The sequence below is a fragment of the Oncorhynchus kisutch genome, linkage group LG19, assembly GCF_002021735.2.
Source record: "Oncorhynchus kisutch isolate 150728-3 linkage group LG19, Okis_V2, whole genome shotgun sequence".
In the NCBI taxonomy this organism is placed as follows: domain Eukaryota; kingdom Metazoa; phylum Chordata; class Actinopteri; order Salmoniformes; family Salmonidae; genus Oncorhynchus; species Oncorhynchus kisutch.
This window is the reverse complement of record NC_034192.2, coordinates 2854948-2988347: the sequence shown is the minus strand read 5'-3', so window position 1 is coordinate 2988347 and position 133400 is coordinate 2854948. Positions and strand designations below refer to the sequence as shown.

The 133400-nt window shown below is 42.0% G+C and overlaps 4 protein-coding genes across 9 annotated transcripts; all 4 read right to left on the bottom strand.

Annotated features, from left to right (window-relative positions):
* Nucleotides 1–27488: 27488 nt before the first annotated feature.
* On the bottom strand, nucleotides 27489–28910 carry LOC109896268 (amphoterin-induced protein 2-like). The gene has a single exon (XM_020490536.2). It carries the CDS (start codon nucleotides 28908–28910, stop codon nucleotides 27489–27491), a length of 1422 nt encoding a protein of 473 aa, XP_020346125.2.
* Nucleotides 28911–41572: 12662 nt separating this feature from the next.
* LOC109896266 (anoctamin-4) lies at nucleotides 41573–91788 on the bottom strand. Of its 5 annotated transcripts, XM_031797690.1 has the most exons (30): nucleotides 91472–91786; nucleotides 91295–91370; nucleotides 90021–90101; nucleotides 78488–78724; nucleotides 67336–67530; nucleotides 66930–67066; nucleotides 66452–66604; nucleotides 65500–65600; nucleotides 64868–64912; nucleotides 64627–64758; nucleotides 64250–64356; nucleotides 63849–63904; nucleotides 63374–63495; nucleotides 62982–63116; nucleotides 62597–62693; nucleotides 61914–61974; nucleotides 53527–53609; nucleotides 52327–52467; nucleotides 51876–52040; nucleotides 49041–49077; nucleotides 48724–48835; nucleotides 48560–48617; nucleotides 47947–48044; nucleotides 47704–47846; nucleotides 43827–43979; nucleotides 43362–43509; nucleotides 43098–43217; nucleotides 42891–42999; nucleotides 42586–42789; nucleotides 41573–42222 (listed from the first exon to the last, which is right to left on the bottom strand). In XM_031797690.1, exons 1-29 carry the CDS (start codon nucleotides 91517–91519, stop codon nucleotides 42598–42600), a joined length of 3342 nt encoding a protein of 1113 aa, XP_031653550.1. In that variant the 5' UTR covers nucleotides 91520–91786; the 3' UTR covers nucleotides 41573–42222; nucleotides 42586–42597. The 5 variants fall into 5 exon arrangements, with proteins under 5 accessions (XP_031653550.1, XP_031653548.1, XP_031653551.1 ...); XM_031797688.1 differs by having other exon boundaries at nucleotides 91295–91788; XM_031797691.1 differs by lacking the exon at nucleotides 90021–90101.
* Nucleotides 91789–101653: 9865 nt separating this feature from the next.
* Nucleotides 101654–104026, bottom strand: LOC109896594 (normal mucosa of esophagus-specific gene 1 protein). Of its 2 annotated transcripts, XR_004204352.1 has the most exons (6): nucleotides 103896–104026; nucleotides 103686–103744; nucleotides 103331–103419; nucleotides 102885–102945; nucleotides 102236–102344; nucleotides 101654–102155 (listed from the first exon to the last, which is right to left on the bottom strand). XR_004204352.1 is itself a non-coding variant. In XM_020490873.2 (5 exons), exons 1-5 carry the CDS (start codon nucleotides 104002–104004, stop codon nucleotides 102087–102089), a joined length of 387 nt encoding a protein of 128 aa, XP_020346462.1. In that variant the 5' UTR covers nucleotides 104005–104021; the 3' UTR covers nucleotides 101654–102086. The 2 variants fall into 2 exon arrangements, 1 of the variants encoding a protein (XP_020346462.1); XM_020490873.2 differs by lacking the exon at nucleotides 102236–102344 and having other exon boundaries at nucleotides 103896–104021.
* A 13876-nt stretch (nucleotides 104027–117902) lies between these two features.
* LOC109896597 (normal mucosa of esophagus-specific gene 1 protein-like) lies at nucleotides 117903–119894 on the bottom strand. The gene is made up of 4 exons (XM_020490876.1): nucleotides 119808–119894; nucleotides 119423–119511; nucleotides 119002–119062; nucleotides 117903–117971 (listed from the first exon to the last, which is right to left on the bottom strand). Exons 1-4 carry the CDS (start codon nucleotides 119841–119843, stop codon nucleotides 117903–117905), a joined length of 255 nt encoding a protein of 84 aa, XP_020346465.1. The 5' UTR covers nucleotides 119844–119894.
* Between the last annotated feature and the right edge of the window lie 13506 nt (nucleotides 119895–133400).

The window sequence follows — 133400 nt, the reverse complement described above, 5'->3', positions numbered from 1 at the left end:
ATAAAGCAAAAGCAGTTCGTCACATACAACAACACAGAGTTACACATGGAATAAACAAACATACAGTCAATAATACAGTAGAAAAAGTCTATATACAGTATGTGCAAATGAGGTAGGATAAGGGAGGTAAGGCAATAAATAGGCCATGGTGGCGAAGTAATTACAATATAGCAATTAAACACTGGAATGGTAGATGTGCAGAATATATATATATATATATATGCATATATGAATATATATATATATATATGAATGTGCAAGTAGAGATACTGGGGTGCAAAGGAGCAAGATAAATACCAAAATACAGTATGGGGATGAGGTAGTTGGATGGGCTATTTACAGATGGGCTATGTACAGGTGCAGTGATTTGTGAGCTGCTCTGACAACTGGTGCTAAAACCTACGTAGTGAGGGAGATATGTGACTCCAGCTTCAGTGATTTATGCAGTTTGTTCCAGTCATTGGCAGCAGAGAACTGGAAGGAAAGGCAGCCAAAGGACGAATTGGCTTTGGGGGTGACCAGTGAGATATACCTGCTGGAGTGCCTGCTACGGGTGGGTGCTGCTATGGTGACCAGTGAGCTGAGATAAGGCGGGGCTTTACCTAGCAGAGACTTGTAGATGACCTGGAGCCAGTGGGTTTGGCGACGAGTATGAAGCGAGGGCCAGCCAATGAGCGAGTACAGGTCGCAGTGCTGGGTAGTATATGGGGCTTTGGTGACAAAATGGATGGCACTGTGATAGACTGCATCCAATTTGTTGAGTAGATTGTTGGAGGCTATTTTGTAAATGACATCGCCGAAGTCGAGGATCGGTAGGATGGTCAGTTTTACGAGGGTATGTTTGGTAGCATGAGTGAAGGACGCTTTGTTTGCGAAATAGGAAGCCGATTCTAGATTTAATTTTGGATTGGAGATGTTTAATGTGAGTCTGGTAGGAGAGTTTACATTCTAACCAGACACTTAGAATATGTGGACAACTACAAATACCTAAGTCAGAACCGTCCAGAGTAGTGATGCTGAACGGGCGGGCAGGTGCGGAGAGCATGCATTTAATTTTACTTGCATTTAAGAGCAGTTGAAGGAGAGTTGTATGGCATTGAAGCTCGTCTGGAGGTTAGTTAACACAGTGTCCAAAGAAGGGCCAGAGGTATACAGAATGGGGTTGTCTGCGTAGAGGTGGATCAGAGAATCACCAGCAGCAAGAGCGACATCATTGATGTATACAGAGAAGAGAGTCGGCTAGAGAATTGAACCCTGTGGCACTGTTACGGATACATGTATCCTGTGTGTATCCTGTGTGTGTTTCTTTTCTCTCCTTCTCCCCTCACAGGTGAAAATCATCACTCCCCAATCAGTCACCAATCATCAATCAGAAGACACACCTCCTCCTGTTTCCTACCCAATCACCGTTCCTTTCCCTTTGTTTAAAAACCCTGTCAGTTGTTTGCTGTGGAGCTCAATCTCTCTGTAAATGCCATGTCTGTAGGTCTCTGTTTCACTCTCTCTTTATGTATTGACCTCTCTTTTGTTTGAGCACCTCCATATCACTTTGTCCTCACCTGTGAGTATGGTTTTTGGTTATGGTGTTTGTTTGCTGGTGGGAAAAGGGGGAACCAAGACAAGTCGCCCATGGGCATACACTACCCGTAGGTAAACTTTGTTAAATACACTAGTTAGAACTGGGCGGACCACCCACTGTATTTTTGGTTTGTTAGTTAGCTGTTATAGTAGGCTAGTCTATTTTAGGGGTGTTTTTGAATACGTATTGTTTCTTTCCTTGGGTCCAGCTCAGCCCCTTTTCCTGCTCCCCCCATTACCGTGTGTTTATTAATAAACCCTGAGTTTGACGGTAGATTTCAGATGTCGTAGTTATTTCGTTCTCACTTTTACTTTGTCACTATTTGTATGAGTTATGTTGCGGGTCTCATTACCATCCCCCCTAGACTGTCGGGCCAAAAGGGATTCGTAACAGGCACCTCCATAGAGACTGCAGAGGTCTGGACAACAGGCCCTCCGATTTGACACACTGAACTCTGTCTGAGAAGTAGTTGGTGAACCAGGCGAGGCAATCATTTGAGAAACCAAGGCTGTTGAGTCTGCCGATAAGAATGTGGTGAGTGACAGAGTCGAAAGCCTTGGCCAGGTCGATGAATACGGCTGCACAGTAATGTCTCTTATCGATGGCGGATATGATATCGTTTAAGACCTTGAGCGTGGCTGAGGTGCACCCATGGCCAGCTCTGAAACCAGATTGCATAGCGGGAGAAGGTACGGTGTGTTTTGAAATGGTCAGTAATCTGTTTGTTAACTTGGCTTTCAAAGACCTTAGAAAGACAGGGCAGGATAGATACAGGTCTGTAGCAGTTTAGGTCTAGAGTGTCTCCCCCTTTGAAGAGGGGGATGACTGCGGCAGCTTTCCAATCTTTGGGAATCTCAGATGATACGAAAGAGGTTGAACAGGCTAGTGATAGGGGTTGCAACAACTTCGGCAGATAATTTTAGAAAGAGAGGGTCCAGATTGTCTAGCCCGGCTGATTTGTAGTGGTCCAGATTTTGCAGCTCTTTCAGAACATCAGCTATCTGGATTTGGGTGAAGGAGAAATGGGGAGGCTTGGGCGAGTTGCTGTGGGGAGTGGAGGGCTGTTGACCGGGTTAGGGGTAGCCAGGTGGAAAGCATGGCCAGCTGTTGAAAAATGCTTATTGAAATTCTCAATTATAGTGAATTTATCGGTGGTGACAGTTTCCTAGCCTCAGTGCAGTGGGCAGCTGGGAGGAGGTGCTCTTATTCTCCATGGACTTTACAGTGTCCCAGAACTTTTTTGAGTTTGTGCTACAGGATGCACATTTCTGGTTGAAAAAGCTAGCCTTAGCTATCCTAACTGCCTGTGTATATTGGTTCCTAACTTCCCTGAAAAGTTGCATATCACAGGGGCTATTTGATGCTAATGCAGAACGCCACATTGTTTTTATGCTGGTCAAGGGCAGTCAGGTCTGGAGAGAACCAAGGGCTATATCTGTTCTTGGTTCTACATTTCTTGAATGGGACATACTGTACTTATTTAAGATGGCGAGGAAGGCACTTTTAAAGAATACCCAGGCATCCTCTATTGACGGGATGAGGTCAATATCCTTCCAGGATACATGGGCCAGCTCGATTAGAAAGGCCTGCTCGCTGAAGTGTTTTAGGGAGCGTTTGACAGTGATATGGGGTGGTCGTTTGACCGCAGACCCATTACGGATGCAGGCAATGAGGCAGTGATCGCTGAGATCTTGGTTGAAAACAACAGAGGTGTATCTGGAGGGCAAGTTGGTTAAGATGATATCTAGGAGGGTGCCCGTGTTTACAGATGTGGGGTTGTACCTGGTGGGTTCATTGATAATTTGTGTGAGATTGAGGGCATCAAGTTTAGATTGTAGGATTTTCTGGGTGTTAAGCATGTCCCAGTTTAGGTCACCTAGCAGCACGAGCTCTGAAGATAGATGGGGGCAATCAATTCAAATATGGTGTCCAAGGCACAGCTGGGGGCAGAGGGTGGTCTAGAGCACGTGGCAACGGTGAGAGACTTGTTTCTGGAAAGGTGGATTTTTAAAAGTAGAAGCTCAAATTGTTTGGGTACAGACCTGGATAGCCTGCAGAGTTCTGTCTTACTATCTCTGCAGTAGATTGCAACACCGCCCCCTTTGGCAGTTCTATCTTGTCAGAAGATGTTATAGTTAGGGATGGAAATTTCAGGGTTTTTGTTGGTCTTCCTAAGCCAGGATTCAGACATGGCTAGGACATCCGGGTTGGCAGAGTGTGCTAAAGCAGTGAATAAAACAAACTTAGGGAGGAGGCTTATAATGTTAACATGAATGAAACCAAGGCTTTTATGTCAACAAAAGAGAGCACCTAGGGAGTAGGAGTGGAGCTAGGCACTGCAGGGCCTAGATTAACCTCTACATCACCAGAGGAACATAGGAGGAGTAGGATAAAGGTACGGCTAAAGGCTATCAGAACTGGTCGTCTATTACGTTCCGAACAAAGAGTAAAAGGAGCAGGTTTCTAAGCGCGATAAATAGATTCAAGGCATAATGTACAGACAAAGGTATGGTAGGATGTGAGTACATTGGAGGTAACCCTAGGCATTGAGTAATGATGAGAGAGATATTGTCTCTAGAGACGTTTAAACCAGGTGATGTCACCGCGTATGTGGGAGGTGAAACTAAATGGTTGGTTAAGGCATATCGAGCAGGGCTAGAGGCTCTACAGTGAAATAAGACAATCACTAACCAGGAAAGTAATGGACAAGGCATATTGATATTAGGGAGAGGCATGTATTGCCAGGTGATTACAGGGGTCCAGTGAGTGGTTGGGCTGGCTGGAGACATGGCGATTCAGACAGCTAGCAGGCCGGGGCTAGCAGAAGGGTCTAAGAGGGACGTCAAGACAGAGGAAAGTCTGTTTTAGCCTCCGCGTGCGGTGACGTCGATAGACCAGTCGTGATGGATTAGTAGGGTTCTGAGTAGCAGAGGAGTCCAAGTCCAATTGGCAAAATGGGTATAGTGGCCCAAGAAATTGACCGATGGATCTATTCAGCTAACAGTCCAATATGCTCTAGACAGCAGCGGGCCGCGGCTAGCAGCTAGCGGTTAGCAGGCTAGCAGATGGGCATTCAGGGGACGTCGCGATGTAGGGGCCAGTTGAGTACCTCCTCGAGCAGATTACGTCGTAATCCAGTCGTGAAGGATCGTACCGTCAGTAAAAGAGGTCCGGGTATTGTAGCCCAGGAGTGGCTGATGGTCCTCTTCAGCTAGCTGGGAGAATGGGACTAACATGGGCTAGCTCCAGACTAATTGGCGCTTGCTTCGGGACAGACATTAGCCAAGAGTAGGCACTCGGATAGCAGCAACATTATTACCTTGCACACCATTTTTTTAAGGTTCAGGGTTCAAGTTTTAGTCTACTATGTGCACTATTTTGACTGTGACGGCCATACATTATAAAGTGGTTCATGAGCGGCATGTCATCTTGATCAATGGCAGTCCTCACGTTTATGTGATTACTGGCAAAAACATATTCCCCATGATTTGGGAGCAAAGTCTCATGATTACTCTGTCTGACCATACAGTCTCTCTAAAAACAACAAATGCTGCTCAGATTAAAAACATACTTGAATGTCACTAGTCAGGTCAGTCAGTTTCTGCTTTTTACTTGTGAGGATGAGATGCTATTCTGGCATTATCCTTTGTGTTCTGGGTTGAAAAGCATGGCTTCTAGAGACCTTGTTTTATATGACATTGAATTAAATATTTTATCCATTCTGTTTGTATGACTATTTAATTTAACCTTTATTTTAGCTATAGATATAGTTGTAATTTGTCACTCAAACACCGCATGAATAAACATTAGATATGGCAAAATGTATAGAATTGCAAGAAAACTAGCTTTAAAACAGCAACATTTTATTTTTACCCCATGACAAAATGTGTAGAATTGCAGGAAAGAAGCTTAACAGCTGCAAAATTCAGTGCTTTATTCCCATAGAAATAGGCGAGGGGGGGTATATCACATAGACATTAATTGTCAACATACAGTACAGATGTAGGGGGGGACGCGGAATGTTCTCCAATGCTGGAAGGGAGCCCTGAATGAAAAAGCTTGGGAACACCTGATCTAAGTGACAACTACATAACCCATATGTACCGTATGATGTTTTGGTCGCAAACTTCATGTTGGTATATCACATAGACATCAATTGTCAACATCAATTGCTGCAGGAAAATTATCATGCTGCACGAAAATAATCCTGCAACAACAGGAAATGTTGATTTATTATGCGGATTATAAATAATGGACATTTTTGTAGGGGTTGATACATTCTTCTTGCTCAGGGGCAGAACAACAGACATTTACCTTGTCAGCTCTGGGATTTGATCCAGCAACCTTTCAGTTACTGGCCCAACACTAACCTCTAGGCTACCTGTCACACTACAGTACATCAGTAGATGGTGAGTATGTTACTCTAATGTTTCCCTATCAGGACTCTGATTCTGGATCTGCTATTATTAATGGCTAAATTATTTCTAAACAATTTCACTGAAGTCCATGGAGAGGCTGGCTTCTGTCGTGCATTATCTGAGATCAGTTGTCACGCTCTGGTTTAGAGAGTGATACCTACTAAAGCACTCACAGGAGGAGGGTCAGTGCCTACCAGCTGACAGTGATTAAAGTATTGCCAGTAACAGTGTGCTATATCAATAATTCACCATGTTTTTACAAGTTCTGCTTTATGATAAAGGAGGTATAAACAGTATTTGGGGTGGGTATGATATTACAAGAAACAGCCTGTTTTAAAAGGGGAGGATGATATAGCAGAATGATGAATTCTATGTGGGATTGAATAAAGGTACCTGATGGTAAAATCACGGGCACACATTGTGCACACACTCCTCAGGTTCCTGCGTCAGAGTGGCTGAGGCGTTGGGTATTTCACAGAGGTGGGAAACATGGCTTGCAGAGGTGGCTGACCCAGTTAGCTGAAATAGACTGGCTTTAGATTTGGGGAGGGGACACAGATAGGGGTTTGGGGGGGGGGGGGGGGGGGGTGCGGGGGTACAGGGGCCAGGAGTGACAGGTGTGACTGGGGTCAGTCCCCAGAGTAACCTCATACATGGCATTGCATAGTATAATGCTCACGCCACCTTCCCATACTCAATTCTCCTACTCAAAACAAAGCTTTCAAAACGAGACCCTCCCCACTCCCTATGCCACCCCCCAAAAACCTCTCAATAATTGTTTCTCATGATGTATTGGAAATTGCCATTGAATTTCCCTTGTAGTAATAATGGTGAATTAGATTAGATACTATTTTAGCAGGTGTTCAAAAACCTTTAGGTGGGCGGGGGACTTAGTAAAGACTTGGAATAAAAACTGGTATGGTCTATAAAGTTACAACAGTCTGTGCAGTGTGACCATTTTTTACATTTTAGTAGACACACTTATTCAGAGAGACTTACAGGAGCAATTAGGGTTAAGTGCCTTGCTCAAGGGCACATTGACAGATTTCACCTTGTCAGCTTGGGGATTTGAAACCAGCAACATTTTGGTACTGGCCCAACCTCTTAATCACTAGGCTACCACCCAGCCCAGAATTAGTGCAACCTGTAATAGTAGAATGGTAATTTGGACTATTGTAAAGATGTCTGATTTAGTGAGTTCTAACAACACCTTAAAGTGATAGTCCTCTCTTTTTACATTTGAGCTTCTTTTTGACTTCCCTGGGACGTTATCATTTCCTCCATGTTTTTAAATTCGTTAGCTTGTTATTTAGCAACGTACAAAATCTCCTGGCTAGCATTTTTGGAGAATGCCATTTTTGGAGAATGCCATTTTGTTGCTACATTGTTTAGTCTACTTATAGCCAGACATTTTGCCAGATAAACAATAGGAAACCATCTGTATTATGGAAAGATTATATCACCCTTTTATACCAACAAATCCCTAATTTGCTCTTGGGGATAAAGCAACCAATTTATAATAAAATAAAAGCTTATCCTGGTCTTTCTCTGTGAAAGCTGAATGGTTTTCAACATAGCATGTATTGATCAGATATGGGTGCGTCTTTAGCTTGCAGGTATAGATCTATAAATACCAAGATAGTTTATGCAACAAATACTGCATTTTCTGTTAGCCAAATGGGAGTCACTCCATTGAAACAGATCTAGTGTTTATACAAGTTCTGATGTTATTTTAGCCATGACTGTGCCCATCTGTCTTTAAAAGAAATAAAATATTAGTCACATACACTAACAATTCACAACAATACACAAATCTAAAACTAAAATAATTGAGTTAAGAAATGTATAAATATTAGGACGAGCAATGTCGGAGTGGCATTGACTAAATACAGTAGAATAGAATTAAGCAATAAGGCCCAAGGGGGTGTGGTATATGGCCAATATATCACGGCTAAGGGCTGTTCTTACGCACAACGCATTGCGGAGTGCCTGGACACCGCCCTTAGCCGTGGTATATTGGTCATATACCACAAACCCCCACGATGCCTTATTGCTATTATAAACTGGTTACCAATGTAATTAGAGCAGGAAAACTAATGTTTTGTCATACTTGTGGTATACGGTCTGCTGTCAGACAATAAGCATTCAGGGTTCAAACCACTCAGTTTATAATACAGTCTATACATATGAGATGATAAAGCAGTACAGTGCCTTGCGAAAGTATTCGGCCCCTTTGAACTTTGCGACCTTTTGCCACATTTCAGGCTTCAAACATAAAGATATAAAACTGTATTTTTTTGTGAAGAATCAACAAGTGGGACACAATCATGAAGTGGAACGACATTTATTGGATATTTCAAATTTTTTTAACAAATCAAAAACAGAAAAATTGGGCGTGCAAAATGATTTAGCCCCTTTACTTTCAGTGCAGCAAACTCTCTCCAGAAGTTCAGTGAGGATCTCTGAATGATCCAATGTTGACCTAAATGACTAATGATGATAAATACAATCCACCTGTGTGTAATCAAGTCTCCGTATAAATGCACCTGCACTGTGATAGTCTCAGAGGTCCGTTAAAAGCGCAGAGAGCATCATGAAGAACAAGGAACACACCAGGCAGGTCCGAGATACTGTTGTGAAGAAGTTTAAAGCCGTATTTGGATACAAAAAGATTTCCCAAGCTTTAAACATCCCAAGGAGCACTGTGCAAGCGATAATATTGAAATGGAATGAGTATCAGACCACTACAAATCTACCAAGACCTGGCCGTCCCTCTAAACTTTCATCTCATACAAGGAGAAGACTGATCAGAGATGCAGCCAAGAGGCCCATGATCACTCTGGATGAACTGCAGAGATCTACAGCTGAGGTGGGACACTCTGTCCATAGGACAACAATCAGTTGTATATTGCACAAATCTGGCCTTTATGGAAGAGTGGCAAGAAGAAAGCCTTTTCTTAAAGATATCCATAAAAAGTGTCATTTAAAGTTTGCCACAAGCCACCTGGGAGACACACCAAACATGTGGAAGAAGGTGCTCTGGTCAGATGAAACCAAAATTGAACTTTTTGGCAACAATGCAAAACGTTATGTTTGGCGTAAAAGCAACACAGCTCATCACCTAGAACACACCATCCCCACTGTCAAACATGGTGGTGGCAGCATCATGGTTTGGGCCTGCTTTTCTTCAGCAGGGACAGGGAAGATGCTTAAAATTGATGGGAAGATGGATGGAGCCAAATACAGGACCATTCTGGAAAACCTGATGGAGTCTGCAAAAGACCTGAGACTGGGATGGAGATTTGTCTTCCAACAAGACAATGATCCAAAACATAAAGCAAAATCTACAATGGAATGGTTCAAAAATAAACATTTCCAGGTGTTAGAATGGCCAAGTCAAAGTCCAGACCTGAATCCAATCGAGAATCTGTGGAAAGAACTGAAAACTGCTGTTCACAAATGCTCTCCATCCAACCGCACTGAGCTCGAGCTGTTTTGCAAGGAGGAATGGGAAAACATTTCAGTCTCTCGATGTGCAAAACTGATAGAGACATACCCCAAGCGACTTACAGCTGTAATCGCAGCAAAAGGTGGCGCAACAAAGTATTAACTTAAGGGGGCTGAATAATTTTGCACGCCCAATTTTTCAGTTTTTGATTTGTTAAAAAGGTTTGAGATATCCAATAAATGTCGTTCCACTTCATGATTGTGTCCCACTTGTTGATTCTTCACAAAAAAATACAGTTTTATATCTTTATGTTTGAAGCCTGAAATGTGGCAAAAGGTCGCAAAGTTCAAGGGGGCCGAATACTTTCGCAAGGCACTGTATGTAAACATTATTAAAATGACTAGTGTTGCATTATTAAAGTGGCCAGTGATTCCAAGTCTATGTATATAGGGCAGCAGCCTTTAAGGTGGTAGCCGGCTAGTGATGGCTATTTAACAGTCTCTGTCCCAGCATTGATGCACATGTACTGACCTCACCTTCTGGTTGACAGTGAGGTGAACATGCCATGGCTCAGGTGGTTGATGTCCTTGATGATCCTTAGGGCCTTCCTGTGACATCGGGTGCTGTAGGTGTCCTCGAGGGCAGGCAGTGTGTCCCCGGTGATGCGTTGGGCAGACCGTATCACCCTCTGGAGAGCCCTGCGGTTGCGGGCGGTGCAGTTGCCATACCAAGCGATGATACATCCCGACAGGATGCTCTCAATTGTGCATCTGCCAAGCCAAATTTATTCAGCCCCCTGAGTTTTAAAGGTGCAATATGCAGAAATTTCTTTTCCATTTCCTGGTTGCTAATTTCAGTTTATGTGACAAAACAAACAAGAAAGTATAGAGCCTTCAAACTCAACTCTGGACCTCGAAGCCAGTTCCACTTCATTTTTTAATTGTTCCCCTTTAATAAGGGACTGATTTAGACCTGAGACACCAGGTGGCTGCAATGAATTATCAAGTAGAACAGAAAACCAGCAGGCTCCGGACCTCGTAGGGTAAGAGTTGAATACCCCTGGTGTAGAGAATCGTTGTAACATCTAAACCGCTGTGAAATATCTTTTCAATAACCAAAAATATTGTATTTTCAGCTGTTTTAGATGGTGTACAAAACCAAAAGTAAAAGACACAACTAAACTTTAGAATGAGAAGCATAGAAATACTGCACACAGAACAGATCTACCACTTGCTTACAATGAGAATGACAGATCTATAACTTTCTATGTGAATTTGTTTGGGTCACCCAAAAAGTTGCATATTGCAGCTTTAAATAGTGGGTAGGTATGGTGTCCATTTCAGTAGAGTGATTTTTGCTCAACCCCAATACCTGTCAGTCCAATAGAAAGCAGATGGGAAATGGGGTCACTGAGCCAAATAAGGTTTAGCCAGTAGCAACTGACAAAAATTCCAAGTGTATATATCCATGTATTTTCATGATCTGACACGGTCAAGTTACAGTAGACATGGGACCAAGTCCCAATTATTTCAGGTTCGGAGTAACATCAAATCAGCCATGTTTTTTGGACGGCTGTGAGACGCAACTGGTACAACTCCACAGATGTCAGTGTTGCCTGCTGCATCAGTTCTGTTAGCTGCATGTTAGTGCAGCAGCAACGCATGCAAGCAGACGTACATCCCTGTTGTGTGTACCTCCGTATCAAGTCTATTTTCTATGGAGCATAAATACAGTGTCTTACACTTCAAACTCAGACAAGTTATGTCTCTGAGATTGCCTGAGGTTGTAGAAGTTTGTGTAAAACTGAACTTGGTAGAATACTCACCGTATGCTAACCCAATACCTCTGCTGTAGTTAATCACAGTTAGTATTGACCTTCAAGTCTCAAGAAGGTTCCAAGTTAAGAGCGTCAAGTCTCAAGAAGTCGTCCTGTAAACATGGTGAAAGTGGGAAGGGTATTTGTATCAAAAAAAGTATTGAAATGGTATAACTCATCTGTTTAGTCTTACTCAAGTCCCTTTCGGTCTTAGTGTAAGGTTTGCCGTAATTTGCTCAGTCATAAAAATTGGAGTCTTAAGTCATGAAACACTTGGTAAGTCTGGGTGGAGTGTCATGTCATATTTTTCCTACTTTGAATCAAGCCTACAACAGTTGTGTAGAATACATTAGGCTGCATTCAATATGGTCAATAATCAGGATGGAAAATGAACATGCATTATGTAAAGTCAGGCTTCAGATGGATGTGTTGAGTCAAATATAGGAAGACCAAGCGTTTTTGAACAGCAGACACCAACTGTTCTTGTAGAATAATAAACAACTATTTTATTAGCTCTCAACATGACCTGGACTTTAATTATTCGAGGGACAAAGAGTACTCGAGTGAATGTGAAAATGTGTCTATTTTTGCATGAGAGAACATCTGTGTACTCAGTTCATCTCACAGACAGACACAGAGGAAGTTCCCCAACCAACTGAAAAATAGAAGGCCCCCTGTTCCTAGCTGTTTACTCAGGTGGGTAGGGGCCACTCAGTCACAGCTCTGGGATCAGTGTTTAAGATAGGGCTCAGCAGAGCAATTTGTTCACAGGCATTGTCACTTACGATGGCCCCTTTAAATCTAAACATGCATAACAGGGGCACTGGCAAACAAGCCATCGTTATGAATGGTTAGAAGATCCCTAATAACACAGACGTCGACACATCTGAGTGGTATCATTTCCATTACATCATGTCACACTTCAGCAAACGTCTTTTGCAAAGTACTTGCCTAAATTACGATTAGACTCTTGATCAGAACAATGGTTACTGTCTCAACTCAGATTTGGGTGTACTTCTTGTCATTATGTCTGGGTAATATTTGTATTCTTCATCCATGCATGCAAGCTCATTCATGCACACCAGGTTTTGATCAATGGTATAGCAATGGCTCCACAGTCTTGGTCATAAATTAAATTATACAGTAATAGGTGCCTCAGTTCAGTCCCTCTCTGTGACCATATTTTTATTTTGGGGACTCTGGCTTGACATCAGACCAATTATCAAATTCCAGTCTCCTGTTTTCAATTTGTAAATTAATTCACATTTTTAACTATGGAAACTACTAAAGAGCTATTCCATAAACCATAGGAAGTTGTATTTATTTATACATTTCATCTGAATAATTATAGAATTGTCGATTTCCATCGGAAATTGATTACCGGTAAGACAAATTAGTTCAAATAAGTAAAACATAATAATAACACATAGCACTGATTCCTGTCAGTCTTATGACATCTACCCAATCCATCTCTAATTGCACAGTTGGTTGCTCTGACTGGAATTCAAAAGTTGCCTAAGGGGTTTCTGCATTACACTTTCAGAAGTGTGTTTGATTCATACAGCATTTTATCCAACATGGAGGAAATTGACACCATTAGGGCATTTAGCCACCATTAGGGTTACCATTTAGCCACCATTAGGGTTACCATTTAGCCACCATTAGGGTTACCATTTAGCCACCATTAGGGTTACCATTTAGCCACCATTAGGGTTACCATTTAGCCACCATTTGGGTTTCCATTTATCTACCATTTGGGTTTCCATTTAGTCTCCATTTGGTCACCATTAGGGTTACCGTTTAGTCACCATTAGGGTTACCATTTAGCTACATTAGGGCATTTAGCCACCATTAGGGTTACCATTTAGTCACCATTAGGGCATTTAGCCACCATTAGGGTTGCCATTTAGGCCCTATTAGGGCATTTAGTCACCATTAGGGTTACCATTTAGTCACCATTAGGGTTACCATTTAGCTACATTAGGGCATTTAGCCACCATTAGGGTTACCATTTAGCTACATTAGGGCATTTAGCCACCATTAGGGTTACCATTTAGCTACATTAGGGCATTTAGCCACCATTAGGGTTACCATTTAGCTACATTCGGGCATTTAGCCACCATTAGGGTTACCATTTAGCTACATTAGGGCATTTAGCCACCATTAGGGTTACCATTTAGCTACATTCGGGCATTTAGCCACCATTAGGGTTACCATTTAGCTACATTCGGGCATTTAGCCACCATTAGGGTTACCATTTAGCTACATTCGGGCATTTAGCCACCATTAGGGTTACCATTTAGCTACATTCGGGCATTTAGCCACCATTAGGGTTACCATTTAGCCACCATTAGGGTTACCATTTAGCCACCATTAGGGTTACCATTTAGCCACCATTAGGGTTACCTTTTAGCCATGTCCTCTCAGTCTTTTAAGTGTTGTGTATTATCCTTCCAAGTTGTGTCACATCTGTCTTCAACACAGTTGTGACTGACTAACAGATGACTTTCTGCTTATTCTGGTGTACTGTTGTGTACATCATCTGACCCCAGAATGACCTCTGACTTCTTGAACTGGATTGTCTCGTGATTGTTTGTCGTAAAATGTATGTATCACAGCCCATTGTTTTTGTACCCTAATCATAAAAAATGTTAATGGTCCTGGAAGTTTCGAAACGTGTTCATTTGTAAGATCAAGCACACAACCTACCAGAAGTATAAAGCAGTCATTTTTGTGTCTTACTCTTCTGGCAACAGGATTGAATAAAGGCTTGTTGTATGTTGATATGCCCTCTATGGTTAGAGCAGGTTGTGGTTTAGGTCAGCATCTGGACAAAAGTAAACAAATAGTCTCTTCAGCTAACCCTATAAGTTCAGCTGTGAGGCTACAGGTCAGTATTTGTACATTTATTTTCTCATCAAAACGATGAGCTAAGAGTATCTGCTGGGTGGGGAAACTTCTCCAATAGTCATCCTCAGCTAATTCGGCAGAATATTTTGCCCTAACGGAAGATAGGATGAACGGAACCACCAACAATATCCTCCCTCTTATTTCTGGGTAATAATTATCTTTCATGGAGGGAAAAATGCTATCTGTTCTACGTACATTGAACCAGGATGACACTTTAAAACATCCCACGTCTGTAATGTGTATAGAATATTACATTCAACACCTAGCTGTCTCTGGGTCAGAATTAGGTCACATACATATCTGTCCTCTAGCTGTTTCTAAGTCCATTGGGGATGTCTTGTATGTTTATGTCTAACCATGACGGGGGGGCAACAGTAAGTGTCAGTAGTCTGGAGGTCATGACTAGTTTGGGGTCATGTACTCCGAAAATACCACAGGTGTGTTTACTGTTTTTCAGAAGTGGCAAATCTTGTCACAACATAAGGGCACCATAGAAACGTATAAATATAGTTGTTTGTCAAACGACCCTTGGACTAGTTTTCACCATGTCACTATTCACAACACTTTGTACCTTTTTTTTAGGTACAAAATGGCCATTCAGGTAGAATAGGCCTAACTGTCAATAAAGAGTTGTGTTGAGAGTGAAAATCATAATCCCCATTATCCAATTAGATAAGGCATATATAGCTGTTGTTATGACTGCATTTAGGCACACTGTACCATTCTCATTAGAGACGAACCCTTCGGAGGCCCCTGCTGTGCCTCAAAGACCAGTCTGGGCACTCAATGCCAAGGTCAACTGCATAATTTCCAAATTCTTCCGCTCCTCTACCCTCGCTTTAATTGTTGAGGTTGTTATGTAAAACCCATTATGTAATCTATTTTTCAGACGGTTATTTTCCTGGCCCCTGTTCTCTAATGGGGAAGGGGTTAGGGGGTCGCATCCCTCTGTTGACGTTCACATAGCCATGATAAGAGCCCAACTCATCTCCTGCTGTTGTGCTTCATTCACAAGGCACCCAAACACGCAAACGAATGGTCAGGTCAGATTGGAGGAGCGCTGCAAAAATACACACGTGTCCAACGGAACTGTCCACAACATGCAGCAACACGTGCCAGTCCACCCTCCACATCATGACCGCCAGTAACATGCCGATCCACAGTGAAACCAACCGACGCATGAAACTGTAGACGTGTCTGCTGAAACCAGACCCGGCTCACTTTCTTATTATTTGTTGTTATGAAGGACATTACTGCTGCAGCTGTACATAGTCTATCGGTAAATAGCCTACCCAATTTTACCTACCTCATCCCCATACTGTTTTTATTTATTTACTTTTCTGCTCTTTTGCACACCAATATCTCTACCTGTACATGACCATCTGATCATTTACCACTCCAGTGTTAATCTGCAACATTGTAATTATTTGCCTACCTCATGCCTTTTGCACACAATGTATATAGACTCTCTTTTTTTCTACTGTGTTATTGACTTGTTTATTGTTTACTCCATGTTTATCTCTGTGTTGTCTGTTCACACTGCTATGCTTTATCTTGGCCAGGTCGCAGTTGCAAATGGAACTTGTTCTCAACTAGCCTACCTGGTTAAATAAAGGTGAAAAAATAAATATAAAATAACAGGTGTCTCATCATACCATAAGAGGCTACATTTGTTTTGAGGCTTTATAAACGTATATTAAAGAGTCTAATATTATGTAGAGCATTATGACCCTCTATGTCATGCTCATAAAGGCTTTATGAATGCTACATTATCACCACTCAGAGGTGAATTTCACTACACCGCTGGATCACAGTCAATACACACCTCATGGACTAGAACGTGACGGACAAAACTACTAGCATGTGATGGGATCTGAGGACAGCCGATTGGCCTTCCCACATGGTCATACAGTGAGTATAGAAAACATTAAGGACACCTGCTCTTTCCATGACATAGACTGACCAGATGAATCCAGGTGAAAGCTATGATCCCTTATTGATGCCACTTGTTAAATCCACTTCAATCAGTGTAGATGAAGGCGAAGAGACCGGTTAAAGAAGGATTTTTAAGTCTTGTGACAATTGAGACATGGATTGTGTCTGCCATTCAAAGGGTGAATGGGCAAAATGTAAGTGCCAAGCGCACTGGTTTGTGTCAATAACTGCAACGCTGCTGGGTTTTCACCCTCAACAGTTTCCCGTGTGTGTCAAGAATGGTCCACCACCCAAAGAACATCCAGCCCACTTGACACAACTCTGGGAAGCATTGGGGTCAACATGGACCAGCATCCCTGTGGAACGCTTTCGACACCTTGTAGAGTCCATGCCCTGACTAATTGTTCTGAGGGCAAAAGGGAGGGAAGGGTGGAGGGGCAACTCAATATTAGTAAGGTGCTCTTAATGTTTGGTATACTATATACCACCCTGCATACCACTGCTGGCTTGCTTCTGAAGCTAAGCAGGGTTGGTCCTGGTCAGTTCCTGGATGGGAGACCAGATGCTGCTGGAAGTGGTGTTGGAGGAGGCACTCTTTCCTCTGGTCTAAAAAATATCCCAATGCCCCAGGGCAGTGATTGGGGACACTGCCCTGTGTAGGGTGCCGTCTTTTGGATGGGACGTTAAACAGGTGTCCTGACTCTCTGAGGTCATTAAAGATCCCATGGCACCTATCGTAAGAGTAGGGGTGTTAACCCCGGTGTCCTGGCTAAATTCCCAATCGGGCCCTCAAACCATCACGGGCACCTAATAATCCCCAGTTTACAATTGGCTCAATAATCCCCCTCCTCTCCCCTGTAACTATTCCCCAGGTCGTTGCTGAAAATGAGAATGTGTTCTCAGTCAACTTACCTGGTAAAATAACGGATGAATAAAAATAAATAAATATACTGAACTTCTGTCTGGCCAGACAGGAGAGGATGAATCCCCCTCCAGTGTTAATTTTTCATTGTCACCGTCATGTTGTTAAGCACTTCATCTCACGGGATCTCACACTATCAAATGGTCACCATTCAAAATGTGACAAACCACTACAAAAACAAGTGCGAAGGTGACAATCCCCAAAATGAGATTAATGTGTAGGTCTACCAGCTTCACACAACCTACTGGCCTACCGGCTTCACACAACCTACTGGCCTACCGGCTTCACACTATTTACTGGCCTACCGGCTTCACACTACTTACTGGCATGTGAGTGTCTCACAGAAATGCTACTGACACAATCATGCGACTGTTACAAGTGTGTTATTATGTACCACCAGTGTAGAGGGGAGGATTTAATGCATGTGCACCCTTCTTGATCTGCAGCAAAATAGTCACTACATCATGAACTAGCACACCTGATTGAACTGACCATTGGCGTGTTACTATAGGGTCTAGTTTCCTGAATTTCCGCCCGACAGACGTGCCCAAAGTGGATATTGTGGGCAGATTTGGAGAGAGTTCCTCAGTGAGATAAGAGGTATTCTGTTCTGGGAGTTTTTATGCTGTGTCACTGAGCAATTCAAGGCTGCCCCTCGTGAGGTGCTCGCACAAACAAGGACTTTGTGTAATGAGCATCATGCGCCTGTTGTTTTCATAAATTCAATTGCGCTAATTTAACAGCACTGGAGATTGGGAGGCTTCAGTGGTGGTTGTAGTGGGTTGGCACTGGGTGAACGTAGCCCTATACTTCCATGAAGCAGTTGAAAAAGCGGACGCCTGTCTAGCGTCACAGCACCATCATGCTCTTTCTGAGAGCTGTATTCTGCTCTTTCATCCCACTCCTCCAAGTGAGGGGAGGGGGCAAAGGAAGCGACTCAGTGTGAGGTTGTTATTGTTTTCTGTGTGTTGGACTGAGTGGAGCCATGGACTGTAGATTACATGCTTTTAGCTGCATCTGTGTTCAGCTCATTGTAAGGATGGGCGACCACCTGTACCCTCCATGTCCATTAGCTTCCCGTCAACATTATATTTTTGGACTTGACCCCGTGACCCCCAAGCAGATCACAACAGGAGCCATTCCCCAAGCCCCTGCGCCTTTGGTTCAAAAAGCAAGCCACCAACATGTCTGGGTTTAATAATAATAAAATAAAAAAACGAAGCCAGAATCTTAGCAATTACATTCAATTCTAGTTTACAAACGGTCTCTGGTAGCGAACGTTCATACAAACTTTCAAGCTATTTAACGTCAGAGTCTAATTCAAGGACCTCAGCAATATGTTCTACCTGGAATGCAAACCCAGTGACCTTCCCTCTGATGAACAGGTCGTATTATTTACCTCTGTGTAAATACAGGATACAGGACGGGTATTTTCTGTCCCAATGGGTTCAAAGTCATGATGTCGGGTGCAGACAAAAATGTAGGCAGTTGCCTGTTTGTCGACTTTTAAACTATAGGAGTCACACACCTCTACATACAGTAATAACACTAAACTGACATGGCCCACAGGAACGCACAAGTGCGCACGCACACACATGCACACGCACACACATGCACACACACACACACACTCAGAAATACATACAAGTACTAGAAACCAGTTCCATTAACAGTGAGATAGTTCTTCATTTTAATAACAATCAAATTCTTTGAATTTGCCTATAGTTCTTTGCTAGAATGGTGGATCTTCTCCCTTGCAAAGATCCATACCGCAAATGGTACTTAAGTAAGTAGCCTTGCACAAACCTTGGCTTGTGTGAGCCAGAACGTCTAATAGAGGCAGGAGCCTATCTCCTGTTTCTGTAGTGTGAGGCATCTTGATGTAGAAGTACACCCCTGGAAGGGACACTAGGCTATTGCAGGGCCTTACCCTCAATCTATCTCCTTATTGCTTAGTGCCAAGCAGGTCCCACTTTTACAGTCTTTAGTATAACTCGCCCGGGGATCAAACTCCCAATCGTCCTTAATTACCTTCCAGGGCAGCAGGTAGCCTAGCGGTTAAAAGTGTTAGGCCAGTAACTGAAAGGCTGCTGGTTCAAGTCCTGACTAAGTGAAAAATCTCTGCGATGTGCCCTTGAGCAAGGCACGTAACCCTAATTGCTCCTGCAAGTTGCTCTGGATAAGAGTGTCTGATAAAATGTCAATCTCAGGGCTGACACTAACCACAATGCCACAGAGTTGGTAGACAGAATGGACTCATTGTGTATCTGTCTCAATACTCAGACTGTGAAAACATTGTATGAGTATATTAGTGTTATGAACATCTTTTATATTTCCTTTAACAACTTTGTCCAGCTGTGTTTGTCATGTAGATAGCAACAGACAACATGGGTAAAAAGTTACATCGCATGGAATTACATGGAGAAACCAGAAACTAAAGAAATTGGAGAACATGTTCCAAGTAGCAGGACTTTGGATGTGTGCTGATTTGGTGTTTGGCGGTAAAGTTTGCGATCAAAAATTTGAGAAATGAACGACTATTTTCCTTCGGTCATGGTGAACGATTTGGGTCCTTTGATGGCAATCATTAGCAACCATGAACAAAGATTATCACAGTTACAGACTATGTCTTGTGATGCTACAACTGGCTTGCATCTCAGTAGGTACAACCTCTTCTTGGTCACAAAATTGCAATCTGTAATAGTGTTACTAATGTAGCACTGAATTGGTAAGGCATCTGACTTCTTGTAAATGCTTGTTTATGTCTCTGGCTTACAGTCGGCTACATTAATATTTGGAATGGTGACTCAAATAACCTTTTTTAACCTGATTAACGGTGCTAGGCTGGACCATTTACTGGAAGCATGCATGTCACAGGTGAGTGAAGTTGCCGGACAGACAGCTTGTCATTCATTCTTGATTGTACAGTACAGAGTATAAAAGCTTGCTCCCATTCCAAGTAGTGTACACACATCCAACCAGGTACACAGGCGCAGAGTACAAAACAAGACCGTGGAAAATATGGTTGACATTTAGGTTGTGAGAATTAGAAAGCTACTTCTGGAGAAGAAGAACATGGCTTCTTAGGCCTTGATAAGCAAACAACCTTCTGAGAGAGACAGGGAACCTGTTAAGAAAGGTCAAAATGCCATGAAAATCACGTTGGGGAAAAAAAATCATGCGTTGACACAATGTGAGCCATTTTCTAAGAACGCTCATGTTCTCCAACTCAACACATTTGTCATCCTAATGATTTATATGCCTAATGAATAAACAAAATCAATGAATATTAAATGATCACTGATGTATGGGAACTATGTCACGGTCACAGCCTGCGCTTGAACTGCACATACAACACTGAGATCTACTGTAGCAAACCCCTGATTTCTACAATGTGCAGAGTGTGATAGTAGATCTATGAAGTTTACTAGCTCCATCCAGTGGCTACTCACAACCGTTACACAGAGGGCCCTATTCTAATGAAGCTACTGCACTGCCTATCTTGTGTTATGATAATGGTCATTTAGTATCAAATCAATTGATGTTGAAATAAAACTGATATTTTATTAAACACATTCTCTTTCTGCACAGAATGTGGTTTAAGTGCACACAGTAAACGTCAAAATACCAATTGTGATCAAATAGGGCATTTACCCTGGTCCTGAAGAAAGGTGGTAGGATGTCAAACCATTACCATCTCATCCATTTAAATTAGGAATTATAACTTGTCCTGAAATCTATTTGATTTTACCTTCTGCCCTGGACTGAATGGACTTGAAATAGAATACTCTTCAATTTTGTATGAGCACTTTCATAAAGTTTGTATACAAATATATTTACAGTACATATGGTATAATATTGCCATTACCCAATTGCTATTCATTATTACCCAATAATAGCAGTAACTCAAACCCTAATGTTGTTGTGGTTTGTAGTCTACTGTTTAGCGTGCTTGTAGCGTTTATATGTTCTAAGGAATAAGCCTAATGGTACATCTCTGTCAGAACATGTGGCACCCTCAGTCAAACCACGAGGGCGCCACTTCTCTACGGATGCCACCAATAGGTTTAAAGTACCAGAAAATACCCAATGTTACCACATTATTTCCTATCAAATACCAGGTAAATACCAGTCAAAACAGCAGTGGTGGATAAAGTACCCAATTGTCATATCTGAGTAAAAGTCAAGATACCTTAATAGAAATGACTCACGTAAAAGTGAAAGTCACCCAGTACAATACTACTTGAGTAAAAGTCTAAAAGTATTTGGTTTTAAAATATACTTAAGTATCAAAAGCAAATATAATTGCTAAAATATACTTAAGTATCATAAGTAAAAGTATTAATAATGTCAAAATCATTATATTAAGCAAACCAGACTGCACCATTTATTTTTATTTTTATGTACTTACTGATAGCCAGGGGCACACTTCAACACATAATTTACAAACAAAGCATGTGTGTTTAGTGAGGGATGACCAGGGATGATCTCTTGATAAGTGTGTGAATTGGACCATTTTCCTGTTCTGCTAAACATTCAAAATGTAACAAGTACGTTTGGGTTTCAGGGAAAATGTATTAAGTAAAAAGTGAAAGTAGTCAAAAATATAAATAGTAAAGTACAGATACCCCCCAAAACTACTAAAGTAGAACTTTACACCACTGCAAAACAGTACTGCTCATTTTTTTGTGCTACAGATAAAATATGCCTACTCTACACATACAGAAGGTAGAATCATTGAGATATGATGCACTCATTACTCAAGCGCTAATAATTCATTGATATCAACAGGAAATGTGTCATTTCATATTTGCATATCTCAAGTTGGGATTGAATAGTACACTAAATAGTGTGACATGACAGAGTTACACAGGAGTGTAAAACCTTCCCAGTATGAACAAAACAGAGAGGGAGAGAGCAAACCACCCACAGGGCATACACTGGTTGAATCAACGTTGTTTCTATGAAATTTGGTTGAACCAACGTGGAATAGACGTTGAATTGATGTAAAGGACAAACTTTCATGTAGTAAACATCAAGAAAACCCAGATCTGTCAAGGGGAGCTCAGGTAGGTCACATCACAGACATGCATTAGCTGAAAAGAGAGAAAGGGGGAGTGTTCTATGATATGGAATGCACTGGATATATGGAAGTGTTTTCGATTCACTCTATTGTAGTGCTTTAATAGAATGGAAATTTAATGGTAGCTATTTTCAGGGGCGCAACTTTGGTTTTAGAAGTGGGGGGACATACCTTTTTTATCCAGTCGGACAAACACTCCAAACAGCCTACCCGACCGCTCGCAGGCGTCCGCATCTTCCTAAAGCACACCGTTGCCTCGTTTTGTATCACATTTCAATTATAAAATTGGGGGGGGGGGACAAAAATGACATTTCAGAATGTGGGGGAAACATGTCCCCCCCTCCTGTCCCCAGTGAAAGTTGCACCCCTGGATATTTTGAATGATAAAACATTTAATTGCCTTGAAATGAAATGTAGGTATTCTGGAATAACTACCTTCTCTGTTATAGGAGGGCATGCTGTCCGGTCCTCTGGCAGTCTCTATGGGGGTGCCACAGGGTTCAATTCTCGGGCCGACTCTTTTCTCTGTATATATCAATGATGTTGCTCTTGCTGCGGGCGATTCCCTGATCCACCTCTACGCAGACGACACCATTCTATATACTTCCGGCCCGTCCTTGGACACTGTGCTATCTAACCTCCAAACGAGCTTCAATGCCATACAACACTCATTCCGTGGCCTCCAACTGCTCTTAAACGCTAGTAAAACCAAATGCATGCTTTTCAACCGATCGCTGCCTGCACCCGCATGCCCGACTAGCATCACCACCCTGGATGGTTCCGACCTTGAATATGTGGACATCTATAAGTACCTAGGTGTCTGGCTAGACTGTAAACTCTCCTTCCAGACTCATATCAAACATCTCCAATCGAAAATCAAATCAAGAGTCGGCTTTCTATTCCGCAACAAAGCCTCCTTCACTCACGCCGCCAAACTTACCCTAGTAAAACTGACTATCCTACCGATCCTCGACTTCGGCGACGTCATCTACAAAATTGCTTCCAACACTCTACTCAGCAAACTGGATGCAGTTTATCACAGTGCCATCCGTTTTGTCACTAAAGCACCTTATACCACCCACCACTGCGACTTGTATGCTCTAGTCGGCTGGCCCTCGCTACATATTCGTCGCCAGACCCACTGGCTCCAGGTCATCTACAAGTCCATGCTAGGTAAAGCTCCGCCTTATCTCAGTTCACTGGTCACGATGGCAACACCCATCCGTAGCACGCGCTCCAGCAGGTGTATCTCACTGATCATCCCTAAAGCCAACACCTCATTTGGCCGCCTTTCGTTCCAGTACTCTGCTGCCTGTGACTGGAACGAATTGCAAAAATCGCTGAAGTTGGAGACTTTTATCTCCCTCACCAACTTCAAACATCTGCTATCTGAGCAGCTAACCGATCGCTGCAGCTGTACATAGTCTATTGGTAAATAGCCCACCCATTTTCACCTACCTCATCCCCATACTGTTTTTATTTATTTACTTTTCTGCTCTTTTGCACACCAATATCTCTACCTGTACATGACCATCTGATCATTTATCACTCCAGTGTTAATCTGCAAAATTGTAATCATTCGCCTACCTCCTCATGCCTTTTGCACATTGTATATAGACTCCCCCTTTTTTTTCTACTGTGTTATTGACTTGTTAATTGTTTACTCCATGTGTAACTCTGTGTTGTCTGCTATGCTGCTATGCTTTATCTTGGCCAGGTCGCAGTTGCAAATGAGAACTTGTTCTCAACTAGCCTACCTGGTTAAATAAAGGTGAAATAAAAAATAAAAAATATAAGGATCCTGATGCATTTGGGCTCCAGATCCACTAAGACTCAAGTAAGCTTTATGCAGAAACAGCACTATGAAGTTATTTTCAGTTTATGTGAATGGAAATTGCATCACTTGTAATTCTCAGAAATGCACCCCTAATATATTTAGATGACATCAGTCTTTTCCCAGGAAGATTGCATCAAAAGGGCTTCCAACAACTATTTAAATGATTCAATTATTTTTTATTTAACCTTTACTTAACTAGGCAAGTCAGTTAATTAAGAGCAAATTCGTACATTTACAATGATGGCTCCCGAATGGCGCAGCGGTTTAAGGCACTGCAACTCAGTGCTGGAGGCGTCACTACAGACCATGGTTTGATTCCAGGCTGTATCACAACTGGCCGTGATTGGGAGTCCTATAGGACGGTGCACAATTGGCCCAGCCTCGTCCGGGTTAGGGTTTGCCCGGGGTAGGCTGTCATTGTAAATAAGCATTAGTTTCTTAACTGGCTTGCCTACTTAAATAAAGGTTCAATAAAATCTAAATTAAAAAATAAAACCCTGGTCTAACCTGGATGACGCTGGGCCAATTGCGTGCCACCCTATGGGACTCCTGATTACATCCTGTAGTGACGCCTCTAGCACTGCGATGCAGTGCCTTAGGCTGCTGAGCCACACGGGAGGCCATTCATACTGAATATTTCTGTTTTCTATCAAGGACATTTACCCCAAGCACATGAAGTGTCAGTGACTCAATGCGTCAGTTTTACATTTTCTGTTCACTTACTTATGGTGACAAAGCTAGTAACCGGAAGGTTGCAAGTTCAAACCCCCGAGCTGACAATGTACAAATATGTCGTTCTGCCCCTGAACAGGCAGTTAACCCACTGTTCCTAGGCCGTCATTGAAAATAAGAATTTGTTCTTAACTGACTTGCCTAGTTAAAAAATTATGCTTAAAAAATTAAATAAATGTGCTGCTACACTGCTAATGTTGAGAACCTTAACATTGGACTGACTGAGGGAAAAGTTGGTTTCAACAGTTACATGTATTACTTAGTTATTACATATTAACACTTACAATCACCTGTCAACATGCCAATTTAACACACATGTACGTGTTGTAACCTGTGTATGTATTTAACACAACTAGGGATCAGTTACTGTAGCTACTAGCTGGAGGTGACAAAATACCCAGGACATGACTAAAGGGGAGGACTGACTCTTGGGAAATTGTAGTTTTACGTTCCATTTTACAAACATTCTATACCAAATGAAATACAATGAGTAGACTGAAAGCAGCTCCAAGTCCCTCGTTGTTTACAGATCCCATGAAACCGGATAGGTGTAAACAATATGGCAGAAGCTCCCCAAAGTCCATTGAAAAGGCTAGATGGTGACATCACCATTATTGCTTACATTTATACGGCTCCTTCAGATCTGTTACCACAGAAGGGATGGGGGCTAGGGGTTCAGGTCAAACATGTATGTCCCATACATACAACTTTTATGAGGGCCTGATTACACAATTGAGTTAGAGTTCTCTGCACTAGACAACACAGCCTTAAACGGTCACAGATTTTAGTCCATCAGATTCCTTCTTCAGATACTTCAAATCACTAGGTTCCATCATGATACTACATGTCTGTACAAGTCACATTTAGCTGTGGTATTACATTATACTGTGATCACGTAATACTCACAACACAGTTTGTAAAAAAAACAACAACCATAAAAACATTCAACTCTGGCCTTTGTCTATAAACATGTAGGTTTGGTACAGTGACCATTCAATTTGACATGCTAAGTCACATCTGGAAGCCAGTTACCTTGTCGTCGGTGGGAATGGGAACCTACTGTAGTTAAATATGTCCCCTAGAGAACTGTCAGTGAGGGTGGGAGTGGGAACCTACTGTAGTTAAATATGTCCCCTAGAGAACTGTCAGTGAGGGTGGGAGTGGGAACCTACTGTAGTTAAATATGTCCCCTAGAGAACTGTCAGTGGGGGTGGGAGTGGGAGTGGGAACCTACTGTAGTTAAATATGTCCCCTAGAGAACTGTCAGTGGGGGTGGGAGTGGGAGTGGGAACCTACTGTAGTTAAATATGTCCCCTAAAGAACTGTTAGTGGGGGTGGGAGTGGGAACCTACTGTAGTTAAATATGTCCCCTAGAGAACTGTCAGTGGGGGTGGGAGTGGGAACCTACTGTAGTTAAATATGTCCCCTAGAGAACTGTCAGTGAGGGTGGGAGTGGGAACCTACTGTAGTTAAATATGTCCCCTAGAGAACTGTCAGTGAGGGTGGGAGTGGGAACCTACTGTAGTTAAATATGTCCCCTAAAGAACTGTCAGTGGGGGTGGGAGTGGGAATCTACTGTAGTTAAATATGTCCCCTAGAGAACTGTCAGTGAGGGTGGGAGTGGGAACCTACTGTAGTTAAATATGTCCACTAGGGAACTGTCAGTGAGGGTGGGAGTGGGAACCTACTGTAGTTAAATATGTCCCCTAGAGAACTGTCAGTGAGGGTGGGAGTGGGAACCTACTGTAGTTAAATATGTCCCCTAAAGAACTGTCAGTGAGGGTGGGAGTGGGAACCTACTGTAGTTAAATATGTCCCCTAGAGAACTGTCAGTGAGGGGGGGGGGGGATCTCGGCAATCAATTCCTGTCCACTCCATCACCCCAAAGGACGTGAACACGCTTTTTAAAGCCTTATTCCATTACAGCCTAACACTAAAATAAAATTACGTGTTTTCTTTCTAAAAATGGTGTCTGCAATATATAGCAGGTTTCTTGCACTGTTTCGAGATCATTGATGGATAAAAAAGCCTACTCATCTGAAATGCATATATACTTAAATGAACATACAACATCAAGACAATGAAATGTAGGTCTTCTAAAAGAATGTCAATATCCAAGTTAGTTCAATATATTAATACCAGCAGTAACATATCAGTCCCTTCCTTACCTTGAAAAACTCTATTCACAGTCACACCTGCAAAAATAACCGAGAACAACAATAGTATATAGGTCATGGGAGGCTTGGGGCTAGAGCTGGCTAGTTCCCAGACACTGATCAGGGTCGACTTTGGCATCTTTGTCTGAATGCATCCATTCAACCTGCATATAATACATTAAGAATACATGTACAGTCAGTGTTCGCCCTGTTATGATCATTCATAGTAGCGCATGACACCTTATGACAGACTAGGAACCAGCAAGTAAGCATTTGGACAGTGTATACCATGTGTATCCTGTAATAACATTATAGATCCATGAATGCCTACATAAAGCATTTCACACAGGTGTTTCACAGAATGTATTTTGTTTTGAACTATTTCTTTATCTGCAAGTTCATATGTATAAAACTTTGACATAAAGAAACCAACTACTGTTTCCATATCTGTCCACACAGTATGTCTAACATTAAAAAGCAGTCTGATCACTGTTGTGAAATAACAGGTGTTAAAACTACTTTCATGTATGGATTCTCAATGCGAGGTTTCAATATTTGGCATTTTGAGAACCATGTTACAAACAGTCCATTTTGCATGGTGTAGTCGAGTCCAGTGAAAGCCTGGTGGGGCTTGAAGGACACACCCTGAATGCTACGCAACGTGTTCTTCATGGACCTGCTCCAAGGCCCTGCTTCCATTCTTCAAAATGCCCTCTATGGCTGCAGCGTCCATTACTGGGTGCTTGGCGCTGCATTTGTGGGGGTGCTCGCCCCCCGTTTCGAGGAAGGCCACCCTCTTTCCACCGGTGACCCTTCTGTCTGCGAGCTCCGCCTCTCTGGGGTCTGCACAGAGGAGCATGGCTCGCCCGCCGCACCCACCAACGCCCCCGGCCTTTCCACCATGGCAACGGCAGGGAGTGAGGTACAGGTAGAGGAGCACCAGGACGATGCTGACCACACAGGACGCCAGCGTGGTAAATGCCGTGTTAAAATGCTCCCCGCCGCTGCTACGTTCCTCCCCGCTCTTGCCCAGTCCGCTGGGGTTACCTACGGAGACGGTGACCTCCAAAGTCTCGTTGGAGCTCCGGTGTCGCCCGCGGACTGCCACGCATGAGTAAGTCCCTGAATCCTCCCGGAGAGCCCCTCTGATCTCCAGGGTACCGTTGGTGAGGACCGTGAGGCGGCTGCTCTGACCGTCTGTTACGCCCAGTGCCGGGGATCCATCGCCCGGGGTCACCCAGAACACCATCAACCCTTCCCGGAGGGGGAGAGAAATGCCAGGGCACGGCACCATGAGCCAATCACCAGGCTCTGCCTGGTAAGACACTTCTACAGTTCCATGGAACCCACCCTGAGGGCTAGCAGAACAATTCAGCCACTCCTCCTGACCCAGGCTGCATGGATACTCCTCCCTGAAGTCTAGTAGGGGACGGTACTGCCTCCTCTCCCAGTACTCCAGCATGGCACGCAGGGCACAGTCGCACACCAACGGGTTCCCCTGCAAATAGATGCCACCCTGCTGCCAGGTGGCCAGAGAGAGTAGGCTCTGCACGGGCACCTGCCTCACCATGTTCATCGACAAATCCAGGAAACGCAGACATGGCAAAGCCCCATTTCGCTGGTAGAGCTCCAGGGGGAAGGCAGCCAGTCTGTTCCTGCCCAGATACAGCCTTTCCAGGCTGCTCAGCCCCTGGAAGGCTCCCGCCATGGTCTGACTGATGCGGTTTCCAAACAGAAGCAGCACTTCCAGTTCCCCGAGCCCATGGAAGGCAGATGCGTTGAGCCGAGACAGTCCATTGGACGAGAGGTCCAGGTGGCGAAGGTGAGGGGTGGGGGCGAAGGTGTCCGGTGCCAGATGGGTAATGGCGTTTTGACTGAGGACCAGCGTGGTCAGCCTGTCCAGACACCGGTCTGGCCAATCCAAAAGCAGAGTAGATAGGACATTGTGACTGAGGTCCAATCGGGTGACATAGCCAGGGAGGTCAGGGGGAACGGTTGACAGATTGCGACCACTGCAGGAGACGATGTCGCTGGCACACAGGCAGGGTGGTGGGCAGGCGGCCGTGAACGTCATACGGGACAGACACATGGACAGGAGGAATGCCAAGGTAACCCTAAAGCCATGTAAGTGCCCGTCAATGGACACACACAGCGGTTGTGGCACAACGGGACACATTCTACTGTTTGAGGGCTGAGTCTCAGCTTGTTGGTGAAGAAGTTGCAAACATCTTATGAGCCCCATTCAAAAAGAGCTGTGAGAGCGAGAGAGAGCGAGAGACACACAGAGAGGGAGAGATGGGTATTTTTTATTTTTATTTTTTTATTTATTTTTTATTTTACCTTTATTTAACCAGGCAAGCCAGTTAAGAACAAATTCTTATTTTAGCATCCGATAATGTCATATGACAGTGATTAACTTGTTTTCTCTGCAAAATAACCTTAATGCAAGAGTCCTTAATTAAAACAATACAACGCAGCCATCCCACCTCTGTTTTGGTAAAAAACTGAGGGATGGAGATGGAGAAATGTAACCACTCTCAAATTCATAGACAGAGCTGTGGATGTAAGGACTGATGATCCATTATATCAGAATTAGTTTTAACCACGTTTTGAGGCTTTACAGTGCTTGTTTACATTGTTTACAAACATTGGAGTAAAATATGCTTACATTTTGGGTTCTGATGGGGTTATACAGTTGAACTAAACTCATGAGTGATTCGCTATTAAATTTGATAACCATCTGGTTTATGCTCGTTTAGAAGGCAATTTACAGTGGAATTAGCTCGAACCATCATGTAGTTTGTACTAGTGAAACTGTTATTTTACCAGCTGAAAATTAGGCTATAAGGGAATAGATTGAGTCTCATAGAAAATACTCCCAGAGAGCTGCAGAACAAAAGGAAAGGTCCAAGCAATAGAAAGTTTAACATAACCACTTACATGAAGAGCCTCACAATAATGCGACATCGTTTCTTCGTATTGTGACCAAAACCAATGAACGTATTTCGCTCTCTGGAACGGTTTTCACCTCATACAAGATGCCTAGGCTATATTCCGTTATAAAAAAAAATGGAACCAATACTTCATACAATAAAATACACTTTCTAGTGTATTGTCATCTCCAAACAGACTCCAAAAGCGTCCAAATGAAAGCAGGGCTTGCGGTTGCTCACAAAATAAATATGGCACATCAATAGTAGGCTAAGGCTATTAAACCAATTAGGCGACTTGTTTCCTCGCGTCCCCGACAAATTAAACCGTTGCTTGGATGCCACGGTGTGTCTGGGTAGGTTACGTTATTGCGCAGCATCAGTTGGTCTACAACCCTGAATTGATTTTATATATACAACGTGTGTAAACACAGAATTAGCAAATAAACATGTTTCATTTACAAATAAAAACAATGGATACTGTCGGCTGATAGATGGACCTATTATTGATAATCAGGCTGCAACAATTGCATTATAATATTGGCATTAGCGTTATTGGCTGAAATGTATAAACATATAAACGCCACATGTAAAGTGTTGGTTACATTTTTCACGAGCTGAAATAAAAGATCCCAAACATGTTCCATAATGTACAAAACGTTTATTTCTTTCAAATTTTGCACACCAATTTGTTTACATCCCTGAAAGTGAGCCTTTCTCATTTGCCAAGATAATCCATCCACCTGACAGGTGTGGCATATCCAGAAGCTAATTACACAGCATGATCATTAAACAGGTGCACCTTGTGCTGGGGACAGTAAAAGGCCACTAAAATGTTTTGTCACACAACACAATGTCACAGATGTCTCAAGTTGAGGGAGCATGCAATTGGCATGCTGACTGTAGGAATGTCCAACAGAGCTGTTGCCAGAGAATTGGATGTTCATTTCTCTACCATAAGACGCCGCCATCATTTTAGAGAATTTGGCAGTACATCCAACCGGCCTCACAACTGCAGACCACGTGTAACCACGCCACTTACACATCCAGCTTCTTCACCTGTAGGATTGTCTGAGGGGAGGGGATGGGTGCTGAGGAGTATTTCTGTCTGTAATTATAGGGGGCTACTACTACCATATTTACAATTTTTGTTGCCAAAGGCTCATCAAATGTCATTTGTAATATACAAGTCTAATCAAGAAATGTAGGCTATGAAAGCAAAGAGATCATTACAGATATTGATCAAATCCATAATCAGTAAGTGCAATCAAAGGTTTTTTCTTGAATTATGTAGGCTACATCCCACTGGGCACAGACGTCAGTTCAACATCTAGTTTTGATTTATATTTGGTTGAGTTGTCAACTAAAGTGAATTCAACAACGACAACAAATTCACCATGTCATTGGATTTAGGTTAAAAGTTGGGTGAAAACCCCCCGATATACCCTTATGTTGATGACTTTTGGAAAATCCAATCAGTATTCCACTCAACCAGTTTTTGCCCAGTGGGATGTTTCTTTGGCCAAACATGTTATTGCATGTTGTTCATTGAAAGGATCCTGTGTTGACACAATTAGGTGGCCTATCCCATATCTCTCAAGTCTCCACTTTTTAAACCTTTGTTTAACTAGGCAAGTCAGTTAAGAACAAATTCTTATTTACAATGACAGCCTGGGAACAGTGGGTTAACTACCTTGTTCAGGGGCAGAACGACAGATTTTTAACTTGATTCGATTTAGCAACCTTTTGATTACTTGCCAAACTCTCTTAACCACTAGGCTACCTGCCGCCCCACTTAAAGGGCCAATCCTCTGTTGAAACAATAACAAAGCGTCAACCCTGCCTCTGTTTTGGTAAAAAGCCAAGGGTTGAGCCTGGATAAATGTAAACATTCAAATTCATAGACAGACGACTGACCATACGTTACATCAAAGGTGTTGTTTTAACCATTAATACCATGTTTTAACTATGTTTTGAGGCTATACAGTGTTGAGGCAATACATTTACAATGTTTACGATCATTGTAGTAAAACGAGCTTATATTTTGGGTTCAGATGGGGTGTGACAGTTGAACTGAGCTCATGAGGCATTAAGTTATATTCTTCAAGAATGTGTATATATAATTCATTTATGAGTCCAAAAATGGATGCAGCAACTGCAGTTTGCCCCTCGTTCTACCCCTGAGCAAGGCAGTTAACCCAGTGTTCCTGGGCGTTGATGACGTGGATGTCGAATTAAGGCAGCTCCCCACACCTCTCTGATTCAGAGGTTGGGCTAAATGCGGAAGACACATTTCAGTTGAATGCATTGTTGTACAACTGACTAGGCATCCCCCTTTCCCTTCAAGTCATAGGAAGACAGTGGCCTATTTCAATCGGAATAGAGAGTAGCATGCTTATGGAAATCACCATATGTCTTCTACCACAGTCTTTAGTGGAGAAGAATTTCAACAGACATCCACTGTAACAAACTGGTGCATTGAACTGTATTTGGCACCTGAAAATGGAATAATAGATTGATTGTATAAGAAGATAATTACAGGCCTACAGTATATATTAATACCAAATAATCAACACTTGTCTACTTTGGATAAAACATAATATATTTCATAACTGAATATGAAGTACTCTTACTGTCACAACAAAGGACATACTGTATGCCATGTCTATTGAACAGCAGTTATTAGGCCTATCTGGCAACGTTTCAAGTCTTCTGGGACAATCTAAAGACCATGGAGCTTTAAATTCAGCCCATACCCCTGACTCATGTGCCTCATTTCCTGTGACTGTGTTCTTCGAAAAGGTCCCGCTGACATGACCAATGCCTGGTGGTGTTATATTGATGTTATATGCCTCCCATGGGGTAGTATTACCCACATATCCTATGAGGAATAACATTATATTAACATGGGGTAGTATTACCCACATATCCTATGAGGAATAACATTATATTAACAAATTCAGTGCATGGTATAAATGTAACTTTGAAGTGTTTGATCAGCATAACCAACATGAAACACCTCACCCACCTAACAGCTTTTAGCATTGAATAGAAAATATCTGATTAGGTAGAATGATACAACCCATCCTACACAGATTCCCTCCCTAAATATGACATGCTGTGCAGTGGGTTTTCGCTACACACTTGTACTTGATTGATTAAGGTCACTAATTATAATAGTAAGGAACTTCCCTCACCTGGTTGTCTAGGTCTTAATTGAAAGGAAAAAACTAAAACCTGCAGACACTTGGCCCTCCTTGGAATGAGTTTGAACCTCCTCTTCTAAGTCCACAACAACAATGCTTAAACCACATCAGGAGACCACCTTTGAGGTCTGAGAAAAATCAAAGAAATTGTTTTTTGATTGTAGTTACCCTTTTATTCAAGTGTGCAAGCACATAGCACTGTTGTTTGGTTAGCGGTGCTTCTATAGCACATGAGATGGAGTTTTCAAAACAAATGGTCACTGGATTGATGCAAATACTCATGATATCATTCAGTCAGGTAGGCTACTTTGTAGACGGTTAACATTTAATTGAGAAAGTTTTGGGAAAGCCTTTCCATATACCAGAAGGCAGTTAGTCCCATCAATTGGTAGCATTTACTTTATAAAGACTTCCTCATATGCATACTCCTGTTCTATTGGTTTTCTTTAAACTTTCTTTCATTGTCTTGCCACCAAAGGCATAATCCTAGTCATATTAGCAACCCATGATGTTGCAACTTTAGATCTCCTCTCTTTTAAAATTTCTTACGGATATTTAGATCTCTGTCCATGAAACTGCTCGCATGTGCGATGGGCATTTCAGAACAATGTTTTCCCGCAAATTGCATTTTGGAACATTTGCGAGTAGGCCTTCCCCCATGTAGCCTCCGCGGACTCCCCAACAACCAGATGTTCTGTTTTGAGGGAAATAGAGCCTGGGATGCGACTTTTGGATGTTAACAAGGTGACGCTCCAGTTTAACTCCTCCTCCGCATGAACTGGATTGGTTGAACAGTGCAGAAGAGAACCTCTCCCAACAGATTTTTTCCTTCTCGTCAAGACCAGTATCTAGGGGATCTAGTTTCAGGCATTTCTTTTACGCCTGCGACATTAGGTTAAACTCCGTGTGCACATTGGTGCGGTTAAAATGTGAAGAAATAATAGTTTATCAACATTTTAAGATAAAATGGTCTGTTCCATCAGCCTTATTAATTTATACAGCGTACACTGTACCTCCACTACACTAGTCCTACTTTGATATGCATCGTGGGGATTCAAAAGTGAGTATACGTAATGCCCCCTGAAAAATAAGTGGGTATACGGGGTATACCCTCCACTACACCACTGACTGTAGGTTGATTTTTACCGTAACGGCCAAGACAAAATCTCTCTATGTGAAGTTATATCATATAGCTTTGTTTAATCCATCACATAGCCTTTAAATGCCAATTAACTTTGTAGCTTTCATTGCTTTCCATAATGATTGTCTTAACTTTTCAGAGGTTTTGGACAATGTTACAAAGAGTTAAGGGTGAACTCCTTGCCCGCTGTAAACTTGAATGCAGCCTACATCCAAATTGCTGCTAGCTTGCCGGGCAATCAGATCAGATATTCATTTAGATCAATAGCAAAACAGGTCCTACTATATAGGTAAACTGGGAGACACATTTTTTGAAAGCAGGCCTCCATTTTGGATAAAGACAAGTTTAGTCACGACACCCATTGCATGTGCACCGGCGCACCTGACACTGTTGTAGTGTCACAAGTGATGCTTTAGGAAGCAGTGACAATAGTACCTGATAAAACTACAGAGCAGCTTGAGTCCATTTAATTCCCGCACCCAAAGTGAAGTCAATTCCATTAGCCATATGGGAATTGAATGGGAGGCCTACAGGGTAATCCAGACTTGCTCTATAATCACTATGCACTTGTAATTATGAGCTTCCCATCCCGGACACCATGACAGACACACTCTGCCTTAGGGACGGTTGTCATGGAAATCATCATCAAAGGGGATGGTCTCGAGAGCTCTGCAAAATGTCCAACCACCACGACACATAGAGGATTGAATGACAGAAATGGGATGATTTACCCCAGACACCTGCTGCATTTACAGTCTGGTCACACCGAGGGGCGTCTCGATGATCTGAACCTGTAATAACTTATCTGTTGTCAGATATAACAGCTTTTTGGAAGCCTTGTTATTTCAGATGAAGTTTTATCTTCTGTTTTTCAAAACTTTGGTGATGCTGACTGTACAAATATGATTGAATTTCAGGGAAATCCTCATTTTTGACTGGACAGGACCTGATTCAAGAAATCTGTTTCTGAGTTGCCCAAAGAAAAATAATTATTGCTGCCAAGCGGCATTCAGCGTTGGTTTCCACCTCACTCACTATCTTAGCAACAATGAGTACTTGGGTTCATATACCTGTTATTACAAATGTCAACAAACTAAACAAAAGTCTTGGCACATGGACTCACCGACTCTGATGACTAAACTCTTATGGATGAATCCTCAGGTTGGGTGAGCTCTGTGCGCTGGCTGCAGTAGTGGGCCTTTAAAAACAAGCAACAATGGCATATGCAATGTTCTTCCTTCAGCAAATCCACAGAGTATGTACATGTACATGGAAAAGTCAATTAAGTGGAATTAGTTGTGAGGAGTACCTCCAAAGGAACCGTACTAGCTACAGTAAAACATGGGTTTTCCATCATGGCTCACATCACCACCATCATCCCAGACACTCTGGACCAACTCCAATTCGCATACAGCCCCAACACATCTACAGATGACACAATCTTTACTGCACTCCACACTGCCCTTTCCCACCTGGACAAGAGGAACACCTATGTGAGAATGCTGTTCATTGACTACAGCTCATTGTTCAACACCATAGTGCCCTACAAGCTTGCCACTTAGCTAAGGACCCTGGGACTGAACACCTCCCTCTGAAACTGGATCCTGGACTCCCTGAAGGGCAGCCGCCATGTGGTGAGGATAGGCAACAACACATCCGCTATGCTGAACCTAAGCATGGAGGCCGCTCAGGGTTGTTCTTAGTTCCCTCCTGTACTCTCTGTTCACCAAAAACTTTGTGGCCGCACACGACTCCAACACCATCATTAAGTTTGCAGACGACACAACGGTGTTAGGCCTGATCACCGACTTGATGAGACAGCCTATAGGGAGGAGGTCAGAGACCTGGCAGTGTGGTGCCAGGACAACAACCTCCCCCTCAACTTCAGCAAGACAAAGGAGATGATCGTGGACTACAGGAAACGGAGGGCCCAGCACACCGGATTCACATTGACAGGGCTATAGTGGGGCGGGTCGAGAACTTCAAATTCCTTGGTGTCACGTCACTAAGGATCGATCATGGTCCACATTCATGAAGAGGGCACGACAACGCCTCTTCCCTCTCAAGAGGCTGAAAATATTTGTCATGGGTCCGCAGATCCTCAGTATGTTCTACAGCTGCATCCCCAAGCCATAAGAATGCTAAATAGTTAGTTAGCCAAATAGCTATCTTTAAATATATTGACCCTTTTTGCAATAACTTTGACTCATTACATAAGCTGCTGCTAAAGTTTATTATCTGTCACTTATTTCTAGTTATACTATATGTACATATCTACCTCAAATTACCTCGTACCCCTGTACATCCACTTGGTACTGGTGCCCTGTGTATATAGCCCAAGTTAGTTACTCACTGTGCATTTATTATTATTAAGTGTTTTACTTTACAATTATTTCTCAAATTTTCTTTCTCTCTGCATTGTTGGGAAGGGCCTGTAAGTAAGCATTTCACTGTTAGTTTACAAAGGATGTGGTGAATAAAAATGTATTTAGTTTATGCTGCTAACCCTTCCGATGCTTATGGTCTCCCAAGTTGTCCCTCTTTAAACACTTGACCAAATACTCCGTCCCTACATCAAAGTGGCCAAATACTCCTTCCCTAAATCAAACTGCCCACCATCTTTCCCACCTGGCTCTTCTTCTTCCTGTGTAACACTTTTTATCGCCCATGCCAAAGAAACCAAAAATGTCAATCAAGCCCGATTGATTGCACCTGCTGCTCATTCCTGGTATAGTGTGATTAAAGTTAGTAAGGAGCTAGGTTTCCATTCAATACATTTCCCACCAAACTGAATTGTTGTGGATAAAAATCAGTGTGTGATGATGAAGTGCACAGAAAATGTACTTTTTCCTCTTAGGTTTTCATGTACCAAATAAAAATCTAATGTCCAATGTATTCTATCACCTTTGGGTTCCCGAGTGGCGCAGCGGTCTAAGGCACTGCATCTCAGTGCTAGAGGCGTCACTACAGACCCTGGTTTGTTTCCAGGCTGTTTCACAACCGGCTGTGATTGGGAGTCCCATAGGTTAGCGCACTATTGGCCCAGCGTCGTTAGTTTGGCCGGGCTGTCATTGTAAATAACAATTTGTTCTTAACTGACTTGCCTAGTTAAATAAAATACAAATAAAATACAAAAAACAACTTTACATGGGTGAATTATCATAGTGAAACATATGGAAGATTTTGAAAACACAGAAATACTGGCAGATTATGATAAACACCTGACTGCACGTGTACAAACCCCTAAGGTAGATGCTGGGCTAAGTGCCTGTGCGTGTGTATTTGTATGTGTTAGTGTTCGTAATACATTGGGTCTGGTAAGTAGTGTCTTCTGCAGGTCACGGCTGTAAGGGGATGTGCTACTGGGTTATTGGTATTTCATACATCCCCTCATCCCCTGCAGGTCAGGGGTCACCAAGGCAATGACATTAGAGGTGTAACTTTAGCCCACCCTTCAAAGTTCCCACCTAACTTTGTTTACGACCTATGGGGAGACAGTGAGAAGAGATACTGTGACATATGTACATTGCACTTGACATGGGACAGGACTTATTTGTGGAGGAACGTAGCTGTTTTTCTGGTTGATTTGTGATGTTTTATTGGTGCTTCCCATGACAGTTTTTTTTGTATTTTAATGTGTGTGTATAGTGTGTATATTTATGTTGTATTATACAGGGCACATCTTCCCTGTTAAAATAAAGGTACAAATAATAGTTAGAGAAGGAGATGTACGTTCGGAAAGTAAACAAGTAAATGAACAGGTTAGTTTAGCAAGAGATTGTGAAACCGTTGTAGACAAATATATTAAAGAGTTGTTATGATTTGTCTGCATTAGCAAATTTAGCCAGATCTATCATTTTATATTTATTCACTTAGATTTCTTACATGCCTCCTCTGAAAGCTTCCACGTTTGACATTTGACCATAATCTCTAAATGACATTCAGTTATATGTGCGAGAAAGGTCAGACATGATTGGCTATGAAACTATTAAGCAGCATTTCAAAATGTTTGACTGAGAGAGACGCAGCACACACTATATTATTGTTGATTTATTAAATATGGAACTAATTTCATAATTTGTTTTTTGCATCAATTTTTAACAGTACCATGTGTTCTTTCAGAATGAATGAATTTGTACGGTCGGTGGACCTGTAAAAGTGAGGGGAATAAGACTCTTGTTGTGACACTATTTCCTAGAACAGGACTGGTGCCATAACATTTAATATAAACAGAAATGGATTCCATGGACAAGTCAATAAATAGAATGTGGTACCTTTGACCCAGTTTCTTGTGTGGGGAAGGTGAAAAGTGGTGCACTATTGACCTAATTGCCAATTTCACAGGGACAAGCGCCGACAGATTTACCCTTAAAAATGGTCCCTTTCAACGTATTGGATGCACGCAGCAGGTCACGGTTTGGACAGGATGAGAGGAGCTTTCCACATCATCAACCATGTTATTAGACTACATTATTATCTATCCGCTGTTACAAGGGTTGTAGACACACTTAAGTGTGTGTGTGTGTGTGTGTGTGTGTGTGAGATGGAACAGGCTGCTGTGTCGCTCCAGGCAACCAGTGAGTGGTTCTTTCTCTCCCTGTAGCAGGGACAGAGGAAGACAGTCATACATCTAATCTGTTTGTGCAAACAGCCTGCGAGGAGGGCTCTTTATCAGCAACGTTAGGGCCGACAGCTGGGGCCCTGACATTCAAGGACGTGCACCATTTCACTGTCGCCACGGGAGTGCTGAAATCATTTGATCAACACACATCAGTTGTGTGTTTGTGCTTTCTGTTGCTCAAAGGGCCTATGCATTATTCTGGCAAAGTTCTCACTGGGGTTGGGAAATGCCTGTGGGACCATCACTGTGTGATTCAGGTGTGCTAGAGCTTTTTCACCCTCACATTGAAGTTCTGGATCCTGACAAAATAGTTTTTACCTGAGAGCCTTGATCTTGGGGTATACAAATTTGACCAGTATCAAACCTAAGTTGTCTGTGGTAGCCCACCAAGCTAAAGCCTTCGAATTAGCTCTAGGAGCTGACATGGGTTTTCAGGTATCAGGCATGGTTGATTGTTAGGCAAGCAAAATTCAAGGAACCACACAAAGCAGGGGGTCTCTTCAATTAAAATCTGAAAGTCTATATTTGAGAACTCCTATTAAATGTTATTGAACACCAATAAGTCTGGGTATAACATTATGAGACATTGTGTTTGATGTCTGAATCGTGGCTGAGACAGACTGGAGAGGCAGACAGAGTAGTCCTGCGTGAAAAAGTATTAGAAAATGAGTTTGAATGGATTGATTAAAAAGACTAGAGGGATACACATTTGAAGAAAAAAAAACCCAGAAGGGTCAAGGAACACTGGTCACCGGTCTGAACAAAATGGATGAAAATTAAAATGAAGTTTTACATCCCAATCAGACAGTAGCCTGGACATAGAAATATAATCTATTCATTCATTCCATTTGACATAGCTGCCAAAATACAGGATATGAGGCCATGGCTGATATGATCGCAGATTCCCAGGATAGCCTTACGCAACTCAAATCCGGTGTCAGGGATAATCCTCTTAGTGGAGAAAATTTGCCTTAATAGGAAACAAACACGCCATGTTTCCCCTCTCCTGTTTTTAATCATCAAAATGGAAAGTTTACGTGTGGATGTGCACCCTGCGCTAACTCCTCCACCACACCACAGTAACCAACCTGAAGGACATGGCACTGGACTACATAGAACTTGCAGCCTCCAATTTGTAGTGATGTGCATCATGTACAAGCATTTTGTTTTTACATCTGCACTGCAGATTACAAGCATTTTGCAAGGGCCTCGAGGATTAAGCATTTTGAATATAGAAAATGGAATAATATGGAAAAGTTGTAAAGCTAAAAACAATGTAGAAAGACACCCTTCTGGAAACGGTGGTTATTAGATGATTAGTACATCCATGTATTATTAAGGAAGCTACATCTCAATGACTCAGATGCTGATGTGATTTCCAACAGCTTCCAGCTCCACATGTATCAGTTCCAGTCAAGGTCAGACCATTAGACTAAGAAGGGATACTCTATGTAACCTCAGAATGGCTTTATAATGCTCACACAATATGACCATAGACAACATACTGTAAAAGTGGTTTTCATATAACATACAGAATGGTTTGGAACTTCCCAGTGGCATTACAAAGCCCTTTTCTCAGGCTTCCAGGGTCAAGAGAGTTGCAAGATGGTTGTGATTCCGTTGTCAAGACAATCAACTTCCAACCAAAATGCTGTCTCTCTTCAATGACATTCAGCCAAGACATTTCCCCCCAACATTTATTGTGTATTTTGTGCTCAAACAGGAACATGCCATTTCTGCTTGAATCCAGCCCTGTGGTTGCTGCTGAAAAAGACCTTTCAGTGTGCTCTGGTTGCCAACACGACCTTGACTGGCCACTTCAGCCATCTTCTTGTTTTGCCTTATTAGACCCCTGAACCTCAATCATGAATAAATTACATCTTATCCTCAATTATCCTCAGTTAAATTACATCTTATCCTCAATGTAAGTGTTACCTATCACAGAAAGGGATAACAAGCTAGTTCACCTTGATAGGCTGTTGTATGTGTTTATTCCATGTGTAACTCTGTGTTGTTGTATGTGTCGAATTGCTACGCTTTATCTTGGCCAGGTCGCAGTTGCAAATTAGAACTTGTTCTCAACTAGCCTACCTGGTTAAATAAAGGTGAAAAAAATTATAATAATAATAATAATTGTAGCGCCAGAAGTCTGACAATTCCTATGGATATGAAAGAAAGTGGTCGATATTGAGGCGGTGCTTGGGGAACCAACTGTTGCCCTTGGCAAAATGTGTATTAATATTATATAAATGTACAGGAGAAAGCTGCCAAGCTTGAAGTATTTGACAGATATTTTATACCAATAATGGTGTAAACCAAACAAGAATTCCACCAGGAGCACAAAAACACTCTACAATGTCACCGTCATCATTGTATTTCCCCTAAAATAAACATAAATGAAGATACTTCTCAGCTGAGAAGTATCAGAACATGACTGTGTTTATCTTTGGACACCTGACAAAAAAACGTGAGAACTAACTGTACACCTATTCCCTTCTCTCTCTCTCATTGTTTTGAGGCCTGTGGCTGCATCAGAAGATAGGTGTATTGGCGCCCCTTGGTGGCCAAGTAGGGAACTGTAGAGGGGAATCAGGTGTTACCACACTAGACACTAGAGGCAGACAGTGGCTGCAGTTACAGTTACTTGGTGGGCAGCCTCTAAACGAGCTGGAGGAGACATCAGTGTTAGTGATGCATACTGTGTTCTGACAACCTGACCTACCCGCTAAGGATGTGCTAACCTCCATGGAGATTCTCATAGTGGCACATTCTGTCAGATGGAAACATGCTGAGATGGTTTTAAAATGACATTAAAGTGCACATGGGACAATTACAAAACCGGTTTGTAATAAATATGAATTTTTATTAGTCTTGTTGTTAGTATCCATTGTAAAGGAAGGCATTGGATGTTTGAGCAGTCTGTGTCCACTAACACAGATCTGATGGAACATCGTTTCAAAATAACATCTTATTTCAGCACACAATGTAAGCAGAGAACATGGCCGAAGGTTCACAACCTTGTGAAAGCCATTGATCATGATTTCTCATGAATTTGTCCTCAAAATGAAAAGGCTAGGATTGTAAACAGGGTTTGTCATTCAACCGCACAGATGACAGAATATTTTTTAAAGTTGTGACAATAGAACTGCAAAAGATTGTTTTTGTGTTTCTTTGAAATCTACATTCAGGTTTTGAAGAAATGTATAGTTGTGAGTCCAAAGTAGAAGGAGCAATCTGGAAAAAAGTAGTAAATCCATTGTCAAATGTATGTCCTCTTTTTCCCCCTCACCCACTGGCCTCTCGGATTCAGAATGACGTACAGTACGTTTGAACACCATGGCGAGGAGCATGCTGACGGTCCTCTTGGGGGCGCTCACCTGGTCCAGTGGGAGACGCAGACAGGCAGGACAGTCCCTGGCGTGCATGCAGCCAGTTCTCTGTCATTCCCACTCACAACACCACCGAGCAACAATGGACACCAGTATGACCTGTGGAGTCATAGAGAGAGTGTCAGTAGATAATCACAACAGTAGTGGAACTTCTAGACAACAGGAACAAAAGGGACATGACTTATTTCACTTCCTTGCCCAACCTGGTCCCTTGTCGTCCCGTGCTTCAATTGGCAAATCTTACTTCGATAGCTGATGTGTGTTGAGCGTTCAAGCATAAAATGACAGCTGTGCTTCACCCAGATGAGTGGTGCAACACATTGGTCATACAGGTGAGTTATCCTTCCTATATACAGTATAAATGTAATTCCTATGCGCCACACTCTGCAGCCAGCAAACTGTTATAGATTGTCTGTCTGTATTCCGTGCTGGTCCCTTCAGTGCAGTGTAGTTATTTATCACCTGTTTGTGCATTCAGGGCAATGCGTTATGATGGGCCCTGTAATTCTTCTTCTTCTCGTTCTTCTCCTTCTGCAGTCTCTCTAGCTCGGCCTCGTACATCATCTCCTGGATCAGGTACTTCTCCCGCCGCATGCGGTCCCGCAGGTCCTTGGGCAGGTCTGGGATCAGGTAGGCGATCAGGTTCTTGATGGTGAAAACCATGTGCTACAAAAGAACACAACACCAATAGTACAGTAATTACAGAAACATCTCAGCTGAATATTGTGTTACGGTTTTGTTGAATGGAATGAATTGTACAAACTAACCTCGAAGACTATGATGAAGGCCAGCCGTGCGGCCAGGACATGCCAGAACTGCAGCGTGTAGGAGTATGGTTCACCGGGCGAGTCCGGGGGCTCTCTGTAGTCACGGTACCTGGGGGGTCAAACACAGGGTCGAAAGGTCAAAGGCTATAACTTTTGTGTTCAAACAAGCACAAGCATACCAAGACTCTCTTTGGTCACCAAACCTACCTGCAGTACTTCACTGCTTCTCCAAACATATCCGATCCATCTGTCCTGGGCACCGACGTGTTCTCAAAATCAGACACTCTGAACATCGATAGACTGGCGTTTACATATCCCATCATGCACCTGGAAACAATAAACAGGAAATAATCAAATGTCAGTGCTTTGACATTGTGATGCAGGACAATGCCGCTGCCCTCTGTTACTAGCCATAATAATGTCAAAAGTAGACACTTTGCCTGTGTGGTCACTGCGGTCAGGCTCGCTCACCTCTCCCCGGCCCGGCCCTGCCCGGCACACGGGCCGTACTTGTATGCGTAGACAAGGCGTGGGATGAAGTCGGAGGTGACGGCGATGACAAAGGCGTTGGTGATGACGGACAAGATACCGATGCCCTCCAGGATGCCGTACCAGATCCCTGGAGAGAAAATAAAACGACGTTCTTGCTCCGATGGAAATGATTTATTACAGTTCACCAGCAAGCAGCATGTCAGGACTTCTTCAAAGAATACTTATAAAGGGGTTTGAAAATGATTCCAAAAGTATAAAGCATAACAGACTGGTTCGGCTAAAATGGTCTGTCTGTGCTGAAACTAATGAAATAGGGTTCCATTGAGTGAAAATAGTTGAGGCACGATTGTTGGCGTAGAACAATTTTGTCTATATGGCATGTTTTGCGTTCCTTTGAAAATGTCCCTACAGTAGGTGATTGTCAGACCGGAAGTTGAGCCTAACCTATGTCTTTGGCTTGAGAGGGGAGGGGTCTCCGCCACTGGGTGACAAACTTGTAGGCATCCAGGCGGATCTCGATGATGTTGTTGAGGAGGGCCAGGAGCGGGGCCAGGGGGAAAGCTGCCACAAATATGGTGGTGAAGCCAAACTGTAAGACTGAAACATACAGACACAGAGAGTAAAGCGTCGCCAGTAGTCCTATTCAAAACCTCATTACATTTTGTACAGATGGCCACCCCAAAGCCATATTCACTCAGAAAGGGCAATATGATTTGAGGTTATACCATTCAATGTCACAATTGTTACTGTATGTCAGTGCGTGTGGGCATTGCACAGGACAAAGTTAGCCATTAGATTTTGTGCTTCGTGAAGAGCCTCGCCAAGGAAGTCACAGATGGTAGTACATTGAGCATAATTACAAATGAGCATTCAAAAAGCCTACAGAGACACCACATAATGGAGCTATGCAGCATGATGGGCTAAAATAAACAGTGACACATGCATGTGGACATAGCAGCATGCTGTGTGAAACCACGGAATCCTAGCCTAAGCGTTTGCACTGATCTGTCATTGTCATAAATGTCACGGTCATCTGCCATTGTCATACATAAATCTGTCTACACCAAACACATGTAGGATAAATGCTTCAAGTAACCATTGTGTGATTAATACATGGCATGTGCCTGCTTTATGTACCTCACATAATCATACTTAAAGGACAACTCCACCCCAAAAACTATCTTTTGGTATTTGTTAAATTAGTCCATTGTTGACATAGTTCCAAACGGTTTTGCTTGTCAGCACTCAAGTTTTCAAGATATATAACTTTCAAAACACAGAAATCATCCCCGTATGATGCAAAACGCAGCATAATTTTATGCAAAATGCATCATACAGGTATGATTTCTGTATTTTGAAAGTTACGTATCTTGAAAACTTGAGTGCTGACAAGCAAAACCGTTTGGAACTATGTCACCAATGGACTAATTAAACAAATACCAAAAGATAGTTTTGGGGCAGACTTTTCCTTCAATATACATGTGGAAAAACTATGTAGACATTAATGATTCACATTACTGGTAAATAAATGTAAACATGATATATACAGTACATGGTATGTATATAATGGTTTAAGCAAACACAGTACGAATGCTAGTTTATGGTTGACCTTCGACCTCCAGCGCCCCAGGGGGGCAAAGAGGATAAATCAGTCATGTAGATCAACTTATTCTGGAATGTAACAACAGCAGTTTAGAGTCCTTACTGTCTAAACAAGTTCAGTTGTTTATTTAACAGTTCTTAAATATTAGACTGTATTAGAGGATTATAAAATAGTGAAATATTGAAATTGACGTTTCAATAATGATCTCTCCTAGTTCGTGAAGTTGGCAGAGGCTGCATGCCGTTTTGAAGGATGTCATTCCTGTAAGGTGAAGAGCTTACAGATTGATATGGATATTTCACATGGAGAATTGCATAGCATTATACTTCAGTTAACTATGAGATAACTTTTCAATAATGACATCATACAAGGGTAATAACCACTCATTCTTACACCAGTCTTTACTTGGTAAATTACATTCTCGAGTCATTTGTAATACTGGTATATATTGTTAGAAATTCTGTATTCTTATGACAGGTGTTTTCAGCCTTATGTGGGCCCGGTGACGTTTAATCTATGAACTGGCCACTTATCCACGTAGGCTGTATTTCAGTCTGGAATCTCTCAGACAGAAAGGTCATTTCTACCACCCAGAAACTATCTAGGTTAATCAACACCCTCTGAGGTGATCTATAGTCATCAATAGACTGTTGTCAGGTGTGTTATTGTTTTGGCAGCCTGGAGAAAAAGTTGCCACTAACACCAGCACTTTGCCTGCCCACTGCAGAACCACCCACAGCCCCTCATAGGACACTGTTTTGCCCAGTGGAAATCTTTTTTCTATAGAAGTAATTAGGTCCTAAGCTAATATTCATGGCCTTTCTCCTCTCCATGTGCAGTTTGCCTGGCAAAGCAGAATATGATGGCAAGGAGCGCAATAAACATATTTGGCACATGCATTCATGACCTAACTAGTAAACAACATTTTTTTCTACAGTACCTTTCATGTTCACTGCAAGCAATCAGGCAATCAGGGAAAAATGACAACGGAGTTGGTGTCCCACATCTGACCAATAGGTTCTCTCAACTTATTAACAAATTACATTACACTACTCTTATTACTGTTTAATTACTTTTGTAAGCAGTGCAAAAATAATTGTAATTAGTCATTGCTATACTGTACTTACTGTTAGCGTAACTAATGGTTACGTCTAGGTGCTGCTAGGGTTAGTTGTGCTGCTGTAAGTTGGAGTGTAACAATGAGTAATTTAAATACTTGTAACACTGTAACACTGTACTCACAGGAATAATTACACTGTACTCACAGGAATAATTACACTGTACTCACAGGAATAATTACACTGTACTCACAGGAATATTAAACTGTACTCACAGGAATAATTACACTGTACTCACAGGAATAATTACACTGTACTCACAGGAATAATCACACTGTACTCACAGGAATAATTACACTGTACTCACAGGAATATTAAACTGTACTCACAGGAATAATTACACTGTACTCACAGGAATAATTACACTGTACTCACAGGAATAATCACACTGTACTCACAGGAATAATTACACTGTACTCACAGGAATAATTACACTGTACTCACAGGAATAATTACACTGTACTCACAGGAATAATTACACTGTACTCACAGGAATAATTACACTGTACTCGCAGGAATAATTACACAGTAATAAGAACCCCATGTAAAGTGTTACCCAAATTGTTTAAGGAAATGGTTTAGCCAATTTACACATTGTATTCCTTAAGCTGTAAGAAGTCTAGAGAAAAGGTTAGACATCAATCCATCCTTTGGTTTTATATACCTGGCCAGTGGCCACAATTTCCAAACGCTAACATTGTAGTATTTTTGTCCAAAAACCAATGTAACTCAATATCCCCAATATTGGCATGTTTAGTATTTCATGTCCAAATCATTCCAAAGTGATAACAATTGAGCCATTTCTAGTCAAAGCGTGTGAACATAACAAACAGAACAGTATAAGCACCACTGATGGGAATGGGACAAACAGAAAGAAGAGGATCTATCGATGACAACACCAACACATTTTTACACCCATCTTACACAGAGGAGTTAGCTATGTTTTCTGCATTTATGTATTAACTGTATACAAGATGATGACTTGTGTATTAACTGTGTACAACATGATGACGGCAATGATTCTCAGTGCTCTCAATGCAGAGCAGTGGCTTACTTGGTTGCTCACTCAGGTCTCACACAGGTCTATATGGCTCGAGCCACACTGATTTCTTCTGATTGGTCAATTGATTTATAGTGAGATAGAAATTATTTGCGGTTTAAAGTAACTGTCCAGTGTTCCAGATTTCTATGGAATATAACTTAGAATTAATTACAATACGAGATAAATATTTTTCCTTACAATTTTTTTAAAATTAAGTATGTTAAAAGGCAGCTTTTCTATATTGGAACGGTGTAGCCCAACAACAGAAAGGTGTGGGTGTACACTGGTAAAAAAATGTTTTATATGGGTAAACCACGGACCTCCTTCTCAGGAGGATGACATCATCCTCTATGTGGAAATAGCAAGCATTTTTTAAACAGTCTATTTGAGGTGTTTTTTTTCCTCTTTTTCTCCAATTTATGCTTTGGCCACAAATACAAGTATAGGATGAGTCAACAACATTATTAGGGTATGAGTTAACAGAATATTACGTTTGAAAAGTGAGATTTCCATTGGACAGTTGCTTTAAACGTGGCCTCAGGGTCAAAGGGCACATACTCATCTCCAGGTATTCGTCAAACAGTCCGTAGGCATTCATGGGCTGCAGGTTGTAGTCCCTCTCCCACTGTGGGAAGCTGGCCTTGGCATTGGGGCCGTGCTCCTGCCTCAGCCTTCGCCGCGTCCACCAGTTCTGGATCAGCCTGACAAACAACCAATTATAAAGAGTCACAGGGGGTGACTGGTGGAGATGACACACTAGGCACTAGTTGCGTCTAATTGGCTAAGCCAGGCCATACTCACGGGTAGCCCAGCTCCATGAAGTTGTTCCAGGTCTGCTTGAGCACCATGATGATACCCATCTGCATGCAGAGATCTATCAAACAACCACTGGGATGGCACTACACAGAAAGGGGAAACAGCGCCAACACTTTATTCAATCATAACTCTTCAACTAACTATCCAGTAACCCTAGTTTTCTGGTTCATAACACAGATGTTAGAGTGAGAATACAGTGTTCCAAGCTACTTGGAACACTGGGACACCCAGAACTAAAAATGTTGGGTATTTGCTGCATAAACTCAATTCAGTTCTGGGCAGAGACGTGTTAGGAAATATACTAAAGAGACTACTGAAGTCTCCACCCCTCTAAACTGAAACTCTGAGACAGTTTCTGGCAAGTCTACGGGACAAAATGTCCCCTCCACTTCCTAGATTCGCACCTGCGAAATTGTGATGTGATCAGCGATGAAAAATCTACGTACTGGAACAAAGTTCCTAATTCGTTGTGGCATTCCACAGTCGGTCGACAGATGCTACATCCATTTATGTTACGTGCATCTGTCCACGAGAGTACTTTTCACTAGAAATGTTCCACGTTGAACACATTTGAAAAGCCTCATGAAAGTTCACTCACCTCTTCCAGTTTCCAGCGGTTAATGAGGCGGATATAGGCTCCTGGCCGGCCAGTGAACCTGACAAAGGTGGTCACATCATTTTACTAACTAATCTCTATGAAATATAGTGTGAAATATAGCCGGGTATTATGATTTAAACCATGAAGTAGAGATGTTTCCTCACCTGCCCAGGAAAAAAGCTATGTAGAAGGTAGAGCTGTTGAGATTGACAAACTGAAACAGGAACATCTTCAGGGTGAAGCTGTTCTCCCACTCGGACTCAGTCCTCGGCTGCTCTGTGGACACAGAGCCAGAGGGAGAGACAGAGAAACAGAAAGAGGGAGAAAATAGAGAATAAGAGAGAAAGAAGAATAAAGAGAGGGCGACAGAAGGAGAGAGGGTGTGTATAAAACCACAGCCCCTGCATTATATTGCCTGTAATTACCTCTGAGGATGGCATGTTACAGCATGATGACAGATGGAGGAACAGTTGTAGCTTACCTAAATTGGTGAGCAGAAGGGCAACTTTTTCATACAACTGAAAAAAACAAGGTTACCAGTTAATAGGGTTTGTTTTCCACGATTCTCTTGATTCTCATGCTGTTGTACCTAAAACGCGATACACTGTGGCATTGAAGGGCGTTAGGATTCATTTTTATCAACATTTTGAGCGAAACTGTATTTAACTATATCAAAAACTGCCACATGACATTAGGGTTTCACCACTGATAAGACATTAATATACAATGAGTGTACAAAACATTAAGAACACCTTCCTAATATTGAGTTGCACCCCCCTATGCCCTCAGAACAGCCTCAATTCATTGGGTCATGGACAAGGTGTCGAAAGCATTCCACAGGAATGCTGGCCCATGTTGACTCCAATGATTCCCCCATGAATTGTTGGTAGTGGATCTCTACTCCAAATAGCTTGTTCCATCTCATCCCACAGATGCTCAATTGGATTGAGATCTGATGACTGGGCAGGCCACTGCATTAAGCTGAATTCATTCATGTTCGTGGAACCATTTCTGGACAATCCTAGCCTTGTGTCATGGGGCATTATACTGCTGTTAAAAATCTATTCGCAGACAGATACACTGCTGCCATGAAGGGATGCACCTGATTGGCAATGATGTTCAGATATCCTTTGGCATTCAAATGTTGCTCCACTTTTATCAAGGGGCCTAATGAGTGCCATGAAAACACACCCCACACCATCGCACCACCACCACCAGCCTGCAATGTTGTTACACATCAGTGTGAAACAGCAGGAACCAGGATTCCTTAGACCAGGCAATGTTTTTCCAATTCTCCAGTGTCGTCGTTGCTTAGCCCACTGCAACTACAGATTCTTGTTTTTAATGAAAGAAGTGGAACTCTGTAAGGTTGTCGGCTGCCATACCCTATTCGTGTCAAGGTACGAAGAGTTGTGCATTCTTTTATGGGTTTTTGGGCACCAATGTTGTACTGGACTGCCAGTTGACTAACTGTAGCCCATTCTGTTGCTCTGCACAATTCGTGTCAGCCTCCTCTGTCCCCTTTCATCAATGACTCGTTTTTAACCGCTGGCCTGCTGGTGGTTGGATGTCCTTTGGGTGGAGCAGGTGTTTCTAATGTTGTGTACACTCAGTGTGTGTGTTTATTTATACATTTGAAGTTGGAAGTTTAGATACACTTAGGTTGGAGTCATTTAAACTTGTCTTTCAACCACTCCACACATTTCTTGTTAACAAACTATAGTTTTGGCAAGTCGGATAGGACATCTACTGTGTGCATGATACAAGTAATTTTTCCAACAATTGTTTACAGACAGATTATTTAACTTATAATTCACTATCACAAATCCAGTGGATTCCGAAGTTTACATACACTAAATTGACTGTGCCTTTAAACAGCTTGGAAAATTCCAGAAAATGATGCCATGGCTTTAAAGCTTCTGATAGGCTAATTTACATAATTTGAGTCAATTGGAGATGTAGCTGGGGATGTCTTTCAAGGCCTACCTTCAAACTCAGTGCCTCTTTGCTTGACATCATGGGAAAATCAAAAGAAATCAGCCAAGACGTCAGGAAAAAAATTGTAGACCTCCACAAGTCTGGTTCATCCTTGGGAGCAATTTCCAAAGGTACCACGTTCATCTGTACAAACAATAGTACGCAAGTATAAACACCATGGGACCACGCAGCCGTCATACCGCTCAGGAAGGAGACGTGTTCTGTCTCCTAGAGATGAACGTACTTTGGTGCGAAAAGTGCAAATCAATCCCAGAACAACAGCAAAGGACCTTGTGAAGATGCTGGAGGAAACAGGTACAAAAGTATCTATATCCACAGTAAAAACGAGTCCTATATCGACATAACCTGAAAGGCCGCTCAGCAAGGAAGAAGCCACTGCTCCAAAACCGCCATAAAAAGCCAGACTACAGTTTGAAACTGCACATGGGGACAAAGATCATACTTTTTGGAGAAATGTCCTCTGGTCTGATGAAATAAAAATGGAACTGTTTGGCCATAATGACCATTCTTATGTTTGGAGGAAAAAGGGGGAGGCTTGCAAGCCGAAGAAAACCATCCCAACCGTGAAGCATGGGGGTGGCAACATCATATTGTGGGGGTGCATTGCTGCAGGAGGGACTGGTGCACTTCACAAAATAGATGGCATCATGAGGGAGGGAAATTATGTGGATATATTGAAGCAACTTCTTAAGACATCAGTCAGGAAGTTAAAGATTGGTCGCAAATGGGTATTCCAAATGGACAATGACCCCAAGCATACTTCCAAAGTTGTGGCAACAAAGTCAAGGACAACAATGTCAAGGTATTGGAGTGGCCATCACAAAGCCTTGACCTCAATCCCATAGACAATGTGTGGGCAGAACTGAAAAAGAGTGTGCGAGCAAGGAGGCCTACAAACCTGACTCAGTTACACTTGCTCTGTCAGGAGGAATGGGCCAAAATTCACCCAACTTATTGTGGGATGCTTGTGGAAGGCTACCTGAAACGTTTGACCCAAGTTAAACAATTTAAAGGCAATGCTACCAAATACTAATTGAATGTATGTAAACTTCGGATCCACTGGGAATGTGATGAAAGAAATAAAAGCTGAAATAAATCACTCTCTACTATTATTCTGACATTTCACACTCTTAAAATGAAGTGGTGATCCTAACTGACCTAAGACAGGGAAATTTTTACTAGGATTAAATGTCATGAATTTTGGAAAAACTGAGTTTAAATGTATTTGGCTAAGGTGTATGTAAACTTCCGACTTCAACCTATATATGCCACTTTTTTATCTCATAATCCTAAATGCATTTCTAAACAAAGCCCATACCACATTGAGGAGCATGATGATGCAGAAGTTGATGCACACGGCTGTGCCGGTGGTGGCCACCTGAGAGTTATTCCTGATGAGAGCCCAGCCGAAGGCGGCAAAAGTGCTGACTGTGATCACGCGGTAAATCACGATGCCGAAGACGGCAGCGATCACCACCAGGATCTGAGTAGGTCAATAAAACATTCTGGTCAGACACACCGATAGCAACAAGGCAAATCTGATTGATAGCTCACTGGCTTGAGTTGGCTTCCTTGCAATATCACAGTTATGGGTTTAATTCCTGCATGGGCCACTTACTGAAGATTTGAATAAATTCAAACAAAAACCAGTGGGAAACTGGTTTGACAAGCAGCAATCATGAGGCAACATGCAAACCATTTGAATGAATCTGTCCCTACTCAAATTAATTTATTATGAAATATTCACTATACCTACTCCAGGGACTTACCATAAAGAAGATTCCAGAAGCTGAGACGATGAGTCGGCTGTACTTGTCTGTAAAGGCCTGGTACGGCTCAGGTTTTCCAGATATGGGGTTCATCCTCTCCTTTTTTGAATATTTGGCCTCAAACTGGGGACGGATTTCCTCCTGCAGCACACAGAAAGCTGGCTGAGCCACAAACGTTCCCAGAATGTTCTGCAAACGTCTGCAAAATGTTCTAGGAACATGATCATGACACGTCTCCTTGACTTTCTTGAAACAGCTGTAGAACACACAACTGTGGGTATTTCAAGAACACAGCAAAGTGTCCATAACCATGGTTGAATATATTCCTGGTATTTTACAAATGTTCCATCCCGAGAATAAAACCACTTTTCTCCCGGGTAACCCGGTATTTCCCGCCAAAACTGGAAGTGTCGTTCTAAAGTGTCTAATTTTTGGAGTGTGGACTGTGTCACTGTATTATATGGACATCGATCAAACCATGACGCTGGGAGAGAAGCTGTTATGCTGGTGCAGGACATGCGGCCTACAAAGCTACAATTATAGGCAAGTGAATTAGATTATTTTTGAATGTAGTAAGGCCTATTTTACATGAATTAGTAGACTTACACCTAATATACACACCTTTCATAATATTTCCCGTAATGTTGTGCGACGTGTGTATTAGCGTATCTCCTCGCTTGGGTAAGATTTAGATATGTGCAAAACTGGCAAACACATTTGGAAGGAAAATAAGTGGGCAGAATGTATATATTATTGTTATTCAATTAAAACCCACATTTTAGAAAGGGGGTGTTTATAAAAAAATATGATATCAATGTACCTCAACATTAAAAAGAAGTACAAAAATACAAAGTTCTGTGCTCCATACTGAGACCGGCTGTCTGTCCCCAACGTGAGCGTTGTTGATTGATCGTGCAGATATGCGATAGCATAGAGAAGATTTAGACATGGCATATCATAACCCGAATGGGAATCATAACCCGAATGGGTCATAACCCGAATGGGAATCTCAAGGCAATGCTTCCTTTTGTAATATGGCAAAGTGGAATGTCCCTAGGACCTTCATGATTGTTAAAATCTTTTAAGAAATGTATTAAAAAAAAAAAAATCTGAAAAGATCTTCTTGCAACACAAACACATGTTATGCCTGGGAGATGATTTCTAATTTGATGATGCTGATCATAATGAAAGTATATTTACCTCCTCTTCCTCCCAGTCAATTAGGTCCCAGTCATATGCAAGGACCGCTCGCCGCCTCTTCCAGAACTCGAGAAACACGGTTGCTAAAATACACAACCAGGTTAGTGTTTGAGGGTTGTTATGGCTTGGTGAGTATGTGTCTTATTGAATGTGGGACAAATATGTACACTTGTGTTCAAGCTATAAAACAATGTTGGCAATGTGTTACAAACAGAATAATTTAAATTCAACCATCTCTTGCATTGCTCCCAAAAACAGGAACCATTTAAATTCAACCATCACTTTCTTAGTTGAAGGAAGGTTGTTTTGCATGACTCAAAATTATTCAATTATCACTTCAAGTAGTTCTCCACATTCAGATTGTAAGGTTCTGTATTTATTTTCTTAGTCAACCTTGTGTTCTGTTTTGTTGTGTTCTTGAACGTTGCCCTGTTTCTTTGTGTTCTTGAACATAGCCCCGTCTTTCATTTTTGTTCATTGATTTCACCTGTGTTAGTTACTCACCTGGTCTCATCAGCTCCTTATTTAGTTCAGTTCATTCTGTTTGTGGCTTTGTGAGGTATTGTTCGTTTGGACTCTACTAAGCCTTTTCCTAGCTCGTTTGTGAGAACCAGTTATAGCCTTCAGTCCTAGTTTTGATTTACCTGCCTGTTTGCCTTTACCAGTGTGTGACCATGATTCCTGCCTTCTGCAAAGGTGAAGTAAACACCTGTGAGTAAATCTACACCTTTTTCTCCCTGAGTATTCATTACACAGATAATACAATTATTTTGCAGCACAGTTGTTGGGTGCCAGAATTCATACTGTTACAGTTGTCAAAAATAATTCACTATTTTAGCTATTTAGGACAGACACTGTGCAATAGGTCATTTCACCAACAAGCCTCTGCTGCCTTTAAAGCACTGGAGAGAGAGGGTAGGTTCTCCTGAACAAAGTCCTTGGCAATGGGTAACCCATCCAAATCTGTTTACCAGTGTGTCACTTGACAATCAGAGCAGAGGCTGGACTAAGTTCAGTTTAACTAGTAGCTCTGAATGGAAAGGCACATGTTTTAGTAGTTCCAGACAGTTCCATGAGGCCGGCCAGTGACTAGCGGTCTCTTTTGGTGGAAAGGCATGTTTCTGCAGCGATAGCAGCAGGGGAGCTCACTTCAGAGGAGCACACTTCAGAGGAATGTTAATGAAGTGATTTCAATGGGTATTCTACTGTAGGTGAATGCCAAGAAATAGTCAGTGTTGGACAACAGCAAGGCCCTGCAGCAAGATCCCCTGCTCTCCAGACAAACCCAGGTAGGCTGAGTTGTATACTTATTTACTGGCAGTCCAACGATACTGTATTGCAGGAATCCTCAACTAGATTCAGCCTTGGGCCAATTTTTTTCTTGAGCGGATCGTCAGGGGATCAGAACATAATTAGAAATAAATTGTAGACTGCAAAAAGACGGTCCAAACAGATGTTTGACTAAAACATAATCATTTAAAACCTTGCTTGCATTAGTATATGATCAAGTCGTGTCTCTCTATTATGCGTGGAAATACTTGGGAACAGATTCCTTAAATTTAAAAAAACTTCTAGCTGATTAACTGTTCTTTTTTTTTACAGTCTTTTCTGTCCAACAAAATCCCCCCCAACATTGTTTTGCTCAGAACTTTGGGTGCCAAATAAATCCACCCGCGGGCCAAATTCGGTCCACAGGCCACCAGTTGAGGAACTATGCAGTATCAAGTATCTTAGGACATATGCAGTTATATAGCCTCGATTAATTCCAAATGTTTTGCTTTATTGTCATGTTATAGCTGTGGTTCCACTGGTATGCACCTACATGATTATAAGTGTGTCAGATAAAAGACTAAAATGTAAACGTGAATATAATTGCACTACAGAAAATTCTTAGAATCTACCAGTTGAATGAGCACTGAATGCAGTTAGGTTGTTTATCACTTGTAGATTTTCCATAATTTGCTCTAGCAACAACTGTTTAACGTTTTCAGCTGATCTACTTTGTTGTATGCATTTGAGTGAAGCACAGTTCACGCAATAAATTTGACCTTTGAAGTACTGTACCTTTGTAGCAAGGAGATAACATTGCCAATTTGTGACTGATTAAAGGCAGGGTTAGATAAAACAAATATTTTTAGTAGACATTGCACTCAAGAGAATGATGAATTGTGGAGATTTAGAGTAACAATGGCCTGCATTTGACCACATTAACCTATACCATGAGCCTCGCTAACACATTAGATAACAAGTTAGATAACACATTAGGGAAGTGATCCGCGATAGGTGAAACGGCATCACTGGACACCCCACCCGCATTTGATATTGTTTTGAGGAAATGAGCATCCAGCATCGTGGTAAAAGTACATCGTAGTACATACTCTGCAGTTCTCTGGTGTGTGCAATGATGCCCGAGGGAAAAACAATTAGTTGTTTGAAGTAAAGTCTTTGTTGTTGTAATATCGCAAACGGATGTGGCAGTTTCACCGCTGGAGTCCAGCTTGAAGTACACATGAAGCCTACGTAAAGCCATCACCAACGACCACATGAAGCCTACGTAAAGCCATCACCAACGACCACATGAAGCCTACGTAAAGCCATCACCAACGGCCACATGAAGCCTACGTAAAGCCATCACCAACGGCCACATGAAGCCTACGTAAAGCCATCACCAACGGCCACATGAAGCCTACGTAAAGCCATCACCAACGGCCACATGAAGCCTACGTAAAGCCATCACCAACGGCCACATGAAGCCTACGTAAAGCCATCACCAACGGCCACATGAAGCCTACGTAAAGCCATCACCAACGGCCACATGAAGCCTACGTAAAGCCATCACCAACGGCCACATGAAGCCTACGTAAAGCCATCACCAACGGCCACATGAAGCCTACGTAAAGCCATCACCAACGGCCACATGAAGCCTACGTAAAGCCATCACCAACGGCCACATGAAGCCTACGTAAAGCCATCACCAACGGCCACATGAAGCCTACGTAAAGCCATCACCAACGGCCACATGAAGCCTACGTAAAGCCATCACCAACGGCCACATGAAGCCTACGTAAAGCCATCACCAACGGCCACATGAAGCCTACGTAAAGCCATCACCAACGGCCACATGAAGCCTACGTAAAGCCATCACCAACGGCCACATGAAGCCTACGTAAAGCCATCACCAACGGCCACATGAAGCCTACGTAAAGCCATCACCAACGGCCACATGAAGCCTACGTAAAGCCATCACCAACGGCCACATGAAGCCTACGTAAAGCCATCACCAACGGCCACATGAAGCCTACGTAAAGCCATCACCAACGGCCACATGAAGCCTACGTAAAGCCATCACCAACGGCCACATGAAGCCTACGTAAAGCCATCACCAACGGCCACATGAAGCCTACGTAAAGCCATCACCAACGGCCACATGAAGCCTACGTAAAGCCATCACCAACGGCCACATGAAGCCTACGTAAAGCCATCACCAACGGCCACATGAAGCCTACGTAAAGCCATCACCAACGGCCACATGAAGCCTACGTAAAGCCATCACCAACGGCCACATGAAGCCTACGTAAAGCCATCACCAACGGCCACATGAAGCCTACGTAAAGCCATCACCAACGGCCACATGAAGCCTACGTAAAGCCATCACCAACGGCCACATGAAGCCTACGTACGTAAGCCATCACCAACGGCCACATGAAGCCTACGTAAAGCCATCACCAACGGCCACATGAAGCCTACGTAAAGCCATCACCAACGGCCACATGAAGCCTACGTAAAGCCATCACCAACGGCCACATGAAGCCTACGTAAAGCCATCACCAACGGCCACATGAAGCCTACGTAAAGCCATCACCAACGGCCACATGAAGCCTACGTAAAGCCATCACCAACGGCCACATGAAGCCTACGTAAAGCCATCACCAACGGCCACATGAAGCCTACGTAAAGCCATCACCAACGGCCACATGAAGCCTACGTAAAGCCATCACCAACGGCCACATGAAGCCTACGTAAAGCCATCACCAACGGCCACATGAAGCCTACGTAAAGCCATCACCAACGGCCACATGAAGCCTACGTAAAGCCATCACCAACGGCCACATGAAGCCTACGTAAAGCCATCACCAACGGCCACATGAAGCCTACGTAAAGCCATCACCAACGGCCACATGAAGCCTACGTAAAGCCATCACCAACGGCCACATGAAGCCTACGTAAAGCCATCACCAACGGCCACATGAAGCCTACGTAAAGCCATCACCAACGGCCACATGAAGCCTACGTAAAGCCATCACCAACGGCCACATGAAGCCTACGTAAAGCCATCACCAACGGCCACATGAAGCCTACGTAAAGCCATCACCAACGGCCACATGAAGCCTACGTAAAGCCATCACCAACGGCCACATGAAGCCTACGTAAAGCCATCACCAACGGCCACATGAAGCCTACGTAAAGCCATCACCAACGGCCACATGAAGCCTACGTAAAGCCATCACCAACGGCCACATGAAGCCTACGTAAAGCCATCACCAACGGCCACATGAAGCCTACGTAAAGCCATCACCAACGGCCACATGAAGCCTACGTAAAGCCATCACCAACGGCCACATGAAGCCTACGTAAAGCCATCACCAACGGCCACATGAAGCCTACGTAAAGCCATCACCAACGGCCACATGAAGCCTACGTAAAGCCATCACCAACGGCCACATGAAGCCTACGTAAAGCCATCACCAACGACCACATGAAGCCTACGTAAAGCCATCACCAACGACCACATGAAGCCTACGTAAAGCCATCACCAACGACCACTGATCAACACGTGACCATTTTAAACAGTATGACAAAATCATGACTCATGAAGAAGTATGCAATCAGTAACCATAGGTACTAACTTACACTGAAGAAACATGCATACCCTACTGTCACAAACTGTTATGAAAGAATTATGACAGCCTCTGTCAAATCCAAAATGTTATCTAAAGCAAACTGTGGTTAACACTACATGCTAATGTCTCCGTCTTGTCTAGATAGGCCCTGGTCCTGTGTAAAGGAGGTGATCGATGGGCCATCCCCAGAATGACAGCTTCTCTCTGGACCTTTCCCAGCCAGACGTCTGGGTCTGGGACACAGAACCTAAGCCAATGGCGGGTGAGTGAATCACATTCGTTGTGGTGACACACTCATATAAATCAAGTGCTATATTTCCAGGTGAAAATGGCCTAGAATGCACCTTGGACTATTGCTCCATTGTGTGTGTTGGTTAATTCATTCTTCTTGGTTAAACTGAATCTAAATAGTTGACTTACAGTACAGTATTATATGTAGTGTTTAATGAATACCCGATCCAATGTATGTTGAAGTTAAATCCCTCTATACCATAAATTGCTCACCATAAAAGATGAACGACAGGGACATTTATTAGAGTGGTTTCCATTAGCCCTGAAGACAATGTCTGAATTTGCAGTGCAATCAATAATTGAAAAACTAAGAACTACAGCTATTTGAATGAGTCTAATATGAGTCACAGTCTGGCAGCGCTCACTGCCTGAGATTTGGAAGTTACCAAGCTCTCTGAGAAGAATAGAAGATACACAACTTGTATTTCTCATTTGAACTATCTGGAAAATAGAGAGGACTGGTAATATGGATTAGTGTTTGGGCAGTTTACAGTCCGGTATCTACAGTGTAGCCATAGTTCATGCCTATTGTTCAATTGTGTACATTTCTGGAATACAGATGGAAGAGGACTGGTGTGGAAGAGTAAATTCGATTTGTAATCTTATATGACCTGTTAGAAACAGGCCATCCTGTTCTTCGTCTTGTCTTTAAGGTTGTTCTGTTCCCTGATATGTAATATAACCAGTCTGTTTTAGAACTGTTTCTAAACTGCCCTGTTCTAATTTCATGTCAATATTTCATGGTTCTTGTTATCCAAGGATGTATGGGGGAGTGGATATGTCCTTGATATGATTGGTCTTTCTCAAGGTCCACTATCTGTGGTGATAAGTAGAAGTACGGGACTCATTTGAAGGGCATGTGAAACACCCAACCCATCCTTGGTCTGTATAAAATGTCTGTGGAGAACAAATAGCGAGTCAAATTGGTTTTCCCAAAGCTTTTTATATTGAGATCGGACTGCCTTTTTCCACCACACTGGTTACAATCTACAACTTCTGTATGGTTACTGTGCTATACGTTACAAAGGGCTTGGCCCTGGCCATTATGAGCTCTTGTCCAGAGGGCTTGGCCCTGGCCATTAGGAGCTCTTGTCCAGAGGGCTTGGCCCTGGCCATTAGGAGCGCTTGTCCAGAGGGCTTGGCCCTGGCCATTAGGAGCGCTTGTCCAGAGGGCTTGGCCCTGGCCATTAGGAGCTCTTGTCCAGAGGGCTTGGCCCTGGCCATTAGGAGCTCTTGTCCAGACGGCTTGGCCCTGGCCATTAGGAGCTCTTGTCCAGACGGCTTGGCCCTGGCCATTAGGAGCTCTTGTCCAGAGGGCTTGGCCCTGGCCATTAGGAGCTCTTGTCCAGAGGGCTTGGCCCTGGCCATTAGGAGCTCTTGTCCAGAGGGCTTGGCCCTGGCCATTAGGAGCTCTTGTCCAGAGGGCTTGGCCCTGGCCATTAGGAGCTCTTGTCCAGAGGGCTTGGCCCTGGCCATTAGGAGCTCTTGTCCAGAGGGCTTGGCCCTGGCCATTAGGAGCTCTTGTCCAGAGGGCTTGGCCCTGGCCATTAGGAGCGCTTGTCCAAAGGGCTTGGCCCTGGCCATTAGGAGCGCTTGTCCAGAGGTGCGTGGCCCTGGCCATTAGGAGCGCTTGTCCAGAGGTGCGTGGCCCTGGCCATTAGGAGCGCTTGTCCAGTGGTGCTTGGCCCTGGCCATTAGGAGCGCTTGTCCAGAGGGCTTGGCCCTGGCCATTAGGAGCGCTTGTCCAGAGGGCTTGGCCCTGGCCATTAGGAGCGCTTGTCCAGAGGGCTTGGCCCTGGCCATTAGGAGCGCTTGTCCAGAGGGCTTGGCCCTGGCCATTAGGAGCGCTTGTCCAGAGGGCTTGGCCCTGGCCATTAGGAGCGCTTGTCCAGAGGTGCTTGGCCCTGTCCATTAGGAGCGCTTGTCCAGAGGTGCTTGGCCCTGTCCATTAGGAGCGCTTGTCCAGAGGTGCTTGGCCCTGGCCATTAGGAGCGCTTGTCCAGAGGTGCTTGGCCCTGGCCATTAGGAGCGCTTGTCCAGAGGTGCTTGGCCCTGGCCATTAGGAGCGCTTGTCCAGAGGGCTTGGCCCTGGCCATTAGGAGCGCTTGTCCAGAGGTGCTTGGCCCTGGCCATTAGGAGCGCTTGTCCAGAGGTGCTTGGCCCTGGCCATTAGGAGCGCTTGTCCAGAGGTGCTTGGCCCTGGCCATTAGGAGCGCTTGTCCAGAGGTGCTTGGCCCTGGCCATTAGGAGCGCTTGTCCAGAGGGCTTGGCCCTGGCCATTAGGAGCGCTTGTCCAGAGGTGCTTGGTCTAATCTGGGTCCATTTCCACAGGGACATTTTGGATAAACTGTAGACATTTGATCATCCCTTCCTCCATGTCAGTCTACCAGCTTTGCTCTCTTCCTTTATCTCACTCACTCTCTCCCCCTAACTCTTTTTCCCCACCTTTCTTCTCACACAGCCACCCAGGTCTTCATTTGGCTGGCGCTTCTGTTGGCCTTTGGCCTGCAGTTCTACCTAGCTGTGTTCTGCCTGCTGAAGTGCTGGAGTTTTGACACGAGGCTAAAGCAGGCTCTTAAAAACCTGCCCTCTACGGGGAAGCTCCTCACAACAGGTAGGTCTATTCCAGGGATGTTGCCTTGACACAGTGCAGTGATCCATGAACTGACCAAGGCAAATATGTAGTTTGACAAAAACTTTTGTTTTTGTTTTATCAAAACCACTGTGCACTTTCGATCGCACTACATTCTGAAAACAAAAGTTAAGCAGGTTGAAATGTGACCTTTCATTCGACTAAACAGGAGGCAATGTTAATAACACCTGTATTCCATATGTTTCAGTCCCTTCCTCCATCATTCAACTTCCAGAGGACTTGAAGAGTCTGAAACCACCGGCATACTGTCGTTATGACGTAGAAGTGGCTGAATCCTCCCTGCCTAGACCCTGCTGCTATGACGATGAGGAGGCTGGGCCCTGCACTAACTCTCCCTATACACCTTTTGCCTGGGATCTTGTGCAATGCTGAGGAGGACCTTGTAACACTTCACTGTAAATAATGTAACTTCAATATAGTGTGCATGGAATCCTGACCCATTAAACTGTTAAGTGAGTTAATTCTTAAACTTTATTTTACAATAAAATAAGATTTGTTTTAAATTGAACCTATAATATTTATACTAAATGATAAAAACTCACCCCACACAGCCATGAATACAGCAAAGAAAACTGTTGCTCCGTTGTCAAAAAGATGGGTGACCTAAAGCCAAGAAACAGATCAATAGCAATTGCTTAGAGAAATGATTTCTGAAAACATGAATTCAGTACAAACATACAGTAGTCACATTTGTAAATAAAGATTACAAAGGAGGGCTGTTCGTTAGACATTTTCCAGAGCAAGCTCCCAAAGTAGTCCCGTGTAAGCTCAGTTGGTAGAGCATGACGTTTGAAACGCAAGGGTAGTGGGTTTGATTCCCATGAGGGACCAGTATGAAAATGTATGCATTCACTACTGCAAGTCGCTCTGGATAAGAGCGTCTGCTAAATGACAAAAATGTCAAGTAAAAAGGTTACCTTGCTAAATGTGTTAAACTTATGTTACTGTGGCATAGCTCTGGAGTAAATGTTTGTCAAAAAATGCAATATTTTTCTAAAAAGTATGACAAAATCACTGTTCCTGGAGAGCTGCAGTGTACGCAGGCTTTTGTTTCAGCCCAGCTCTAACGCAAAATAATTGTGGTCTAAATTTATGACCATTATTAGTTAATCATTTGAATCACACCCAGTGGCTCTCCAGGATCAGAATTAGCCACAACTGCCCTGATGTTTGTCAGCAGTGCTCAGTCTGGGGCAAAAGTTTAACATGGTAGTACGGAAGTCACCTTGGCATAGATGCAGCTGTCTGAGAGTCTCAGGTAGGGGCAGTACTCGTCACATATGGGGCACATGATGATGTCAGTGGCCTGGCAGATTTCTTTACTGGAGAATCACAGACAACCTTTAGCCTGGTTCCATACACTCATCAATTCTTAATGCATTTATCAGCCTGTGTCAGTGGTGCCACACGACTAAGGCATTGATAGCATTGGTAATAGACTTCTACCAGACTAAGGCCAAATTTACACCAGTGTAAAGCATGCGTTCGTTTGGTATTTTTTCTAGTGGAAGAACACAAGACCAAACAGTGAAGGATAAAATACTAAGATAAAACAATGAGGGAAAACCTAATTAAAGAAGACCAATGAGTATTAGGTGAGCTTACATTACCTGACCTGGCAGTGGTCTAGGGTGAACCAGCCGTAGAGGAAGACCATGAGCCCAACCAGCGCCGCAGGGAACAGCATCCCAGTGTACCAACCCAGCCAGGCAAAATAGAGACCAATTTTCTCCCCGAAGTACCGCCTGACAACACCGTCAGGAGACAAACATCAACAAACAGATTATTATGTACCACCATTGCAATGATGTTGTGGCTTCATACGTTTTCAATGATCTAGTAAATTCACTCCTTCATTGATTAATTCATGTGGCTTTAATACATGTGGCTGGTGAAGTTGTATTGCTTGCAGGATCTAGGGACAACCTGCAAGGTGCAGATAATACATTGTATTAGACCCGTGATGTCCTTCTAGAGCAGGAGTGTTAACACAGTGTTGTACCTTATGAGGTCCAGTGGCTGGTACTTGTACCACACACCCCACCAGGCCCAGCATTCATACAGCAAGTGTCTGTGGTTCTCTGCCCCATGCGTCCGGATGGAGTTCTTACTTCTGTAGCTCCCCTGTTAACACACACACACACACACACACACACACGTAATGTACCATCATAACTACAGATGTAGGATCTTAATTTGATCACTCTTTGTTGCTGACAGGAAATGCAAACTTGTAGTGTATTTGAGTTTTAAAAATGCTTCTAAAGTTTGTCATTTCCACTTTGAAATATCAGACTTGACTTGCCCTAACGAAAAATGTATCAACCCTTACAAAAATGTAAATTACCTATAAACCACATAATTCACATTCCCGGTTGCCGCAGGATCATTTTCCTGCTGTAGCGAACTGGCTCAAATGAAGACCCTACACGTGATATTTCTCTGCCAAGCCAATGTGTGAAGTGTCAGTGCATTACCTCATGAAGGGGAAAAGCTGCTTCGTATGAACTATTGCTCAAAAGACGATTCAGCCCTGGAGCATAAACAAGAACATGAAGACACCGTCAATAACTCTACACACCAGAGACATGCTGTATCTCAAACGTGGGACACATCTAGCAGTGGACTTGTACTACTTGGAGAGGTGCCAGGTAGCCTAGCGGTTAGGAGTGTTGGGCCAGTAACCGAAAGGTTGCTGATTCGAATCCCTGAGCCGACTAGGTGAAAAATCTGTCAATGTACCCTTGAGCAAGGCACTTAACCCTAATTGCTCATGCAAGTCTCTCTGGATAAGAGTGTCTGCTAAATGACTACAATGTAAATGTATTAACCAGAGGCCATTTGTAACTGTGTTAGATGATGATGATGACAATCTCACCCATTTTGTCTTTGCCCTCCTCATATTTGACCCTTTGCAAGATATGATGGACGATGCGACTCCTGGTGGCGTTGTTGAAGAACGTGTCTTTGTTGTGAATGGTGAAACTGGAACATAATATAGATACAGAAAGGATCCTAGATCATATTTCTTCTAGATCGTTCCATTTATTGAGCTTTTGAAAAGCACACCATTTTGGCCTGATGACAAGGAAATTTAGTTCATTTGTTTACATTGCAAAAATGTGGTACCCTAAAACTAAGAATTGTGGTTTAAAGATGGAAGACATTGATTCATCTTCACCTTTTGTGTTAGTAAGGAAAAAACATATACCAGACTGGTGGTGGACACACACACACACACACACACACACTCACTGATGTATTCTGGAGCGACTGAAGGGGGCGGTAAAGCTTTCATTCTCCTCCAGGTCAGGAAGGGTGTTGTTGTCAAACTTCATGGGTTTGCGAGGCAGCCATCCTCGAAATCTGTTGATTCTCTTCTCCATCCTGGATGGTGACAGAAAGACCTCCAAAAATCACACATCACACACAGCCAGAGAGCATTAACATTAGTGTTGTGCCCCAAAATTCAATCAATAAATCAATTAGCACTCACCTACTCATGAACTTGTACCGTCGATGCATGTAATAGATTTTCCTCCTGAAAACCCCCACAACATTATCAACTATTAAACTATAAAAAATCTCAGTGCATTAATGCATTGCAGTGGCCTGGGCGGTCTAGCAGTCTAGGTCACTTATGCCTCGGGAACACGTGTTAGAATCTGACCCCTCTAGAGGCCTCACCATTCTACCTAATAAAAGTGCATTGCAAATAACTGTAGATTCATAGTATGAGAGAGAGAGAGAGAGAGACAGATCGAGAGAGAGTCAGTGAGAGAGAGAGAGAGAGAGAGAGAGAGAGAGAGAGACAGATCGAAAGAGAGTCAGTGAGAGAGAGAGAGAGACAGATCGAAAGAGAGTGAGAGTGAGAGTGAGAGAGAGAGAGAGAGAGAGAGAGAGAGAGAGAGAGAGAGAGAGAGAGAGAGAGAGAGAGAGAGAGAGAGAGAGAGAGAGAGAGAGAGAGAGAGAGAGAGAGAGAGAGAGAGAGAGAGAGAGAGAGAGAGAGAGAGAGAGACAGGCAGGCAGGCAGGCAGGCAATGTGTGTGGTGGTGGGAGCCTGTCTGTCGATGTGATTTATGTGTGTGAGTGTCCGGAACTACAGAGGCTGTGTGTTCATCTCCCCACCTGAATGGCATCCGAATGTTCATAAGCTCTGCGTAGCGACACAGCACCTCCCAGGGAGCATGCAGCTTCAGGAAGATCACATCACTGTTGCACACAGACAACTGTTTGAGGGGAAAAGACCCAGCATTAGAAGTATTATATCCTGTTGATACTATTTCTTAGAAGAGTTTCTTAGCACATAAAAACATTTGAATAATATAAAATCTAATGTTTTAAATAAAAATGCTTCTATTCTAAATCATGTTGCCACACATGTATCCAGCTTCAGTAGAGAGGTTTATGGACTTCATAATTGGGCATAAAGAGGAAAGGGACAGTTGAAATATTGATTTTCTTTTCTCTCTCATCATTTCCTGTGACATCAATTTCCTGTGACTGATCTCAGAACAGTTAACAGACATTCGCTGTCATGGCCGCGAAATAGTTTTTACTAGGATCTTTAAAAGATACCAAACTATGTGTGTTTGATTTCTTCAAAATCCCAGTAGCACAGTTATATAGTCAGTAAAGCATTCTCTGATCATTTCCAGAAGAATTCTACCTTGCATCTTGCTGTCATCATAAGCAGTCTGACTATACAGTAGGTAAAAGAAAAAGCTACCCTCGCAGGACCTAAAAATAACAAAGCATCTCCATGCAGGAGAGAAGCAAATGATGATGTTAAAAGAGAGAAGAGGCATATTCTCTTTGAATGCTCCACATAATGACCTTGATGTTACTGCGTCAGCACACTAGGCGTCAGCCACTCACACACATGCAAAAGCACACACACACACTCAGCACAATTGCTTCCCTGCTCCTTCTAAACAGGATTGAGGGTGAAACTTGCCATCAGCACATTTGTGTTGGTTTATGAGTGACAGGCAGAGCTTCAGTGACTATTGTAATACTGTCATACTATAATATACTGTTACTGTAATACTCTGTTACTGTAATACTACGTAGTACTCGCCTCCTTCTCCATCTGCAAGCCCTCGGCCCGGATGTTGCGCTCAAATATTTCCCTCTTCTCCGACTGTGGACCAGACTTCCTGTAAACCAGGATGTAGTCGATGTGGCACTTGCCATCGCTGAAGCACAAGCCACTGGACCTACTTCTCCCTACCTGGGGAGAGAAACAGAGGAAGGAAGTAACCACTATAAGGTTGTTTTGACCCAAAGTGACTTTAATATATTTTACCATTAGCACTGCTTAACATTTACAGAGGCGGTTGAGCTAAAGTGCTTTGCTCATAAGCATAATATCTAAATATGCCCTTCCAAGGGTTATATATCACACTACCGTAGTAAGAAACCAATGAGCTCACCCTAAGAAGACTAAACTTCTTTACAGTTCCCCCAAGGAGGATAAGAATAACACTGACAGCAGCCAGCTCCAACCCACAATGACCATACGTGCTTTATGGACACACCTGTAATTGACCTCTCACCTCTGGTTCCGGGTCAGTCCTGGTGTTGTCGTCCAGGATGCTACTGGTCCCGGGGTCGAGCAGGGTCGAGTCGCCATCTTTGGACGGAGTGCTCAGCCCCTCCAAACTCTCCATTAACAACTTCACATCCTTCAAAACTGGATAGAACATCAGCAGAAAACCCAGTGTCACTTATCAAACCCTCAATATGTTGTTGATTCTGTGAACACCTAGATTACTTCCTAACTCACTTAATCTAACAAAAACATTTACTGAAGTGCATGACTACCACTCAGAAATCAACTTCACAAAAGTTTTTTTGTCTCATAAAAGTTGCTCTTTAAAAAGATGCTGCACAACAGTTACATTATGGTAATGCTATTTGGTTGAGGTACCCCTTTAACTAAGGAGGTGCCAAATGGCTTACCGTGGGGTGGCACGTTATCCTGTGTGCTGGGGGAATCAGGAGCCCCAGCCAAGGACACCTCCATTCTGACTGGCGACCTGTTGGGGGGGAAGGAGAAATCCGCAGCCTCAACCCCAGGGGCCGGGGCCCGCAGAACTCTGCGTCTGTGGGGGCTCTGCCACTGGAGCTCAGCCCCATGTAGAGAGATACTCACACCTGGGAGATAGATAGAGAGAGAGAGAGAGGGACCGAGTGAGAGAGAAAAAAGAGACAGAGTGAGACAGTGAGAGCGAGACAGTGAGAGAGAGACAGAGACAGTCGGAGAAAGACAGTGAGAGACAGAGAGGAGAGGGAGAGAATTCATCATATCTGAGGCCCCACATTTAGTGAAAAACAGAGATGACAGAAAAGAGGGTGAAAGGTTTATTATCAGAGCTCAGTAAATAAAGTTAAATAAAACCCACATAGTTAAATAAAGGTTCTTTAAAATAAAAATAACCTAACAGTAAGGGAGCTGGAACATTTACGTTGTAACGTTTGAGACCTTATCAAACCTTCAAAAGACAACCTCTGTTGGTTAGGAAATGGGAGATAGGTGAATCCAGGGCCTTATATAGTAGTGCTGGGAATTGCCAGGGAGTTCACGATACGACGTTATCATCTCCATACTTAGGTTCTGACATGATAATGTATGGCGAATCTCACGATTCTACATGTATGGTGATTCTATATGCGATTCGATACTGTGATTTGATTGTGATTCGATGTTTCAAACATATTGCTCACCATGTCTGCTGCAGACAGACGAGCGCCAGCCATGACAAAACTAGTTTTGATCAGTCAGGGAAATAAAAGTGCTGAAACCATGTTGGCTTACTATTTAAAAAGAAGATGGAGAACAAGCTATAGATGTAAATACCTGAGTTTTGGCGCAGGTTGGCGTCACAGCCGATAGCGCTAGCTAACGCTACCTATAGTAGCAACATTTAAAAAAATACTTTGTGTCAAATATTGATATAATATTGTCCCAAAATAATGCACCCCTCCAATCCCTATTATACAGACATGCAAATCATGAGTAAGCTTTACAGTGCCCACAAATAAGATGTAGAGATATATCTATGGCTATACAGTCGTGTCTGAGATGATTGACACCCTTAATAAAGATTAGCAAAAAATACTGTATAAAATAAGCAATACAAACACTGAGGTATATTGTTTGCGAATTTTTGTTGTTGATACTAATGCAATTGATCAGACAAATAAATTGTGTTCCCTGAAGTGATCCTGTGCGCCCGCTGAGGAGCCATTATCTAACATGGCCTAGTGAGTAGGTTAACAACAACCCCTCTGAAGAGGTCTGCGACCCACACGTCCATCTGACGAGCCTGGGCTCTGGGGAAGGTCGTCGCTGGTCTGAACGCTGAATTTCCCTTTGTGACAGCTCCGCGACTCAGCAGAATTTCTGCTGAGCCCCAGACATACAGAGAAGGAGTGCGAGGGAGAACGCTCAACGCTCACGCCCTTCCCGCAGTGGCTGAGGTATTGAAATAACAGCAGGTAATAAAACCACCACAAACTCTTTCTTCCTGGATGAAATCGATGGGCTGGTTCCCTCAATGACTTCAGTTGTAATAAACGTTTCACTCAGCCATCAGCTGCTAGGAGGTATTTTATAGCGTGAGTAGAGGTTACTGCAGCCCCAGAGGAGATGTGAGTGATAAAAGCCAGGGCACTATAGAAATCGAATGATTCCATCACATTTGAAAGAGTTGTCTAACGCAGCTCTGCCGGTCTGAATTCACACATCAAAGCATATCATTTGCACACTTTAAAATTCCATCTGTGCCAATCAAAATCCAAATGACCTGCTACTTCCAAACACAAGGATATATCGTGCTGTTACCACAACTACCACAGTACCCTCTAAGTTCAAGATTAAGCATAAATCACAACATTGAGAAAACCACTTTACATTTAAGATATACTTTACATGATTTATATTAACTAGTCAGTAGATTAGACCCTGGAAAATTATAAATATTGAACATGACAAGATGATTGGCCTACTAATAGACCATTTGGTTGATTTATGTTGGATGATAAGATATGATATAAGCATAGAAGCCTAGGTGTCCATAGAGAAACCTAAAGCCAATCAATAATTAACAACAGTGTTTTTGTTGCCTCTGAGTGACCACTGGGCAGCAGCACACACACATTTTAGTAATTTAGTAGATGCTCTTATCCAGAAAAACATACAGTAGTTAGAGCATATATTTTCATACTTTTCCAATACTGGTCCCCCCTGGGAATCAAACCCACAACCCTGGCGTTGCAAGCGCCAAGCTCTACCAAGTGAGCCACACACACATGCACACACAACTTGTTTAGAGACACTGAATGCACAAAACCCAAACTGATTTACACAGAGTCAAACAGTCACAGAGCAGACTCAATGAGCATATCGGCCAAAATCCTGACCGAAGGTACACACACAAAATGCCAATTGTCATGTGGTAATCCATGCCATAACAGTGGAGGCCAAGTTGGTGCCAGCATGTTGCTATGCTAGCTATCTCAGGAGGATGTTCAGGCTAAGCTAGTTGGTTTAAGTAGTTTTCCACAAAGAACCATTGTACAGTCACAAAACACATAATTCTCCTTTTCACTGAATAGTAGTATCAGAAACTTCTGATTGATAATAAGAAGTACATCACATTCAGGTGTGCTGCATCACATCAGCAGCTAATTACAGGACAAATAGAGTGGCTCATGGGTAAAGTCTAAATGGGATCCTTGGGATTTCCCAACTCTGACGATTAATGGTTAGAGTAAGGGCAGGGAAGTTCCAAGGATCCCAGATAGCAACAACAGTGGCTCATGGCCTCTGCACATGAACAGGAAGCAGTCTTACTTGACAAGTTATTAAGTTATTGGCACGTTAATATGGGTGTTATTAAGTTAGTGATCGAGTCACGGAGGGAAAAATATGTTTTATTCCTCCAGGGATGGGGAACATTACCAAGATGCAATGGAGTTAGCAGACAGCAAAGCAAAGTATGAAGTTACATTCAGTGGATGTAATGAAATTATACTCAGGAAATGTAACATGGGACTACAGTGATTCTTAGGTGACTTTATTTGCTAATCTGTGAGTAAAGCTGCACCATGTAGCTAACATGATTTAGCTACAGTGGCAACAAGCATGGTCTCTTTTTGTTTTCTTGAGTGAGGCAGCTCCAAAATGCAGGTGTTTCAGCCCAGCTCAGTGCTTACTGTGGTGGTGGGGCGAGCCAGCAGAAAATAGAAGCATTTCGACGTGATTGGCTCAGTGTTCAATCAATCATGGGGACAATATGTCATCGCCAAGTTTAAGTCCTTAGTAAGAGTAGACATCCAAAATTTCAGCCCTTAGGGTCCTGCCATAGAGTTATATTTACAAGTCTCAAGATCATTGGCCACAGATAGAATGACATCAAATCACGTTATATGTACAGTAGCTTTGAATGGACTGATCATGTCAACATCCTACTTTCAAAGTATTGGCTAGCAAGTCATCCCCATGAATCAAGTCAACAATCTACTGGCAAATAATTTTTTATCCTCGTCATATGAAGAGAAATAATGAAGAGAAATTATAGATAAAATGTATCAGTGCTCATCGGCCATTGGACATAAAGATTACACAACCAGTTGGAAATCGCAAATACAACAATGAGTGGTTTGTAAGGAATCAGTGGCTGACTGCAACATTGCAAAGCAACCCCTAGCCTGCTATTCAATGGAGTGGCTGTGGTTTTCCAGAGTTCTCACCATACATCCAGAGAATGCCAGACTTTGTTGACAAAGTTTGATGACAAAATTTGCCACAAAGTACCTCCGCGCCACCTTCACAAAGTGAGTCCAAAAATGTTTTGTATGCTGCTGGATAAATTATGTAATATGCCAGGGAGATATGTATACTGTAGCTAAGAATGTAATACTAAGTGTATGTTGTGTAGTAAGCTGTTAGTAGCCCATGTGCCTCACCCTAATCACTTGGTTAATTTTCACCAATGTGGCATTGTAAACACATCATTTGTGGCAGGTGTGTGGTTACTTGCTAACTTTTTTTGTACAGTTTTGACAGTGCTACTGATAGTAGTGGTGGCGCTTGGCTTGCACATGCAAATTCATCACACACAACATTCTGTAATAGAATTGTGTTATTTGACGTGTCAAATTAAAAGCTTATTTAATGCGTCAAATAGTGTTATATGACGTGTATATTTTTGACACGCAAAGACCCAAACAGTGTTTAATGTGCCTCACCCTAATAATTTGGTCTATTTTCACCTCTTAATTTTGCCTACTGTTCTAACTTGGTGGTGCACAGGTAGCCTATAACCTGTTTTAGAGAAATGTAATAATTGAATATTGTAAGAGCTTTCATTGTCTGTTTATGTGCCCCCTTTATTTATCCTACGGTTCTGACTTGTTGTACAGGGAGTACACTGTAAGAACGGCCCATGTTCTGAATTCTGTCGCTGTACATTTCAAAAGTGCTGAACAAATAGTTATATTGACTACGTCCGTCGTCGCTCGCTCATTAATGTCTTAATCGAAATGACAGATTGCCTCTTATCTGCTTGTCGTCCTCTTATGCCATAGTTTGTACATCTCAATTGTCAGTAGCAACCACATTTGTTTAAGCAAGTCATCCATATCAGCTATGTTTTTTTAAATGGCAGTAAATGAGGCTGAGTTAACTTTCTTCGTTGCCAGACAAGGCTCAGCTGACAGCCAGGTGTAGCAGTGGTAAGGTGTTGGGACTCTGCTATTGGGACAGCTTTAACCCTAACAGTTTGTGGGCACCGTTTGTCACCTTTACAGTGCAATTAATGTATTATTTAGCGTTGTGTTGTGTAGTGGCTTTGCTGGCTGCATCCCACATTTTGTTTGTCATTCACATAAATGTCACCTTTTACATGATGAAAAAGAGATTGTTAGTATTGATTCAGAATATTTCTTTCACATTGATTCTGTATGTAATTCTATGGCTTAAACAGTCGGCACTCATTAGATCTGTATCATTATAAGACTCTCTGTCACACCAGCATTTGAGTGATTCCATACGAAACCAGGACAAAATGCAATAAATATGCCAACTCTAATTAATTATTTCTCAATTACACTTTGATACAAATGTCAAATATGTCAACAATGCTCCCCCCCAAAAAAATTAAATGAATAAAATTGTGAAAATCCCCCCAAAATCATGGTATTTCTTTGTCCTGGTTTCATATGGAATCACCACTCATTTGTAACATAAGCTACTGGTGAGGTCACCTCAGCCTTGGCAGCAGAGGAAAACAGACAGAGCACCGAGATATTTTGGGATGGACGCCCATTTTTGGATCTGAATGTCTGGAAATGGTGAACTCGTCAAAAACTAGACCACCTACACAATATATTCATCATGGAATCTACAAGCAATCTAAAACTGTTGAACAGGACAGACAACAGCAAATGTTGCATGATCCCCAGTCAGACACACCGATTAACCAACAATCTAGGCGACATGAGAATATTTAAAATCAGAAGTAGGGTTCAAATCAATAGTCAAAGTTAGAAGCAATGTAGTTTCAGTTGCCTTTCAAATAGCTAGTTAGCGGAAATAGTTATTGGGTACAATAAAACCTTTGTTGAATATTAAGATGTTTTGCAACAAAGTGCATGAACTGGTAGTTATGCAGCGAAAATTACTTTTGAATTGAATGAAAAATGCTACAGTATAACAGTATTGCTAGTTGATTTGTAACCCTGAATCACAACCACTGATGATTGTCAGTGCGAAAAATTATTCTCCAATGAGATCGCTAGCGCCTCCTCAGTTCATATGACATAACCTTGCCTTAGCATGACAGCTCACAGTAGGCTAGCTGGTTGGGTAAGTGAGCGGAAAATAAAAAGGGGGAGGAGTTGCCCTCAGGACCAGGTATCAGGAAGACAGAGGAGGGGTTCTGGACCACTACACCAGCACAGTCAGGGGACAACAGACCTCCAGCTCTGTCAGGCCCCGGGGCAACACAATGGCTGTTTCACGCCTGCCAGATGGGCAACAGAGCTCTGACCCACATCTCCTTCCCTGAACCATGCATAATGGAGGAGTGTTACACCTAGGACACACAGCTCATTTACAACCCTCAGAGTGAAACTGTGTGGGAGGGAGGGCGATACGGGAGAGAGAGAGGGAGAAAGAGAGAGAAGGGGGGAACGGGAGCTAAGGAGAGATGGGAGAAAAAGGGAGAGAGTGTGTGTGTGTGTATGCGCGTGTGAAGGTCAAATGACTGTACGGTTCAGGAACACAACAGTGTGAAAAGAGAACAGAGTTGATAGACAGTAAAAGAAGAGTACATGTGGGTCATAGCATATGAGTGAGGGACAGAGAAAGAGAGAGATCGAAATAGAGGGGGGGGGGGGGCGAGAGCGACAGAGAGAGAGAGAGAGAGAGATTACTGCAGCAAAACCACTACAGAGGGGAGGGGGGGGGGGACACTGCTGTGGGTCTAAAACAAGTTGCCTGCAGCACTCACCATGCGAGGTGGAGAGGGAGAGAGCTTCAACCTCTCAAAGAGTAACAGGAGGAGAGGACGACAGCTCGGGGGCCGACCCAGTGGAGGCTCCGCAAGCGCTACACTAGCTAAACTTGGCTCCTCTACTCCCCGCAGGGGAAATGGAAAAGGACCTTCTGCAGAGGCAATCAGCTGCATTCCCCATGTTTACCTCCACTCCCGAGCACCGCGGTGCTCTGCTCTAGCTTCTGAGCTCCCTCACATACAGACACAAACACTCTGCTCATCCCCAAAACATCCCTCAGATTATATAAACCTCTGTCCAGCTGGCACGAGGCACAGCTCAGGAAGAAACAGATGCAGACCAGCTTAGATCCTCTCTCAGGGAAAAATACAAGCAGAATGTTTATGCAGAGGGAGGGAGAGAGCGAGGGGGAGAGCAAGAGCGCTGCAGACAATCAGTATTCTTAATCAGTTATCCCCATCAGCCAATCCGTGGGAGAGGAGCTTTGAGGGTAGCCAATCGGAGCAGGGCTGGCTCTATCAGTGTGGTTGTTGATCAAAGGAATGACAGTTGCTGCTGCTCTGGGTGTTAATGTGTTTTTTAAAGCCAGCACCTCACACACATGCACACACACACACACACACACACACACACAAATACATAATTGTTGTGTAGTGTGTATATTTTAAAGGAGCAATCCCTTAGAAAATTCTACCATTAGTTTCCCTACTTGCATGCAACACTCAGAGCGAGTGTCACGCTACTGCAAATGAAACAAACCCTACATATATAATAGCTGGCTGCTTTCCAAAAGTGTGTTTTCAAAAGTCTGTTGTGCGCTTTACCATGTTAGTAACACTATTTTAACTATTTGTTTTCAGGCAGGATCCAACTGGAACACAGTCTGCTAACCCGTGGTGTAAAGTACTTAATTAAAAATACTTTAAAGTTCTACTTAAGACTTTTTTTGGGGTATCTGCAATTGACTATTTATTTTTTGTCAACTTCTACTTTCACTTCACTACATTCCTAATGAAAATAATGTACATTTTACTCCATACATTTTCCCTAATACCCAAAGTACTCGTTACATTTTGAATGCTTAGCAGGACAGGAAAATTGTCAAATTCACACACTTATCAAGAGAACATGTGGTCATCCCTACTGCCTCTGATCTGGCAGACTCAATAAACACAAAGTGCATCATTTGTAAGTAATGTCTGAGTGTTGGAGGGTGCCCCCGGGTATCTGTACATTTGTAAAACAAAATGGTGCTGTCTGGTTTGCTTAATATAAGGAATTTGAAGAGTGCTTTTGATACTTAAGCATATTTTAGCAATTACATTTACTTGTGATATAAATACTTCTTAGGGCTGCAATCCCGTCAACGGGATTGATATGACAACAGCCAGTGAAAGTGCAGAGCGCCAAATTCAAACAACAGAAATCTCATAATTAAAATTCCTCAAACATACATGTATCTTATACCATTTTAAAGGTAATCTTGCTGTTAATACCACCAAAGTGTCCAATTTCAAATAGGCTTTACAGCGAAAGCAGCACAAACGATTATGTTAGGTCAGAGCCAAGCCACAGAAAAACACAGCCATTTTCCAGCCAAAGAGAGGAGTCACAAAAAGCACAAATGGAGATACAATTAATCACTAACCTTTGAGGATCTTCATCAGATGACACTCTTAGGACTTCACGTTACACAATACATGTATGTTTTGTTCGATAAAGTGCATATAAAAAAAATCGCAGTATACATTGGAGCGTTATGTTCACTAGTTCCAAAAACATCCGGTGATATTGCATAGAGCCACATCAGTTTACAGAAATACTCATTATAAATATTGATGAAAATATAATTGTTAGACATGGAAATATAGATACACTTCTCCTTAATGCAACCGCTGTGTCAGATTTAAAAAAAGCTTTACGGAAAAAGCAAACCATGTAATAATCTGAGAACGGCGCTCAGAAAACAAATAGAGATATCCGCCATGTTGGAGTCAACATAAATCAGAAATAACATTATAAATGTTCACTTACCTTTGATGATCTTAATCAGAATGCACTCCCAGGAATCCCAGTTCCACATGAAATGTTTGATTTGTTCGATAATGTCCATCATTTTTGTCCAAAGAGCTACTTTTGTTAGCACGTTTGGTAAACAAATCCAAAGTCATGAAGCGCGTTCCCTAGTTGCAGACGAAATGTCAAAAAGTTCCGTTACTGTTCGTAGAAACATGTCAAACGATGTATGGAATCAATCTTTGGAATATTATTGAAGTTTTATGTTAAAAATATCCTAACCGGAGTATTTCTTTGTCTTCAGAAAAGCAAAGGAACGCAGATACCTCATGTGAAATGCGTGTGACCAGCGCGTGACTGCTGGCAGGCCTCTGACTCATTCCTCTCTCATTCGGTCCCACCTCACAGTAGAATCCTCAAACAAGTTTCTAAAGACGGCTGACATCTAGTGGAAGCCTTAGGAAGTGCAACATAACCAATATCCCACTGTTTATTCAATAGGGGCTGGGTTGAAAATCGACCAACCTCAGATTTCCCACTTCCTGTTTGGATTTCTTCTCAGGTTTTTGCCTGCCCTATGAGTTCTGTTATACTCACAGACATACTTCAAACAGTTTTAGAAACTTCAGAGTGTTTTCTATCCAATACAAATAACAATATGCATATATTATCAACTGGGACTGATGAGCAGGCAGTTTACTCTGGGCACCTTTCATCCAAGCTACTCAATACTGCCCCTGTAGCCATAAGAAATTAAGTATTTTTAGAACTAAATACTTTGACTCAAGTAGTATTTTATTGGGTGACTAATCTATACTTGAGTAACTTCCTATTAAGGTATCTATACTTTTACTTAAGTATCACAATTGGGTACTTTTTCCACCACTGGTGCTAACCAGAAATACACTGTGTGTGCATGTGTTTGGTTAGGTTTTGTGATGTACAGTATGGTATTTCAAATATTGGATTCACAGTCAACCAATAAGGTGGAAACATCCACATATTATTTCAAAAAGGTCAGCGGTTGGTTGTTCCACCTCAAAAAGATTAGCATTCCTGCAACATTATTTTGTTGATATATTAAGCTAATTGATTGCACCCAAATTGGCGATTTTAAATGTATAGGATTCATATAATATTCAATAAATATAGTGCCAAACATCCAATTTGGACCAAACTTTTTTCTAACAATGAGTTAGACATGAGGAATCCAGAGAAATTGTTAAAAGTCACTCACGGACCACCAACACCCCACGCCAATTTATTTGAGTATTATATGAATCCTTTAAATTAAAAATTGCCAATTTGGGTGCAATCAATTAGCTTAATTTCTCAGAGATCAAATTCTATTTCAACAAAGTATATTTCAACAAAATAATGTTGCAGGACATTTTATCTGTTTCTAACTACAGAAATAATTTCAGAACAATCTGAGATAGTGGGTGTCATGGCTTGCTGAAATGACATGGAACGATCCAGGTGTGTTCATACTATAATGTGATTCCAGGATACTCTCTTCTGTGAATCTCAGAACCAACAGAATGACTCGATATAACTCATCACCATTGGCACTGATAAACACTGTACTGGCCTAACTCCAAAAAGCACAGACACTACTCTCATTATCACTTGAATCAGCACATCTATCCTGAACAAATATTTAAACATAACATGTAAAGTGTTGATCCGATGTTTCATGAGCTGAAATAAAAGATCCCCGGAATTTTCCATACACACAAAAATATTATTCCTCTCAAATGTTGTGCACAAATTTGTTTACATCCCTATTGGTGAGCATTTCTCCTTTGCCAAGATAATTAATCCACGTGACAGGTGTGGCATATCAAGAAGCTGATTAAACAGCATGATCATTACACAGGTGCACCTTGTGCTGGGACAATAAAAGGCCACTCTAAAATGTGCAGTTTTGTCTCACAACAGAATGCCACAGATGTCTCAAGGTTTGAGGGAGCGTGCAATTGGCATGCTGACAGCAGGAATGTGCACCAGAGCTGTTCAGTTCTCTACCATAAACCACCTCCAACATTGCTGAGAATATGGCAGTACGTCCAACTGCCCTCTCAACCGCAGACCACGTGCAACCACACAAGCCCAGGACCTCCACATCCGGCTTCTTCACCTGCGGGATCATCAGACCAGCCACCTGGACAGCTGATGATACTGAAGAGTATTTCTGTCTGTAATATAGCCCTTTTGTGGGGAAAAACAAATTCTGATTGGCTGGACCTCGCTCCCCAGTGGGTGGGCCTATGCCCTCCCAGGCCCAACCATGGCTGCACCCCTGCCCAGTCATGTGAAATCCATAGATTAGGGCCTAATGAATTTATTTCAAATTAATAACTCAATAAAATCATTGATATTGTTGCATTTATATTTTTGTTCAGTATACATCTCCAGATGGCTCTCACTACTGCCATCTACACTGATTACAGTCATGCCAAAGGTTCTGAGCTTGGGCAGGATAAGCCGTTTCTAGACGGGATTTTTTGTGACCAAACCACAGAGCTGAGATTAGAATGAACTCAGGGTTCAAAGTTGAAAAGTGAAACCTTACTTGTGCTGCTATCGCTGATGGTCTCCTGGCTGGCGCTGCAGTGGGAGGATATAGGGTTGATTGACAGGGAGGCAGGACAGGACACTGGCTCTTGGTACTCAGGGAGTTGCTGGGCTGCGGCAGCGGAGGCCTCGGAGCGAACCCCATCAGGACTGTCACACAGGGGGTGACCTCTGGGAGGGAATGGACTGTTCCAATGAGAGATACCAATGGCCACTTGGCCCCCGAGATCAAAACCTGTAGGGAATATTAATATCTCAGACTGAAAGAGTTTCTCAAAACATAGACTCCCTTCCTATAACACATAACCCTGGAAAGCATATGAATGTGAACACTTGTCCTTGCAACTTGCATACTTAGTCTATTTGTCTTACAGCAATGTCAGGGTTCTTTGAAAATCCTTGATATTGAATAGATCCCAGAAAGGCAGACATTGCAGAAAAATCCATTCATTGAAAAGGGAAATTAGTGATATTATTCAAATAATTTCCTGTTTCATAATGAAACTAAGGTTGTTGCTCTCTGGAGGACTGAGTTTCCACTTATGATTACATTTCCCATATCTTAGAAATTCAGGGTTCCGCTTCCCTAGTTGAACCAATTTAGCAAAATGCTGACATATTTCGCTCTCCCAGATCAAAATAAAAAATGTGGGTGCTATGTCCATAACAATGCTGCTCTCTAGTGGTTGATGTTGCCAACTCCATGACTGTCCTTTCCCTTTCCATCTTCGTTTCTCGTTTGTCAGTGGTCTACTTCCACATACATCTTGGGAAGTATCATAACTAAGTATGAGGAGGCTACTTATGACAAAAAAGTATGTTTTGACGGTTGACAACTAAATTTATATTAAAAGGTATGTTGTGAAACATTTCCACCTGCAAGCACCTTTGTGGAAGTCTGTCAATTCTGTAGAATTAAATATGAAAAATATGGTAACATTGATAGCATGCTGCATAGTGTACATTTAACTTGAATTGATTTAACAGAGTTTACTTTATGCATTTGACTTTCCTTTTTAAGCATACCACATGAAGGTTGCCAACATACCCAACAATCCTAAAGGCATTGTATGAACTCAAATGTCTCTGTCCACACTCAACGGGCATCAAACCAAAGAGCAAAGAGAGCCTTCTTTAGCTTTTCTGGAAACACAACCCCAGCGCATTATAAGATACACTTCAAATGAGTGGATTTGGCTATTTCAGCCACAACCGTTGCTGGCAATCTCCATAGACAAACATTGACAGTAGAATGGCCCATACTGAAGAGCTAGTAGCCTTCTTATTAATGCTGTGTAAAGCATCAGTAGGCAGTAATGCATAATTCATAGCATTTTTTATTAGGCTATACATTACACTGAAGCAAGCACTAAAATGAAAAAAATGTATTGCCTCTTCGGGTGGCAACTATATTACTACTATTTATTCATTAACATAAATCTTTATTCCTATCATTGCAAATGTAGTGGATCCCTGGGAAATCTCAACCTCCATTGCAACTGTATGCTACTTGAAATGCTATAGCATACAAGGTAATCCACACCTGTGTGTGCTTCAGGGTGCCCTCTAAAACCATCCATGCAATGAGCTGTTTGAACGATACAGTGTGTTCTAAGCAACATCTCTGTCGCAGTCATCATAAAAATAAATGCCCTGCCTAGCTCTCTGAGGACCCAGATCACCACTGCCAGCACTTCCTGCCTCTTAGAGGGACCAAGGTACACTACAATGCAGGTGCCTAGAATTGGGCTAGATTTGTATTATTTTGTATTTATTAAGGATCCCCACTAGGCAGCAGCTACTCTTTCTGGAGTCCAGCAACAATAAATCAAATCAAATTTTATTGGCCTCATCCACATATTTAGCAGATGTTATTGCGGGTGTAGCGAAATGCAAGTGTTCCTAGCTCCAACAGAGCAGTAGTATCTAACTAAATGCAAGTGTTCCTAGCTCCAACAGTGCAGTAGTATCTAACTAAATGCAAGTGTTCCTAGCTCCAACAGAGCAGTAGTATCTAACTAAATGCAAGTGTTCCTAGCTCCAACAGAGCAGTAGTATCTAACTAAATGCAAGTGTTCCTAGCTCCAACAGAGCAGTAGTATCTAACTAAATGCAAGTGTTCCTAGCTCCAACAGAGCAGTAGTATCTAACTAAATGCAAGTGTTCCTAGCTCCAACAGAGCAGTAGTATCTAACTAAATGCAAGTGTTCCTAGCTCCAACAGAGCAGTAGTATCTAACTAAATGCAAGTGTTCCTAGCTCCAACAGAGCAGTAGTATCTAACTAAATGCAAGTGTTCCTAGCTCCAACAGTGCAGTAATATCTAACTAAATGCAAGTGTTCCTAGCTCCAACAGTGCACTAGTATCTAACTAAATGCAAGTGTTCCTAGCTCCAACAGTGCAGTAGTATCTAACTAAATGCAAGTGTTCCTAGCTCCAACAGAGCAGTAGTATCTAACTAAATGCAAGTGTTCCTAGCTCCAACAGTGCAGTAGTATCTAACTAAATGCAAGTGTTCCTAGCTCCAACAGTGCAGTAGTATCTAACTAAATGCAAGTGTTCCTAGCTCCAACAGTGCAGTAGTATCTAACTAAATGCAAGTGTTCCTAGCTCCAACAGTGCAGTAGTATCTAACTAAATGCAAGTGTTCCTAGCTCCAACAGTGCAGTAGTATCTAACTAAATGCAAGTGTTCCTAGCTCCAACAGTGCAGTAGTATCTAACTAAATGCAAGTGTTCCTAGCTCCAACAGTGCAGTAGTATCTAACTAAATGCAAGTGTTCCTAGCTCCAACAGTGCAGTAGTATCTAACTAAATGCAAGTGTTCCTAGCTCCAACAGTGCAGTAGTATCTAACTAAATGCAAGTGTTCCTAGCTCCAACAGTGCAGTAGTATCTAACTAAATGCAAGTGTTCCTAGCTCCAACAGAGCAGTAGTATCTAACTAAATGCAAGTGTTCCTAGCTCCAACAGAGCAGTAGTATCTAACTAAATGCAAGTGTTCCTAGCTCCAACAGAGCAGTAGTATCTAACTAAATGCAAGTGTTCCTAGCTCCAACAGAGCAGTAGTATCTAACTAAATGCAAGTGTTCCTAGCTCCAACAGTGCAGTAATATCTAACTAAATGCAAGTGTTCCTAGCTCCAACAGTGCAGTAATATCTAACTAAATGCAAGTGTTCCTAGCTCCAACAGTGCACTAGTATCTAACTAAATGCAAGTGTTCCTAGCTCCAACAGTGCAGTAGTATCTAACTAAATGCAAGTGTTCCTAGCTCCAACAGTGCAGTAGTATCTAACTAAATGCAAGTGTTCCTAGCTCCAACAGAGCAGTAGTATCTAACTAAATGCAAGTGTTCCTAGCTCCAACAGAGCAGTAGTATCTAACTAAATGCAAGTGTTCCTAGCTCCAACAGAGCAGTAGTATCTAACTAAATGCAAGTGTTCCTAGCTCCAACAGAGCAGTAGTATCTAACTAAATGCAAGTGTTCCTAGCTCCAACAGAGCAGTAGTATCTAACTAAATGCAAGTGTTCCTAGCTCCAACAGAGCAGTAGTATCTAACTAAATGCAAGTGTTCCTAGCTCCAACAGAGCAGTAGTATCTAACTAAATGCAAGCGTTCCTAGCTCCAACAGTGCAGTAGTATCTAACTAAATGCAAGTGTTCCTAGCTCCAACAGTGCAGTAATATCTAACTAAATGCAAGTGTTCCTAGCTCCAACAGTGCAGTAGTATCTAACTAAATGCAAGTGTTCCTAGCTCCAACAGAGCAGTAGTATCTAACTAAATGCAAGTGTTCCTAGCTCCAACAGTGCAGTAGTATCTAACTAAATGCAAGTGTTCCTAGCTCCAACAGAGCAGTAGTATCTAACTAAATGCAAGTGTTCCTAGCTCCAACAGTGCAGTAGTATCTAACTAAATGCAAGTGTTCCTAGCTCCAACAGTGCAGTAATATCTAACTAAATGCAAGTGTTCCTAGCTCCAACAGTGCAGTAGTATCTAACTAAATGCAAGTGTTCCTAGCTCCAACAGTGCAGTAATATCTAACTAAATGCAAGTGTTCCTAGCTCCAACAGTGCAGTAGTATCTAACTAAATGCAAGTGTTCCTAGCTCCAACAGAGCAGTAGTATCTAACTAAATGCAAGTGTTCCTAGCTCCAACAGTGCAGTAGTATCTAACTAAATGCAAGTGTTCCTAGCTCCAACAGTGCAGTAATATCTAACTAAATGCAAGTGTTCCTAGCTCCAACAGTGCAGTAGTATCTAACTAAATGCAAGTGTTCCTAGCTCCAACAGAGCAGTAGTATCTAACTAAATGCAAGTGTTCCTAGCTCCAACAGAGCAGTAGTATCTAACTAAATGCAAGTGTTCCTAGCTCCAACAGAGCAGTAGTATCTAACTAAATGCAAGTGTTCCTAGCTCCAACAGAGCAGTAGTATCTAACTAAATGCAAGTGTTCCTAGCTCCAACAGAGCAGTAGTATCTAACTAAATGCAAGTGTTCCTAGCTCCAACAGAGCAGTAGTATCTAACTAAATGCAAGTGTTCCTAGCTCCAACAGAGCAGTAGTATCTAACTAAATGCAAGTGTTCCTAGCTCCAACAGAGCAGTAGTATCTAACTAAATGCAAGTGTTCCTAGCTCCAACAGTGCAGTAGTATCTAACTAAATGCAAGTGTTCCTAGCTCCAACAGAGCAGTAATATCTAACTAAATGCAAGTGTTCCTAGCTCCAACAGTGCAGTAGTATCTAACTAAATGCAAGTGTTCCTAGCTCCAACAGAGCAGTAGTATCTAACTAAATGCAAGTGTTCCTAGCTCCAACAGTGCAGTAGTATCTAACTAAATGCAAGTGTTCCTAGCTCCAACAGAGCAGTAGTATCTAACTAAATGCAAGTGTTCCTAGCTCCAACAGTGCAGTAGTATCTAACTAAATGCAAGTGTTCCTAGCTCCAACAGAGCAGTAATATCTAACTAAATGCAAGTGTTCCTAGCTCCAACAGTGCAGTAGTATCTAACTAAATGCAAGTGTTCCTAGCTCCAACAGAGCAGTAGTATCTAACTAAATGCAAGTGTTCCTAGCTCCAACAGTGCAGTAGTATCTAACTAAATGCAAGTGTTCCTAGCTCCAACAGTGCAGTAGTATCTAACTAAATGCAAGTGTTCCTAGCTCCAACAGAGCAGTAGTATCTAACTAAATGCAAGTGTTCCTAGCTCCAACAGTGCAGTAGTATCTAACTAAATGCAAGTGTTCCTAGCTCCAACAGTGCAGTAGTATCTAACTAAATGCAAGTGTTCCTAGCTCCAACAGTGCAGTAGTATCTAACTAAATGCAAGTGTTCCTAGCTCCAACAGTGCAGTAGTATCTAACTAAATGCAAGTGTTCCTAGCTCCAACAGTGCAGTAGTATCTAACTAAATGCAAGTGTTCCTAGCTCCAACAGAGCAGTAGTATCTAACTAAATGCAAGTGTTCCTAGCTCCAACAGTGCAGTAGTATCTAACTAAATGCAAGTGTTCCTAGCTCCAACAGAGCAGTAGTATCTAACTAAATGCAAGTGTTCCTAGCTCCAACAGAGCAGTAGTATCTAACTAAATGCAAGTGTTCCTAGCTCCAACAGAGCAGTAGTATCTAACTAAATGCAAGTGTTCCTAGCTCCAACAGAGCAGTAGTATCTAACTAAATGCAAGTGTTCCTAGCTCCAACAGTGCAGTAATATCTAACTAAATGCAAGTGTTCCTAGCTCCAACAGTGCAGTAATATCTAACTAAATGCAAGTGTTCCTAGCTCCAACAGTGCACTAGTATCTAACTAAATGCAAGTGTTCCTAGCTCCAACAGTGCAGTAGTATCTAACTAAATGCAAGTGTTCCTAGCTCCAACAGTGCAGTAGTATCTAACTAAATGCAAGTGTTCCTAGCTCCAACAGAGCAGTAGTATCTAACTAAATGCAAGTGTTCCTAGCTCCAACAGAGCAGTAGTATCTAACTAAATGCAAGTGTTCCTAGCTCCAACAGAGCAGTAGTATCTAACTAAATGCAAGTGTTCCTAGCTCCAACAGAGCAGTAGTATCTAACTAAATGCAAGTGTTCCTAGCTCCAACAGAGCAGTAGTATCTAACTAAATGCAAGTGTTCCTAGCTCCAACAGAGCAGTAGTATCTAACTAAATGCAAGTGTTCCTAGCTCCAACAGAGCAGTAGTATCTAACTAAATGCAAGCGTTCCTAGCTCCAACAGTGCAGTAGTATCTAACTAAATGCAAGTGTTCCTAGCTCCAACAGTGCAGTAATATCTAACTAAATGCAAGTGTTCCTAGCTCCAACAGTGCAGTAGTATCTAACTAAATGCAAGTGTTCCTAGCTCCAACAGAGCAGTAGTATCTAACTAAATGCAAGTGTTCCTAGCTCCAACAGTGCAGTAGTATCTAACTAAATGCAAGTGTTCCTAGCTCCAACAGAGCAGTAGTATCTAACTAAATGCAAGTGTTCCTAGCTCCAACAGTGCAGTAGTATCTAACTAAATGCAAGTGTTCCTAGCTCCAACAGTGCAGTAATATCTAACTAAATGCAAGTGTTCCTAGCTCCAACAGTGCAGTAGTATCTAACTAAATGCAAGTGTTCCTAGCTCCAACAGAGCAGTAGTATCTAACTAAATGCAAGTGTTCCTAGCTCCAACAGTGCAGTAGTATCTAACTAAATGCAAGTGTTCCTAGCTCCAACAGTGCAGTAATATCTAACTAAATGCAAGTGTTCCTAGCTCCAACAGTGCAGTAGTATCTAACTAAATGCAAGTGTTCCTAGCTCCAACAGAGCAGTAGTATCTAACTAAATGCAAGTGTTCCTAGCTCCAACAGAGCAGTAGTATCTAACTAAATGCAAGTGTTCCTAGCTCCAACAGAGCAGTAGTATCTAACTAAATGCAAGTGTTCCTAGCTCCAACAGAGCAGTAGTATCTAACTAAATGCAAGTGTTCCTAGCTCCAACAGAGCAGTAGTATCTAACTAAATGCAAGTGTTCCTAGCTCCAACAGAGCAGTAGTATCTAACTAAATGCAAGTGTTCCTAGCTCCAACAGAGCAGTAGTATCTAACTAAATGCAAGTGTTCCTAGCTCCAACAGAGCAGTAGTATCTAACTAAATGCAAGTGTTCCTAGCTCCAACAGTGCAGTAGTATCTAACTAAATGCAAGTGTTCCTAGCTCCAACAGAGCAGTAATATCTAACTAAATGCAAGTGTTCCTAGCTCCAACAGTGCAGTAGTATCTAACTAAATGCAAGTGTTCCTAGCTCCAACAGAGCAGTAGTATCTAACTAAATGCAAGTGTTCCTAGCTCCAACAGTGCAGTAGTATCTAACTAAATGCAAGTGTTCCTAGCTCCAACAGAGCAGTAGTATCTAACTAAATGCAAGTGTTCCTAGCTCCAACAGTGCAGTAGTATCTAACTAAATGCAAGTGTTCCTAGCTCCAACAGAGCAGTAATATCTAACTAAATGCAAGTGTTCCTAGCTCCAACAGTGCAGTAGTATCTAACTAAATGCAAGTGTTCCTAGCTCCAACAGAGCAGTAGTATCTAACTAAATGCAAGTGTTCCTAGCTCCAACAGTGCAGTAGTATCTAACTAAATGCAAGTGTTCCTAGCTCCAACAGTGCAGTAGTATCTAACTAAATGCAAGTGTTCCTAGCTCCAACAGAGCAGTAGTATCTAACTAAATGCAAGTGTTCCTAGCTCCAACAGTGCAGTAGTATCTAACTAAATGCAAGTGTTCCTAGCTCCAACAGTGCAGTAGTATCTAACTAAATGCAAGTGTTCCTAGCTCCAACAGTGCAGTAGTATCTAACTAAATGCAAGTGTTCCTAGCTCCAACAGTGCAGTAGTATCTAACTAAATGCAAGTGTTCCTAGCTCCAACAGTGCAGTAGTATCTAACTAAATGCAAGTGTTCCTAGCTCCAACAGAGCAGTAGTATCTAACTAAATGCAAGTGTTCCTAGCTCCAACAGTGCAGTAGTATCTAACTAAATGCAAGTGTTCCTAGCTCCAACAGAGCAGTAGTATCTAACTAAATGCAAGTGTTCCTAGCTCCAACAGAGCAGTAGTATCTAACTAAATGCAAGTGTTCCTAGCTCCAACAGAGCAGTAGTATCTAACTAAATGCAAGTGTTCCTAGCTCCAACAGAGCAGTAGTATCTAACTAAATGCAAGTGTTCCTAGCTCCAACAGAGCAGTAGTATCTAACTAAATGCAAGTGTTCCTAGCTCCAACAGTGCAGTAGTATCTAACTAAATGCAAGTGTTCCTAGCTCCAACAGTGCAGTAGTATCTAACTAAATGCAAGTGTTCCTAGCTCCAACAGAGCAGTAGTATCTAACTAAATGCAAGTGTTCCTAGCTCCAACAGAGCAGTAGTATCTAACTAAATGCAAGTGTTCCTAGCTCCAACAGAGCAGTAGTATCTAACTAAATGCAAGTGTTCCTAGCTCCAACAGAGCAGTAGTATCTAACTAAATGCAAGTGTTCCTAGCTCCAACAGAGCAGTAGTATCTAACTAAATGCAAGTGTTCCTAGCTCCAACAGAGCAGTAGTATCTAACTAAATGCAAGTGTTCCTAGCTCCAACAGTGCAGTAGTATCTAACTAAATGCAAGTGTTCCTAGCTCCAACAGAGCAGTAGTATCTAACTAAATGCAAGTGTTCCTAGCTCCAACAGTGCAGTAGTATCTAACTAAATGCAAGTGTTCCTAGCTCCAACAGAGCAGTAGTATCTAACTAAATGCAAGTGTTCCTAGCTCCAACAGAGCAGTAGTATCTAACTAAATGCAAGTGTTCCTAGCTCCAACAGAGCAGTAGTATCTAACTAAATGCAAGTGTTCCTAGCTCCAACAGTGCAGTAGTATCTAACTAAATGCAAGTGTTCCTAGCTCCAACAGAGCAGTAGTATCTAACTAAATGCAAGTGTTCCTAGCTCCAACAGAGCAGTAGTATCTAACTAAATGCAAGTGTTCCTAGCTCCAACAGAGCAGTAGTATCTAACTAAATGCAAGTGTTCCTAGCTCCAACAGAGCAGTAGTATCTAACAATTCACAACAATACACACATCTCAAAGTAAAAAAATAAATTGCATTAAGGCAACATATACATGACATTACATTTCATAACACTTTTCACAACACATTAAGTATGTTACCTCAGGCTCTACTCTACTCTACTACCACAAATCTACAATACAGAATCCATGTGTGAGTAGAGTGGGTGTATTATAATGTGTAGGCGTGTGTGTGTGTCTCTTCACCATCCCCGCTGTTCCATAAGGTGTATTATTATCTGTTTTTAAATCATCAGTTACAGTGCATTCGGAAAGTATTCAGACCCCTTCCCTTTTTATACACTTTGTTATTCTGAAATTGATTCAATTGAATGTTTTCCTCATCAATCTACATATTGTAGCCCAATATGCCTCTCCTGAGTCCGTACTGAAGTAGCAGCAATGGGACAAGACTGTAACTACCAATTGGATATCATGAAATTGGGGAGAAAAAGGGGTAAAAAGTACTAACAACTTAAATATAAATATATATATCACACAAAAAAAATAGCAGAAATACTCAGACCCTTGTGCTCAGGTGCATCATGTTTCCATTGATCATCCTTGAGATGTTTCTACAACTTGATTGGAGTCCACCTGTGGTCAATTCAATTGATTGGACATAATTTGGAAAGGCACACACCTGTCTATATAAGATCCCACAGTTGACAGTGCATGTCAGAGCAAAAAGCAAGTTATGAGGTCAAAGGAATTATCCATAGAGCTCCCAGACAGGATTGTGTTGAGGCACAGATCTGGGGAAGGGTAACAAAACATTGAAGGTGTACATTTAAGGGCCCTGTTCTGAGCCAATTGTAATTTTCTGACGTCCCTCTTTGTGGCAACTGACCACACGACTGAACAGCAGTGCAAGAGCGACATAATTAGGGCCTGTAGGACCTACCTTGTTGATAGTGTTGTTAAAAAGGCAGAGCAGCACTTTATTATGGACAGACTTCTCCCCATCTTAGCTACTGTTGTATCTACATGTTTTGACCATGACAGTTTACAATCCAGGATTACTCCAAGCAGTTTAGTCACCTCAACTTGATCAATTTCCACATGGTTTATTACAAGATTTAGTTGAGGTTTAGGGTTTAGTGAATGATTTGTCCCAAATACAATGCTTTTAGTTTTTGAAATATTTAGGACTAACTTATTCCTTGTCACCCATTCTGAAACTAATTGCAGCTCTATGTTAAGTGTTGCAGTGATTTCACTCGCTGTAGTAGCTGACGTGTATAGTGCTGAGTCATCCGCATACATACACACTGGCTTTACTCAAAGCCAGTGGCATATCAGTAGCAAAGATTGAAAAAGAAGGGGCCTAGACAGCTGCCCTGGGAATTATGTTGGAGAGGAAGCATCTGTGTTCTGTTAGACAGGTAACTCTTTATCCACAATATAGCAGGGGGTGTAAAGCCATAACACATACGTTTTTCCGGCAGCAGACTATGATAGATAATGTCAAACGCAGCACTGAAGTCTAACAAAACAGCTTCCACAATCTTTTTATTATCAATTTCTCTCAGCCAATCGTCAGTAATTTGTGCAAGTGCTTGTTGAACGTCCTTCCCTATAAGCAGGCTGGAAGTCCTGTCAATTTGTTTACAGTAAAATAGATTCATCATGGGCTGTGATCAGCTGGCCTGGTCAATAAGTGAATTCAAACAATGGTGAGTGCAGCAGTCAGTATGTTTGACCAGGCGAATAGTCTGCATCAATAAATCAATTCAATAAATTTGATTAGATGTAACTCATCACTTTAGAACACCATTTGCTTGTAATCCAGGAATTGTCCATGGCTATAATACGCTTATTCATTTCCAATAATCAACAGCCCTTACTAGAGTAAAGACTACAACGAACCAATAAAGTTGAATTAAGGGGGAACTGATTGTCAATTAGCACTTTAGGGGACCCATAGTGATGCAGAGTACCCTATCCTGGCCAAACAATGGGGAAAGATTTTAAATCACGCTCATCCAGGGGGTATATTGACTCCTCTGAAGGCAGCTTATTGAGAAAGGCTATTGATTTGTCATTTTCTGAAGACTAGAGGCGGCTCAAGGTAAAGCATGTGTGCTACATTTAGAATGATCAATCTGTGGATGACTTGTGCCTGGTCAAAAACTCATCCATGCATCCATTAAACATTAGCTTTTTATCTAGGCTACTCTATATCAATTTCATTTGTCAAGAACTCCACATACAGCACCTGAGGAATTGATAATGTGCAGGTGTGAAAGATACATGATATTGGATCTTGTCTACTTCTACCTGAAAGGATAGACATATTTTTTTAAATGTCTGATTTCTTGGTGTGGTCAGCGTTTTCACACAGGGTCTATTTTCCAAACATTTCTTGAAAGTTTCAGCGTGACTTTTTCCTGCCAAACCAAATATGGCCTCCCCTTGCGGTCTCTTTGGGATATAGAGTAAGACATTCTGTAAAGTACAATTACCGATGGTGATCTGACTGACGCAGCTGTAAAAGGTTCCCGTTCCAGTGGAGACGTTGTAACTGCCACTGCTTGGTTCACGGTCTGGAAAGACAACATCATCATTGGTTGCCCTTGATCAGAGCCACTCTCACATCACACTCAACCTTCAAGAACATGTTTATTTTCCCCAGATAACCTGGATATATCCCATGCAAGGTCACACACAGTAGTCGATTTACTGCTTTGGACTTTCTTGGGAGAACATTTTTGTGTTTTAGAACAGAAGACAAAAACGCCCCCATTGGTTTGATTAGCTAAATCTTGCCAGAGGCTGCTGAAACGTACTAAATAAATAACGTCTGTTTTTGGATGGACTTTTGTGTCTGGGTTGGGGAAAGTGATGCAATATAATCAATACTGTACTCAGAGATACATGGTTCCTTTAATTCAGGAGGATGTTTGTTGTTGCCACTGAAAATGGACTGAAAACATTTTTGCCTAACTATCCAATGTGTATTTAAAGTAAAGGCACACTAGATAGGTCCTAAATTGCAATACTGTCTCCACGTCCACTACAAGACCTATGTTCGAGTCAGACTGCTCAAAAGATGCAATGGTCATTCATTAGCCAAAAAGGCATTAACATTTTGGAAACGTTACTAATTATATTGAGGGGAAAGGGTGCCAACATTTACAAAAAATGACGTAGGCCTACTTCAGATAACATAATGCAAAAGGTTTAAAAAGACTCACATCTTGTATTTCCACACTTGGTGTCACATTGGAATACTGGTGTGCATGCATGTCAATGACTCCATAATGGATGAATGCGAATAGGGAGCAGTTTTGCTGGCTACGATTATGAGGGTCACCCAGTCAAATAAAACATTAACCCTGAAACCTAAGGCTGATGAGCTGAGAAATAACCAATTAAATCTGGGTCATCAAGGGAAATGAAAATGTTAACGTTTTATTAACTCTAAGAGTTGGCCTATACAAAAACAATCACATTTAGGCTTCATCAGGACTATACATGATTTATATTAAGCCTCTGTGTACTTGCTTATGGCTGCTCTTAAATTGTTAATTTAAAGTTAGTGTGGAATGTTAGTGTAAATTGTAGTACACTGTACATTTTGCTACATTGTATCACCACCCATGCACCAACACTTATCTACAGAATCAGATATAAGCGCTCCTGTGTAATGGGGTATTCGTTTGTTTTCATTAATCTATTGTCGCCTACTTTGAAAACCTTACAGAAAAAAATATACAATGCTGTCTTTGGACTTTACCTGCTGTGGAACAGGAGGATAGCCGCGTGTCTGTCGCCAGTGCTGGGCTTCCAGGACACACCCGTTCCGTTTCATCCTGAGATTGCAGACAAACAATATGTTCATTGACGTCTCCAGTTTTACATGCCCGTTGCTGCTCGGTCCCCCCGTTGCATATCCCTGGTTGAATCCTCATACCCTTGTTGAGCTGACGAACCAACCGAACATCAGTCCCAGAACAGTCATGATCCACGAGCATCATCACCAGCAAGTTCAATTCAAAGCCTGGGTTATGTTAGCCAGCCTACATGTCTCGAGCACACGTGTAGGTAATATTTTAATAACTATAAATAAATACAGAACCTAGCCTACAACTACTCAGGATATATAACGTTTTATTATGTATAATTTAGTTTGCCAGTCTGGTATCGTCCACCCTGACTTCGTCCTTTCAGAAATCTTGGAGAATACGGTCTATGGATTTAGCAGTGGGCGAGGAGTTTGGGACAGGCGTGGTTTTCATGCACGTCATCCAGGTGGCACCCTGCCACACTCTCCTGAGTGATCATAGGCTGCAGATCAATAGATGGACGTGTTCCTACAGCTAGAGACTTACAAAAGATGCATCTTTATAAGTTAACCATGAGTGTAGCATATTGCTGTAGCCTAAACCCATTAAATATATTTGAACCTTGGAGGCATTTTCTGATTAAGCACACAACCTTTTATTGAAAAGTAGCCTACATTTGACTGACATCAAATAACAAATTATGTAGCATATAGCACATTGTGTGTATAATGCTATTATAAAACAATATGGCGGCATTAAGTAGCCTATTTTAATTTCACTAGTTCTAATGCCAGTGTTTGAGTTTTCACCCGAAATGATACGGTTGGGATAGGGATAACGTAACCCGTGATGTCACTCCGAGGGTGTCTCAGGTGGAGTTGGGAAATACACAAAAATAGGACAAATAATTATAAGCACCCACCAAATTATTATTGTTGCAGATCTGTGGTTACATGCAATTAGGGACTCTCTCAAAGAGGGGATTATCCTGTACAAAATGTCTACATAAAAATGTATGAATGAATCAGCAGTCAAATATAAGTAGATTAATGCATCACACATCAACTCTAAATTGTGGATGGTTTGCATGGTACAGTGAGTACAGATGGCTTTTATCATTAACACATATAAACACCTAGGTGCAGAGCTGGTCCACAGCATCTTTCAGCACTGTCAGATTGTGCTATAACCTTGAGTCTCAATATTTTAGTCAGGATTTCACATTGGAGGGAGCTGTTTATTATGCAACTGTTCCAAAACACTTATGCAATCAAATTCTCAGATGATTCTACCAATGAGAAATACCAGTGTTTATCGACCTGTGGAGTGGTGTCATCAAAATGGTATAATCCTGGATCACCAGGAACTGATCTTTGGTGTTCAACAGGATATCTACAACACACCTGTCGTGATCAAACCAAATCAAATTGTATTGGTCACATACACGTGTTTACCAGATGTTATTGCGGGTGTAGTGAAATGCTTGTGAGTTTGATATGATCCACAACCAATCCATCTCCTAAAATGTCCATGTGAATTTCCTTTGTAATAAGAGGTTAATGAGCAAATCTACTTATGGCATCTAGGCTAAGGTCAAGGTCTTTTGGGTCAAGAAGACAAATGTTGTTTCCATGTTTCTGCTCCACCATTCAGTTTCATGTAGTACAGAATGACTACATGAATGATATGATATATAGCAGCTTCTGCCCCCCTGTACAGCTTAAAAGCACGATGTTGACTCCTGCAAGTTTGTAAAAAAAAAAAATGGTTGGCCACTTGCACTTAAAGAGTCATTTAAAAACTAGGCTAAAACTTTTCGGGGGTAGCGGATGAAAAGTATGTGCGCTATACATTATATGCTTGCTCAGATGCTGTGAAGTGGAATCTCAGCTAAATCGATGTCTAAAACGATCAGGGAGGTATCTAAAATAGATTTTCAGCTTGGGCATAAAAAACACATTTATAGGACACAGTTTGCATTGCAACATCTTAAAACAGGAAAAATGTGGAGCATGTTTAATCATTTTCTGTGTGCGTGTTTATCAACTTTGGGTGGAAAAGCTCCTCAGCAAAGCACAGCACTGTGGAGGAAGGCCCTCTGGCCCAGGGGAAATAGCCCAGATCCGTCAGGTCATTACTCAAAGGCCGATATCCTCAATGCCGTGTTCTACATTTCTAAACATACGATGAAGGACCCGGGTACTTGAAGTTAGGGTTTCGCCTTTGCAGGGAACTTCTGCAAGTATCCCTCACTTTACCTTCACATCTTTCAATGTAAAAGGCTGAAAAATATAGAAAAGTTAGAGCTGGGCTGTTTTAAAGGGCCAGTGCAGTCAAAAACCTGTTTTTTCTGTGTTTATATGCTATTTCTACACTATGAGGTTGAAATAATACTGTGAGATTGTGAAAATTATGATAATGCCCTTTTAGTGTAAGAGCTGTTTTCAATCTGATTTCAAGGTTTTACTGCTAACCTACAAAGCATTACATGGGCTTGCTCCTACCTATCTCTCTGATTTGGTCCTGCCGTACATACCTACACGTACGCTACGGTCACAAGACGCAGGCCTCCTAATTGTCCCTAGAATTTCTAAGCAAACAGCTGGAGGCAGGGCTTTCTCCTATAGAGCTCCATTTTTATGGAACGGTCTGCCTACCCATGTCAGAGACGCAAACTCGGTCTCAACCTTTAAGTCTTTACTGAAGACTCATCTCTTCAGTGGGTCATATGATTGAGTGTAGTCTGGCCCAGGAGTGGGAAGGTGAACGGAAAGGCTCTGGAGCAACGAACCGCCCTTGCTGTCTCTGCCTGGCCGGTTCCCCTCTTTCCACTGGGATTCTCTGCCTCTAACCCTATTACAGGGGCTGAGTCACTGGCTTGCTGGGGCTCTCTCATGCCGTCCCTGGAGGGGGTGCGTCACCTGAGTGGGTTGATTCACTGTTGTGGTCATCCTGTCTGGGTTGGCGCCCCCCCCCTTGGGTTGTGCCGTGGCGGAGATCTTTGTGGGCTATACTCAGCCTTGTCTCAGGATGGTAAGTTGGTGGTTGAAGATATCCCTCTAGTGGTGTGGGGGCTGTGCTTTGGCAAAGTGGGTGGGGTTATATCCTTCCTGTTTGGCCCTGTCCGGGGGTGTCCTCAGATGGGGCCACAGTGTCTCCTGACCCCTCCTGTCTCAGCCTCCAGTATTTATGCTGCAGTAGTTTATGTGTCGGGGGGCTGGGGTCAGTTTGTTATATCTGGAGTACTTCTCCTGTCCTATTCGGTGTCCTGTGTGAATCTAAGTGTGCGTTCTCTAATTCTCTCCTTCTCTCTTTCTTTCTCTCTCTCGGAGGACCTGAGCCCTAGGACCATGCCCCAGGACTACCTGACATGATGACTCCTTGCTGTCCCCAGTCCACCTGGCCATGCTGCTGTTCCAGTTTCAACTGACCTGAGCCCTAGGAACATGCCCCAGGACTACCTGACATGATGACTCCTTGCTGTCCCCAGTCCACCTGGCCATGCTGCTGCTCCAGTTTCAACTTCCACCTGACTGTGCTGCTGCTCCAGTTTCAACTGTTCTGCCTTATTATTATTCGACCATGCTGGTCATTTATGAACATTTGAACATCTTGGCCATGTTCTGTTATAATCTCCACCCGGCACAGCCAGAAGAGGACTGGCCACCCCACATAGCCTGGTTCCTCTCTAGGTTTCTTCCTAGGTATTGGCCTTTCTAGGGAGTTTTTCCTAGCCACCGTGCTTCTACACCTGCATTGCTTGCTGTTTGGGGTTTTAGGCTGGGTTTCTGTACAGCACTTTGAGATATCAGCTGATGTACGAAGGGCTATATAAATAAATTTGATTTGATTTGATTTTGAGCTGTTTGAAAAGGAGACTGCTGAAATTTCAGCAGGTTTTGCATGGGTGGAGTTTTGGCTTTCCTCCAAGTGGTAAAGTTAATAGACCAATAACAAACAAAGTTCCAAACCTCTCTGCCAATAACAGCTAGTTTTCAGGTAACATATCCTGCTGTATTGGGCCTTTAAGGGTTGAGGGATGGTCTCCCTCACCCAGATTAAGCCTAGTCCTGGACTTAAAGTGTGCTCAATGGAGAATCTCCAAGTAAAGTATTTTTTTAATTCAGGACTAGTAGTCTAAATCTTTGGCTGGAAAACCATCCTTTAATGTTTGGCAGATTATGCTGCCACATGCTTTGCTTCTCTTATGCTGAATTCAGTCAGTACTTCACATATCAGTGTCTACGCTCTTAGAACCAAAAATGGTTCTACCTGGAACCGAAAAGGGTTCCTCTATGGGGACAGCCAAAGAACCCTTTTGGAACCCTTTTTTCTAAGAGTGTATTTCACACAATTACATTCAATGTTATTATTCACCACGAAACAGTTATCTCTCTTCAAAGTACATTTTGAAGAGACTGTTTGGGGTCACTAGCAGCTGCACTGTCGCACCATCAGACCCATAAATCAAATCAAATCAAATGTATTTATATAGCCCTTCGTACATCAGCTGATATCTCAAAGTGCTGTACAGAAACCCAGCCTAAAACCCCAAACAGTAAGCAATGCAGGTGTAGAAGCACGGTGGCTAGGAAAAACTTCCTAGAAAGACCAAAACCTAGGAAGAAACCTAGAGAGGAACCAGGCTATGTGGGGTGGCCAGTCCTCTTCTGGCTGTGCCGGGTGGAGATTATAACAGAACATGGCCAAGATGTTCAAATGTTCATAAATGACCAGCATGGTCGTATAATAATAAGGCAGAACAGTTGAAACTGGAGCAGCAGCACAGTCAGATAAAGAGTGGGATAAGTTTACCTCTAATTTCTGTGAAACACAATTCATATTTTCTGATGAGCTACAACATTATCATAGTCATTTGATATGAATGAAACAAGACTATGGGTTCCTCTTATGTCGAAAAGGGACATCAGTCGGTCACTTATATCTGGAAACCGGGCTCTTCCCATGGTACAGCTTCAGTAAAAGGCAACCTGACACTAAATGTGTGGGTATGTGTGTTTGTGTCAAGGTGAGAAACGATCAATGTCAGTCGCTTCACAACAGGCAGCTGCATGAAAACAGCAGTGTCTTTTGTTTGCTTGAGTTGTATTAGGCCTCACTACACAGCTGCACGTCTTCATTTCACTCACCAAGTAGCCTAAAGTGCCTCCTTACAGCCAAAGAGTATAGTCTAGATACAGAAAGAGGCCCAGAAGCCATCATCCTTGAAGCTGGAAAACTATGCAGTCACAGCTTCTTTGGCTAGCTCAGCCAAACAGTACAAAAGACATGTGACCATGTCAAGCTGCAGAACATGTGTAGTACAAGTTGTTGTGTTGGATACTTTGACAAGAAACTTTGTTGTAGTTATTGTGTTTGAATTGAATCTTAATCTTATTAGCCACATCAACACAACACTTATGAAAGCCATTTGTTAGGATGGAGTAGCCCACACACATCAAGCAGGAACCTGTGTGTTACCTAAGAAGAGAGAGACAGAGAGGTGGACTCATCGTTGCCTTTCTATCTGGGTTCACGTGTCTGCAATATGAGGGCATGTTCCACTAAGGCTGTGCGGAGTGCTGACTCAGAGGCTTCCTTCCTCACACTCTCTCTCTGGCAGCAGGGGGTGGGGTTATGCCGGTGAGGAGATGCATAAATAGGCCATGGTGCATGATTCCCACTAAACAGATCTCCAAGGCTATCTGTAGCATGACAGATTCCCACTAAACAGAACTCCAAGGCTATCTGTAGCATGACAGATTCCCACTAAACAGATCTCCAAGGCTATCTGTAGCATGACAGATTCCCACTAAACAGATCTCCAAGGCTATCTGTAGCATGACAGATTCCCACTAAACAGAACTCCAAGGCTATCTGTAGCATGACAGATTCCCACTAAACAGATCTCCAAGGCTATCTGTAGCATGACAGATTCCCACTAAACAGATGTCCAAGGCTATCTGTAGCATGACAGATTCCCACTAAACAGATGTCCAAGGCTATCTGCAGCAAGTGAATGCTGTGTGCCATAGGTTATGAACACGCTTTTGCACATAGCCTACCACCAGGTACTACAGTATGACCTCGTGCCTCTTGTATTGTCATTCAGCAGAGTGATCTTGGAGTGGAATAGGTCTATTGGTATTTCTGAATGATGAGAGCTCGTACTTGTATGTGTTAGCAATAGTGCTTTTTTACATTCATGCTAAGACGCAATCATTACCTTGCTCAGTTTGTCTATAAAACACTGTTAATTTTGTTACATTTCTACCGTGTCACCATCTTCAAAGTATCACCTTCTGTGTTCTCAATAGCGCTCTCATGCACTACTTTACCTGTGTAGTGAGCAGACATTTTTTGGGCTACGTTTTTTGTAAATTAAAATGCATTATACTAATTCCATGACCATTATACACTGAGTGTACAAAACATAAAATCTTCGAGGCATGGTACTCCACTAGGTGTCGAAAGCGTTCCACAGGGATGCTGGCCCATGTTGACTCCAACACTTCCGAAAGTTGTATCAAGTTGGCTGGATGTCCTTTGGGTGGTGGACCATTTTTGAAACACACAGGAAACTGTTGAGTGTGAAAAACCCAGTAGCATTACAGTTCTTTACACTCAAACCAGTGTGCATGGCACCTACGACCATACCCATTCAAAGGCACTTAAATATTTTCTCTTGCCTCTTCACCCTCTGAATGGCACACACACAATGCCTGTCTTAATTTTCTCAAGGCTTAAAAATCCTTCTTTAATCTGTCTTGTCCCCTTCTTCTACTCTGACTGAAGTGGATTTAACAGGTGACATCAATAAGGGATCATAGCTTTCACCTGGATTCACCTGGTCAGTCTTTCATGGAAATAACAGAACAAGTTCATAATGTTTTGTAGACTCAGTGTATGTGTTGATGTCATTTTTTAAAATTGTTTTCTCAGAGGAGAAAAGCATGCAAGCAATTATGTACATATAATTTATAATTTGCTAGTGGAGAAGGAGTCTAATTTTATGCAAGCAATTTGTTTCCAAGTTTCCTCTCCTCGCCTCCTCGATTACCTGTAGACTTCTTCAAAAGGAGGCAAGGAGAGGAAGGAGGGAGTGGACGTGAGGAATCGAGGAAATCCAATTGAGAAAATGCCAAGGAGGTATCAAGAGAGGAGAGAGGATGTGAGGAATCGAGGAAAGATTAATTGAGAAACAGACAATGTCCTAACGCTCTCTATGTGTGCCTAGGCCCGACACCTGTTGCTCCATACCTACAGCCTGACCAGCTGCATCAAGCAGGTCCTGACTCACAGGAATAGGGCTACACACACTTGCACAAACTGCAGAGAGTCCACCGCCTAGAATAAAAAAATGTGGATGCAGACTATTTATTGGGATTGCATTCTAAGTGGTACTTAGAATGTATTCTAAGTGGTACCTCCTCCTTCCAGAGGAGGTTGGTGGGAGGAGCTACAGGAGGACAGGCTCATTGTAATGGCTGGAATGGAATAAATGGAAGTGTACAGTATGTGGACAGCACATGTTAGACTCAGCTCCATTTATTCCATTCCAGTCATTAAAATGAGTCCGTCCTCCTATAGCTCCTTCCACCAGGCTCCCCATTCCCTTCATAACCTCAGGATGCAGTACTGGCCAGTCATTGATCACATGATCAGCTATTAGTTTGTCTGTGAATGAGCCTTGGTTATCAATCTTGAGTTAAATTATCACTAGACTGAGACAGAGAGAGTGAGATCTGTCTTTGTGTCTGTCACTCATGCTTTCTTTTACTAAACAATGCAGCATAACTGTCAGTCACTGTCTCACCTGGAAGATATGTTAACTGGAAACACGTGAATGAAGAACCTGTTAGTACATTCTGAAATAATAAATATAGTATTTTGAAAACTCACCTAAAAAGTTGATACATTATTAGATACAAGGACCCCACTGGGCACAGATTTCAAATCAACATCAATTCCATGTTTGTTCAACGTGATTTTATTGAAATGACGTGGAAACAATGTTGATTCAACCAGTGTGTGCCCTGTGAGAAGAGGCAGAGAGACGTGAGTCAGATTAACATGATTAGTTATAATTTGGTAATGACAGAGGTCATACATTCGGGTTTTGACATTGACTGATATATTATAGGACAAGAGTGCTGTCTGTGGTCTCTTCTGCTTCTATGGAAGACTAGAGTGGTGAGGTACTGTTTGTGCTGTTGTATTACACTACCACCACTAGATGGAGTAGTTGTCAGCAGTATGGTGTGTTCTGTCCAGACTTTAGCCTAGGTGTCACAGTTAGGAAGAAGTGAAGCAAACACTCATGCTGATAACCACTACACTTGACTAGCCTGTTTTCCTTCTATACTAATATCCACCACACTGTGACTAGTCTGGTTTCTAGGCAACAGAGCAAATCAGTTCATGGTTAGTTAGGCAATCTTCTTGTTTACATTTCCCTCAGACGAGAGATTTACAACCTCCACCTGACATTTTGTTCTGGAGCACCATAAAACTTTAGCACTGCACTCTGCTCTTGGCCTGGGTGATCAGTTTAGAACGGATACAAACCCTGCCTATCCCAATAACCAAGAGGAAACACAGTCAGTGTTCTGAGAGTTCCGCCCTGGTTATGGAGCGGAGCAGACGCCTAAGTCACAATGAGCTAGACTTCCTGATCACAAGACAGGGGCAGGATATGGGTATGTGAGACTGTTGTCACGTACACACACAGACCCTATTCAAACCCTTTACATGTGCACCTTTTATTTCTTTCCTCTTTCCTCTAGGTAAGATCTCACACAATCGAATGGGTGTAAGCAAGGGTTCTGTTGTATAGCTTTCACCCATCCAGTCATATCAGATCATTGGTTACCTCAAGGTAATATGGAGTCTTTTTTACTTGAGATCTCAAATTGATATGGTTATAGAGAAATATCTGTTGATATATGGGTAGCGAGGTAACAAGAGTTCAGACTTTTTCTCACAGGGAGTCTACCTGTCCAGGCTCACCCAGTGGTTAAATGACACATGCTCATCTGTGGTAATGGCAGCTACAGTGCCTTCAGAAAGCATTCACACCCTGAGTTTTTCCACATTTTTTTGTGTTACAGCCTGAATTTAAATAGATTAAAAATTTGAATTGTTTTTTGAAATGTATACAATTTATTTAAAATTGAAAATCTGAAATGTCTTGAGTCAATAACTATTCAACCTCTTTGTTATGGTAAGCCTAAATCATTTCAGGAGTAAAAATGTGCTTAACAAGTCACATAATAAGTTGCATGGACTCACTAATAGTGTCTAACATGATTTTTGAATGACGACCTCATCTCTGTACCACACACATGCACTGAGTGTACAAAACATTAGGAACACATTCCTAATACTGTCAGTTGACTAACTGTAGCCCGTCTGTTGCTCTTCACAGTTCGCTGGAAGTCCTTTAGGTGGTGGACCATTCTTGATACACACAGGAAACTGTTGAGCATGAAAAACACAACAGCGTTGCAGTTCTTGTCACACCCAAACTGGTGCGCCTGGCACCTACTACCATAACCTGTTCAAAGGCACTTAAATATTTTGTCTTGCCAATTCACCCTCTATATGGCACACATACACAATCCATGTCTCAATTGTAACAAGGCATAAAAAATCCTTCTTTAACCTGTCTCCTCCATCTACACTGATTGAAGTGGATTCAACAGTTAATCAATAAGGGGTCATTCACCTGGATTCCCCTGGTCATTCTATGTCATGGAGAGAGCAGGTGTTCCTAATGTTTTGTACACTCAGTGTATGCATGCAGAAGTGGTGATATAATAATAACGCTTTATGAGAGGGACATGTAGGTGTTATTGCTCCACCAATCTGTAAGAGGACTGTCTCTGCACACAGACACAACAGACACACACAGTGTCTTAAGAGTAACTCTATCCCCATCCTGCTCTCCCTTTGCCTGATTACTGTAATCAGTAATTATGTTAAGAGAGGGATTGGCTCCAAGCAGCCCAGTCTAGTGCATTAGGACTGTTCCATCAGTCAAGACAATGCATGGGCGATAATGTTTTCTGAATACTAATTCTAGACTGACATTTTGGGACACAGACAGAAGCCAGACAGAACTATGATGTCACCTTATGGACAGTTTGGCACAAGGGCTTTTGTTACACAGGTTAATGTCTCCATCAGACACACTTCTGGGGACAGAGACAGAGAGAAGCCAGACAGAGCTGTGATAAAGTTACCTTGATGATAGTTGGGGACACAAGCTTTTGAAAACAACCACCAGAATGGACATACTTAACTCCTCATTAATAACACGAGCAATGGTACATTTTTATTGCAATAATTATTATTTCACACACACATACAGTTTGTTTCACAAACAAACAGCTGTGGTCTCATTTAGAGTCAGCTATAGTGCAGTACAGTGCAGTAACATCACTGGGACAGACAGACAGCTGGTTTACAGTGAAGACAAAAGCTTTTACTCTTTACAGCCTGGCGATGTAAGTAACACTACTGCTGTGGACATCCTCAGTCCTGAGGACAGTACTGAGCACAGTGATACCCCACCAGTATAGCAGAAGTGTTTCCGCACACTAAGTATCAGAGAATCTAGTCTGGGCAGAAAGGATTCTGCTAGACTGGGAAGGGGTGCAGGAAGGGCAAGGAGGCAGCTCTCATTCAGGATGGAGGGAGGAGGAATGGGAGAGAATGGAGAGAAATAGAAAGATAGAGAGATCACTTGGTCATACTCTTCACCAGCTCCAGCTCTTCAATGGGCCTCCATTTCTGGTTGATAGTGACCAGCTGCAGTTGGGAGAAAACCACACCCATTTACACAACAACAACAATAACACTATCGGTCAAATGTTACTACAAATACTCACCAGCGTTGGGGTCAATTCCATTTAGATTTAGTCCATTGACAAAGTCAAGTAAAGTTCAAGTTCCAGTTTTCCTCATTGCTTGATTAGAATTACAGTTTCAGTCAACTTCCTGAATTGACAAAATTGAAATGGAATTGACACCAACCCTGCTGCTTCATACTACATCCACAGTCAATCAATCCCAAAGGGCATCAAATCATCCCTACTGCATCTGCCTCCTTTATCAATAGGTCCCCATGCAAAGAATCAACTGTGAATACAGATGTTTAGATAACAGTTGAAATTACTTTTAGATGACAGTAGAAATGGGAGACGTCCCGCCCCCCGATGGGTGCCCAGCCCTTTATGGTAAGTTATAGTCCTACTTGGCAACGTTTCTCTGTTGTGTGACTCAGCAGAATAGAGGAGGAACCACTGTATTGGCACACAACCTATACCCATAACATTACCCACAGAGTGGTCTCAATACCCATACCAATATCAACTTAGAGTGGTCCACTATCAGAAATAACTAAGCATATGAAGAGTGTTTATAATGTAAAGCATACACAGCACACTAATTAAGCCCAAAAAAGCAAGAAAATGTCAATACTAACAGATAGGTTAGAAATAGACAGACATAAAAAGTGTTTATAATGTTATCAATCACCTTCTGTGGTTTAGATGGGTCCAGTCTCTCCCAGGGTTCAGGGTTTGTGCTTTTATTTAAACTGAAAGAAAGTTAGAGAAATGATTAAAACAGAATATATCTCTGCCTGCTATGCCAGGGTTTGTCTTTATCGAAATATAAAGTTAAAGGGGCAGGCTTGTCAGAGACTGATAAACAAATTCATTTAATGAAATCAGCATGGGGCTACAGTTAAAACTAGATCATACCAGGTTAGTACTTCAAGTTTCTAATCGTACCCATTACTAGAAACACAAGGAAATATCATGCACATGCAAAAAAAAAAAATGCAGATTCCCCAGACCAAGATTAAATCTTACCCTATACTAAAAATACTAAAAATGCTTTAGTAAAGTACTAGGTTTATTAGGGTCCAGGAAGCCATAACAATGTACAGCAAATACATGATAAAATACATCAAATCTCACATGACATCATTCTTTGTAAATAGGAAGTAGAGTGAGGTAGAGGTGGCTCCTACAGCAGCCAATGCCACAATGCCGATCAGAGGAATGAGCTGGGAGAGAGAAACAGGTAGCTGTCAGGATAAGGGCCTCATACGTGGATAGCATGGTTGGTCCTAACTCTATTTGAGAATTGGGTTCTACATACTTTAATTCAGGAAGCAAGGGAAATGGAATTCCCATAAATAAATACAACTTAAATTATTTATTCGTCATTTAATTTAAACTCTTGCAGGGAATAACCTTGCTAGGATAGGAAGAACGAATGACCCTCGGCAGAAACCATAGAAACACATATAAGAAATAGAGAGAAACTCACCTCTTTCCTCTTCCTCAGCATCTGAATAAATCCAGACTTCATTTTTATTTTCAAATTCTCTTTAGGTATTTAAAAGAAAACACGTAAGATTGTTTTAAATGATTGAGTCAAATATTAATCTGGTAACAAGTATTATTCTGTCTAGCAAATATTTAATCTGTGTAGGTCCATCCTATAAGGCAACAGGTCTATAGATGCTGTTCGTCTCACCTGCTGCCGCCAGAGTCCCAAGGTCCTTGTGAGCAGAGCATCCTGATCGTCTATTGAAGTAGGCTACTATCCGACCAGAGGTGATACGAGTTGTAAAGCACTTAGACATTTTCGCTTTCGAAATCCTTCACAGTGTTTCAATTGAGCCGGAGGTTGTTCAACTTTCCTCTGTGAGTGTGAGCGCATCGCCCCCCTGTGGTTTCAAATGTTCAAGGTGAAAATGCCAAGTGCATTTCTGTTGCATGTTTTCTGAGCGTCCTGAAAGCAGAGAACTCTTTCATGTAAATATAATTGTTAGAACCATTTCGATAGAAAATAAAATGCGTTTAAGTTGTGTATGAAATGTAGAGAGACTATTATTTCGGGAAAATAAATATGTTTAGAAAACACTTATATTTTGTTTATTGTGACACCTGGTGGTTACCTGTACTGGACCAACAGATTAATATGTTGCAGTCAGTCATTGATAGACACCAAGCAAACACATCGTTTTGAACTACACTGAACAGAAATATAAATTTAACATGTGAAGTGTTGGTCCCATGTTTCTTGAGTTGAAATAAAAAATCCCAGAAATGTTCTATACACACAAAAAGCTTATTTATCTCAAACGTTGTGCACAAATTTGTTTACATTCCTGTTAGCGAGCATTTCTCCCTTGCCCAGATAATCCATCCACCTGACAGGTCTGGCATATCAAGAAACTGATTAAACAGCATGATCATTACACAGGTGCACCTTGTGCTGGGGACAATAAAAGGCCACTTTAAAATGTGCAGTTTTGACACACAACACAATACCACACGTGTCTCAAGTTTTGAGGGAGCGTGCAAATGGAATGCTGACTGCAGGAATGTCCACCAGAGTTGTTGCCAGAGGGGAGAGGGGTGTATTTCTGTCTGTAAAAACATATTCTGATTGGCAGGGCCTGGCTCCCAAGTGGGATGCACCCCTGCCTAGTCATTTCAAATCCATAGATTAATGGCCTAATAAATGTATTTTAATTGACTGATTTCCTAATATGAACTGTAACTCAGTAAAATCTTTGAAATTGTTGCATTTATATTTTTGTTCAGTATATGTGTATTGTGTTAATATAATCCTACTGTTTTGTTTGGAAATTGTATCATTGTATAATTTCATTTACCATTTTTACAGGATCATATAACTTGGAATACATTGAATGTCTTCACAAACCTAGCGGACTGAACTTTATGATGAGCTGCACCAATGCGGAGTGGAGTTGAGACCAGGGCCCATATTCACAAAGCATCTCAGAAAAGGTCTTAGGAATCCTGTTAAAACCTGTTTTAAGGCAAAAAAACCTTACAGCTCTGAGAATGACGTTAAGACACTGCCCAGACAAACACTGAGACAGAAGTAAAATGAACTCATAAAAGTTTTTCTCAGTTGGTAATCACCACAGTTTGAGTACTGCAATGTAGTGATGTTATGTTTGATACCGGCATGTTTCAAAGTCGCTTGTCAGTGTACTTCAAAGCAGTGTGGCGATGCCTGTATCTCTTTATCAGAAGCAAGTGATCAATGATGTCCAAAGCTTTGTGTCGTCTAACAACCACCTGATGGTTTTGGTAGAAGACAAAAAGGCTACTCTGCACACGTGCTACAGCGTGTGGGACGTCATCTATAATAATTTGGCTGTTCTAAATTCTTTTGACCAGCAGGTGCCAACAGTGTACACTTACGTTACATTTACGTATGGAATATATTAATTTGTGAATGTCCCTCATCCATTTCATATGATATGTTACGAATTACAATTCGAATGACATGTTACAAATTGCAATTCGTACAATAAGTTACACATTTGCAAAGTGTACAGTATGTTATGAAATGCAAAGCGGGTGTTACGAATCCCTTTTGGCCCGACAGTCTAGGGGGGATGGTAATGAGACCCGTAACATAACTCATGCAAATTATAATTGTGACAAAGTAAAAAAGTGTGAACGAAATAACCACGACAACAGAAATCTACCGTCAAACTCCAGGTTTATTTATAAACACACGGTAATGGGGGGGGAGCAGGAAAAGGGGCTGAGCTGGACCCAAGGAAAGAAACAATAAATATACAAAAACACCCCTAAGCTAGACTAGCCTACTTTAACAACAGCTAACTAACCAAAAATACAGTGGGGTAGTGTATGCCCATGGGCGACTTGTCTTGGTTTCCCCCTTTTCCCACCAGCAACAAACAAACACCATAACCAAAAACAATACTCACAGGTGATGACAAAGTGCTATGGAGGTGCTCAAACAAAAGAGAGGTTAAGACACAAAGCGAGAGTGAAACACAGAGACCTACAGACATGGCATTTACAGAGAGATTGAGCTCCAGAGCAAACAAATGATGGGAGAAAGGGAAAGGAACTGTGATAGGGTAGGAAACAGGAGGAGGTGTGTCTTCTGATTGATGATTGACTGATTGGGGAGTGATGATTTTCACCTGTGAGGGGAGAAGGAGAGAAAAGAAACACACAGGATACACACACACAGGATAACTGTATCCGTAACAGCGGGTTAGCTAACATGCTATGTACATAGTTGCAAAGTAGCTATAAAGTAGTAAGCATTTGCTAAGTGCTAAACGGTACATGATGAGATTCGAACCCATCCACCCCGACCAACTACCCTCCTTTCGTTGTTGCTAAATTTACATTTACTATGTTACATCTAGTCTATGAGACCAGTCTTAATATGCCAGCTACTGGAGCAAAATGTAATATTATTTATCCATTATTTTACCAGGTAAGTTGACTGAGAACACATTCTCATTTACAGCAATGCCATGGGGAATAGTTACAGGGATGAATGAGCCAATTGTTTTTCACTCCGGACGCTTTATCTGGACACGATTCGTCAGGACCTCCAACAGCCGAAGCTAAGTAGTAACATTAACAAGATGCCTTCTAATTGCAGTCGCTGTACTCGCCCTACGGCGAGGATAGCTGTGCTACAAGCCCAGCTTCAGACGCAATCGTTAGGCAAGGGTAATTTCAGTGTAGGAAAGGATGAAACAGCGTCTGTGCCACCAGTAAGTACAGATAGTAGTATAAATCCCCTGGCACAGTCCCCGCAGCCGGACAACTTTCTCACGGTTTCTGGAAGGAAATGCTGTAGGAACGCTCAACCAGTGTCGCTCATTCAGCCGACAGAAACGGAGTCAGAGGCCGAGTCTTCTCTGGTCTCTACTCCTCTCGTTACGGGGTCTGAGACGCCGAAGCTTCCCACCATTAGCTCTGACAAATTGAAAACTCTAGTCATTGGCGACTCCATTACCCGCAGTATTAGACTTAAAACGAATCACCCAGCGATCATACACTGTTTACCGGGGGGCAGGGCTACCGACGTTAAGGCTAATCTGAAGATGGTGCTGGCTAAAGCTAAAACTGGCGAGTGTAGAGAGTATAGAGATATTGTTATCCACGTCGGCACCAACGATGTTAGGATGAAACAGTCAGAGATCACCAAGCGCAACATAGCTTCTGCGTGTAAATCAGCTAGAAAGATGTGTCGGCATCGAGTAATTGTCTCTGGCCCCCTCCCAGTTAGGGGGAGTGATGAGCTCTACAGCAGAGTCTCACAACGCAATCGCTGGTTGAAAACTGTTTTCTGCCCCTCCCAAAAGATAGAATTTGTAGATAATTGGCCCTCTTTCTGGGACTCACCCACAAACAGGACCAAGCCTGACCTGCTGAGGAGTGACGGACTCCATCCTAGCTGGAGGGGTGCTCTCATCTTATCTACCAACATAGACAGGGCTCTAACTCCTCTAGCTCCACAATGAAATAGGGTGCATGCCAGGCAGCAGGCTGTTAGCCAGCCTGCCAGCATAGCGGAGTCTGCCACTAGCACAGTCAGTGTAGTCAGCTCAGCTATCACCATTGAGACCGTGTCTGTGCCTCGACCTGGGTTGGGCAAAACTAAACATGGCGGTGTTCGCCTTAGCAATCTCACTAGGATAAAGACCACCTCCATTCCTGTCAGTATTGAAAGAGATCATGATACCTCACATCTCAAAATAGGGCTACTTAATGTTAGATCCCTTACTTCAAAGGCAATTATAGTCAATGAACTAATCACTGATCATAATCTTGATGTGATTGGCCTGACTGAAACATGGCTTAAGCCTGATGAATTTACTGTGTTAAATGAGGCCTCACCTCCTGGCTACACTAGTGACCATATCCCCCGTGCATCCCGCAAAGGCGGAGGTGTTGCTAACATTTACGATAGCAAATTTCAATTTACAAAAAAAAAAAAGACGTTTTCGTCTTTTGAGCTTCTAGTCATGAAATCTATGCAGCCTACTCAATCACGTTTTATAGCTACTGTTTACAGGCCTCCTGGGCCATATACAGCGTTCCTCACTGAGTTCCCTGAATTCCTATCGGACCTTGTAGTCATAGCAGATAATATTCTAATCTTTGGTGACTTTAATATTCACATGGAAAAGTCCACAGACCCACTCCAAAAGGCTTTCGGAGCCATCATCGACTCAGTGGGTTTTGTCCAACATGTCTCTGGACCCACTCACTGTCACAGTCATACGCTGGACCTAGTTTTGTCCCATGGAATAAATGTTGTGGATCTTAATGTTTTTCCTCATAATCCTGGACTATCGGACCACCATTTTATTACGTTTGCAATTGCAACAAATAATCTGCTCAGACCCCAACCAAGGAACATCAAAAGTCGTGCTATAAATTCACAGACTACACAAAGATTCCTTGATGTCCTTCCAGATTCCCTCTGTCTACCCAAGGACGCCAGAGGACAAAAATCAGTTAACCACCTAACTGAGGAACTCAATTTAACCTTGCGGCAAATACCCTAGATGCAGTTGCACCCCTAAAAACTAAAAACATTTCTCATAAGAAACTAGCTCCCTGGTACACAGAAAATACCCGAGCTCTGAAGCAAGCTTCCAGAAAATTGGAACGGAAATGGCGCCACACCAAACTGGAAGTCTTCCGACTAGCTTGGAAAGACAGTACCGTGCAGTACCGAAGAGCCCTTACTGCTGCTCGATCATCCTATTTTTCTAACTTAATTGAGGAAAATAAGAACAATCCGAAATTCCTTTTTGATACTGTCGCAAAGCTAACTAAAAAGCAGCATTCCCCAAGAGAGGATGACTTTCACTTTAGCAGTGATAAATTCATGAACTTCTTTGAGGAAAAGATTATGATTATTAGAAAGCAAATGATGGACTCCTCTTTAAATCTGCGTATTCCATCAAAGCTCAGTTGTCCTGAGTCTGCACAACTCTCCCAGGACCTAGGATCAAGAGAGACGCTCAAGTGTTTTAGTAATATATCTCTTGACACAATGATGAAAATAATCATGGTCTCTAAACCTTCAAGCTGCATACTGGACCCTATTCCAACTAAACTACTGAAAGAGCTGCTTCCTGTGCTTGGCCCTCCTATGTTGAACATAATAAACGGCTCTCTATCCACCGGATGTGTACCAAACTCACTAAAAGTGGCAGTAATAAAGCCTCTCTTGAAAAAGCCAAACCTTGATCCAGAAAATATAAAAAACTATCGGCCTATATCGAATCTTCCATTCCTCTCAAAAAATTTAGAAAAGGCTGTTGCGCAGCAACTTACTGCCTTCCTGAAGACAAACAATGTATACGAAATGCTTCAGTCTGGTTTTAGACCCCATCATAGCACTGAGACGGCACTTGTGAAGTTGGTAAATGACATTTTAATGGCATCGGACCGAGGCTCTGCATCTGTCCTCGTGCTCCTAGACCTTAGTGCTGCTTTTGATACCATTGATCACCACATTCTTTAGGAGAGATTGGAAACCCAAATTGGTCTACACGGACAAGTTCTGGCCTGGTTTAGATCTTATCTGTCGGAAAGATATCAGTTTGTCTCTGTGAATGGTTTGTCCTCTGACAAATCAACTGTAAATTTCAGTGTTCCTCAAGGTTCCGTTTTAGGACCACTATTGTTTTCACTATATATCTTACCTCTTGGGGATGTTATTCGAAAACATAATGTTAACTTTCACTGCTATGCGGATGACACACAGCTGTACATTTCAATGAAACATGGTGAAGCCCCAAAATTGCCCTTGCTAGAAGCATGTGTTTCAGACATAAGGAAGTGGATGGCTGCAAACTTTCTACTTTTAAACTCGGACAAAACAGAGATGCTTGTTCTAGGTCCCAAGAAACAAAGAGATCTTCTGTTGAATCTGACAATTAATCTTAATGGTTGTACAGTCGTCTCAAATAAAACTGTGAAGGACCTCGGCATTACTCTGGACCCTGATCTCTGTTTTGAAGAACATATCAAGACCATTTCAAGGACAGCTTTTTTCCATCTACGTAACATTGCAAAAATCAGAAACTTTCTGTCCAAAAATGATGCAGAAAAATTTATCCATGCTTTTGTCACTTCTAGGTTAGACTACTGCAATGCTCTACTTTCCGGCTACCCGGATAAAGCACTAAATAAACTTCAGTTGGTGCTAAATACGGCTGCTAGAATCCTGACTAGAACCAACAAATGTGATCATATTACTCCAGTGCTAGCCTCTCTACACTGGCTTCCTGTCAAAGCATGGGCTGATTTCAAGGTTTTACTGCTAACCTACAAAGCATTACATGGGCTTGCTCCTACCTATCTCCCTGATTTGGTCCTGCCGTACATACCTACACGTACGCTACGGCCACAAGACGCAGGCCTCCTAATTGTCCCTAGAATTTCTAAGCAAACAGCTGGAGGCAGGGCTTTCTCCTATAGAGCTCCATTTTTATGGAACGGTCTGCCTACCCATGTCAGAGACGCAAACTCGGTCTCAACCTTTAAGTCTTTACTGAAGACTCATCTCTTCAGTGGGTCATATGATTGAGTGTAGTACCATGCCCCAGGACTACCTGACATGATGACTCCTTGCTGTCCCCAGTCCATCTGACCGTGCTGCTGCTCCAGTTTCAACTGTTCTGCCTTATTATTATATGACCATGCTGGTCATTTATGAACATTTGAACATCTTGGCCATGTTCTGTTATAATCTCCACCCGGCACAGCCAGAAGAGGACTGGCCACCCCACATAGCCTGGTTCCTCTCTAGGTTTCTTCCTAGGTTTTGGCCTTTCTAGGGAGTTTTTCCTAGCCACTGTGCTTCTACACCTGCATTGCTTGCTGTTTGGGGTTTTAGGCTGGGTTTCTGTACAGCACTTTGAGATATCAGCTGATGTACGAAGGGCTATATAAATAAATTTGATTTGATTTGAATTGTAAACTGAGGATTCTTAGGTGACTGTGATGGTTTGAGGGCCAGATTGGGATTTTAGCCAGGACACAGGGGTTAACACCCCTACTCTTACAATAAGTGCCATGGGATCTTTAATGACCTCAGAGAGTGAGGACACCTGTTTAACGTCCCATCCGAAAGACGGCACCCTACACAGGGAAGTGGGATATTTTTTAGACCAGAGGAAAGAGTGCTTCCTACTGGCCCTGCAACACCACTCCAGCAGCCTGCTATTGTTCCTTTTAATACAGTACATTTCCCACACCTTAATGTTATATGTTGAAAATTATTTAAAAATAAGTCAGTTAATTCATAGTTATTTTGCAAATGATATTCTACATTTGAGTCATTTAGCAGACACCTTATCCAGAGCGACTTACAGGAGCAATTAGGGTTAAAACCTCTTTGGGGTACCCCCCCCCTTCTTCTCAATTTCCACCTAAAGACATACCCTAATCTAACTGCCTGTAGCTCAGGCCCAGAATCAAGGATATGCATTTTCTTGGTATCATTGGAAAGGAAACAGTCTGAACTTTGTGGAAATGTGAATGGAATGTAGGAGAATATAACACAATAGATCTGGTAGAAGAAAATACAAGGAAATAAACATACATTTTCATTTTTTTATTGTTGCTGCATCATCTTTCAAATGAACAAGAACAGCCAAACATACAGCTAGGATGCTGGGGATGATTTGAATGAAGAACATAGGAACAATAGCTGAGCAAAGTTTTAGACAGATAACTTAAAAAATGAGTGAGCTACATGACATTGAGCATGAAGTCACCCAGGTGTCCCACACAAATGTACCCAAATGTACCCAAGTGGCCGAAATTGGTACACTGGTACATTTTGAAGGAAATAACTATATACAAAATACATAAATGCTATTCTAACACCCCCCCCCCCCAAGAAAAATAAATATATAAAAACATATTTAAAAAAATAATCGTAATAATTAAACATAAACAAATAACAATGGTAACTATTTACACATTCTCTATTTACAATATTGTGAAGACACTCAGTCCTCTACACAATATTGTGCTGCTGGTGCAAAGGCCCATAGCCATGGCACCAGCCATGGCTGTAAAGCAGAGGCTTACTGAACAGGTGGTGCAGGTAATGGGGCCGTTCCTGTGACAAAGGGCACATCTCCCTACTGTACCCTTTTTGCCCTGAGGCATATTCATGCCTGCAGAGATGAATCTGGGCAGGTGAACACCACTGGTTGGAGCAGAAGGGACAGAGGTAGAGGGGACAGAAGGTGCTGAAGCAACTCGGTCTCGCTTTCTCTATAATTTGGGTTAAAGCTGTATACCTAGACTTTGTTTGAACTTTTCCTGATATATTTGCCATAATTTAAATATATAAACTTGCTGAAAATGCTATTGACTATGTACTGCTATGCGTAACACTCGTGGCTCCGTCAAGTAGGATTTGCAATGGCGAATGAACCTCTTTACGCCAGAGTTTACGACAAATGCTGGTCTTCAAACGTATAACCATTACATATTGCCGTTAACCTCAGCTCATTGGCTATCTTCCAAGCTAGATTTCAAGATGACCAGTGGTCATTGGGCCAAAATACAGTCAATCAACTATAGACCGGTCCTACCATTGGTCATTGATCGGTTTGTTTCAGTCAATACATCCCGGGAAAAGAATCATCAAGTACGGTTGTGTTAGTAACAACCAGAGTATTGCAATGAAACCAACCATGACTGGATAAACGTTTGTTTAGTGTGTGTAATTACCACGAACGCTTCGTCCAAAGTTGAATGAGACGTAAATCACAATGCAAGCGGTTTACAAATGTTTCGTGTTAGGCTATAAAAATGGATGTTATCAAACAAAACTAACATTCACTGTGTAGTTAGGACACTTGGCATTGCCACCAGAGGCAGATCTTCAAAGGTAAGCGATTTATTTTGTTGTTATCTCTGACTTTTGTGACGCTAATGCTTGGTTGGAAAATGCTAGTGATACTTGTGTGTGCAGGGAGCTGTCCTCAGAAAATCACATGGTTTGCTTTCGCAGTAAAGCCTTTTTGAAATCTGACACAGTGGCTGGATTAATAAGACGTTCATCTTTTACATGATGTAAGATACATGTATTTACAAGAATGTTTACTATAACAAATGTTAGCGCTCTGCAGTTTCACCGGATGTTGGCCTGGTGGGACGTTAGCGTCTCACCTACCCTAGAGAGGTTTTAAGTGCCTCGCATATCGACAGATTTTTCACCTACTGTACCAGTTAAAAGTTTGGACACACCTACTCATTCAACGGTTTTTCTTTATTTTGACTATTTTCTGCATTGTAGAATAATTGTGAATACATCAAAACTATGGAATAACACATATGGAATCATGTAGTAACCAAAGAAGTGTTAAACAAATCTAAATATATTTTATATTTGAGCTTTTCAAAGTAGCCAGCCTTTGCCTTGATGACAGCTTTGCACACTCTACCAGCTTCGTGAGGTAGTCACCTAGAAGGCATTTCAATTAACAGGTGTGCTTTGTTAAAAGTTAATTTGTGGAATTTGACTGGTACTCTATTTGGCTCTGGGATTCGACCCAATGCATGCCAACGGAATCGCAATCAATGTTCAACTACTATGCATACAGTCTATTGTTAAAAAAAAATACTGGATACACACCTACTCATTCCAGGGTTCTTCTTTACTTTGAAAGTTTCTTCAAGTGCAGTTGCAAAAACCATTAAGCGCTATGATGAAACTGGCTCTCATGAGGAACGCCACAGGAAACGAAGACCCAGAGTTACCTCTGCTGCAGAAGATCTGTTCATTAGAGTTACCAGCCTCAGAAATTGCAGCCCAAATAACGGCTTCACAGAGTTCAAGTAACAGACACATCTCAAACATCCAACTGTTCAGAGGATAATAGGTGAATCAGGCCTTCATGGTCAAATTTCTGCAAAGAAACCACTACTAAAGGACACCAATAATAAGAAGAGACTTGCTTGGGCCAAGAAACACGAGCAATGGACATTAGAGCGGAGGAAATCTGTCCTTGGTCTGATGAGTCCTAATTTGAGACGATTGGTTCCAACCACCATGTCTTTGTGAGACGCAGTGTAGGTGAATGGATTATCTCCACATGTGTGGTTCCCCCCGTGATGCATGGAGGAGGAGGTGTGAAGGTGTGGGGGTGCTTTGCTGGTGACAGTCTGTGATTTATTTAGAATTCAAGGCACACTTAACCAGCATGGCTACCACAGCATTCTGCAGCGATACACCATCCCATCAGGTTTGTGCTTAGTGGGACTATCATTTGTTTTTCAACAGGACAATTACCCAACACACTTCCAGGCTTTGTAAGGGCTATTTGACCAAGAAATTGAGTGATGGAGTGTTGCATCAGATGACCTGGCCTCCACAATCACCTGACCTCAACCCAATTGAGATGGTTTGGGATGAGTTGGACTACAGAGTGAAGGAAGAACAGCCAACAAGTGCTCAGAATATGTGGGAACTCCGTCAAGACTGTTGGAAAAGCATTTCAGGTGAAGCTGGTTGAGAGAATTCCAAGAGTGTGCAAAGCTGTCATCAAGGTAAAGGGTGGCTACTTTGAAGAATCTAAAATAAAAAATATATTTTGATTTGTTTAACTCTTTTTTTGATTACTATATGATTCCATATGTGTTATTTCAGAGTTTTGATGTCTTCACTATTCTACAATGTAGAAAATAGTAAAAAATGAAGAAAAACCCTTGAATGAGTAGGTGTGTCCAAACTTTTGCCTGGTACTGTACATACATACATAACATAGACAGATAATTAAATACAGAAAAAAAGAACCAGAAGGCATTTGAACCAGGTCTGGCACAAAGAGAAGATTGATATGGGAGACAAGACTATACGCAATCTATATACAGGTACACACGTGCCATTTACCACATATAGAAGCTAAATATTTTTACCATTTAATTCTAGGTATCTTTTTTCTTTTATTCAAGGCTTTATTTAAATATTCAGCCAACGGAAATACACAATGGACAAAAAAACATTACAATTGAAAACAGCAGTAACTACACATTTGGTCAAAATTGAGTTAAGACTGAAATCAGTCTTTGTAGTATCGCGTATCTTGTGTCAAATTTGCTTTAACTACAAAATCCAAGTAAAAATCAAGGCAAATAGCAGTAAATGAAGTTACTAGTGTTTTCACTGAAGTTACTGTGATTTGCCTTGATAATCTAATGGGCCTTGAGTTCAGGCTATCCCGATCATGACACCCTTACACACACCATGAGACAGCCAAGAAAGTTGGATAAACACATTTGTGCACTTTGCTTTTGCATTACCCATATAGTTGTTGGAGGTCATACAAAGGCAGAGTGCAGTATTGGCATTTTAGGGGTCATAGGTCAGATCAGTGGTCATGGTTTTCCTTAAACAATTATTTTATAATAAGATAATACAGTGCCTTCAGAAAGTATTCACACCCCTTGACTTTTTCACACATTTTGTTGTGTTACAGGCTGAATTTAAAATGGATGAAATTTACATTTTTTTGTCACTGACCTACACATACTGTACACAATATATCCTTGCTGAAAGTTGCTTAACAATTCACATACTAAGTTGCATGGACCCACTCTGTGTGCAATTATAGTGTTTAACATGATTTTCTGTACCCCACACATACAATTATCTGTAAGGTCCTGAGCACTGAATTTCAAAAACAGATACAACCCCACAAAACCAGGGAGGATTTCCAATGCCTCGTAAATTAGGACACCTATTGGTAGATGAGTACAAATTTAAAAAGCAGACATTGAATATCTGTTTGGGCATGGTGAAGTAATTCATTTACATTTTGAATTCAGGCTGTAAAACAAAAACATGTTGCATAAGTCAAGGGGTATGAATACTTTCTGAAGGAACTATTAGTGCGTATTTACTTTTATAGTACAATATATTTAGCTGGAAAGACCACTTCTTTTAAAGCAATTTTTCTGATGGTGGCATTGTCGTCATACAGCCATTGCATTTGATTGGATCACACAGGCACAAACTCCTCATTAATAACACAAGCAATGCCCATTTTCAATTGCAATAACTTATTTCACACTCACACAGTATTCATTCATCCCTTGGCGTTTTCACTATTTTGTTGCATTACAACCTGTAATTTAAACGGCTTATCATTTTGATTTCATTTAATGGACATGCACAAATAGTCCAAATTGGTGAAGTGAAAAAAAAAAAATTGTTTAAAAAAGAAATTTGCGGAAAAGTGGTGCGTGCATACAGTGTGTGTTCACCTCCTTTTCTTTGAAGCCCCTAAATAAGATCTGGTGCAACCAACCTTCAGAAGTCACATAATTAGATTGCACACAGGTGGACTTTATTTAAGTGTCACATGATCTCAGTATATATACACCTGTTCTGAAAGGCCCCAGAGTCTGCAACACCACTAAGCAAGGGGCACCACCAAGCAAGCGGCACCATGAAGACGAAGGAGATCCAAACAGGTCAGGGACAAAGTTGTGGAGAGGTACAGATCAGGGTTGGGTTATAAAAAAATATCCCAAACTTTGAACATCCCACGGAGCATCCTTAAATGCATTATTAAAAAATGTAAAGAATATGCCACCACAACAAACCTGCCAAGAGGGGGCCGCCCACCAAAACTAACGGACCAAGCAAGGATGGCATTAATCAGAGAGGCAACAAAGAGACCAATGATAACCCAGAAGGAGCAGCAAAGCTCCACGGCGGAGATGGGAGTATCTGTCCATAGGACCACTTTAAGCCGTACACTCCACAGAGCTGGGCTTTTTTTAACACACGTTTGGTGTTCGCCAAAAGGCATATGGAAGAAGGTACTCTGGTCAGATGAGACTAAAATTGAGCTTTTTGGCCATCAAGGAAAACACTATGTCTGGCACAAACCCAACAGCTCTCATCACCCCGAGAACACCATCATGCTGTGGGGATGTTTTTCAACGGCAGGGACTGGGAAACTGGTCAGAATTGAAGGAATGATGGATGGCGCTAAATACAGGGAAATTCTTGAGGGAAACCTGTTTCAGTCTTCCAAAGATTTGAGACTGGGACAGAGGTTCACCTTCCAGCAGGACAATGACCCTAGGCATACTGCTAAAGCAACACTCGAGTGGTTTAAGGGGAAAAATGTAAATGTCTTGGAATAGCCTAGTCAAAGTCCAGACCTCAATCCAATTGAAAATCTGTGGTACGTCTTAAAGATTGCTGTACACCAGCGGAACCCACTTGAAGGAGCTGGAGCAGTTTTGCCTTGAAGAATGGGCAAATATCCCAGTGGCTAGATGTGCCAAGCTTATAGAGACATACCCCAAGAGACTTGCAGCTGTAATTGCTGCAAAAGGTGGCTCTATAAATTATTGACTTTGTTGGGGGTAAATAGTTACAGTATGCACGCTCAAGTTTTCAGTTTTTTTGTCTTATTTCTTATTTGTTTCACAATAAAAACATGTTGCATCTTCAAAGTGGTAGGCATGTTGTCTAAATCCAATGGTACAAGCTTCCAAAATATCAATTTTAATTCCAGGTTGTAAGGCAACAAAATAAGAAAAATGCCAAAGGGGATGAATACTTTCGCAAGCCACTGTACATTGTTTCACAAACAAATAGCTTTGGTCACACTTAATGTCAGCTGTAGGGTGGAGAGAGAGAGAGAGAGAGCCCGCACGTGCGAGATCACTTGGTCATACACTTCACCTGTTCCAGTTCTTCAATCGGCCTCCACTTCTGGTGGATAGTGACCAGCTTCAGAATAGGAACAACACAGTCACTTACACAACAACAACACTTACAACAATCACCACCACTACTGATCACATGTTACTACAAATAATCACCATGGTTGGGGTCAATTCCATTTACATTTGGTCAATTCACAATGCAAAATGAATTTTTTCCCTCATTGCTTGATTAGAATGGCAGTTTCCTGAATTGACTGAATTGAAATTGATACCAACCCTGATAGCTTCCAGTGTTGGCAAGTAGTGAACTACATGTAGTTCAACTATTAAGTTAATAACATTTTGAATTAGCTTTGTTTATTTAGCTTTTTTTATTAAGTAGATAACTGTTTTACCATGTAGTGGTGTAGCTAACTACTGGAGCTACACACAACTTCTTTTGCAGAAATAAAATCAAATATGGGTGAAGTAGGCAATCATTTAATTTATTTTTCTGAATAAGACCTACCTAATTCTCACTTGAAACATTGTTTTGTGTTTAATAGGCTAAATTACCTATTCTGTTAACATATGTGATCTGTTCTTGCAATTTCAAATTTTCAGATTTAAATATTATAATTTTTCACTTTTCTACATTTTCAAAGTTACTTCAGTTAAGTGAACTATATTTTTCACAGGGGTAGCTTTAGTGTAGCTTAACTTCTTTCAGTGTGAAGTAATTGGTAGCTTGGTAAACTATATTTTCAGAGTAACTTCCCCAACACTGCTAGCTTCTCACTACATCCACAGTCAATCAATCTCCCATCGTGTAACACTACTTGCACCTGCCTCCTTTACCAATAGGTGCCCATGCAGAGAATCACCCATGAATACAGACGTTTAGATTAGTTTAAATGACGTTTAGATGACAGTTAAAATGGGATAATTCCCGCCCACGATGAGTGAGTTATAGTTATACTTGGCAACGCTGCTCTGTTTGTTTGACTAAGCAGAATAGAAGAGGAACCACTGACACAAATGGCCACTGATGCCAATGCCAACGTAGAGAGGACAGAAATAGACATAGAAATAGTGCTTATAATGTTATCAATCACCTTCTGTGGTTTAGATGGGTCCACTCCCTCCCAGGGTTCAGGGTTTCTACTTTTATTTAAACTGAAAGAAAGTTAAAGAAATTATTAAAACAGAATATATGCTATGCCAGGGTTTGTCTTTTATCAAACGAAAAAGTTTTAAAAAACGGGCAGGCCTGTCAGAGACTGTTGAGCAAATTCCCTTTAGATAAAAGTCTTTTAAAATGTCAGGTTAGTACTTCTAGTTCACATTACTAGAAACAAGACAAATAGCAAGACAAGCAAATATAATCCACATTAAATAGTACATAGTAGAATATGACTGTTTCCCAAACCCAGATTAAAACTTCTTCTGAACTAAGAATCTGCAATGGAAACTGAGCTTTTTCTGGGGTCCAGGAAACCAGCACTCAACATGTAGAGAAAATACATCAAATCTCACATGACATCATTCTTTGAAAATAGGAAGTAGAGGGAGGCAAATGTGGCTGCAGCAGCAGCGAACGTCATGATGCCAATCAGAGGAATTAGCTGGGAGAGAGAAGCATTTAGGTGTCAGGATGGGGACCTTATACTTCTTATAGTGGATAACTGGGTTGTTCTTAACTCCTTTTGAGAATGAAGGTCCTCATACATTATTTCAATCCAGGAAGCAAGGGAAATTCACATAAATAAATAACCCTGTGTAAAGAAAAGCTTAAATTCTCTATTTGGAATTTCCTTTAAACTCCTGAGGGGAATAACCTAGCTAGGATAGGAGGAAAGAATGACCTTTATCAGAAACCATAGAAACACTGATCCAAAACAAGAAATAGAGAGAAACTCACCTGTTTCCTCATCATCTGAATCAATCCAAACTTCATTTTGCTTTTCAAAGTCCGTGCGGTATCAATTCTTATTCTGTATAGTAAATCCTTAATATGTGTAGGGGTATCCTGTAAGGCAACAGGTAGCCTAGTGGTTAGAGCATTGGACTAGTAACCGAGAGGTTGCAAGATCCCCGAGCTGACAAGGTAAAAATCTGTCTCTCTGCCCCTGAACAAGGCAGTTAACCCACTGTTCCTAGACTATCATTGAAAATAAGAATTTGTTCTTAACTGACTTGCCTAGTTAGGTAAAATAAAAAGATGCTGTCTGTCTCACCTGTCACTGCCAGAGTCCCAAGGTGCTTGTGAGCACAGCATCCTGTCTGTCTGAAGTAGACACTTAGCTGACCAAAGGTGATATGATTTGTAAAGCTGGCACATGATCCAGACTGAGCACATCTCTCCCCTGTGGTTTTAAATATTCAAGGTGAAAATGACATGCATTTTTTGCATACGTTTTCTGAGCATTCCGATAGCAGATACATCTTTTAAGTACATTTTGTTGTAGCCACTTTGATAGAAAATTAAATGTGCTGAAATTGTGTATGGAATGTAAATAAAATACATTTTAAAAACCTTATATTTGTTTATTGTGATACCTGGTAAGTTGCTTGTATTGCACCAGCAAAGTGATATTGATTGAGACTGTGATAGATGCCAAGCAGAGACACAGTTTTCAACCATGTTTATCTACTGTTTTGTTTGGAATTTGTATAATTTGATTTACCATTCTTAATGGATCACTTTTGTGCCATTTTTTTTGTTTACCTTTGCCATCATTATCACTCGGAATCAAAGGTGGCTGGTGGAACAACAATTGGGGAGGACAGGGTCCTAGTAATGGCTGGAAAATAATTAATTGAGTGGTATCACTCATGTCATTTCCATGTGTTTGATAACACTCCATTCCAGCCATTATTATGAGACTTCCACCGCTCACCAGCCTCCTGAGCTTGGAATACATTCAATGTCTTCCACGAACCAAAGCTGGAACTGTGAGTAAAAGGCTAAATGTTGAACATCAAGTTGCAATATAGAATATCTCTCACGTTGTTTTATTGGATTTATGAGAAACTAGTTGGAACCTACTTGAATTTAGATGTAGAAATGTAGCAATGCCAATGCCCCACCCACCTGAGGATCTGTCTTTTTCAGCTATCTATTTCCTGTGTTTGAAAGGTGCAAAATCAACTTAAATATCACTGGATTGATTGCTTTCATTGTACTAAGGTGACTCTCTCATACTCTTGCTGGTACCTGTTTTTTTTCCTGTTAACGTTACGACCACGAAAATGTTTGTAATGAACGGTCAAACACACTCCAGTTATGGCTGAAATGGGCTCGATGGAATACTTTGTCTTTCCGTTGCATCTATAGAACTCTGAAGCTTGGTGGGGATTTAACAGATCGTCTCGACACCTATATCACAAGAAAGAGAGAACTTTATAACTTTGTAATTTTTTTGTGGATTTAAAAAAAGTAATAATTTAATACAGCTGAAATGAATTACATGTGCTGAAATTAAAGCATGTTCCGCAAATGAGCACTCGGATTATAGTAATATTGAACGTGACGACAACAGTAATTAATGAGGGAGTTACCCCCTTTTTTACCCTCTTTTTCAATCTTGTCTCATTGCTGCAACTCTGCAACGGGCTCAGTAGGCGAAGGTCAAGTCATGCTTCCTCTGAAACATGACCCCCCAAACCACGCTTCTTAACACCTGCCCGCCAGCCGCACCAATGTGTCAGAGGAAACAAACACCATGCAATTTATGACCAATGTCAGCCTGCAGGTGCCTGGCCCACCACAAGGAGTCGCTAGAGCACAATGAGCCAAGAAAAAGCCCCCCCCCCCAGACAAATCCTACCCTAACCCAGATAATACAGGGCCAATGGTGCTCCACGCTATGGGACTCCCCTATGGGATCAAACCCAGGTCTTTAGTGACGCCACTAGCACTGCAATGCAGTCCCTTAGACTGCTGTGCCACTTGGGAGGCCATGTTTCAACACATATTTTTTTAATAACTTATCCAATTAGAAAATGTATATATGGGTATATATGAATATATGAGTATATATGAGTATATATGAATCAGAGACAACGATAAACAGCTGTCTCTGATTGGGAACCAATTCAGGCCACCATAGACCTACATTTACCTAGACAATACCAAAACCCCATAGATATACAAAAAACCCTAGACAAGACAAAAACACACATATGTCAGGGTGTGACACATATCGTCACACCCTGACCTAACCAAAATAATAAAGAAAACAAGGATAACTAAGGTCAGGGCGTGACACTGGTTCCTTAATATGGGTATTTCATTGTTAAGTTAGGTAGGCCTACAGGTGTAGGATATTAATTTGATCTGTACTGTCACAGCAAAATAATCCTGCAGCACAGGATTTGAAAGTTTGGTCCATAATGTTGCTTGGTTGGTGGTTAGGTTATTAGCTGGTCAAAATGAGGCTACATGAAAAGTGGGAAATATAACTGCGTGTCAGTAATGTATGTAAATCACAAAGCTCATCTGCATTGCGGAGGAAAATTCTCAACATCAAAAGAGTGATCAAATTAAGATCCTACATCTGTATATCCTACATGCACATTTCAAGTGTCTCTAACTGTACAAACTCTGAAGTATACAGCTGTCATGACGTTGGCCTGGGGGGTAGGTTTATGACAGTCATAAATACCTCTTCCCCCCTTTTTCCTCTCTCTACCCTACTGAGGTTACATTTGCAAAACCCTTGGTTAACATAGAGATTCTGGGAACATCAGAAGGTGGGGGGAAATTAACTATATTCTGGCAATCCGATCAATTGAACATGTGCGGTGGTACTTAATGAATATGATGTCAGTTCGGTTGTCATCTGAGACATTCTCATCAATGAAAAGATGACATAAACTCTACAGTGGAAAGTCTACACATCATAGTTATCGGATTCACATGGAATTGTTGTTCAATTTAAATGTTTGAATATGAAATTATTCGTGATGGGATGAAATGTGATTTTAGCTTCTAAAATGTGAGATTTGGGTTTTCATAAGATAGGGCTCTGCTCAATTAGTGGCCCGCCCCTGTGAAGGGACATGGGCTATAAAACTTTTCCATCACGCCCTCCTCTCCATTCCTATATAAGCTCTTGACGACAATATAACCTCCTGTTCCGAGGATGTAGCACGACGGTCTGATGTCAGAATGGTTCCGATAATAACTACAGAACGAAGCCAACATCAGCGTGAGCTTTGGTTGCGAATGGTATGAACTTTGAACTCTTATTCACTACAGAAGTGATACCTCCTAACCGTTGAGTTAGCAACAGCAGCTGCAAACGAGGGTTAGGAAGGAACAGACAGAGTATCCTGTCTATCACACAACAATGTTACTACAACGTATCCAATGGACAACCTGAGACATTCTTCAAAGGCCTCGGTTGGGCAACACGGCCTTCCATCTACCACCAACCTACCGAAGCACAGCTCAGAGTAAATATTTATTGCATTTTCCTTTTCCAAATGGGCGGTAATTTAGAATGCATAAGATACTGTATTTACGATAGCACAGCTTCGCCTTTGTTCCTCAGTCTTCCTGCTCCTTCACTCAAACCCAGACCCCTTTCTTTTGTGTAACAAGCTGTCATATCTGTTCTGCCGCTAGGGACATTTTCCTTTATGACGTCATTTGTAATCAAGTTATGATTTAATTATTTGTATGTGTAATTCTGTGTGATTAGTTAGGTATTTAGTAAATAAATAATTAAACCCAATTTTGTATTGCTGATTCAACTTGTTAGCCAGGGTGGGTGCAGATAACCAAGAATTTATAACTTTCAGATGAGACTGAATTAAGATGACGATTAATATTGACTGCTATTGATGTAAAATATTACTAGGTCTTTAAGAGTTTATTCGGAAGATAACAGCTCTATAAATATTATTTTGTGGTGCCCGACTATCTAGTTAATTACATTTACATGATTAGCTCAATCAGGTAATGTTAAATATAGAGAAATTATTTTATAGAAAAGCATGTCATATCACTTAATCCGGCATAGCCAAAGACACGACACAGCAGACCAGTCAATTAAATGTTAGCCTGTGTACACCTTAATACTGTGATGTGGCATAAGCATGCTTATGCACTGCTGTGTGATGTGCTGGAGTTGTTTTAAGCAGTAGATTTTGGAACAGCTGAGCTTTTGTGATGTTGCTTGTTGATCAGTGCTCTGTTTTGGACTGTTTGTAAGATGGCCCCGGAGAAGAAGGCAGACGTTTTACGTGCCCCCAGCCGATTGTGTTTTTTTGTTATTTTATAAGAGTTGTTTGTAACTTATTTTTTTACTTATTTTGTACATAATGTTGCCACTACCATCTCTTATGACAGAAAATAACTTCTAGACATCAGGACTGCGATTAATCACCACGGACTAGCATAATTCTTTTTTTTTCATGACTGATGAGCCCTTACTGAGAATGTATAGCCTATTGAATAAACCCCCACTTCCCTCCATTCTGCTAGTGTTATGAATTTTATGTATAATGACTAAATGATGTATACATTTAAAGTAATGATAGGACTATATCTAACAGACTTCTACCGTGTCTCTGTATAATGATGAAGAATGTTTGTCCATAAGAAAAGAGGAACTGTTAGCAGGCAAGGAACTGTGGCAGACAACTTGTGACCACTGTGAAACTGACAACAGGGAAGGAAGTCTCCCCACCTAGGGAGGGGAGAAACCTTGGGCTTGCAGTAGATTGTGTAACATGTTGCAGGATGTGATAAGCAATGTATGCATAGGAGAAGACTTGTAAACTATATTGTCATTGTCTCAGAGGAGGAGGGACATTTATGACGAAATGGGAGATATATAAACCAATGTACATGATATGATTGGTAGATCTCTCGTAAATAAACGTTGCTGACTATTGTACACTGGCCTCTGTCTGTTTTATTTCAACAAGAATCTTACAAATTCTTGGTAGCAGACCGAGTAGTTTAATTGAAGTTCAGTTAATGAACATTGAGAACATCATTCTCGTAAAAGCTAGAAAACGTGCAAACTTTGGAGAATAAAATCGACGAGCTACGCGGAAGATCGAACTACAGCCGAGAGCTGCCCAGTGACACGAGCCTAGCAGATGAGGTAAACTACTTCTATGCTCGCTTCGAGGCAAATAACACTGAAATATGCACGAGAGCACCAGCTATTCCGGAAGACTGTGTGATCACGCTCTCCGCAGCCGATGTGAGTAAGACCTTTAAACAGGTCGATATTCACAAGGCCGCAGGGCCAGACGGATTACCAGGACGTGTACTGCTAGCATGCGCTGAGCAATTGGCAAGTGTCTTCACTGACATTTTCAACCTCTCTGTGTCTGTAATACCAACGTGTTTACGGCACACCACCATAGTCCCTGTGCCCAAGAACACTAAGGTGAAAAGGACCACTAAGGTAAAAGGAACACCTATGTGAGAATGATATTCATTGACTACAGCTCAGCATTCAACACCATAGTGCCCTCAAAGCTCATCATCATCATAAGCTAAGGACCCTGGGACTAAACACCTCCCTCTGCAACTGGATCCTGAATTTCCTGACGGGCCACCCCCAGGTAGTAAGGGTAGATAACAACACATCTGCCATGCTGATCCTCAACACAGGGGCAATTCAGGGGTGCATGCTCAGTCCCCTCCTGTACTCCCTGTTCACTCATGACTGCACAGCCAGGCATGACTCCAACACCATCATTAAATTTGCTGATGACACAACAGTGGTAGAACTGATCACCGATAACGACGAGACTGCCTATAGGGAGGAGGTCAGAGACCTGGCCGTGTGGTGCCAGGACAACAACCTCTCCCTCAATGCAATCAAGACAAAGGAGATGATTGTGGACTACAGGAAAAAGAGGACCGAGCACGACCTCATTCTCATCGACTGGGCTGCAGTGGAGCAGGTTGAGAAGTTCCTTGGTGTCCACATCACCAAGAAACTAACGTGGTCCAAGCACAAAAAGACAGTCATGAAGAGAGCACAACAAAACCAATTTCCCCTCAGGAGACTGAAAAGATTTGTCATGGGTCCTCAGATCCTCAAAAAGTTCTACATCTGCACCATCGAGAGAATCCTGGTTGCATCACTGCCTGGTATGGCAACTGCTCGGCCTCTGACCGCAAGGCACTACAGAGGGTAGTGCGTACGGCCCAGTACATCACTTGGACCAAGCTTCCTGCTTCCAGGACCTCTATACCAGGCGATGTCAGGGGAATGCCCTAAAAATTGTCAAAGACTCCAGCCACCCAAGCCATAGATTGTTCTCTCAGCTACCGCATGGCAAGCGGTACTGGAGCTCCATGTCTAGGTCCAAGAGGCTTCTAAACAGCTTCTACCCCAAGCCATAAGACTACTGAGCATCTAGTCAGATAGCTACCCAGATTATTTGCAGTGATTTGATTTGATCAACAATCATAGTAGAAGTTGTATAGGCTTTTTTGTGTGTATTGGGTTGTGTATAATGTGTGTCCGTTCAGGTTGTTACTTTAATTTGTGTTATCATGTTCGGCCATTTGTACTTTTGTTGTCTATTTCAGTGCTTCTTAAACCTCTCCTCGGGGACCCTCAGACGTTTCACAATTTTTTTTGTAGTTCTGAACTGGCACACCTGATTCAACCAGTCAAGGGCTTGATGATCAGTTGAAAAGTTGAATCAGGTGTGCTGGCTCTGGGATAGATCAAATACATGGAACGGCTGTTGGTCCCCAAGGAGAGGTTTGAGAAGCACTGGTCTATTTGATGCACACACAGTATATTTCTGAGGTCCCTTTAGTGCTCTAATAAGTCTTACTTTTACCTGTAATAACCACCAGAGAGAGACAAATACCTTGGTATAGAGAGGATGATATGGTCTGGGGCAAGACGACTAGGGATGGACATTTTTTATTTTATTAATTTAAAAAAAAACTCGGCAAGTCAGATAAGAACACATTTTTATTTAAAATGATGGCCTACCACGGCCAAAACTTAACCCGGACGACACTGGGCCAATTTGTGCGCTCCCCTATGGGACTCCCAATCACGGCCAGTTGTGCTACAGCTTGGAATCGAACCAGGGTCTGTATTGACGCCTCTAGCACTGAGATGCAGTGCCTTAGACAGCTGTGCCACTCAGAAGCACATACATTCATATAGCTAAAATCAAATCAAATGTTATTTGTCACATGCTCCGAATATAACAGCTATAGACCTTAGAGTGAAATGCTTACTTACAAGAACATTGCTACTAGTAATTACATTGTTTAACGTTACAGTACAGAACCCACACAGGTTAATAGGATAATCACTTTGAACAGTCATTTTTGAAAGAGAACCTGTTAAGAGATGGAACAGAGCATCTACCACTGTTGGCTCGTCACGTTGGCTCGTCCATGAAAGGAGCTGTAGTCACACATTGTGTGTCCAGTGGTTTACTATGAATGTCTTGGTATTGCCAGCTATTTCTGATTCATGAGTTATGTTAGATTGGTCTATGTGTTTCATAGATCAGTATTCAAGTGGTGTTGTCAGTTTGCGGACCTACCGTCAACCTGTGTGTCTAACTCATGCCCCCATCACAATTGATTGGGGTAATAATTGAGCTATGAGACAAAAGTAAGAGATCTGTCTTGATACTCAGACAATTTAACCAGGGGTGGACAGACCACAAGGGCAGGAAGAGCGAGAGACGACCTGAATGCCTCATTAGGCAAAATGTCTCAAGGCCTCAAATGGCTCATTAAATTAGTTTAAAAACCTGTTCTATTTTGTCCTCGTATTATGAAATGGTCATGAGGTTCTCCATAGTTAGAAGTGTGACATTTGACTGAAAAAGGTAGAAAGTCCCTCCTAAAAAATAGTTTAATTAAAAGTACAGGATTCTGATTAAATACATTTCACAATTGTGAAACTGGTAGTGGATTTTCAGCCACATTGACATTGAGTGAATTTTCAAAAGAGAAAAGATCAAAGTCTGAATTAAAGTATTATTATTTGTTATACTTTGTTACTTTTTTGTATTTTATTTTTTACTCTCATTTATTTAGTAAATATTTGATTAAGGGCTTGTAAGTAAGCATTTCATGGTAAGGTTTACACCTGTTGTATTCAACGCGTGTGATAAATAAAATTGGATTTGATTTGATTCAACATACCAGTAGTGAAATGAGTCAGAAATGATTCAGACAAAGCAAGGCCACCATTCAATATACACCAATCTAGTTGTTAATTAATTTGATCATTTATTTAACAGGGCAATGCGTCATTAGTTATTTTTGGACACTTTTGTTCATAGTCCAGGGGCAATACCAATATGGTCCCTGAACGACAGCATGACGTCATGTTGTAATGAGGGCCTTGCGGTAATATTTTAGAACCCAGAACCCCAAGTATGTTTGAATAGGACCTTATGACTTCAAATTAGTCAGCATAGACTGAAACAGGAGACCATTCTCCTGGTTGCCCAAAGGGCTATTGAATTACTGATAGGGCTGTCTAGATTAAAACACTTTCTGTCTTTCTGCATGGAAGGAAGCCAGCAAAGTTGGACCTTTGCACTTGGCCTCAATCGATCTCAGGTAAAACGATAAGCTGCGGTTTATCTCACCCAGGTCACCGTGATGAAAATAGGTCATCGATTCCCTTGTCTGCCACTGTAGATTGCAAACAGCCGCTCTGCCCTAGTGCCCTCTTGAACATTGAGGACATTTCAAGCCAATCAAAGAGTGAGACCTTCTGTGGCTGACCATGGCAGATGTAGGGGGAGGAGGTATATTAGGATGCAAGGGGAGCATTTATTGTGCTACAGGCAGATTCAGAAACATTTCTGAATTCCCGCTGAAAGAAACCAGGGCTAAAACATACAGTAGGAGACAGAAAATTATATCCTCATATCAGAATATATCATTTTTGGTGATACTAGTAACAACAATGAATTCAGGCCTTTTAACATATTAACATATTTTTGTAATTGTATAGCAATTGAGTTTAGTTTTTTTAATCACACAAGATGGATAGAGATCCTAATTACAGTGTTACTACACAGGCATTTGTCTGTAAACGGGAGGGGGTGTGTAGCTGGAGGGGCCGAAAGAGACATAAGGATGACTGAGACTGTGTGTGTGTGTTTTTTTTTTTTTGTGTGTGTGTGTGTGTGTGTGTGTGTGTGTGTGTGTGTGTGTGTGTGTGTGTGTGTGTGTGTGTGTGTGTGTGTGTGTGTGTGCACAGGGAGGGGGAGTAGTGCGATGAGGCAGGCTGGTGCTCAGCCATCCAAAATCCTATTGCATTCTCAGAGTTGGAGAGTGGGAGTGTGTGCAGTAATTACTTTGGGGGAGACCGTCGCTGTGCTGGGGTGGAGGGAGCTTGGAGCGCGTAGCTGTGCAGCTTTGTAGCCGTGATCTTTCCATCTCATCTCATCACCTTCGTCTGGCAAATTCCCTCGACGGCTCTGTGAAGCCTGCTGCGTTCAGCGCTGTCAGTCTGGGCCGTCAAATCGATGCCCATCTCGTCCACTTCTATATTTAACCAGGTTCAACGACTCAGGCACTGATAGGGAGCCTCCGCTCCGCTCCATATCTCTGAGGTTAGATTAGCAGCAGCTCCAGACTGATCAGGGCAGGATAATACACTCTGCAGCCAGATCAGATCAGGCTGAAGCTCTGCGATGCCTTCTGTTACTAAGCCAATTTGAATTTGAATTATATTGTATGCAGTGGCGACCCGTCATTCAGTGCAGATGGGGCACCTGTTTTGCATGTTACTTTTGGCATTAATATGTATCATGTATCAGTTTGAAAACAACGTAAAAAAACAACAACATTCATGGAGTTAATAAAGCTGCATACAAACTTTTTGTTGTTGTTGCTTTCTTGAGTAAGGCAGCTCCAAAATGCAGGTGTTTCAGCCTAGCTCAGTGCTTTTTGTAGTTGTGGGGCAGCCAACATAGGGGTTGGCAATGTTCTCTAGTTGCGCCGTGATTGGCTCAGTGTTCTGTCCCTAATGGAGATGCGCAAAAACTACGGGTAGAGCTCCAAAATTCAAGCCCCTTGGGTGCTGCCATAGAGTTACATTAGAAGTGCCCATCAAAGAAGGCTCAAGGTCATTGGCCACAGCTAAAATGATGTCAAATCACGTTACATCTACAGTATCTTTAATTGGACTGACATCATAGTTTCAAAATCTCAGCTAGCAAGCTGGTAGTCATCATCAGGAATCAAGTCGACAATCAAATCATTTTCAATCCTTTTCATATGAAGAGAAATAATGAAGAGAAATGATAGATAAAACGTGCTCAACAGCAATTGGACATAAACATTACTCAACAAGTTCGAAACCGCAAATTCAACAATAAATAGTTTAGAAGGAACTGCAAGCATTACAAAGCAATCACTAGCCTGCTATTCAGTGGAGTGTGTGTGTGGTCCAAGTCTGAGTTTAAGGGTCTCTTTTCCAAGCTTAAAAGGATAAACATTCAGCATTGGCCATGCGGTCAATCCAGCATGACTTCAGCCACGCTCAAAACAACAAGAAACTCAGACCTGGGACATCTCAGACTCTAGTGCGTTCATGAAAACTGGGAACTCTGGAAAAAAACAACCTCCGACTGGGAAAATACGTTTTGAACAGTCATCCAACTCGGAATTGCAAGCCGGGAGCTCAGTCCTCTTTCTAGAGCTCCGACCTGAAGATCACTGACGTCATCATGATTGATCTTTGTCTTGAAAGCACCACACATCCAGAGAATGCCACACTTTGATAACAAAGTTTGATGGCAAAATTTGTCCACAAAGAACCGCTGCACCACCTTCCTGTTCAAGTGAGCACAGCATAACAAGGTCCAAAAATGTATTGTATGCTGCTGCAATAAATAATGTAATCTGCCATGGAGATATGTATATTGTAGCTAAGAAAGTAATACTAAGTCTATGTTTTGTAGTAAGCTGTTAGTAGTCCATGTGCCTCACCCTAATCATTTGGTCCCTTTTCCTCTCATCATTTTGCCTACTGTTCTGACGGAACAGCCTCTTCTCCGCTCGTCATCCTCTTATGCCATAGTTTGTACATCTCAATTGTCAGTAGAAACCACATTTGTTTAAGCAAGTCATCCATATCAGCTTTGTTTTTTTTAAAGGCAATAAATGAGGCTGAATGAACTGTTTCACTGCCAGACAAGGCTCCGCCGATAGCCAGGTGAAGCAGTGGTAAGGTGTTGGGACTGCTGTTGGGACAGATTTATGTAGGCCCTAACAGTTTGTGGGCACCGTTTATCACGGCTAAAGTGCAATTAATGTATTGTTTAGTGTTTTATTTTGTAATGGCTTTGCTGGCAAAACTTTGGGGGAGTTTGCCCCACCAAGATATACAGTCGTGGCCAAACGTTTTGAGAATTACACAAATATTAATTTCCGCAAAGTCTGCTGCTTCAGTGTCTTTAGATATTTTTGTCAGATGTTACTATGGAATACTGAAGTATAATTACAAGCATTTCATAAGTGTCAAAGGCTTTTATTGACAATTACATGAAGTTGATGCAAAGAGTCAATATTTGAAGTGTTGACCCTTCTTTTTCAAGACCTCTGCAATCCGCACTGGCATGCTGCCAATTAACTTCTGGGCCACATCCTGACTGATGGCAGCCCATTCTTGCATAATCAATGCTTGGAGTTTGTCAGAATGTGTGGGTTTTGTTTGTCCACCCGGCTCTTGAGGATTGACCACAAGTTCTTAGTTATCACTTTTGCCTTATGGCAAGGTGCTCCATCATGCTGGAAAAGGCATTGTTCGTCACCAAACTGTTCCTGGATGGTTGGGAGAAGTTGCTCTCGGAGGATGTGTTGGTACCATTCTTTATTCATGGCTGTGTTCTTAGACAAAATTGTGAGTGAGGCCACTCCCTTGGCTGAGAAGCAACCCCACACATGAATGGTCTCAGGATGCTTTACTGTTGGCATGACACAGGACTGATGGTAGCGCTCACCTTGTCTTCTCTGGACAAGCTTTTTTCCGGATGCCCCAAACAATCGGAATGGGGATTCATTAGAGAAAATAACTTTACCCCAGTCTTTAGCAGTCCAATCCCTGTACCTTTTGCAGAATATCAGTCTGTCCCTGATGTTTTTCCTGGAGAGAAGTGGCTTCTTTGCTGCCCTTCTTGACTCCAGGCCATCCTCCAAAAGTCTTCGCCTCACTGTGCGTGGAGATGCACTCGCACCTGCTTGCTACCATTCCTGAGCAAGCTCTGTACTGGTGGTACCCCGATCCCGCAGCTGAATCAACTTTAGGAGACGGTCCTGGAGCTTGCTGGAATTTCTTGGGCGCCCTGAAGCCTTCTGCACAACAATTGAACCGCTCTCCTTGAAGTTCTTGAGGATCTGATAAATGGTTGATTTAGGTGGAATCTTACTGGCAGCAATATCCTTGGCTGTGAAGCCCTTTTTGTGCAAAGCAATGATGACGGCACATGTTTCCTTGCAGGTAACCATGGTAAACAGAGGAAGAACAATGATTCCAAGCACCACCCTCCTTTTGAAGCTTCCAGTCTGTTATTCGAACTCAATCAGCATGACAGAGTGATCTCCAGCCTTGTCCTCGTCAACACTCACACCTGTGTTAATGAGAGAATCACTGACATGGGATTAACATGTATTGTATGCTGCTGCAATAACCAGAACCAGAACAAATAGCAGGCCAAACTATCCCTCTCAGCACTGCCTGGACTGCGCAAAAATGCAAATGCTTTCCGTTTGAGTTATGTTAGGTTTATTTTCATCATTTTCAGCTGGTCCTTTTGTGGCAAGGCTGAAATGCAGTGAAAATGTTTTTTAGGGGATTCAGTTCCTTTGCATGGCAAAGAGGGACTCTGGAATTAATTGCAATTCATCTGATCAGTCTTCATAACATTTTGGAGTATATGCAAATTGCCATCATACAAACTGAGGCAGCAGACTTTGTGAAAATGAATATTTGTGTCATTCTCAAAACCTTTGGCCACGACTGTACATGCTAAAATCGCCACTGATTGTATGGACACTTTACAGTGGTGTAAGAATAACTAAGCTATAAGCTAATGACAATACAGTTTCCTCTAAAGACACACTTGAGATGTTTGTCAGGACATTTAGAATGAAAGAGCCCAAAAGTCAAACTGTAATAAAGGACATTATCAGTCAATGGAACATTTGTCCGTTACAGTCAAACGTGCCATACTGCTGTAATTGCACACGGTAACGTTTGACATTTCCCTCATTAACGTGACCGAGTGTCCTTGGGAAGAATGAAAGCATATGAACAAGGTGGATTTACATCTTACGTTTAACCCTGTCGCTAAGCGATGGTGAACCCACCTGGATAAAGGGTGGCTGCTAAATTAATGAGTAAGGAATGGGGGAATGAATGAAAAGCGGAGGAACGTGGTGAAGAGCATATTTGAGACAGGTGGCACAGCCAACTTCATCAAGGGACGGAGCTTTCTCTGGCAAGAGATGGGCCGATAGTCTGCTATTCTA

Excerpts from the sequence above, each read along its gene's own strand:
- LOC109896266 (XM_031797688.1), bottom strand. The coding sequence starts at position 91,535 with ATGATGCTCGTGGATCATGACTGTTCTGGGACTGATGTTCGGTTGGTT. Across the intron at positions 66,605-66,929 it reads GGACTGACCCGGAACCAGAG|GTAGGGAGAAGTAGGTCCAG; the intron begins GTGAGAGGTCAA and ends TTCTCTCCCCAG. Across the intron at positions 53,610-61,913 it reads TGTATTCATGGCTGTGTGGG|CAACCGTGTTTCTCGAGTTC; the intron begins GTGAGTTTTTAT and ends TGTGTATTTTAG.
- LOC109896268 (XM_020490536.2), bottom strand. The coding sequence starts at position 28,910 with ATGACGTTCACGGCCGCCTGCCCACCACCCTGCCTGTGTGCCAGCGAC.
- LOC109896597 (XM_020490876.1), bottom strand. The coding sequence starts at position 119,843 with ATGAAGTTTGGATTGATTCAGATGATGAGGAAACAG. Across the intron at positions 119,512-119,807 it reads TTCAGATGATGAGGAAACAG|CTAATTCCTCTGATTGGCAT; the intron begins GTGAGTTTCTCT and ends TCTCTCTCCCAG. Across the intron at positions 117,972-119,001 it reads ACCCATCTAAACCACAGAAG|CTGGTCACTATCCACCAGAA; the intron begins GTGATTGATAAC and ends CCTATTCTGAAG.
- LOC109896594 (XM_020490873.2), bottom strand. The coding sequence starts at position 104,004 with ATGTCTAAGTGCTTTACAACTCGTATCACCTCTGGTCGGATAGTAGCC. Across the intron at positions 103,420-103,685 it reads TGCTGAGGAAGAGGAAAGAG|CTCATTCCTCTGATCGGCAT; the intron begins GTGAGTTTCTCT and ends TCTCTCTCCCAG. Across the intron at positions 102,946-103,330 it reads TTTACAAAGAATGATGTCAT|TTTAAATAAAAGCACAAACC; the intron begins GTGAGATTTGAT and ends ACTTTCTTTCAG.